The sequence below is a fragment of the Xiphophorus maculatus genome, chromosome 3, assembly GCF_002775205.1.
Source record: "Xiphophorus maculatus strain JP 163 A chromosome 3, X_maculatus-5.0-male, whole genome shotgun sequence".
NCBI lineage: Eukaryota > Metazoa > Chordata > Actinopteri > Cyprinodontiformes > Poeciliidae > Xiphophorus > Xiphophorus maculatus.
This window is the reverse complement of record NC_036445.1, coordinates 658,785-798,624: the sequence shown is the minus strand read 5'-3', so window position 1 is coordinate 798,624 and position 139,840 is coordinate 658,785. Positions and strand designations below refer to the sequence as shown.

At 43.9% G+C, this 139,840-nt stretch overlaps 10 protein-coding genes across 18 annotated transcripts in view; 4 read left to right on the top strand and 6 right to left on the bottom strand.

The window, feature by feature from the left end:
- LOC102219605 (collagen alpha-6(VI) chain-like) overlaps positions 1–35,656 on the bottom strand; it is a 42,739-nt gene extending 7,083 nt beyond the window's left edge. The window contains exons 1-36 of one of the 3 annotated variants that reach the window (XM_023330166.1): positions 35,509–35,647; positions 32,581–32,705; positions 31,709–32,296; positions 30,846–31,397; positions 29,702–30,307; positions 28,586–29,128; positions 27,241–27,798; positions 26,411–26,986; positions 23,910–24,533; positions 22,755–23,378; positions 21,599–22,222; positions 21,176–21,513; positions 20,476–20,554; positions 19,907–20,049; positions 18,329–18,421; positions 16,719–16,772; positions 16,542–16,613; positions 14,060–14,086; positions 13,896–13,940; positions 12,802–12,855; positions 12,615–12,677; positions 10,149–10,214; positions 8,454–8,507; positions 7,413–7,448; positions 7,279–7,341; positions 4,964–5,026; positions 4,746–4,808; positions 4,560–4,622; positions 3,432–3,482; positions 3,324–3,359; positions 3,193–3,255; positions 3,053–3,115; positions 2,939–2,974; positions 2,836–2,872; positions 2,746–2,757; positions 843–1,336 (exon numbers count right to left, since the gene is read on the bottom strand). In XM_023330166.1, the coding sequence (XP_023185934.1) occupies positions 843–1,336; positions 2,746–2,757; positions 2,836–2,872; positions 2,939–2,974; positions 3,053–3,115; positions 3,193–3,255; positions 3,324–3,359; positions 3,432–3,482; positions 4,560–4,622; positions 4,746–4,808; positions 4,964–5,026; positions 7,279–7,341; positions 7,413–7,448; positions 8,454–8,507; positions 10,149–10,214; positions 12,615–12,677; positions 12,802–12,855; positions 13,896–13,940; positions 14,060–14,086; positions 16,542–16,613; positions 16,719–16,772; positions 18,329–18,421; positions 19,907–20,049; positions 20,476–20,554; positions 21,176–21,513; positions 21,599–22,222; positions 22,755–23,378; positions 23,910–24,533; positions 26,411–26,986; positions 27,241–27,798; positions 28,586–29,128; positions 29,702–30,307; positions 30,846–31,397; positions 31,709–32,296; positions 32,581–32,680 (7,563 nt within the window). In that variant the 5' untranslated portion in view covers positions 32,681–32,705; positions 35,509–35,647. Of the gene's footprint in view, positions 1–842; positions 1,337–2,745; positions 2,758–2,835; positions 2,873–2,938; positions 2,975–3,052; positions 3,116–3,192; positions 3,256–3,323; positions 3,360–3,431; positions 3,483–4,559; positions 4,623–4,745; positions 4,809–4,963; positions 5,027–7,278; positions 7,342–7,412; positions 7,449–8,453; positions 8,508–10,148; positions 10,215–12,614; positions 12,678–12,801; positions 12,856–13,895; positions 13,941–14,059; positions 14,087–16,541; positions 16,614–16,718; positions 16,773–18,328; positions 18,422–19,906; positions 20,050–20,475; positions 20,555–21,175; positions 21,514–21,598; positions 22,223–22,754; positions 23,379–23,909; positions 24,534–26,410; positions 26,987–27,240; positions 27,799–28,585; positions 29,129–29,701; positions 30,308–30,845; positions 31,398–31,708; positions 32,297–32,580; positions 32,706–35,508 lie in introns of all 3 variants that reach the window. The other 2 variants (XM_023330165.1, XM_023330167.1) reach the window with 2 other exon arrangements.
- A 4,941-nt stretch (positions 35,657–40,597) lies between these two features.
- On the top strand, positions 40,598–44,740 carry rpp25l (ribonuclease P/MRP subunit p25 like). Its single transcript, XM_023330283.1, has 3 exons — positions 40,598–40,681; positions 42,004–42,119; positions 44,035–44,740. The coding sequence occupies exon 3, from the start codon at positions 44,035–44,037 to the stop codon at positions 44,644–44,646; it is 612 nt and encodes a 203-aa protein (XP_023186051.1). The 5' UTR covers positions 40,598–40,681; positions 42,004–42,119; the 3' UTR covers positions 44,647–44,740.
- A 1,467-nt stretch (positions 44,741–46,207) lies between these two features.
- Positions 46,208–57,658, top strand: LOC102223685 (gamma-aminobutyric acid type B receptor subunit 2-like). The gene is made up of 19 exons (XM_023330580.1): positions 46,208–46,429; positions 47,835–47,972; positions 48,049–48,219; positions 48,544–48,645; positions 48,860–48,925; positions 50,054–50,242; positions 50,320–50,553; positions 51,393–51,453; positions 51,529–51,609; positions 53,253–53,403; positions 53,470–53,602; positions 54,495–54,593; positions 54,653–54,772; positions 55,251–55,361; positions 55,456–55,668; positions 56,184–56,321; positions 56,388–56,448; positions 56,520–56,589; positions 57,404–57,658. The coding sequence occupies exons 1-19, from the start codon at positions 46,208–46,210 to the stop codon at positions 57,549–57,551; spliced, it is 2,508 nt and encodes an 835-aa protein (XP_023186348.1). The 3' UTR covers positions 57,552–57,658.
- Positions 57,659–63,197: 5,539 nt separating this feature from the next.
- On the bottom strand, positions 63,198–75,392 carry tmem116 (transmembrane protein 116). Of its 2 annotated transcripts, none has more exons than XM_023331520.1 (12): positions 75,310–75,392; positions 72,386–72,685; positions 70,693–70,739; positions 69,843–69,903; positions 69,629–69,760; positions 67,507–67,611; positions 65,845–65,894; positions 65,686–65,769; positions 65,479–65,614; positions 64,727–64,871; positions 64,554–64,633; positions 63,198–63,769 (listed from the first exon to the last, which is right to left on the bottom strand). In XM_023331520.1, exons 2-12 carry the CDS (start codon positions 72,458–72,460, stop codon positions 63,614–63,616), a joined length of 1,071 nt encoding a protein of 356 aa, XP_023187288.1. In that variant the 5' UTR covers positions 72,461–72,685; positions 75,310–75,392; the 3' UTR covers positions 63,198–63,613. The 2 variants fall into 2 exon arrangements, with proteins under 2 accessions (XP_023187288.1, XP_023187287.1); XM_023331519.1 differs by lacking the exon at positions 75,310–75,392 and adding an exon at positions 74,884–74,969.
- A 1,530-nt stretch (positions 75,393–76,922) lies between these two features.
- Positions 76,923–83,370, bottom strand: LOC102222918 (zinc finger protein 497-like). Of its 3 annotated transcripts, none has more exons than XM_023329660.1 (9): positions 83,126–83,370; positions 82,641–82,729; positions 81,329–82,002; positions 80,412–80,720; positions 79,728–79,809; positions 79,369–79,625; positions 78,737–78,805; positions 78,479–78,653; positions 76,923–77,726 (listed from the first exon to the last, which is right to left on the bottom strand). In XM_023329660.1, exons 2-9 carry the CDS (start codon positions 82,687–82,689, stop codon positions 77,125–77,127), a joined length of 2,217 nt encoding a protein of 738 aa, XP_023185428.1. In that variant the 5' UTR covers positions 82,690–82,729; positions 83,126–83,370; the 3' UTR covers positions 76,923–77,124. The 3 variants fall into 3 exon arrangements, with proteins under 3 accessions (XP_023185428.1, XP_023185418.1, XP_014330048.1); XM_023329650.1 differs by having other exon boundaries at positions 82,641–82,707; XM_014474562.2 differs by having other exon boundaries at positions 76,923–77,723; positions 82,641–82,707.
- Positions 83,371–84,379: 1,009 nt separating this feature from the next.
- On the bottom strand, positions 84,380–85,687 carry mrps12 (mitochondrial ribosomal protein S12). Of its 2 annotated transcripts, none has more exons than XM_005814109.3 (3): positions 85,467–85,687; positions 84,981–85,034; positions 84,380–84,825 (listed from the first exon to the last, which is right to left on the bottom strand). In XM_005814109.3, exons 2-3 carry the CDS (start codon positions 85,024–85,026, stop codon positions 84,443–84,445), a joined length of 429 nt encoding a protein of 142 aa, XP_005814166.1. In that variant the 5' UTR covers positions 85,027–85,034; positions 85,467–85,687; the 3' UTR covers positions 84,380–84,442. The 2 variants fall into 2 exon arrangements, with proteins under 2 accessions (XP_005814166.1, XP_005814165.1); XM_005814108.3 differs by having other exon boundaries at positions 85,521–85,686.
- Positions 85,688–86,164: 477 nt separating this feature from the next.
- Positions 86,165–91,509, top strand: LOC102221957 (ectonucleotide pyrophosphatase/phosphodiesterase family member 7-like). 2 transcript variants are annotated; one of them, XM_005814107.2, is made up of 5 exons: positions 86,166–86,460; positions 88,261–88,406; positions 88,473–89,096; positions 90,858–91,080; positions 91,152–91,509. In XM_005814107.2, exons 1-5 carry the CDS (start codon positions 86,217–86,219, stop codon positions 91,217–91,219), a joined length of 1,305 nt encoding a protein of 434 aa, XP_005814164.1. In that variant the 5' UTR covers positions 86,166–86,216; the 3' UTR covers positions 91,220–91,509. The 2 variants fall into 2 exon arrangements, with proteins under 2 accessions (XP_023186416.1, XP_005814164.1); XM_023330648.1 differs by having other exon boundaries at positions 86,165–86,460; positions 90,858–91,509.
- A 1,653-nt stretch (positions 91,510–93,162) lies between these two features.
- Positions 93,163–122,117, bottom strand: LOC102221691 (sodium bicarbonate cotransporter 3-like). 2 transcript variants are annotated; one of them, XM_023330647.1, is made up of 25 exons: positions 121,974–122,117; positions 108,845–108,926; positions 107,320–107,460; positions 107,108–107,246; positions 106,258–106,418; positions 105,682–105,870; positions 101,793–101,899; positions 100,161–100,318; positions 99,964–100,051; positions 99,730–99,876; positions 98,834–98,937; positions 98,595–98,769; positions 98,052–98,185; positions 97,517–97,762; positions 97,031–97,136; positions 96,785–96,946; positions 96,591–96,704; positions 95,922–96,083; positions 95,587–95,838; positions 95,402–95,470; positions 94,451–94,624; positions 94,249–94,377; positions 94,070–94,149; positions 93,872–93,979; positions 93,163–93,758 (listed from the first exon to the last, which is right to left on the bottom strand). In XM_023330647.1, exons 1-25 carry the CDS (start codon positions 122,013–122,015, stop codon positions 93,677–93,679), a joined length of 3,351 nt encoding a protein of 1,116 aa, XP_023186415.1. In that variant the 5' UTR covers positions 122,016–122,117; the 3' UTR covers positions 93,163–93,676. The 2 variants fall into 2 exon arrangements, with proteins under 2 accessions (XP_023186415.1, XP_014330049.1); XM_014474563.2 differs by lacking the exon at positions 121,974–122,117 and adding an exon at positions 110,244–110,911.
- An 11,640-nt stretch (positions 122,118–133,757) lies between these two features.
- LOC111608160 lies at positions 133,758–138,840 on the top strand. Its single transcript, XM_023331355.1, has 4 exons — positions 133,758–133,798; positions 134,158–134,213; positions 136,129–137,277; positions 137,519–138,840. Exons 2-4 carry the CDS (start codon positions 134,162–134,164, stop codon positions 137,920–137,922), a joined length of 1,605 nt encoding a protein of 534 aa, XP_023187123.1. The 5' UTR covers positions 133,758–133,798; positions 134,158–134,161; the 3' UTR covers positions 137,923–138,840.
- Positions 138,841–139,565: 725 nt separating this feature from the next.
- siglec15 (sialic acid binding Ig like lectin 15) overlaps positions 139,566–139,840 on the bottom strand; it is a 20,831-nt gene continuing 20,556 nt past the window's right edge. The window contains exon 4 of the mRNA XM_023330823.1: positions 139,566–139,840. This exon is cut by the window's right edge and continues 917 nt beyond it. The gene's annotated coding sequence lies outside the window, so the exon portion shown is untranslated.

Sequence of the window (139,840 nt, the reverse complement as noted above, 5' to 3'; positions counted from 1 at the left end):
TAAAACACAGGAAATATTACGGTCAGCTAAATTGTCGTGGCTACAGAACCGGACCGGACCAGACCGAAGCTGTTCTGGTTGCCTGGAGACGGACCTCAATCATCTCCGGAGGCTGAAATGGTCCAGAACATTTTATTACTGATTCAGTTTGAGCGTTTAGTACAATAATCAGTTTGATCATTTAATGTATAATAATATCAGCCAAAATAATACAAATGCTCATTTAAAGAACAAATCATACAAATAGATTAACACATAAATATTTCCCACTTTAATTCTTTATTTTGAAATGTTGATATATTTTATGAATTCAAATCTCTTATGTTGATACTCAGTGGTGGATTTTAATTTTACTTTAAGAATGAATTAAAAGTTATAGCGCTGTAAGGTTCTGCAACACGGACCTCTGCAAGTGGCTCTTTGGATCACTAATGTCAAATGATGAAATATTGCTGTGTTTTTGTTTCATTGTTTTCTAAGTGTTGCCATGGAAACACACTGACTTCCCTCTAAACCCAACTCCTTATTTCTATAAATATTTTGGTAAAACTCTTTATAACACCAGAATGTTCACATAACTTTCGTACTCTCGGCTGTGTGAGGATACATCCTGAATATTAAATCAGGTGTTGTGATAGTTACTCGGTAGTTTAAAGGTTAATTAAAGGTGTTTAAGGAGTTACTCTGACTAGACTAAAGTTTTGGATTCTCTAACCGACCTCTACGCCTGAACGCTGCTCACTTTTTAAAACCCTGCTGTAGAATAATGTCTCTGACTGCAGCGGACGTTTTGATTTGTTTTGATTTCTGAAAGGTGCCGACCCTACCAGAACCCGACCCACCTCCAGGGCCCGGCTGATCCTGGGCACGTTCCTCAGAGCGATGACGGCGGAAGCGACGTTCTGCGCCCGGAGCTCCATCACGGCGGTCAGAACATCGTCGGGGTCCTGCGTCTGGCCGCCGGTGAAGAACACGGCCACCTTCCGGGTCATCTTCCCGGGCCGGACCCGCTTGAAGACGTTCCGGCCCACGAACCGCATGGCGGCGCCGAGGTGGCGGCGCTCGGTGGTGCGCTCCCGGGCCAGGTTCTGCACCGCCTCCAGCAGCCGCGTCCTGCTGCGGCGCTCCTGCAGGCGGATCAGGTAGCGGCTGTGCCGGCTGAACGCCACCACCGACACCCGCGCGCCGGCCGGACAGTTGTTCTCCGCCATGTTGACGTCCTGCAGCAGGGAGAGGACGGCCCGCCGCTGGTCCTCGAAGTCCGCCGCCGTCACGTCCTCAGACATGTCCAGGGCGAAGACCAGCTCAGTGGGGACGGCGGGGCAGCGGGGCGGATCTGAGGGAGGGAGACGAACCTTAGACCCAACAGAACCACACTGGAGGAACCGTCTGGAGGACCAGAACCACAGCAGAACATCCTGCGGAAGACGAACAAACGATGAGGAGAAAGACGGACCAGACGGGGTTCTGCCCCAGAAACCCAGAGAACTGACCAGTTCATTCACACCAGCCCTGTTCAGTCCGCTTTACCCTAACTCCAGTCCGTCTGTCTAGTCAAAGTCCGGTTCGGTTGATGAGGTGTGAACACTAACTGACCTCTGACCTCTGGTCCTCCAAACCTCGGTCTGGGTTCGGTTTGAATGTGAACGCCAAGCGGACTGGAGACCGCTCCAAAAGCAGGAAGTGGACTACAGCACAGGGCATTCTGGGTAAATCCAACCAAAGCTAACCTGCTAGCCTAGCGCTAGCAGCAGAAATGGCTCCTGGTCTTTAGCCAAAGACTAAAGAGAAAATCTGACGCCTCCATCTTGTTTCCATCTGGTGAAACAGGAAGTTGCTCTCAGTGTCTTCAGAGGTTTTTGTGTCGTTTCCTTCAGTGGTTCTTGGTGCAGCGCCCCCACAGGCCAGGAGGGGAAAAGGTTGGTTTGGGTCAGAACCACAACAGCTGGAGGTGGAGCAGATGTTGGAGTTCTGGTTCTAACAGAACTGGGTCTACAGAGCCGTTCACCCAGACTCACTGCACATTATTCAGTGAGGATGTTGGAATGTTGGAATGTGTGTGTGGCTCGGTGTGTGTGGCGTCCACTTAGCTGGCTAGCATTGTCCGGGCAGCTGTTGTTTAGCCATGTTTCGGTGAAAAACATGACATTTGAGTCCATAATTCGTCTGTCACTCCTGATGGATAGTCGTAACTCGTCCATTTTATTAGCCAGAGAACGGAGATTGGTGAGGAAAATGCTGGGTAAAGGGAGCCGGTGTGGTGTTAGCTTACGATTATATACGAATATACCTAAAAATATTATAATATGCTTACTAACAAATACAAACCCTGGAAGGAGTGAAGGGATCAAAAAGGAATGAATGAATGAATGAATGAATGAATGAATGAATGAATGAATGAATGAATGAAGGACATGGAGGAGGAATTGGGGAAAGATATAAATCAAAGCAGTAAGGACAGAAGGAAATGAGAAGTAAAAAGGAAGGAGGGAAAATGAAAATAATGAAGTGAAGAAGAGAGAGAAGCGAAATCGTAGAGGAAAATAGGAAGGAGAGGAAGGAGTTCTGGTTCTGGTTCACATGCAGCGACTTGCTGTTTCCTTCAATAGAAAAGACGGATTATTGTAGTTTTTCTGTTTTTGCCTTTAGATGAAAATAATGAAACCGAGAAGCTGAATTTCCTCAGAGGAGAAACGTTTTTACTCACCGCTGCTGTTCTGGCTGACAACCGGCAGAGATACGTACCGTGGCAACAAGCTGTGGAGGAAGAGGAGGAGGTGAGAGAGGAAGGTTTTACAGGTTATCCTGGTTTTAGGTCCGTTCTGGTCCACCTACCACACTGGTCCCTGATGTAGGTGATCAACTCGCACTCCTGAAACGACACCAAGACGTTTAGATATCAGCCTGACAGCAGCTGCAGGATTTCAGGTGGATTTACAGTTTGTTCTGCGTTTCCAGGAACACCTGGCCGTCCCTGCAAACAGGAAGGTGAAAGGTAAGAGTTTGGTTTCCCACGGTAATGTCCAGACTGGCGAGGGAAGTTCGGACTCACTCTGCGTCCGGGGAATCCGGGCTCTCCGGGCTCGCCGAGCTCTCCGGTTCTGCCCGAGTTTCCCTGTGAAGCCAAACGGGTCGGCAGTTTTTAAAGCCAAATCTCAGGTTTCCTCTGAGAACGGTGGAGAACTCACTGACCTCACGACCTCGGCTCCCTCTCCCACCCGGAAATCCTTTGGTTCCTTTCTCTCCCTTCGGACCCTGAACACACAGAACACTGTGACCCGCCGGGCCTCCTGAACGGTACACCTGGTCGGGACCAGACTCACCGATGGACCGGGGTAACCAGGGAAACCATCAGACCCCTGAGGATTATAAAAGGTGAAATCAGCTGATCTGGTAGAAAACTTGAGGGTGACCTCTGAACTGGAGCTTACCTTTGCCCCTGTGGCTCCTGGGGGTCCTGCGCCGTCTCGCCCTTCCTCACCCTGAAAACACAGACAGGTGGAGCAGGAAACCCGCCCACTGCCACACCTGAACGCAGCAGAAACCCGGCAGGTTCTGCAGACCATCCCAGAGCACTTTAACTTCTCCTACATTTATTTCACTAACAGAAACCAGAAAAAGCTGCAGGTTTGAACTCTGCAGACTTCCCTCCTCGGGCGTCCGGTTCCGACCCAACCAGAACCCAGACAACCCGACGTCGATGTGAAAGATTACAAATAAGATTCCTGAAGAAAATGAGGCCAGAAATCATCGGGGTTCTGGTTGAACCGGACCCGGACTGTAGGCTGTTTGTGGAACTACAAAATAACAACAATCAGAGAAAAACAGGATCCAGTTTTCAGTCAATTAATTCAGTTGAACCACAGGAGTCAGTTTGTCACAGTTTCAAACTAAATGTTTAGTTAGCTAAGCCTTTAGCCTCTAGCTAAATATTCAGCTAGCAAGCTAAATAACTCATTAGCAAAATAAATATTTAGTTAGCTAGCTATCTATTTGACCCCAAAATAAATATTTAGCTCTTAACTAAAGATTTAGTCAGCAGGCTAACTATTTAGCCATAAACTAAATATTTAGCTGGAAAGCTAAGTAATTAGCAAGGTAAATATTTTTGCTTCAAACTAAAAATTTAGCTGAAAGGTTAAATATTTCTTTAGCAAACTAAATATTGAGTAAGAAAGCTAATTATTTAGCCTCAAAAACCTAAAAAGCTAAACATTTAGTTTGAAAAGCTGGTTCTTCTGCATCAGGGAGTCAAACTCCAGTCGCTGTCCTGCAGGTTTTAGATGAGCCTCAGGTACAAAACCCTGGAATGAAACGGCTTCATGACCTCCTGGTGTGGTCCGGTTCTCCAGAACCTTAATGACCTGATCATTCTGTCCAGCTGCAGCAGCAGAGGCTCATCTAAAGGTTTCAGGGCTCCGGGCCTCCAGGACTGGAGTTGGACTGTTCTACATGGACTAAGTACTCAAACTAAATAATTTGGTTGCCAGCTAAATATGCAGCTTGGAGCTGAATGCTGCAGCTGCCTGAGTGACGCAGCTGCAGGCCTGGCTGCTTACCGGCGGCCCCAGGGGCCCCCGCGGCCCCGCTGCCCCCTGGGGGCCCGGCTCTCCCGGCTGGCCCTGAAACAGATCAGATCAGGAATTTATCCTCCTGTTGCCATGGGAACCGCAGCTAAAGCTCAGCTCAGGTCAAGACAGAACCAGAACCATCTGATGTTCTGACCCGGTCATGATGCTGCCTACCTTCTGTCCGTTGGCACCAAGTCGTCCGCCGTCTCCCGGTCCTCCAGCGCGTCCCGGGTCACCCTGTAGGGAATCACCAGAACCAGAACCTTAAATCTGACCCTGACAACCCAGGGTCAGAGGTCAGAGCCTGAAGCTCGGCCTCAGTTAGAAGGTTGAAGGTTAAAGGACAGGAAACTGAACCAATGTGCGAACTATGAATATGAACTGATTCTTACCTGCCGTCCAGGAAACCCCGGCGTCCCTTTGGGTCCCTGCGGGCCTCTGTCCCCTCTGGGTCCCTGCAGAACCAGAACCAGAACCAGAATCAAAACCAGAACCAGAACCAGAACCAGAACCAGAACCCTCCGTTTCTCTGCTCTGAGCCGTTCTACACGCTGCTGTTCTCCTGCTGGATTCAAACTGAACCTGAAACTCCAGAGTCGGCTGATTGTTCAATAACAAATGAAAACATTTGGGTTTTTTATTTTAGTCTTTTGCTGAGTTTTCGTTCTGACTACTGGTGAACCGATTGCAGTTTTCTGGCCGATCGCTGATTACCGATGATTTAAAAAGCTTACCGATTCTGATTTCGGGCAAAACCATTTTTTTGCTGAATTTGCAACAACGGGGCGACTATTAATAATGTTTATTTCTTCTTCCTGTTTCAGCCTAAAAACTCCACTTACGTTTTAAACCAGTCACAAGAATTAAGTTATTTCCAAATGATTCAGCTTTTTGATTTCTCAGTTTTTATCATTTCATGATTTGAGTTTTGTTCATTTTCTGTCTGTTTCAGAGTGAACTCCAGAAACTGATGCTTTCTCAAACTTCAGGGATTTTTGCTAACAAAATGTTGCTGGTTGAACAGATTTCCCTGTCCAGGAATCATTTCTGCGTCAGACCGAAGCCACAGCTGAGACGTAAGCGTCGCTGCAGCAGGTTGGTGCTTTTCTTTAAACCCTCAGAGCTCAGGAATGTCCCCCTCCTCCGTTGGGATCCAGGTCAGATATTTCCACTGGTTCTGGAATCGCGCCTCCTGAACGGCAGCATGTGGAAACGTTTTAGTTTGAAGGGTCCCGAATGACCTGGATTCAGGCTACTGGTTTTAACTGGCTGCTTATCCAATGGGATTCTCTTGTTTGTACAGTTTACTGGTTATGATGCTAATTAGTTGCACCAGGAAAGAAACTTTATTGATGTGGATTTTACTGAAACTAGACTTTGAATTTGAGTCTGAACAGATGTTTCTGATCAGTCGCTGTGAAACTGAAAAGGTTTTGGCTGCAGTGGCTTCAGGATTAGGGTCCTAGTTTCTGAAGATACAACATGAAACATGAAATCTGTTATGAATCAAAAGTTTTTCAACATCAGTTTTTATCCTGCAGGGTTTAAAAAGCAGCAAAGTATTGAAACGTTCCTTTATTAAGCTGTGCTAGAATCTTTTAGCCTTGGATTAATTATAAATAATATGAAACTTATGAAAATAAATATTTATTCATCATTAGTTACTTTTTATTTCTTTTACTCTAAGAATATACGATTATACCTAAAAATATATAAAAATAAATAAACGTTCAGACATGATCTGGTCTGTCAGTCACGCCTCTCTCCCAGGAGAAAAGAAAATCTCAGTGGTTGATTTTCAGACCTTTGCTGATGTTGATAACGTTGGTGGATAAGATCGGCTTCACATGTAAAATCGGCCGATCACCAATCAAAATGAAGGAAATCGGCACCAATAATCATGGCCCAATCGATGTAAACACAATCACTTTTTGAATTCTGCACCTAAAAATAAACCAAAAATGACTAACAAGAACCAAACGAGAACTGAATGATATCTAGCTAATGATAACTAATAATAACAAGCAAACACACTGTAAAAACTAAATAAAGCTAACTGAATTAGGCCAACAGAAAGTCTCCAAACAGCTGCTGGGAGCTGAGCGTTAGCAGTTAGCACTGGCAGTTAGCAGGAAGTGTTAACAATTAGCAGGAAGCATTAGCAGTTAGCAGGAAGTGTTAGCAGTTAGCAGGAAGTGTTAGGAGTTAGCAGGAAGTGTTAGCAGGAAGTGTTAACAATTAGCAGGAAGCATTAGCAGTTAGCAGGAAGCATTAGCAGGAAGTGTTAGGAGTTAGCAGGAAGCGTTAGCAATTAGCAGGAAGTGTTAGCAGTTAGCAGGAAGTGTTAACAATTAGCAGGAAGCATTAGCAATTAGCAGGAAGTGTTAGGAGTTAGCTGGAAGTGTTAGCAATTAGCAGGAAGCATTAGCAGTTAGCAGGAAGTGTTAGCAGTTAGCAGGAAGCGTTAGGAGTTAGCAGGAAGCGTTAGGAGTTAGCAAGAAGCATTAGCAGTTAGCAGGAAGTGTTAACAGTTAGCAGGAAGTGTTAGCAGTTAGCAGGAAGCGTTAGGAGTTAGCAGGAAGCATTAGCAATTAGCAGGAAGTGTTAGGAGTTGGCAGGAAGTTTTAGCAGTTAGCAGGAAGTGTTAGCAGGAAGCGTTAGCAATTAGCAGTCTGGCAGGTAAAGATGAGATGGGGGCCGTTCCTACCTTTGGACCTGAAGCTCCAGGCACACCTGATGATCCTCGTCTCCCTTTGTCTCCAGGTGCGCCCTGCAGAGAGCAGGTCACACGCTGAGCGCAGCTCAACAGTTGACATGGCGGCGGTTTGTTTGTTGTCCTACCGTGGAGCCGCTGGCGCCTCGCCTCCCGTCCCGACCCTGCGGCGCAGAGAGCAACTCGTCATCTACTGACGTAGCAACCTGAGACTTTACGGTTTCTGTTCGAACCGCTAGTCCCTCTGGTGCTGTGGTAACCATGGCAACAAGGTGTCGTTTTTACACTTGGGTGCGGCTAGCTTTAACATCTTTGAAAGCTCAAATAGCACCTGACCTCTGTCCCCAAATCCAGAGCAGTTGGGAAGGAGGTTTCATGGATGCAGAGAGAAGAGGAGGAAGGTGAACCTTCATCTCCCCTTTAGGGATTTAAAGAGGAGCAGCAAAAACAAAGGAGGTGGATTAGCAGAGACATGCTAACTGTTAGCATGTCATGATGGCTAATGAGAATGTTATGCAGCAACAGTCTTCAGTCAGAAGCTGCTTCAGATTCACTGAAACACTGACTGCTACTGGACATCCTTCCTGCTCACAGCATCGACTGATAAATTACTCTTTTAAGATACTAGCACTCAGAGGTTAGCACTGCCAAACAGTTAGCTCTGCTAATGCTAAAGCACTACACCAACATGGAATTTAATGGAAGCTAATGCTAGCATGCTAAATTTAGCGTAAGACGATAAGTTGACTTCCTTTTGTTCCAAAATAAACACAACTTAATAAATACATCAATAAATGATTAAACAATTGTCATTAAATTAAATAATTTAAAACGGGAAACTAAATACTAAACAATAATTTGACACTTTTCTCTGTGTTGTGATGATTATCTGCAGTCAGACATGATTCCTCATGTGCAGTGGGCGGAGCTAACACTGCTCTGGTTGTTATGATTGGACTGAACCAGACTTGCTGTGCTGTCTAACCAATCAGAAGCTGAGAGGAAGTATTGAAGTGCTACAGTGATTGGTTAATGGATATCTGGCTGCACTGAAGAACATAATAATTAAATCAATATTTAATTAATAATGTAACTTTAACAGACACTCAGCCTAAGCGGGTCAGCGTTGGGTTCGGTTCCCGCCGTGTTCTGTGGCGTTAGAGACTCACTGGGTTCCCGTCCTCTCCGTCCGTCCCGGGACGTCCCTGCCGTCCAGGCGTTCCCTGGGGATGGAAACGTAGCCGGATGAGAACAACGACCAGATGTGTAAAACCTCTGGATCCGGACCAGAGGCCCAGCTGCTGGAAACCAGAACCCGGTAACGATGACCTGGTTCTGGTTCCTAATGTCCCTCCAGGAAACAGCGGAGACAGAAGCTCAGAGACGTTTCTGGAGTAAAGAGGACGACGTTCGCCTGAGAACGACTCGCCTTCAGATCCACTTCAGGCCTCAGATTAGATCATGATGTTAATCCAGGGAAACTCAATCCCTTCCAGCTGACCGGGGCAAACACATCTGCTCTGCTGAGAACGGTTAAAGATGGCCGACTTCATTATTAATAAGCAGGAAGTGTGTGTTTTAATAAAGAAGTCGTATCAACTCATGTTCTGCCAGTGAAACATAAAAGAGTTTGTTCAGTCCAAGCAGCTGAGGGACAGATTACAAACAGGATGTTAAATAATCTCTCCTCACGGAGGATCCTGATCGGCCAATAGGGATCCGTTACCGGGCAGGATGGGAAAATAAAACCAGATCGCTGCTCTCTGTCACACAGAAACAGCTTTCTTTATGTTTTCACTGCGGTGCCAACAGGCGCCACCAATCACAGGCTGATAGCGCTACGGTAAACGTTGCCACGGCAACAGGCGCCACCAATCACAGGCTGATAGCGCTACGGTAAACGTTGCCACGGCAACAGGCGCCACCAATCACAGGCTGATAGCGCTACGATAAACGTTGCCACGGCAACAGGCGCCACCAATCACAGGCTAATAGCGCTACGGTAAACGTTGCCACGGCAGCAGGCGCCACCAATCACAGGCTGATAGCGCTACGATAAACGTTGCCACGGCAACAGGCGCCACCAATCACAGGCTAATAGCGCTACGGTAAACGTTGCCACGGCAGCAGGCGCCACCAATCACAGGCTGATAGCGCTACGATAAACGTTGCCACGGCAACAGGCGCCACCAATCACAGGCTAATAGCGCTACGGTAAACGTTGCCACGGCAGCAGGCGCCACCAATCACAGGCTGTTTCTAGATTTGATTCATTTTTATTCAGGTTTCAGCAAAACAATGAAAAACATGAAATTAGTCGATATTTGATGAACCGCTGCTGAACAGGCCGTCCGTGCGATTGGAGCCATTGTCCCAGATTTGGATCAGCTGATGTTTATCAGATCTTTATTTGTTTCTGTTTTGTTCCTGTGATTTTATGGGAGACTCTGTTGTGTTTAACTGGGATCCATAAATAACCAGAATAAACTGTCCAGTGCCACTGAGGCCTGTGTGAGTCCAGTTTGCTTCCCGTTATGTCTGTAATGAGTTCCCTGAACCAGACAGTCCTCATTTCTCCAGTTTCACAGCAGCAGAACGTTTTCAGCCTGAGTCAGAATAATTGGCTGGGAAATTTACAGCTTCTCCAGGTTTCTGCAGGAAGTTTCCAGAAGATCGAGAGCCAAGCCCGACTGAAAACATGGCAACCCTTACAACACGCATTCAGACCAAATAGGATCTACCTGAAGGTTTCACAGATTCCTCTCCCCACAGAGCATCTCTGGCTTTCAGGAGAAGCTTTCAGAGGTTATCCTTCCACTGAACCTTTGACCTGAATGTTGGGCTGATAATGAGACGTTTCTTACCGGGTCCCCCTGGTTGCCACGTTCTCCTTTGGGTCCTGATGCCCTGTTGTTGCGCCCCGGCTCGCCCTGTTAAATAAAGCAAACGCTGCAGATGTTCAGTGACTCTGGATTCAGGAAGCGTCCGCTCTGAAACATCTGGCAGCCCTACATCTGAGATTCAGGTTTTGTTGATGTAAAGAATCAGTTTTCAGACTAATTCAGGCTTAAATCTCCTTTAGAGTCCAAACATTTACATTTGTCCAGAGAGGATTTACACATCTGAGCTCCTGAGTCGCTTCAGTCAGGATGAAATATGAATCTGTCAGGCAGTAAGAAGGAAAGCGTCCCGCCTGCGTTAGCCTCCTCAGCTGTGTTTATAAACCGTACTGCGGCGTTTTAATGAATGTTCCGCAACTATTTACTGTCTTGTCATATAAAGGCAGATAATATATATATTTTTAGCAGGAAGCAACAAGGAAAGTTTATTTTTGTGTGTTTTATAGATTTTCAGAGGGAATTTGACCTTGTGTAACGGGTTCCCGGGTTCTGGACGGGTTCCCGGGTTCTGGACCGTCAGCAGCAGATAAAGATGAAGAGCAGCATGGAGATGAGCAGTCTGCGTTACTCCAGCTTCTCTCTGCTTATTTATTAACAAACCAGCTCATCTAACTGTTAATACGACCCAATTTATAGTTCAGTAATATTATAGTTTGGGAAATGTTGCATTTACAGTTAAAAGCAGGAATTAATGAGAAACTTTAAACTCTGTTAAAGCTCTTTATTAAAATCCAGAATCTTGTGTTCACCATGTGGTGCCAGCTGATGTCTTTGTGTTGTGAATAAACGACCTGGTAGCTTCAGGTGAGGAAGGAACGACTGTATGCAGGTCACATCGAGAATCAACCTGATCTTCAGAAAATGGTAAATATGGCTCATTTCTGGTCGAACAAAATGAGGTTAAAGATAAATTGTGATAAAACTGAACTTATTCATTTACATTTTGCTTTGGGGCTTTTATTTGTCTATTACTAGAAAATAGAAATATTTGGGATTTATGGTGGATGAACATCTCACATTTGAAGAATGAATAAAAACACAATCAGCATTATAAACACATATAAACACATTTTGTCGTGTCAGCTTATAGATGAACAAAAAACATTTTCTGTTGGGAATTATCCAACAAATATACTTGGACTAGACACTTTGAGAGGTTATAAGAGGAAGCTGATTTTCAGTACGTTTATAGAGACAAGTTGAGATGTAATATTGAACAAATTAAATGATTTTATTTTGAAGCTTATAAGTATAAACGGGTTAGTGGTATTTCAGGTAAACCAAAATTATATTTTTTGATTTTAACAAAAGGTGTTTATGGTACTGAGGTTTATGTGACAAGAAGTTTAACTGAAAACTTTGACTGTAGCTTTGGAAGCTGGCACAAAAGAAACAAACTAAATAAAACTGTCATTTAACTGTCACTGCATTAGCTCTGAAGAGGCTAGCAGCTAGCATGCCAATAATGGTCACCCATTGGATGGCCTACTTCCTCTGCTGTCCTTTAGCACAGATAGAGGAAGGCTAGTATTGAACAGGTTAGCATTAGCACTGGATAAGTTAGCAATAGCATTGGATAGTTTAGCATTAGCATACTTAGGCTGGTCACCCAGTGGATAGTTTCCTTCTACTGTTAATTAGCATGGAAAGGCTAATGTTAGCATTGGATAGACTGGCGCTAGGCTCGTATAAGCTAACAGCTAGCATGCCTACACTGGTTATCCACTTTATCAGACTGACTCTTTTTCTTTAAATTAAACTTTATTAAGGAAAATGGTTGTCATACAATATCTGTGAATACATTAAATGCACTGACTTTACTGTAATAAAACATGACACCAAACATAAACATGCTGTACTACACGTGGCTGAATTGGCTTTTAAAAGCTAGATTTTGATTGTGACACTTTGATTTGATTTGTGAAAGTCAAAAAGTCCTTTAAGTTCACAGCTCAAGTAAATAAATCACAACCTACGTTTCAAAAATTCTGATTTTAGTGTAGAATAATCTAGTCCAAGTTTGTAGAGCCTAAGTATTTAAATTTTTTAAATTAGAGCAAATTCATGTGAAAAATGAGATGGAATCGTCCTTTAGGGGGTGACCAGCCATGCTAGATGTTAGCCTAGCCAATACTAACACTAGCCTGCCTGTGCTAATGGACAGCAGAGGAAGAAGGCCAAGTGAAACACCTTTTCACTGATTTTGTTGGTGCAGTGAAGATCATGATGTTTAGTTTTAGTTTCAGGCCAAACATTTTCTGATTGCACTGCTGGACTCTGAGCTGGTTGTTGTGGCGCCGGATCAACTCCCACCGACAGAGTAAATGTCTGGGCTGCTGCTGACCCGGGTTGATAACAGCAACACGCTGGAAGCAGAGTGGGAATGTGGCTTCATATTTAACACCTTAAAGAAACCAGCAGGAAACTTACCGGATCTCCTCTCAGGCCTCGGTCTCCTTTCAGTCCTTCCTCGCCTCTGATCCCTGGGATTCCCTGAGGATGACAGGTTAGTCTGTAGAGCCCATAATCAACAAAAGGCTTCTCAGAATCTGAAGCCTGAAATGTCAGACTGTGGTTGGAGAATAAAAGCATTTAGATGGACATCATGGGTTTTTACCTGGCTTCCAGGATCTCCTTTCTGTCCTTTCATCCCATCCCCTCCCTCCTTTCCCTGAGAAGAAGAAGAAGAAGAAGAAAAAGACAGCTCAGTTTACGGAAGTAAGATCTCCATCTTGCTGCTGCAGCTTCACATCAACAGTTTCTGGCTCTGCAGCAGCAGGAGTTCAGGACTGAGATAATATCTGAAATCATCTCCCTTTCAGGTCACACACAGCGCCACCTTCAGTTCACTGTGGTTTCAAAACAGAACAGCTAAAGAGTCATGCTAGTCTCTATCGTGACACTCATTGTTTTAGGACAGGTTAACTTCGTGAGAGGATTGGGTTCTGTGGTGGTGCAGGGGCAAAGCATGACCCACGGATTGAGGCCTCAGTCCTTGTGGCGGTGTTCACAGGCTCGATTCCCGGCCTGGTGACATTTGCCGCATGTCGTCCCCCCCTCTCATTACCCTGTTTCCTGTCAAACTACTTTCAAACAAAGGCCACTAGAGCCAACAAAAACTTCATGAGAGGATTAGAAGTTTTAATCCAGGAAGCAGACGCTGCGTCTACTTTTAAGACGAAGTGGAAAACTTTCCTCTGTGATAAAGCTGACAGTTAGCTGATAGGTTATCCTGATCACTCTCTGAAGTGAAGCTGCTATCGACACGTTGCAGCGTGACGACACACACCAAGATCCCGCCCCCAGCTTCCTGCTGGAGGCCAAAACTACTAGAGACAGTGCGTTACTGCTACTAAAAGGTGGAATAAATAACATTTGCCGATTGCCTTTTTCCCAGAGAAAAGTTTTTCTTCCACTAAACCTTCCATTATTATCCTTGGCACACTGTGAACAGCCAACGACTGAACCTTGTCCTCTGAGTGGAAGGTGTCAGTGGCACAAAGGTCTCATTTAGTCATTGGTCTGATGTCATATCCTGAATGCATAAGAAACTAAATTATGGATTTAAGTGAGATATAATCACCAAATTAACATAAATAAAAGCATGAAATATATCCCTGTGTGTTACACGACTTTAATTAGTAAAATAAGTTAATTTATGAATGAATAAACAAATAAAGTGTGAATTGATGGAGAAACATCAGTTCCTACCTGTTCTCCATCCACTCCATTCAGTCCATCTTCTCCATCTTCACCCTGCAGCAGAGAAACAGTCAGCCATCCTCAAATCCTACACTTTACATGCATTCTATGAATTGTTATCATAAACGCTAAATTCATCATTTCACTCATTCCAGCAGAGTTCAGTGACTCGCCCTGTCTCCAGAGAAGCCGTGAGATCCCTGCCAAAGGAAACAAGACATCCATAAGAACCACACTCGCTCAAAGTGCAATGAATAAACAGGAAACTGGGAGCAGCTGCACAAAGCTAAATGTTTAGCTCACATCTCCACATACCAGAAAATAGTTTAAATTAATACATTCCTGTCAGTAGGTTAACTCTGAAATACAGATGCAGCGCCGTTTGAACTGAATATGATAAATCTGTTACAGCAGATGAAATGAAAATGTGTTTTTGCAATTTAAAATGTAATACACATTTCATACAAAACCTAGTTTTAAGCAGACTAAAACAGACCGTTTACATTTTTACGACGGGCCTTGAACGCTGCCTAAATCTGTTTAGAGTGTAAATAAAATGGCGCACATCGCAGCAGAAGTGGGACAATAAGAGAGTAAATCTGTGTAATAAAGCGGTTAATGCTGAGTTATTAACCAGTAACAGACCTTAAGAAGCATATAAAAGGTAAATCCCTTTGTATTTATGTTTTGAGCTGCTTCAGAACGATGCTAACTGCTGCTAGCGTAATAGCATGCTAGCGCGATGTAGCTAGCAGCCGCGCTAGCATTGATGCTGCTAAGGGATTGTTTTGATTAATTAATTGTTAAACTATTGAGTCAGTCATCAAATAATTTGTTAGCAACAATACAGAAACGTGACAAAACAGATCCAAAAACTAAATATTAGGATATGTAGGAAAGTATAAGTGGATAGTAAATTGCATCTAAATCCTTATAAATAAATACATTTATAGACTTAATGTCATTTCCTCATCAATTTCTTTTCAATTTCCACTTAGTTGATTTAACATCTAATAATAATCTGTTGATGTCAAGCCAAGTTTTCCCATTGTCTAATTTAATGTCAATATGAGGAAATGGCTAATTTATCAATATAATCTGTAAAAATAATAGATTTTAATAAGTTAGTGCTATTGTCGCCCCCATATAATCTATGAAATGGGGTTATGGGTTTGAAGGGTTTGTGGGAAAATCTTTAAGCGATGGTTTTAGTTTAGCTGTTGGCTCAGTGAGCGAACAAGCTGCTTGTTTTTGGCTCCGTTACGTTTTTCTTTCATTCAGCATTTTGTTGGCAGCCCAAGGAAAGGAGCTGGAGTCAGTTTTAGATTTCACAAACCACAGCCGAATCTATTCCACATTTAAACTTGTACAGTGCTGGCTCCTTCCTGCAGTGTCAACACCGCAGAGAGAGAAAAGTAATCAAAGTTCTCAGTATCTCAGCCTCAGGAAGGCTGTTAATATGAACACAGTTCACGTTTTGAAAAGCCTACAGTCTTATTTAGTCAACAATTAGCTGTTGTTTTATGTCTGAAAGTTTTCAATTTTACGTCTGAAACTCCATAAAACTTCCAACTGAGGCTGAAACTTTAACACATTCATTTTGATTGGTTAATTCCACAGATTTTGACCCATTAATTCACGTTTTTTATTTGTTTTTTGCATGCAAAACTCCTGAGCCCTCATTGTTTCTGGAACACCTGTAAATCTGACGCACAGCGACGCCTGCTGCTGTGGACGACAAAGACGTAAATTTCTGTTTAAAAAAAACAACGATCTGATTGGACGCTGGGAAAATCTGTTCTTATGTTCAAGTTGTGCTAAAAACAGTTAGCCTATCAGCGAAGCTATTCGAGCCTAAAATGGGGTTAGGGTTAGGGTTAGGGTCTCAATGCTAAACCTGTAGCAGCAGCACAGAATAGTATTTTTCTTTTAACTCATTTTTCCAACTAAAATCTACGTTCAGTGTTTGGTTTATACATTATTTTAAAGTTTTATTGTTTCAGTTATTATAAGTTATTGGGACACAGTCAGTGGCTTTTGTCACTACGGAGAAAAAGTTAGATGTGTTCATCTGCTTTATGTGTGATGAGATCTGGATTCACAGTTCAGCTCTGTGAATATCAACTAAACCGAAAAATGCAGCTAAATAGTCTAATGTTAATATGATTATAAATTGACAGGTTAAAATAGTACCTGTCAAATTATAACAGGAATTAGTATACCCATTATAATAGTATAGACAGCATTTTTTTAATGCTGTCCCTCAAATGACAGAACAAAAAAGTGCAGCGTGGTGTTATATATATATATATATATATATATATATATATATATATATATGTATATCTCAAATGCTGTACATCGTTTTAACATAAATAATAATTTTTTAAAAACTCGATCACAACATAGAGCATAGAACTAGACTGAATAGATCTGCCCTTATGAATCAGACTCATTGATACCCGATCTAGATTTTTTTTCAATATAAGAACCAACTGAGAGATTAATATCAGATCTCTAATTTAGTGTCAGTCCGTCACATAAAGTCCTGGAAGTCAACCTTGTAACGTGAGAAAGGGTGTGAATACTTTAGTAACTAAACCCTAAATCAGCAGAGAGAGTTTCCCAGGTTGCTGCAGCTTTTTCCCGCCGTACCTTCGGTCCTCTGGTTCCCGGACATCCCTGGGTGCCCTGAGTCCCCGTCAGACCCGGAGGCCCTCGCCCGCCCTGCAGCAGCCGAACCAGGTGAGCCGTCAAACTGAACAGTTCATTTAATCCAAAAGAACAGCAGTATTTGAAAGCAGCATAGTGTCAGAGCAGATCCGTACTTACATGATAGCCTTCATCTCCAGGATAGCCGCCGTGGCCCTTCAGACCAGGCGAGCCCTGTTGAGAAACACAGAGAAGCTCAGAGGCAGAAACTGCAGCGTTTTGATGTTGGGAACCCCTGAAGTAGTGAAACTCAGCTGCAGGTTCCTCGCAGTGGCAGTGGGCGGAGTCAGACAGGCGTAACGTTCACCGTTCGGTCACAGACGGTGGGGTCAGTGTACTTCCTGTGTCTGGACTCCCGGTTCCCCAAACGCTGCTAAGATGCTGTAACGTGTTTTCCCGAGCCATCTTTAAACGCACTGTGAGCGCACGCGCGTGCTAATGGCGGTTTATACCTGTGGGTCAGCGACCAGCAACCAGCCAGCAAAAGGTAAAAAACATTTTCACACTTTCTTCCAATTAAATAAGTCAAGTAATATTGGTGGATCTAGATAATAACTAAGTTATGACTGGTTTATAATATGTCACATTAGGCTTGTTAAAAAGGTTACTAAAGTTGTTTTCTGTGTTCAGAGGTGAGTTGTAACTAGATCCAGTTACATTTGTGTAGTTTTCCTGCTCTGTGCTTTGAGTAATATTATTATAAACTATTCCTACTCTTACTTGAGTACAATTTCTGAATATTCTATCCAATAAAGTAACTTTAATGAAGAAAGAACAAACACATTTTAAATGTATTAGATTTGTTGTAGTGTCATTTTCTGTCCGTTGAGCCTTTTGTGTCGTTTGCAGATCAATGAGACAGAAAACATGACATGTTGTAATTACATTACCCTGTTCTGTCAGGTACACATGACCAAAGTATTATTTTATGGAAAGTTTGATATTGAAAACTTGTTTCTTCTGCCTAATAATCGTAGTATTTTTAGACTATTATATCTTATTTTTGTATTTTTATTTTAGTCTTTAGTTTTTATTTTAGGAGCCGAGTGGAAATATTTTCTGCAACCTGGAATAAAACCCTAAAAAACGAAAGGTAGGACTCTCTTTATGCTTTGGGCTTCACGAAATGAGCTTCGTCTTTCCTCTTTGCCAGCTGCTGGTTCAGCGAGTTTTGCATACAGACACTGATATTGTTGGAAAGAGCAAAGTTTGAGCTTTACATTCGAACGGTAGCTTCTTAAGAAGATGGAGCTTAGGTCTCTTGACTCTCATTGCTTTGTGTTTCTTTGGTTATCTGTGTTTAGCAAGCATGTATGTTTTTTCATCTAGCTGCTGAAATTGGGTGTTGTGATAGAAAATATTTCTTCTGTCATTTATATGAGCCTTTCCCCGTTACGTGGATATGAAATATCCAAACCCTGGTTTATGTATATCATGTGTTTGGATTGATTTTGCTGGTGAAGGTGCTGCTGTTGGGGCTGACCCAGTGTTTCACTGTTTAACCCTGCCTCTCTCCTAGACACAGCTATCGTCTGAACTACCACAAAGGTTTGCATCAGCTTTTCCCTACTTACCTAAAGTTACCGGACAAAGTTACTGCGGAGACCATTGTCCAAAACACAGGTAAGATGAGGAATGAGGTCGACTCAGTGAGCCTGTTGGACCTGACAGTGAACATGCAATCGAAACATTGCTGTAGTTCTGGAAACAGAGAAAAGTTTTCCTCTCACCTTTGTTCCAGGTTGCCCAGGAGGACCACGAGGGCCCGGAGGTCCCGAACATTTACACGAAACGTTGCAGCAAACCCGATCCGCTACAGAGCTCTGCAACAGGTCATACAGAAGATACAAACATCTAAATTCAACAATAGCAATCCAACAAAGCTTTTATCTCAATCCTGTCCTGTGCAAAACAGTTTCCTGGTTTAATGGTGTAAAGACATGTTAGCTTTTATGGTAGCAACGCCAGCTAACAGCATCTTTAGTTATTAATAAGACATAATGACCCTTTGCACGTGACGTCAGGCTCTTCAGAACGCCGCCCACTCCGCCATGATGGACGCCAAAACAACCCATGTGATCATGTGAAGCTTGTGAAAACCACACAGCTGGTCACCTGACGTCGCTTTTATTTAGTTCATTTTACTAAAATGCTCAGCTGGTGAGGGGGCTGCTCAAACAGGTAGGGGTGAAAACCAAACTTGTTATTTTATTTCTTTTAATGAGGGAAGATGCAGCGGTGATGGATAGCAGCCGTCAATCATAACGACTGTCAGCCTTTACAAGGTAAGAAGACTAACGTTCATATACTTTATAAGTGAGTATGATTAGAAAGATGCAATCAAATCTTGTATTATGGAGAAGGTACCGAGGTAGTAACCATGGAGACAATGCCTCACCGTCATGTAGCCTAGCATGTATGGAAAAAACATTCGTCCGTTTTTGAATCTGCTCCAGTGTAAGGGAAAACGCCTCATGTGGTGGGAATTTAGGCCAAATCGGCAATTTGATCAACACTTCAGGAGGAAGGAGGGATGGGTCGGTTTCTAAGCTAGCTTTTTCCAACTTTTGTAAATACTGCTGTCTCTCAGCTCCAACCAGGTGTGTTACAATCACAGACACATTAGCTTGACTTGAACAAGAAGCCAGGAATAAGCTGGCAAAAACCATTAGGTAAAACAATCTCAGTCTCCGTTCCCAGAATCATGTTTTCCTCAAACAACACACAGACTCACCCGGCCATCCAAATGAAAGCAAGGAAAATATGATTATTAGTTAGCGGCAGGGACGTGGACAGGTTCGCAACCCCTTGAGGTGAAAAAGAGGTCGTGTATTCACAAACCTTTCTATCACAACCAGGATGTACATCAGCAGTTTGAGCTGCAGTCGTTTATGAGCTGGACTGGACCATCCTTCACTCCTCAGCTCCATGACTCTGCCGTTACAGATACTGACCAATGCTAACTAGCGTAGCTGCAGACATGGAGATGGTCCGACGCAGTCATGTAGTCCATCTTTATGTTTTTTAAACCATCATCTTTGGTGAGAAAATGACCAGCTGCTGCCGTACATATTCCACCTGCCGAACCGATCCACAACAGGGTAATGCTTCCCTGGTGCCGTCATTAAACTGCCAACCTTAATAAGTTGGATCGTTGGGGACCGGTCTGTTGGAGCTAACTATTCCTTTGTCCAGTTTAGCAGAAGATTGGGAGGTAGACCTGTGACATCTCCCGTGACTAGACGTCTGGGTGCTTTCTCATTCACAAAACCTTTAAAATGGTTTAAAGAAGCTTTTTCTAAACTCACCATCTGTTGCAGGATGGTGCTACTGATGCTCAGGTCTCTGATTCTCAGAGGAGCCTGGTAGTAGTATCCCCGTCCGAACTCGACCATCTGGAGCTGTGCGGCAGCCGCATCCTTCAAGGCCACGGCGAACAGGGCGCTGACTCCTGCAGAAGACGAACAGCTAAGGCTTCAGTACTGATACTTTAAATCACGATTGTTCCTCACTTTGAAGTGTCAGTGAGTCAATCATTAGATGGAGCTCCACCTTCTGTTAAATAAGGTGATGATGTAACAATCTAAGGTCGTTTTTTAACTGCTGATGATGTCCTGAAAAGAAAAACATCAGTAGAAAAACCCAGACTACTGTTATCGGTGGAAAATGCTGCAGATCATAAGCAGCTCAATGGCTCTTCTTTATCTACAATTGATTAAATTACATGTCTTTCAATTCTTCATCATTTTCATATCAATATGATTGAATATATGATATTACCTATTATAACCATCACCCAAAGTTAAGAAGATGGAGAAAAGCGGCAGAAATCTGCAGCTGAAGTTCAAATGAAACTGGAAATATGTGGTGGTGTTACCAGAGGCTCTTAGCTGCTCAGATTCCTGCTTCAGTATCGCCACGTCTTCATCAAGTCCATCAGAGAAAATTAGCAGCACCTGATGGAAAATGTCCATCACATTAGAATAGTTAAGGTGTTAAGAGCTCTGAAACCTGGATAAACAATACAGATCACTCCAAGTAAATGAAATGTCATTGGAACTGATTTTTATTTCAATAATTCAATTCAAACGATAGATATGGATCCATCCCACAGAGTGAAATATTTCACTAGTTATTTCTGTTTGGTTTGATGATTCTGGCTTTCAGCTTAGTAAAAATCCAACAGTTTCTAAAAAAATAAAATATGAAATTAGAGCAATTAGAGCAATATTTCTGGATTTTAATCCAGAAATATGGACCAACTTCACAGTGTGTCCAGGTGTCAGCCCAGCTTTTGCTATGCTTCCTGTGGAGGAGTCAGTGACTGTCTGCTGAACATCTGTCTAGTCAGTCCAGTCTTCTTCATGGTTGTCGGACATCTTATTACATAATTGCAAATTTGAAAAAAAAAATGCAATTATTTTCTAAGATGGAACTGTGTACCTTTGAAACAGATCACATCCTATATTTTCATTGCTAACAGTCATAGCTGCAACAGTGTCCTCAAGATATGATGCAGCTGATTGAACTCAATCTCAGATTTAGGAAGAACCGACCACATGAAGACATAACCTCACCTTGACCTTGGCTCTGGACTTGGACTGAAACTTGGCCCTGAAATATTTGAGCATGGCACGGTTGAGTGAAGTGGCCCGGGACCATGGAAAGTCCATGACGTTCCTCAGAACATCCTCCTTGAAAGCCTCAAAGTTTGTGTCGAACAAGGAGCGGCCATCGACACCTACGATGCTGAAGGAGATCCGGGTCGGGACAGAAGCCGAGCAACACAGGTCGTTCACCGTGGCAACGCGATGGACGATTTCCTGGAGGGGCGTAACCAGTCTGAAAAGGGGCACATTGCTGGAACCTGCAGAAATATCAAACCCTACGGCGATGTCGATGGTGCACTTTTCAGCTAAAGGAAGAAAAGGAGGCAGCTTGAGTTCCATCAAGTAAACACAGATTGATCTGATGGACAGAAACACATTTTATCAACTTACCAGGGGGAGGAAAAGGAGAAACAGTAGAAATAACAGGAAGAGGAGAGGGAACAATAGTGGGAACAAGCTTCTCCTCCTTGCAGATGGCATCAACCACCTTGGTCTTGAAGTTTGGCAGGTTGTTTATGTCACCAACAGTGATAATTTTTCGTGGATCACCAGTGATCTGAAGGAGCTGCGTTCGAAAAACATCTCCAATTGCTACAGCAAATATATCAATGCCAAGTGCTCTGAGCTCATTGGCTGGATTTTCCACATTGTCGTAAGAATTACCATCCGAAAGCACCACCAGAGTCTGGGGCACTTTTCTCTGGATGCGGCTGCCTCGCAACGGGCTGAAATAATCCTTGATAGAAGTCAGGGCTCTGCCGAGGTAGGTTTCTCCACCTGAATATGTTATCCTGTTTATGTGATCAACTATGCCCTTTTTAGTGTAGTAATTATTAAGGTAAAACTCATGTAGGAAATTTGCACTGAACTGCCCGAGTCCAACGTGTGTACGTTTATCACTGATTTCCCACTTGGTCACTAGTTCTGCTGTGAAGGTTTTCACAATATTGTGATTTGTGGAGGTGATGCTGCCAGAGTGATCAATCAGGAAGACCAGGTCCATCAGTTCACAAGCTGCCAAAGAAAAAACATCACATCCACAGTGAGAACAGCTGAGCAGAAGATTATCACAACACATTGCTTTGACATTCACATACAAATATACATACTCTGGCCAGAAAAACCTAGAGATATTTGGCTTTCAGGTGAAATTTCAGAATGAACCAAGAATCCAATTGAACCTTTTAGGGTGAACTTAATGTGACCTTTCTTCTCTAAACGTCTGAATGCACACGTCTTACTGTTTACATCCTGACATCACGAGACCAAAGGTGCATCCACACCAGCCCCGTATCATCTGACTTCATCAAACTTGAGTTTGATGAAGTCAGTTTATCAAACTGGAGCTTCCAATGTGACATTGTCCCCAAACACACATCCCTGGTGTGTTTGGGAGGTGTGAATGTGGACCGAAAAATTGAACTCTGGTCCACCAATAAACCTTGGTCTTGTATTGGTAGAAGTGAACTCTGGCACGGTTTGAATACATTCCCATCTGTCCAATCAGATTGATCTGATGGACAGAAACACATTTTTATCAACTTACCAGGGGGAGGAAAAGGAGAAACAGTAGAAATAACAGGAGGAGGAGAGGGAACAATAGTGGGAACAAGCTTCTCCTCCTTGCAGATGGCATCAACCACCTTGGTCTTGAAGTTTGGCAGGTTGTTTATGTCACCAACAGTGATAATTTTTCGTGGATCACCAGTGATCTGAAGGAGCTGCGTTCGAAAAACATCTCCAATTGCTACAGCAAATATATCAATGCCAAGTGCTCTGAGCTCATTGGCTGGATTTTCCACATTGTCGTAAGATTTACCATCCGAAAGCACCACCAGAGTCTGGGGCACTTTTCTCTGGATGCGGCTGCCTCGCAACGGGCTGAAATAATCCTTGATAGAAGTCAGGGCTCTGCCGAGGTAGGTTTCTCCACCTGAATATGTTATCCTGTTTATGTGATCAACTATGCCCTTTTTAGTGTAGTAATTATTAAGGTAAAACTCATGTAGGAAATTTGCACTGAACTGCCCGAGTCCAACGTGTGTACGTTTATCACTGATTTCCCACTTGGTCACTAGTTCTGCTGTGAAGGTTTTCACAATATTGTGATTTGTGGAGGTGATGCTGCCAGAGTGATCAATCAGGAAGACCAGGTCCATCAGTTCACAAGCTGCCAAAGAAAAAACATCACATCCACAGTGAGAACAGCTGAGCAGAAGATTATCACAACACATTGCTTTGACATTCACATACAAATATACATACTCTGGCCAGAAAAACCTAGAGATATTTGGCTTTCAGGTGAAATTTCAGAATGAACCAAGAATCCAATTGAACCTTTTAGGGTGAACTTAATGTGACCTTTCTTCTCTAAACGTCTGAATGCACACGTCTTACTGTTTACATCCTGACATCACGAGACCAAAGGTGCATCCACACCAGCCCCGTATCATCTGACTTCATCAAACTTGAGTTTGATGAAGTCAGTTTATCAAACTGGAGCTTCCAATGTGACATTGTCCCCAAACACACATCCCTGGTGTGTTTGGGAGGTGTGAATGTGGACCGAAAAATTGAACTCTGGTCCACCAATAAACCTTGGTCTTGTATTGGTAGAAGTGAACTCTGGCACGGTTTGAATACATTCCCATCTGTCCAATCAGATTGATCTGATGGACAGAAACACATTTTATCAACTTACCAGGGGGAGGAAAAGGAGAAACAGTAGAAATAACAGGAGGAGGAGAGGGAACAATAGTGGGAACAAGCTTCTCCTCCTTGCAGATGGCATCAACCACCTTGGTCTTGAAGTTTGGCAGGTTGTTTATGTCACCAACAGCGACAATTTTTCGTGGATCACCAGTGATCTGAAGGAGCTGCGTTCGAAAAACATCTCCAATTGCTACAGCAAATATATCAATGCCAAGTGCTCTGAGCTCATTGGCTGGATTTTCCACATTGTCGTAAGAATTACCATCCGAAAGCACCACCAGAGTCTGGGGCACTTTTCTCTGGATGCGGCTGCCTCGCAACGGGCTGAAATAATCCTTGATAGAAGTCAGGGCTCTGCCGAGGTAGGTTTCTCCACCTGAATATGTTATCCTGTTTATGTGATCAACTATGCCCTTTTTAGTGTAGTAATTATTAAGGTAAAACTCATGTAGGAAATTTGCACTGAACTGCCCGAGTCCAACGTGTGTATGTTCATCACTGATTTCCAACCTGGTCACTAGTTCTGCTGTGAAGTTTTTCACAATATTGTGATTTGTGGAGGTGATGCTGCCAGAGCGATCAATCAGGAAGACCAGGTCCATCAGTTCACAAGCTGCCAAAGAAAAAACATCACATCCACAGTGAGAACAGCTGAGCAGAAGATTATCACAACACATTGCTTTGACATTCACATACAAATATACATACTCTGGCCAGAAAAACCTAGAGATATTTGGCTTTCAGGTGAAATTTCAGAATGAACCAAGAATCCAATTTAACCAGCCCCATATCAGCAGACTGGTGTTTCCAATGTGACATTGTCCCCAAACACACATCCCTGGTGTGTTTGGGAGGTGTGAATGTGGACCGAAAAAGTGAACTCTGGCACGGTTTGAATACATTTGTGAACACCAAGTGGACCGGAGACCGCTCCAAAAGCAGGAAGTGGACTTGAGAGGCTCAGACCATTCAGGACCATTTCCATTAGCGTGGTCTTCAGGCCAGGTGACCTGCTGGGGGAAGTGGACCACACCACCAGGACCAAGGAGCATTTACACTGGACCTGAGACCAATGGGCTTCAGTCGCTATATGCTAATAAAAGTTGATTGATGTTGAGCAGAAATGATGGCCACCACTGATGGGTGGAGATGGTGTCACCAGACCAGCCCTTAGTGGTGGTGTTACAGGGAAGACAGTTATGTCTTGTCAATCCGCCCTACATTTTGTGACATGCTACCTGAAAAACCTAATTTATCCGTCATTGAGCCCTTGTATGAAGAACACAGGCCTGATTTCATGTTCATGGACCACAGCTCTCCATCATGTTTCTTTTTGGGGGAGTTTTTCTGCCATAATTTGAGAGCACACATTTTTATTTTGAAAGCAGGACTTCATGTCTTTCTTCTCAAAACTTGTAATGCTTGTACTCAAAACTTCTGCTCTCTGTCAAATATTCTCTGTGCTTTCTCAAACCTTTCTCCTCACACTCAAAACTTGTCTCTGCTCAGATCAAATCTCTGCTTGCAAACCTCTCTACTGGCTTGCAAAACATTTTCTGCTCCTGCTTGGAACAGAAATGTACAGTTGCCTGGCAACCTCTCAGCCAATAGAATGAAAGTGTTGTACTTGGTAAGCTTGTTTTCTTCTAGTGGTTGTGCCTGTGTGACTGCTATCGATTGCAGCAACCTGCGCCACCCCAGATGGATAGATTAGCTAAAATAGGTTAAATTAGACAGACAGACAAATATCATGTTGTGACTATGTTGTAACACGGTTGATCAGAAGGCTGTTAGCAATCAGTAGCACACTGCTTTCAGATATTTATTGTAATTCGGAGCAGAAAGCTGAGGCCGTTGTTTCTCTCTCGATAGTAGCTACACAGGCTACCATCGAGAGAAGAAAGACATGAAGTCCTGCTTTCAAAATGAAAATGTGTGCTCTCGAATTATGGCTGAAAAACTCCCCATATCTCTTGGCTTCAGTACACCTAACTCAAATATTAGCTCATTAGCAAAGCTCCGTAGAACCTGACTGCATGCTAGTGAGATAGTTTCACCACTTATTTCAAGTGCAGGGACACATGTAAAAGTTGCAGGACTCTGCCCCTTGAGGAATGAAGTTTGAGGCCACTACTGTAGAGGCTTGTAACACTGGACCCCAAAACCTTAATGACCCAAGGTCTGTCTTTCAACAAGAGAGGGACGCCACGCCTCAGCAGACAATAAGACGAGTTGTGGACAGCAGGAGACGTCATTGTCAAACTGGAGTTGATGCTCAATGTCACATTAGACATTGACATGACCACCACTGCTGTAGGTTGCAGTGTTTGAGATAAAGGAACCACCACTATGTCAATATAGAGTGAACTTTTAATATTTTTCATCAATTTCACCTGAAAGTGGAATATCCAAAACCTTTTCTTAGTATGTATACATGTAGACAGCGTACGTTGTGTATCTGAACACCACACATTCATTCTCCATACTTACGATGTTTGGTGATACTGCAGACGACTCCAGATATCTGTCTGTACAGAGTCTCCAGCTGGTCAAATTTATCCACATAGAAGACATTGGATTGATTATTTCCCGCCATGATCAGCAGCTCATCCTTGTTTGCGTTCTCTACACCTATACTGAAGACAGTAACGTTATTGGCTCGCAGTGCATCCGAATTTTTTCCTAGGTTAGCAGGGTTTGTTGCTGCCCCATCTGTGATCACCATGAGAATCTGAGGAACGCGGAAACGTCTCCTGCCACCGTGTTCCTCGTTAAAGAACTGCAATGAATAGTCCAAAGCTTCACTGGTGTATGTGTTATCTTTTGGCGGCACCAGAGCTCTTATAGCATTACGAATTTCTCCTTTGGAGTTGTAGGTTTCCAGAGTAAACTTGATTTTAGGTTCGTTGGAGAAAAGAATGGCTCCAAAACGGGTAGAGTCCCTACTGACTATGCTCCGGCTCACTACAGACTCCATAAACACTTGCATGCTTCCGAAGCGGTTTTCTATGCTTCCTGAGCCGTCCACCAGGAATATTATATCAGCCTTTTCAATCTTCTTACAATCTGTGAGTAGAAAAAGTGAAGACAACATCAACTTGTATGACTGCTGTGAAACCCAAGCTTTCAACCTGATGGGGCTGATGATAGCAAGTCGTTCCTGGAAACATTTCATGACAGCTAGGTCAAACAACAATGATTCAAACAGTGTGGTTGAAGAAGGATCCTCACCATCTTTTATTCTTTATCTAAGATAGAAAAAATTTATAAACAATAGAAAAAATAAAATACTTAAGCAGATAGTCATTGTTCAATCTCACCTCTGTGTGGATCGCAGAACTTCAAGGCCAACATGCCGTCCAGTTCACTTATTAGATCAACATTTGCTTCATTGATGACTTTGTCTGAAGAGCTACTGATTTCGTACAGCTGGCTGTAGTTACTGTTCACCACTCCGATTGAAAAGATTAACACTCCTTTTTGCCTCAGAGCCTCTGCTGGACCTTTGAATTCATCGGTTGCTTTGTTGAAGGTGATCAGCACCAGGTTCTGCCTCAGTGTAGGACGTCCTCCTTCAGTCTCATTGAACAACTGTGAAACTTCGGTGAGGGCCTTTCCTGTTTCAACCCCGCCATTTTGCTGCTCCATGTTATCGATGGCTCCCAGTATTTCATCTTTCCTGAAGTACCGGTTCAGACGAAACTCTAGTTTTGTCTTAGTACTGAATTGCATGACGCCCACACGCATGTCATTCATGCCCACAATAGACTTGGTAACGACAGATTTCATAAATTCTTTCATTTTCCTAAAGTTTCCTGCAGAGATTCTCTCTGAGCTCTCGGTTAAGAAGATGACGTCGCTAGGAGCGTCCTCACAAACTGGAGACAGAACACAAGAACATCAGTTAGTACGATCCGGTCCAAATGTAACTGCAGAGTCCAGCTAAACAGTTCTCTGCTTCTCGCAACAGAAAACTCAATCAAGTTATCACATTCTCTGAAAGATTAGCTAGAAGTGCTCTTATGCATATACTCCCACACAAGATATCATTATATTTTTCCTCTTATGGTAAAAATTAACAAAGACAAAGATTTTAAAGTCTAATTAATTAAATGTAACAAGGGGGCGTGTAATCTAGAACTGGAACTCATCCTATAAAGTGCTGCTGGAATAAGTTTTAGTTTTGTTCAGTTTCACATGTTGCACTTAGATAACAAAATCTGACTTTACAGAGGAAACTGACCTACAGAGTCATGGCAGTTATTGTTCTCCTGAGTCATTAGACATTTTCTGTTTAAAGGAAAATATGAACACAAATCAGATTCTCTTATTTTTTATGGCAAAGAAAGCAATTTCTATAAAGTATGGAAGCCTGTACATTAAGACATATTAATCACGATAACAGAAATCTGCGTTGATTAGCATTGGTATTTACTCATCTTTGTCCAATATTAAAATTTTTTAGGATTTGAAACATTTAAATATGACAGAAAAGCAAAAGGTAAATCAAAATGTTTGTTTAAGTCCTTTTTGAGACTTTATATTCCATAACAACTTGTACTGGAGATAAGCCACTAAAGTTATGTAATCTAACATGTTGATAAAAACAATGTGCCATATGTAGTGCATTTACTTTTAGAGAAATGTCTTTGCTAGTTTCCTCACCTGCTGGTCCACAGATTGGTCTTAGAATATCGTTTTTGATCCACTGAAGGAAATAGTAATCTCTGACTTTAAAGGTCCTGTCTGGATCACCAGAGATCTCCTGCAGTTGAGCTTTGTTTGACCTCTTTACTCCAACAGCAAAGACCATGACGCCTTGCGCCCTTATTTTCTCTGCTGGACGTGTGACGCTGTCTTCGGACTCTCCTGCAGTGATGACGATCAGATACGTCGAACCCTGACTGTAGGGTACCTTCTTGAAATAGCTTTCCATGAATGTGAGCGCTCTCCCTGTGTTGGTCCGACCCCCCTCATGATTAACGTCATTCAGAGCTTTGCTCACGTCTGAGAGTGCCATCCGGTCAAACTTCAACTGAGCTAAGTTGGAGTATTTCACAAGCCCGATGCGAATATGATCAAGTCTGTCACGAAATTCTCCAAGAAAGTTAGTGATGAACTTCTTTGTGTCAGAGAGGTCAGAGGAATCGATGTTGTCTGAGTCGTCAATGAGGAAGATGATGTCTGCTTCATCCTTCTGGTAGCATGCTGGAAACAGAAATGCTACAGGTTAGTGTTTGTGGTAAGCAGTGATGTTTGTCTGTCCTTCAGTCAGTGGACTGAGTTGTGTGACGCCACTAGATCGACCCTAACTCTACCTACAACTGACAGAACCTGACCAGAGGTATTTCTTTGGAGAAACTTAGCGCCCCATTTACTAGAGAGATGTACAAATCTACAAAACATCTTCAACTGAAGAAAATTTACAATTTGGATGGGGGGACGCCTGATCTGATATAAGTCATAAAACTGTGGAGACAACTGCAGAGCGCGATGCCAAGGCTTGTCCGCTCAAACGGACTTGGAGAACCTCTGCAAGTCAGAGTGTGAAAATATTTACCAAAGAAAACTAAGTGATGAAATTAAATAAAAAGGTGCTTCAACAAAGTATTAATTTAAAGGACGTGAACACAATTCAGTGAGGCTTTAGTAAGATACCATTAAAGGTAGAAAATATCATAAATTATTTATCATGGTCTAACTTTTTACTTCACAGACATTTCAACAGGAATCTACAGACTTTCCTGTAAGCTTGACCTTAAATATTGTGAAAGTTCCCACCTTCCTTGGTGTCGGCGCTGTTTTTAAAGGAGTTGACGGAGCCCTGAATGATGGCACTGCAAATACTCTTCTGCATGATTTTCCTCAAGGGTTTTAGTTGCATGAAATTGTCCACAGCAAAAACATGGCTGTTGATGGGATAAGACGCCATGTCGTACAGGTCTGGTGTCTTCTCATTTACTCCTATCGCAAAAACTCTGACTGGAAACCGATGTAGCTCTGCCACCGCTTCCTTCACGCTATCCTGGGATTTACTGTCTGTGACCACAATAGCTACCTTCTGCACATCCTTCCTTTTGCCCCTCCCTTTGAAGACTGACTCCAGAGTGAACCTCAGAGCAGCTCCAGTGTTGGAGCCACCGCCGCGGTAAGGGAGCAACTTGATGAACTGCTGAGCTTCTGTTCGGTCCTGGAAGCTGTTGAGATAAGCGTGGACTTTGGGAGCCTCATTATAGGTGACGATTCCCACTCTGACTCCCGTCTGATTGACGTTCAGGCTGCCGATAAGTGACTGCACAAAGCTCCGGATGAGCTGGAAGTTGTTCCCGATGCCTCCTGACTCATCGATGATGAAGACGACGTCTGCAGTGTTGACTCTCTGACAGTCTGTGGAAACGATGCAGGAAGTTTATTAGATTGTCTTCTTAAGATTCACAAAGTTTTAATCAACAGCTTGTTAAATTACCACAAACAGATCAACTAACATCAAATGGACATTGATTCATTGTAAATCCTGTAATTTACTCACATTACACCACAGAGATGTACATGTCAGTGAGACAAGCAGCGGATAGTCCAAAGGTAATTTTATCTATATGATGCTTGTGTGTCATTAGTGGAGGTGTTACAGAATGTGTAATTATACTCAAAATCATCAGTAAATCCTGCTTTGGTTCCACTCGTGTAGAGAATAAGTATATTGTTTTAAAGTCGTATACATGTGGCCAACTGATGTTAGCTAGCAAGATTAGCTTGCTTGTTTCTACAATTATAATGTAGAGACAAGTCAATGAACCATGACTTAAAAACTGAGTTTGCTTACAGCCCTAGTTATCAGTCTCTATTGTTGGAAGAGTTGGTGATCTGATTCAGTTCACTATTTCTGTTCAGCTGAGATACTTTGTTACAGGCCGATGGCTCCTACCTTCAATGGCTGTTTCCACTTCCTGGGTGGTGAAGAAATCCTTCAGCTGAGTGATCCTCAGAGTGTTAAAGGCACTGTCCGCAAAGCTTAGCATGTCACCCACCAGCACAGCCGAACTCATGCCTACAACAGATACCCCTTGGGATCTGACATCTTGACCGGCCAAATATAAGAGTTCCTTAGGCTTTTCTCCAAGAACAACAACCAAAAACTGTTGAGCTCCTTGGTTTGCACGGCCGCCATTTTCAGGCAGGAAAAAGTTTTGACCTGCGTACTTGAGAGCAGCTCCCAGGTTCGGTGCTTGGCCAGTTTGTGGCAGCTGTTGGATGCTTTTCAATGCTTTTGTGTACTGTTGTTTAGTTTTATGAGCGTTTAGATAGAACTCAGTCTGTACATCCTGGCGATACTGAGCCAAACCGACACGGTAGCTTGACTGTCCAGCGTCTATCTGGTCGATAAATCTGATCAACTCATTCCTGAAAAAGATGAACTGTCGCGGCCCTAAGGCGCTGTCCATCAGGAGAAAGATGTCTGCAAATGTATTGGCCAAAGCTGGAAGAAGACAGAAAGAAAATCAGCTGAAAACCAAATCCAGAAAATTCAGTTCAAATTCCAAAATATTTCATTAATCCAAAAGGGAAATTAAATGGTTGTATATTCAGAAAAGTTCACTGCAAAAAATCATGTTGGTACAACCACAGTTCTATTAGGGTCCCAGCAACTGGGCTCAGAGGATGACCGGTCCGTTTTCATTAGGACAACTGATAGATTTCAAAGATGTGATGCTTTTCTTGTTCCAGTGTAGATATGGTGGAGGGAGAGGAGCTGAAATGAACCGAACCCTCAGATGGACGACACCTTACCTATTTTCTGGATCTCCAGGGAGGAGCACACGGTTTTCAGCAGAGTGTTTCTTAAACTCTGCAGAGTCTGGAAGCTGTCGGTGGTCAGGATGTAGTCTTCTGGTGGGTGGTTAGCAATGATCTTCAGCTGATCATAATTGTACTGAGACACTCCGATGACAAACATAAAGACATTGAGGTCCCGGAGATGCTTGGCAGGTAAAGACACATCGTCGTTGGAGTTTCCATCAGTCAAGAGCACAGCGATCTGAGGAACATGCTTCCTGGCTCTGCTCCCGGCTTCAGGTGTGAAGTATTCCTCCCGGATGAAGTCCATGGCCTTGCCCGTTTTTGTGCCACCGCGAAGGAAAGCAATTTGCTCCACTGCGTCCAACACGGCCGTCTTGTCCATGTGGTCTTTCAGCAGGAACTCCTTCTGGGGACGGTCTCCGTACAGCGCCAAGCCGACCCGTACTTTATCAGGGCCAATGTCGAGGTTCTGGATGACATTTCTGAGAAAGGTGCGGACTATCCTAAAGTTTTCCTCGCCGATGCTAGTGGAGCTGTCGACTAGGAAGACGATGTCCCCCAATGTGGCGTTTTCACACTCTAGAAAGAAAGATCAATGTGATGAAAAATGGTTGATTTAAAGAAACAAAGCTCAACTCTAGGTTTATGTCTGTAATCAGCTTGGATTTCCGCTTTAGGAGCTGGAATATCGCGTACAACATCACCACGACCGGGAGGAGAATCTCCTCAGACATTTTTAAAATAGCAGCAGCTTCACAGAAAACTGACGGCGAGGAAAACCTCCGCCAGCCGGCACCGCTCCAGCAGGCCTTTCAGAGCAGCGCTGGAGGACAGTCGATCAGGTCAAAGGTCATCTTCCTCACCAGAAAGTTCTTTTTTAATTTCAAGTGTCGGCTGAGCAGAGACAGCCCAGAACCCGGCGGTGGCGGTGATGATGATGATGAGGACCACGGCCCCCTTCATGTTGGATGCTTGGTGGTTTCACTTCCTGCAGAAAACAGAGTTAGTGAGGATCTGGACTGAAGAACGGATCAACAGTTTCTATCAAAAACCAGAAAATAACTTCTGGTCAGATCTGAGATCTTCTGCTCATCGACCTTTAGACGACCCGGCTTTCAGTTTCCATTGTCTTCAATCCTCATTTCTTTGTTTGTAACCATCTATATAAATCATGGCGGTTGTGGTATTTTAATTCTGTTTCTAGTCGTAGCATTTCCCGCTTCGCCTCAGCAGGATGTTTCTGTCCTGCAGGGAGCCTCAGTGTTTCTGTTCAGGAGATTTCAGTGGGTGGTTTCTGGACACTGGTTCTGACGGGTCGGACAGCCAGCAGGTTGGTTTGACTCAGAGCAGAGAGAAAGAGAACCACAGCAGCTGAAGGTGGAGCAGATGTTCTGGTTCTAATAGAACCGGGTCGACCGGACCATCAGGAGGGAAACACCAGGTCACCTGGCCCAGGTGTTTGGTGTCTCCTGAACTGAGGTGTCCGCATCGTGTTGTTAATCATCTCTAATTTAGATCTTAAAGTTTCTATGAACTTGTTACCAAGTCAATAATGTTTATCAAACAGACAGGAAGCAAAGTTCAGTGAAAACATAAAATCTTTTCAAAATAAGAGCGATGAAGCAAACCACATCCATCATCAGGAAGAGAACTTCCTGAATCTCCGTTTAATCCTGGTGAAATTAAAATCAGCACTAAGAGGAACGTTTACGCTAAATGTCTGCATCTGCCTCTCCATGCTGGGCTGCTCCACGTCTCCTGCAGCCAGAGCCTGGGAGGCAGGGCCGGCCCAAGGGATAAGCAAACCAAGCGGCCACTTAGGGCTCAGGGTCACTGGGGGGAACTGATTCTTATTTTTTTAGTAATGATTTCTTTCTGACTATATTAACAAAAACACACGACTTCATTATAAAGTTTTGATTTTCTTACAATATATATTTGATAATGAAATCATTCTGTATATGGACAAAAATAAATTGTTCTTGGGTTCCCCCTGGTGGCCGTGGTAGGTCAGGCTTCCCTGTTCACATGAGCTGCATCCAAACCTCCAAAGCTCCGGTGGAAGAAAAGTTAGCAAAACGATGTCACACAAAGAACTTATTCTTCAGAGAGAGAGAAAGGGAGGAGTAAGACTTTAAAAGTCAAGATAAAGGTTTGTTTTCTCTTGCTAATGTTCATCAGAAAGATTATCGTGGAGCTGCTAACAGAAACTTAGCTTGGCAGCGACATGACCGGTCCGGTTCTTTGTGTTGATTCTCCCGGTCGGCCCGAAATGTTTCTGAGATTTTTTGGCTTCATGACGTTTGATAATAATTAAAACTTCTCAATGTTTGACATTGTAAGATGTTTTCCATCAGGCTGCATTAACACATCATGAGTGGCTCTAAGCTGCAGATAATTTGTGTCTAAAACAAACATTATTTTTACATCAACATCTAAGTTATGTGAAACTTCTTTTAAAATTATCTGAAGGCTCAGAATCAGCCCGGTACCGGTACCGGTCCACATTCTCAGGTGAGAAAGACTCACCTGGTATAAATACAATTTTTAGCTCTTGTAATTACACCTGAGAGAAATGAATTTAATAGAATGTCATGAATATGTGTGCATGTTTTCCCTCTGCAGTATGGCTGCACCGATCGCAGTTTTCTGGCCGATCTGTGAAAAGCCTGACCTGCCGATTCTGATTGGCAGATTTTTTAAATGTAGCAAGAAAGTTGCTGAGTTGGTAACAGAATAATGGGAATAATGTTACCTGAAAACTTTCAGACCTGACCCGGTGGGTCGGTCCAACCTCTTAGGACAGCAGCTGACCTTTAACCCTTTGCAGAGGAAGATGAGATCAGTGGATGAGATCGGCTTCACATGGAAGCATCGACCGATCTCCGATCCCCCAAAGATCAGGAAATCAGCGCCAATAAATGTGTCCGATACGATGCAGGCATTCAGGATATGATGTAAGCAACGCTGCCAGAGATGCAATAAGTTCATAGCAGGTGAGTGAAGGACCCGATCATCGGACTTCTGATTGCAGTCAGTCCACATTAGCAGAAATAAAACGCCCCAAAACCAAATACAGGAAACCTTTCACTGTGACCAGCAGAGAGGAAGAACGACACGAAACGCTGATCTGACTGGTCATCAAATGAAACCTGCAAACCAATCAGTATCTGTCAGATGGAAGCAACTTTCTCCCTCAACAACAAACTCATCCTGCAGGTCAAAGGTCAGACTGTCATGAATTGCGGCGTGAGGTGGTGAGGACAATGCGATGAACCCAGGTTGTAGAGTGAAAATTATGATTTAATAAACCAAAAAAAAACACAATAATCCAGGCAGCAGAGAGGAGCGGGAGGCAAATGCTCACACTGGTAGCAACAGGTAACATCAAAGCAACACGAACAGAACTGACAGAACGGTACGACAAGAACCCGGCAGAGACACAGAGACACAGGTGGCATTAGATCAGGGTTTCTCAATTCCGGTCCTCAGGCCTCCCTGCCCTGCATGTTTTAGGTGTTTCCCTGCTGCCACACACCTGGTTTGAATCTTTGGGTGATTCACAGGCTTCTGCAGAACTTGGCGGCTGCAGAAGACGTCATGCAATAATTTGAATCAGCTGTTCTGGTATAGAGGCACATCTAAAACATGCAGAGCAGGGAGGCCTGAGGACTGGAAATGAGAAGCACTGGAAACATGGAGACTCAAGACACAGAATCCCAAAAATAAACACACAGAAAACTCAAATCGACAGAAAAAACCCAATCCTGACACAGACAGAAGTTACTCACAGTCGTGATGCTGCATCAGGACCAGCTGCTTTCCTCCTGCGCAGAGCTGCAGCACTGAGACTGGGTCACAGGAGGAGGAGGATGAAGGAGGCGCAGGGCCCAGGCTTCTGGGCGGGTCCAGGCTTCTGGGCGGGTCCAGGCTCCTGGGTCCAGGCTTCTGGGCCTAGGCTCCTTTCTGAACCCCCAGGGATCCTGCAGCGGTCAGCTGGGCCGCCTGTGGTTAATGAGGCTGGACAGAAACGGCTCCAAACGTCCTGATTGGACGGCTCCGTAGCGAGGCGTCATGGCGGCTTCACTTCCTCTGATCGGTCGGTTCTGTCTGCAGGAGGTTTTGGATGTAAATCCCAGAGACGTTGATCAGGTTTCCTCCTGCACCCAGATGATTCTGCTTTCACTTTGTTGTAGTTGGAAACATCACAAGCAGTTTCTGGGCAGAGAGGCTGGATGCTGGCAGCCGCAGCACATCTGTGGTTTCTGGATAAAAGAAGTGAAAAGTGTGTTTGCTCACATGATGATGAGCAGAACCTCAGAGGAATGCTTCCCTGGAAATTCTCTAGAAAACTGAGTTGCATGATTCCAGATGAGCGCTGCCAGGATTTAACTGTTCCATCTTAATTCGCCATCGTGACAAACCGGAGGCCGAGTTCACCTGCAGGGTGGAACCACAGGGCTGGACGCAGCTGTCAGGACGACCAGCAGGGGGCAGAAGACTGAAGCCTTCATCTTACATCACCGCCTGAGAAAGTAATCAGATCTTTTAGCGAAGCAGAGGAGGGAGCAGACGGCGTCCATGTTTCAGTCTGAAGGGTTCACTGAGTCCGTCTGATTTCTCCTGCTTGGGGTCTGATATTTTTGTTTGTCTGAAATAAAATCTGAGGAGGGAAAAAGGCCCCAGTCATTAAGTCTGAGAATATTCTGGGGGTCAAAAGTCAGAACGCCTGCATGTGAATAGAGATTTTTTATAGCTAAATTTTTGGTTCATTTTCTCAACATACTCAGTCGTACTTCCATGTTCACGCAAGGATCCATTTTTCCGACCGCGTCCTCGGTGTGGCACAGTAAACGTTCCCCTGGAAACAGTTTTCACATCGAACTGGTTTCATGTGACGCCGGGATGATAAGGGTTATACGAGTTCATGTTGCTCTAAAGTTGACATCAACATGATAAAAGTTGACAAAGTTTAGAAATGTAAGCAAAAATGTTTAACAGCAACAGGCTTTATGTCTTCAGGGGCGTCAAACTCCAGACCTCCAGTTTCTGTCCTGCAGTTTTTAGATGAGCCACAGGTACAAAACGCTGGAATGAAACGGCTTCATCACCTCCTCCTGGTGTGGATCGGTTCTCCAGAACCTTAATCACCTAATTATTCTGTTCAGGTGCTGCAGCAGGTGGTGACATCCTGCTTCACACTAATATTGACACTGTGTCTAATGCAGAATTACAAGAACAAAAAACAGAACATCATCGCAGACAGCAGAGAGGAACTGATGAACTGATGAGCTCATTCTGGATTGCTGCACAAATTATCACACCGACTACAATTATGCTTTTGCAACATAATAAACTAAACTTATTGAATGGATCCCTGAATACAGCTGAAGCCAGAGCTGCTGCTGCTGGACCTGCTGCTGCAGCTGCTGCTGGACCTGCTGCTGCAGCTGCTGCTGGACCTGCTGCTGCAGCTGCTGCTGGACCTGCTGCTGCAGCTGCTGCTGGACCTGCTGCTGCAGCTGCTGCTGGACCTGCTGCTGCAGCTGCTGCTGGACCTGCTGCTGCAGCTGCTGCTGGACCTGCTGCTGCAGCTGCTGCTGGACCTGCTGCTGGTCTCTGACTGCAGGATGAACCGACATGATGCCGTTCTCTGTCCTGCACTGATGGAGAAACAGAGCTGGACGCCCACATAGTTGATCAAACTGCTAGTTCTCATTGGTCTGAAATAAAGGAATTTGTCAAAACAGAAGTTTAGGTAATCAGTCGAGTATGTGAGTTTTAATCTCTTATTTATCCATTTTTATCATTTCCAACTGCTTGTTTTGTTTTTGCTCTTTGAGATCTAAAGATATGAAGGGAAATATTAATAAAATCTATTATTAATATTAGAATGATGTCATATCTGCAGGTTGTTTGGGGAGGAGCTTAAAGAAGTCAGTGAAGAGTGTGAAAGCAAAGTGGGCGGAGCCAATAGACAGCGAGGGGCGTGGTCAGGACGAGGAAACGCCCTGCTGCCAACTTAGTGACGTTTCCATTGGAAACGGAGAATCGTGGCTCGTTCTGCAGAACCGGCCCGTTAAACTCTGAGTCCACCTTCCTCATGAATCCCACATGATTACAGCTGAGTGAGGCTATCAATCAATGCTAACCACGCTAACTGTTCCTCCTCCGGACCCACCACCAGGGGGCGTGTCTGATTTAAACAGGGACAATATGAAACAAACATAAAGATCATTTGATGCTCTGATTATAGCACAAGCTAATTCCCATCTGCAGTCCTTTGACAAGTTAGAAAAAAGACAGAAAATACAACATCAGTTTTTCTAATCACAACACACACACACACACACACACACACACACACACACACACACACACACACACACACAGTTAACGTTTACACAACTGGGCAGGTTTTAACTTTATTTTCAAGTGAGATTTGATCAATTGTGTCGTTGATGTAAGTTCATTTGTTCTCTTCACATATTTCTTCAAATAAAATTAATCTGCTGATGATTTTTTCCCTCCATGAGTTTCAGGTTCAGTCAGTGAAGGAAACATGTTGCCGTTCGGCACCGAGACCAAGGTTCTGGAACCGTTTTACAGATGGACTCGTTTTAAAAACTGCAGCCAGAAACATCAGTGTGTGGTCTAACGAGGGTTGAGACAAAGCGGTTCTGCTCCTGCTGGGACACAAACGCAGCACAAAATTCACTGGAAATTCAGAGGAAAAGTCAGCTCTCCCTCTGGTTAGTCATCACTGAACAATGACAGCTGTGTTTGAGCCAAACAGCGTTTTCAGGCCGGGACTGCTGCCTCAGGCTGAAATCATCCAAAAACCTTCAGAGGGGAAAACCAGAGCGATCAAAGCCCAAAACATCAATAATCACCACTGAGATCCATTAAGTTTATGAGCTTTTATCAGCAGATCCGTCTGAAACCCAACAGAACCACTTCAACGACCCGAAACGCCTCGTCAGATGCTTTCCTCACATCTGGCTTTCTGACTATTCGTGTCAGTAAAACATCGACGATCAGAACCGCATTAAATTTAAAACAGCTGGAAACGGATCCGGGTTTTTATACGAAAACAGAAAAACAAAAACTGAAGCAGAGAAAACACTTACACTAACTGAAGGAAATAAAACCTGCAACTAATGGGAAAAACTGGAACTGCATTGTGTTTGCAAAAACAAAAGACTATTCAATCAATCAATCAATCAATCAATCAATCAAATTTTATTTGTATAGCACATTTCAGCAGCAAGACATTTCAAAGTGCTTTACATCATAACAAACACAGAAACACAAAGCAATATAGAATCAACAATCAAAACACAGCATTAAGTCAGGTTCCATCAATAAATTTGTAATTGATTACGTTTCAAATACAATCCTAACCAGGTGGGTTTTTAGTTGAGATTTAAAGGAAGTCAGTGTTTCAGCTGTTTTACAGTTTTCTGGAAGTTTGTTCCAAATTTGTGGTGCATAGATGCTGAAAGCTGCTTCTCCTCGTTTGGTTATAACTATTATAACCCTAATATTAATCTCATTATGTTTATGTATTTTAATGCTGAGAAATATTCAATGTTAATATTGCAGGAGTTTTTTTGTAACTTTTTATCCGTCTACTGGTCCAAACGGACATCAGAACCACCATTAATGAAAACAATGAGCAAAGGAAACAAATCTAGGGATGAAAAAAGTGAGATTTATACTTTCTGATGATTTTACTCCTATGATGCTCCGTAAACGTCCACGAGTACGAAACAGGAAACGGCTCCAAGAGAGGTGGATTAATTCAAACCTAAAGGAGATAAAGACAGATAATACTGAAGCATCATAAAAGATTTTAAAACATCCAATCAATAAAACACAAAGTATTTAGATCAAGTGTCTTGATCACCTCAGATGTTACATTTCTTCTGTTTCATCGTCTGTATTTGTGTCTATTTACCTTTACTAGTGAATTTCATCACTGAGGGACAATAAATGACATTTCTATCATTTCTATCTCTATAGTTTTCCAGTCACCAGCCAAACATTTGGACCAGGATGGAAAACCTGTTGTAAAACATTAAATTGCGCCCTCAAGCGGCGGCAAAGAGTCACTAGATCAGGAGAAGAAACCTTCAGTTTATAACCAGACTATTATTATTATGATTAGTAGTGGCAGTATTTTAATATTATTATTTACTTGTCTCTGTTCTTTCCTTCATCACAATAAGAAACATAAATAAAACTGAATGTTTAGGAGCCTTTTTTATTGTACTTTGTATTATTTTATTGTATTTGTTTTCTTTTTTATGAGGGCTGCACAGTGGCGCAGTTGGTTCGATTCCCGGTACGGAGTCTTTCTGCATGTTCTCCCTGTGCATGGTGGGTTCTCTCTGGTTCTCCGGGTTCCTCCCACAGTCCAGAAACATGACCGTCAGGTTAACTGGACTCTCTAAATTCTCCCTAGGTGTGTGTGTGTGTGTGTGTGTGTGTGTGTGTGTGTGTGTGTGTGTGTGTGTGTGTGTGTGTGTGTGTGTGTGTGTGTGTGTGTGTGTGTGTTTGTCCTGTCTGTCACTGTGTTGCCCTGCGACAGACTGGTGACCTGTCCAGGTGACCTGTCCAGGTGACCCCGCCTTCCGCCCGGAACGTTAGATGGAGATAAACACCACCAGCCCTCCGTTTAGCTGCATTTCTGGCTCAAAACTACAAAAGCTAACGACAGTTTACGACAGCTACTGTCACCTTACGGCAGCGCCAACTGTCGCAACCGAAGTAAACATGTGGAGAGTCCAGTGAAACGTCACAGGTAAAAATATTAAGTTTTCTCACATTTCTTTGAGTAACTGACCGGAAGTCTGATGTTTTTTTTATGGCTCGTAGGAGAGAAGCAGGTTGATAACCCCGAACCGAACCGAACCCAGCTGCCGGTACCAGAACCAGGAGCTCAGGGAAACCGAGCCGCCGGTTGGTTTGAGGTCTTTTCAGCTGAATTTCTCCTGCAGGTTTCAGAAGGCGCCATGTCTTCCTGGAAAGCCTGTCGGTTCCGACTCGGTTCGGTCCGGTCCGAAGTTCAGAGAAAAATGAGTAGAATTTAAGGAAATCCCTGTAGAGTTCGGTGAGCAGACAGAACCGGCTGGTTCCGGGTCAGTCCAGAGACAAAGAGGTTCGGGGCAGGTTTAGGTTCCCAAAGTACGGAGCGGGAACCACTGGGGGTCTCGAGACAAGTTTAAATGATAAGTACGGTGGCCGACAGGTGCAAATGCGCAGCAAAAGAGAAAACATGCAAACAAAAAAGAAGACACCCCCGAATGAAATGCAGCAAACAAAAAGTGTTGAAAACGGAAGTGCTCCAGACCACTAGGGGGAGTCAAAGAAAATAGTATTCATTTCTATGGGACCAGATGCAAGATTCTTCTTCTTCTTGGTATTTATTGGCGGTTGGCAACAAACTTACAGTAGCATTACCGCCACTTACCAGTATGGAGTGTGGTTCGAGATGGTCTATAAACTTTCACTTTCTACCTTTTCCCTCCATTAACTCCTGATTAAACATACCCCCACACATACACACCTGCTTATATTATCCAACTTGCTTATAGCTTTATATACCCCTCTTTGATATTCTTTACACATTCACACCCAACTTGCTCTACTCATATCCTATGAAATAGCTTTGTTTTTTTAAGATACCGAATAATTATTTGAATATGTCTACTCCCGAAATCTCTCTTCAAAAATTCTATTAAATTAAACCTTTCTTTAATACCTACACACTCTCTCAGCATGCATCTTCTCTCTTCTTCATACTTACAACACTCTAAAATAACATGCTCTATTGTTTCAGACTTCTCACAATAATCACACTTTCCAGATGCAAGATTCAGAAAGATACCTTTACTTTCTTTCAAATTTCTTTCTCTGAATCTTGCATCTGGTCCCATAGAAATGAATACTATTTTCTTTGACTCCCCCTAGTGGTCTGGAGCACTTCCGTTTTCAACACTTTTTGTTTGCTGCATTTCATTCGGGGGTGTTTGCGTCTCTCTTTTTGTTTGCTGCATTTTAAAAATTAATTACATAAATGTAGCATTAAAAAATGAGCATTAAAATTCATTTTCATCAAAGAAATTCATTTTAAAACTTGTATTATTTGACTTTGTATATTTAGTTTTACGTAAACAGAGGGAAATAATTATACAAGGTATCTGGCACCTTCATTTATTTCAGTCAGATCTGGACTTTGACTAGGCCTCTTCGTCACCTTGGTTCTAATGTTTCTGCTGTAGATCAGCTGCTGTTTGGATCCCGGTTCTGTTGACGACCCAGATGGAACCAGAACCACTCAGACTGGAAGTTGATCACGTTTGGACCTGAAGCGGATCATTTTGTTATTTTGTTTGAGGTGAGTACCGGGTCAGAACCGGGTCGGTCTGTAACTGGGCCAGGGTCCAATATGCCAACACCAGATGATTCATCATCATTAAGCTCCTCTGTGTGTCACATAGATGCTAGCATTAGCATAATTTGTGGTTAGCTTACATCCTAACAGCCATAGTTGTTTTTAACCATGGAGAAACAAACCAAACAAAATCAGAGCCGAATTTAGGTCGTATTATTTTAACTCGTTTAAAGTCACATCACCTGATAAATAGTTTGATATCTTATATTTCTCAGCAGAGACATGTAGCCTCTGTGTGGCTACATGTAGTGACAGTTCCAGTCAGCAGAACCTTGTTGCTCACTATGTCGGTTCTCCATGAATCATCAACATGGATTCAGGTGGAGGAACTCTTCCTGTTCTCCAGGTGGTGAGGGTTGGGGTTAGGTGAGCGACAGCTGGCGGTCAGAGCAGCTCGTTTCCTCTATGTCTCGTACGGTCGATCCCCACGGCAGCCATTTTGTTCCTGTATCTTTTTCTGCATTTCCTACCAAGATGGCGTGTTTCATGTTATTTTAGGTGTATATACACTGCCTGGCCAAAAAAACGTCGCCACCTGGATTTAACTAAGCAAATAAGTACAAGCCTCATTTTGGATAAGTACTGCATAGGCGATTATCTTTCAGCTGGCAACAAGTTATTTAACCCCAGCTGATGCAATGAGTAACTCCTCATTTCTTAAACAACCATGGCAAAAGACACATCCTGTGGTCGTGGAAAAGACGTTAGTCTGTTTAAGAAGGGTCAAATCATTGGCATGCATGAAGCAGAGAAAACATCTAAGGAGATTGCAGAAACTACTAGAATTGGGTTAAGAACTGTCCAACGCATCATTAAAAACTGGAAGGATGGTGGGGAACCATCGTCTTCCAGGAAGAAATGTGGTCGGAAAAAAATCCTGAATGATGGTGATCGGCGATTACTTAAACGTTTGGTCAAATCAAATCGAAGAAAAACAACAGCAGAACTCAGGAGTGTTTAATTGTGAACGCTAAAGCATTTCCACACGCACAATGCGAAGGGAACTCAAGGGGTTGGGATTGAACAGCTGTGTAGCCGTAAGAAAACCTCTAATCAGTAAGGCTAACCAGAAAACAAGGCTTCAGTTTGCTAGGGAGCATAAAGATTGGACTCTGGAGGAATGGAAGAGGGTCATGTGGTCTGATGAGTCCAGATTTACCCTGTTCCAGAGTGATGGGCACATCAGGGTAAGAAGAGAGGCAGGTGAAGTGATGCACCCATCATGCCTAGTGCCTACTGTACAAGCCTGTGGGGGCAGTGCTATGATGGTTGCTGCAGTTGGTCAGGTCAAGGTTCAGCAACATTGTGGCCCAAAGAATGAGGTCAGCTGACTACCTGAATATACTGAATGACCAGGTTATTCCATCAATGGATTTTGTCTTCCCAAATGGAACGGGCATATTCCAAGATGACAATGCCAGGATTCATGGGGCTCACATTGTGAAAGAGTGGTTCAGGGAGCATGAGACATCTTTTCACACATGGATTGGCCACCACAGAGTCCAGACCTTAACCCCATTGAGAATCTTTGGGATGTGCTGGAGAAGGCTTTGGCAGTGGTCAGACTCTCCCATCATCAATACAAGATCTTGGTGAAAGATTAATGCAACACTGGATGGAAATAAATCTTGTGACACTGCAGAAGCTTATTGAAACAATGCCACAGCGAATGCGGGCTGTAATCAAAGCTAAAGGCGGTCCAACAAAATATTAGAGAGTCTGACCATTTTTTGGTGCTGACTTTTATTTTGGCCAGGCAGTGTATTTGTCCTCATGCCAGCTTGGTGCTCTGGGGGGCCCCCTGGTGGTGCGAGCTTGACTTTACTCTGAATGGACCTTGGTTTGGTTCTGGTTCCAGATGGAGAACTACAGCCGGGCCCGGGTCGTGGAGCAGCCGTGCGTCTCTCCGTTCGCCGATCTTCCCGACACGCCGGAGGTCCGGGTCAGAGGCGGCAGCAAGATCCGGAACCTGCTGCGCTTTGCTCTGAGCCAGCTGGAGGCTGGGCCGGGCTGGGCCCAGAAGGAAGGGGAAGAGGCCGGTTCTGGTCCTGGTCCCAGCCCCGCTCCGCCCTGCGGTCGGCTGCTGTTCAGCGCCAGCGGCCGGGCCGTTTCCAAGGCGATCACCTGCGCGGAGGTGGTGAAGCGGCGCCTGACGGGGCTTCACCAGCTGACCCGGCTGGCCCAGTCCACGGTTCTGGAGGTGTGGGAGCCACTGGAGGCCGGCTCCGGCCTGGACAGCCTGACCGTCAGCAGGAAGCTGCCGGCCGTCTGGATCCTGCTCTCCCGGGAGCCGCTGGACCCGGAGCAGCCCGGCTACCAGGCGCCGGGGCGCTACGACGCCCTGTGGGCCCCGGAGGGCGCCGGCGGGGCGGGCGCCGGGCTCCGCAGGAGGAGAGGAGGAGGAGGAGGAAGAGGGAAGGGTTCCGGCCGACACACCGGCCGCTCCAGAGAGCCTGGCAAAGGACAGTAGAGGTTTCCATAGCAACTGGACAGGAAGTGACTCCATGTTTGCGTTGACGTCCAGTTTGATGTTTTGACTTAATAAAGTTTAGCAGGAGAAAGTATTCACACCCCGCTAACTTCAAACCAGCCTGATTTTTACTGGGAAACTTTGTGACAAACTGGAGCTACAAATCTGAAAAGTGTGGCCTGCTTCTCCATTTTTTTTATTTATTTCAAGTCCAGTTCCATGTTTTCTGTTCCATCATGATTTAATAAAGATTTACTGAAATCTATGAGAAAGTATTCACAGCAGTTGAACGACTCATCATCGCGGTGACATCATAGTGACATCACTATGACGTCACTATGACGCAAAACGCTTCACAACATCTTAGAGGCTTTACCAGCAATATTCACAGCAAACATTGACCCCCCTTCACTAAGTCTATTATGCAGAATTAAAAGAGCAATAAATCGATCATTCTTGGTGAGCAGCAGAGAAAAGTCTTTTTTTTTTTTTCCCAATCACCAGCTGATGCTGATGATCTCTGGAGAGCTGCAGTATCACACAGTCAAATTATCACACTGACCACCATGGTGCCTTTGGAGCATCACAGACCAAACTTATTATGACCGGATCCCGTTTGGTTACAGCTCCGCCCGACGCGCAGCAGGACGCCCCGCTGATCAGCAGCGGCTCTCTGAACCGACATGCAGGCGGCGGCAGAAATCGCCTGCATCAGATCCTCAGGATGAAGCTTTAACTTCGTTTCCAGATGTTGTCAAATAATATTTTTATGAGCGTAAAGCTGCCAGGTTAGAAGCTTCAATACGCAGAGTGACGCTGATCAGTTGGATGGATAAAAAGCCCGACATCATGACGCCTTGTCCCACATTACTCCGGAAATCTCTTTTTTTAAAGGATTTTTTCGGCACTAATTTATTATTTATTTGACAGCAATTTGACTGTAAGGGGGAGAGAGAGAGAGAGAGCGGGGGGGGGGGGGTGAGGCCCGGCCCAGCGACCCGAAGACGGGAGTTGGACTCCAGATACCTGGTCTACAGTCTCTATATGCTCTATACTCGCTAACCACTGAGCTACGCTACAAAACTATTGGTAGCCTCTGCTGAAATTTTCAGTTTCTCTTTGATGACCTTTGACCTAAACATCAGTTAACAGACTCCAGGTGTTCTGAACAAATAAATCTGAAATTCATGATGTTTGGTCCATAAAATCAGAATCTGAAAGGTTAAAGTCAGATTGGGTCAGTCAGATTTCATCCACCAGAACCTGAGGCAGAAACGGGTCAGGAGGTCAGGAGGTCAGGAGGAGAAAAGGAGGTTTGGTTTATGAGGAGCCCAAGATTAGATATTTATTTGCTAACTAATTATTTAGGTTTCTAGCTTCATATTTAGCTAATATGAAAATTAGCTTGCTGATGAGCAGAAGTGGAAGTTCTGCTTCAGTTCTGTTGGGTTCTGCTTCAGTTCTGTTGGGTTCTGCCGGGCCATCTGGACCTGCAGCTGATCCGTTTATCTCCCAGCGTCTCAGAGGATTACTCTCAGGAGGATCAGTGCTCTGCGGCAGCATGGCTCGGTTCGGACCGCTGCTGCTCCTGGTCGGCCCAGCGCTGGTTCTGGCCGGGGTCCGGCAGCCGCTGCCCGTCCTGTTCATGGTGCCGGTCGGGTCCGGTGGGGAGAACCTGACAGCCGGCCTGCTTCCAGCCGTCAGTCTGGCTCTGCAGGACCTGGAGAGACAAACGGAGCCGCTGGGGAAGTACCGGGTCCAACTGCAGCTGCTGGACTCACAGGTCGGTTCTGGACCGGTCAGTTCTGGGCTCACAGGTCGGTTCTGACTGGGTTCAGCTGAGCAGCTCTCTGTGATTATCTTTATCTGCTTTTGTTCCTGGTAGGTGAACGATATATCGGCATCAACATCGGAATTGGTCCGATAAAATCAACCGGGCCGAACTCGGCTGATGTTTGTCTCCATCTCGGTTCTGTTCCAGTTATTTGGACTTTATTGATGAAGAACTATGGCTGCTGAACTGAAGCAGAGGAGAAACACCAGCTGTGTGCTGAAATGTAGCCAACAGCTATAGTATTAGCAGTGGTTAGCTCAGTTCAGCTAATTAGCGGTTTAGCTAACTTTGAAAATGTTTAGCATATTTCCTCCAAGTTCAATTTATGGATGAATTCTAAAGGAATCATTTTTGTGTTATGTTGGTAGAGCACTTAGCACTAGCCTCCACTAATTGCTTTGTTCACATAGAGCTTTAGCATTACTGGAACTGATGGTTTAGTTAGCGCATAGCATTACTGGAACTAATGGTTTAGTTAGCGCTTTAGCATTATTGGAACTAATGGTTTAGTTAGCGCTTTAGCATTAGTTAAACTAATGGTTTATGTAGCTCCAAAGTGACAACTCTGGCACGGCTTTCTTAAGACGGGCTCTTTATTTTTTGCCGTGAAAACTACAGAAATAAAAGACAAAGCTTTAGACATGGATACATTTACAGACAGACAGGTGACGCGTGCTTTGACAAAAAAAGTTACCTCGTGGCCGCCTGCCACTTCGGAGGTCTTTAACAGAATGATTCGTCGTTGTTCACTCTAAACCAAAATATTAAGTAATTAAAACACCATAACCAATAAATTCACAAAACATTACAAACATAACTACAAAATACCTTGACAACGACAGGACACGAGGCTGCTACACATAGCTCTGGCACCAGCTTCTGCTTCTTCTATGGTTACTTAAGTCTCGCAGCCTCACACATGTACACAAATCTCGCGATAACTTTCGACAAAAAATAATTTGACACGAAATAAAATATAATCATTTAACACAAATCTTAAAACATGAACCAAACAACTTAAAATACATTATTTTATCTTTTAGAAATAAACATACATTTTTTCAAGAAATAAACTATTTTATTGACACTTACAGTTTAGTTAGCGCTTTAGCATTAGTTAAACTAATGGTTTAGTTAGCGCTTTAGCATTAGTTCAGTGAAGTTTTCAGCCAGCTTTGCTCCCCACTGAATATTGATTATCAGCCATATCATATTGGATTAGTTATAAATGGTCAAAATTCTCAGTATTTTTGTTCCATTTTCAGACCGTTTTCATCCAGAAAAGCCTCAGCAGCTTTTCGGTGTCATTTTGTTCCAACTCTTCATCCTCCGGTGTGTTTACCCTGTTTTCCAGTGTGACCCAGCCAAAGACCTGAAAGTGCTGTTTGATGCCTTGTGGGCGGGGCCTATGTACCTGCTGATGCTGGGGGGGGCGTGTCCATCTGTGACATCACTCATCGCTCGCGCTCTGCCGGCGCTCGGCCTCCTGCAGGTGCGCCGCGCCTCCTCATCGTCATCCTGTCGTGTTTCTGTATCGTCACCTGGTTTCCTGCTGCTCTGGGTCTCAGGTGTCCTTCGAGGCTCCGCCCCCCAGCCTGTCCAACAGGAAGTGGTACCGGCACCTGGTCAGCACGGTGCCGCCGGTCCGCGCCGTGAACCTGGCCACGGTGAAGCTGCTGCAGCGCTACAGGTGGAGGAGGGTCGGGCTGCTGACCCAGGACCGGCCGGGACTCGCTGAGGTGATCATGTGACTGATGACATGACCTGCTGACAAATTTACACTTCCTGTCAAAACAGTCTGTGGTTTTTCATTACAGTTCAGTTTTATTTTGATGTGAATTTCTGTCAAATTCAATTAGTTTTATTTAGTTTTATGGTGTTTTGCTAGTTTTTATTTGTTATCACTAGAAATGAATCCATTTAAAAACAAAAACCTGAACATTTAAAAAACTGATGGATTGTAATGAAAACTGAAGGAGTTGCTGCGAACGTCCCTGTAGGAAACAGAACTAACCTGAGACCCAGCAGAACCTGACCCAGAGTCCGACCCGTTCTGTCTGCAGATGACCAGAGATCTGATCCGGCAGCTTCTGAGGGCCGACGTCCAGCTGGCCGCCGCCGAGCGCTTCTCTGGAGACGCCTGCAGCGGCCTAAGGAGGCTGCAGGTAGAACCGGGCCGGTCCAGGACGGAACCGGGCTGGGTCCGGGACAGTTCTGGGTCCAGGACGGAACCGGGCCGGGTCCAGGACAGTTCTGGGTCCAGGACGGAACCGGGCCGGGTCCAGGGCCACAGAACCAGGATGGCTCCAGGTCCAGGACGGTTCTGGTCCCGGTCCGGGTTCTGCGGCTCTTCACTTCCTTTCTGCTCCCGCTTCACAGGATGAAGATGTCCGCATCATCGTCGGACATTTTGAAGATGGTTCTGTGACGGACGTGTTCTGCTGTGTGAGTGAACTCCGAGTCCAGGTTCTGGTTCTGAATGTTTCACATGCTAACAGGGCCCGGCTATAAAAGACTGAAAGATTCAAGATGGCGGCCATTTATCAATGCACCAGAACTGCCAATATTTACCAAAGATGGAAACTTCTGGTGTCAGATCATTCACATTTGGACCATAGAAAACATATTTACTGATAATCTGATTATTTTTCAAGATGGCCGCCACGGTTGTGATGGATATTATTTTTTTGCGGTAAAATCTCCAATCAGATGAATGTGCTGGTGTCAAATCGCAGCATACATATTTTGAACCATAGAAATCAGACATTTCTAATTGGTCTTGCATTTCCTTTTTCTGTTAGACAAGTTTCAAAATGGCCGCCGTGGTTGTAATGGAGAATATATGTTTGCACTAAAATCCACAGTAGTTATTGCCAGTGGAGGACACAGCTAACCAAAAAGATAAATTCACTCTTTCATTAAACAAACGTCTTAGCTCATGTGTTTAGCTAAACTGCTAAATGCAAAAGAATTAGCTCTGCTAATGCTAAACACATGCAATTAGTGTAAGCTATTGCTAAATCGCTAATCACGTTTAAAATATTTGTGTAAGCTAATGATAAACCGCAAAAGGCAAAAAATGTGAGGATGCTAAACCTCAACTGCTAAACGCATAAAAATGTTAGTGCAAGCTAATGCTAAATGGCTAAATAGAAATTTTTTTTTTTCAGAAATAGCTAAAGCTAACCGTTAAGATGACTGTCCTTCCAGATGACGGCTGGCGAGACTCGCTAACAGCAAAGTTCCCAGTTTCTGATTATTTTAAAGTTGTATTAACAGGAAGAGCAAAGTTGAAACATAAGATGAGACAAAGTTCATACAAAGTTTATCCAAGCTATAAAATGGGGAACCTTTTAAAATGGGGAACCTTTTAAAAGAGGGAACCTTTTAAAATGGGGAACCTTTTAAAAGAGGGAACCTTTTAAAATGGGGAAGTAATTGGTAAAAAAGCTCAAAGACGGCGTCCATCTTGAAATTCAGCAGGCTAAAATGTCTGAGGCTAATTCTTATCTAACCTCAAAGCAACATGCTGCCTGTAACCAGAACATCTGGACCCTGGTGACCTCTGTTCAGGCGTTCAGACTGGGCCTGTTCGGACCTCGGTACCAGTGGATTCTGGCCGCTGGACGATCTTCTGGGTGGAGGCTGGGATGGCAGCCCTCCAGCTGCTCTGCTAGCAGCCTGCTAACGGCGGCGGACGGATCCTTCAGGCTGCAGGTCAGACAGCTCAGCAGCACCGACACGCCTGGAGTCTCCGGACGGGTCAGAACCTTTCTGCACTGTGCTACCTGGCCCGGCTGGGATGCTGGCTAAAGGTTAAAGGTTTATCCCGTCCACAGACTCCTCAGGAGTACCTGGAGTTGTACCTGAAGCAGCTGAACCAGGAAGGGTCAGAGGTCAACCCCCTCCATGCCTTCGCCTACGATGCGGTTTGGGTCGCTGCCCGGGTTCTGGTTCAGGTGAAGGAGACGGCGAGAAAGTTCGGCTCTCTGAGGAACGTCTCTGTTGGCGAGGAAGAAGAGGGGAAGATGCTGCTGGAGGCCGTGAAGAGCACACATTTTGAAGGAGTAACAGTAAGGACACACACCTGAAACACACACCTACGACAGTGACAGGCTCCCATCTGCTTCCTTCATCGTCCACCTGTACCAGTTCTGCAGTGGTGGGCACCGCTAACTAAACAGCTAGCTTTGCTACCCCAAAATAATTAGTGGAAACTAATGCTAAACTGCTATCCGCACATAGCAGTTAACGAAAGCTAATGCTAAAGCACTAACCCCACGTCGCAATTAGAACTTTACCCACATACTCATTAAAAAAGCAAAAGTTAAGCAAAAGCTACCTACGTAGTAATTAGCATAAGCTAAAGTGTTTAGCATAGGATAACAGTAGAGCACCACAGGTTGATTTTATACAGCGTTGTTCTTTACAAAAATAGCTCGACAGAAGGCACTGCTAAATGTTACATCACAGTAATTAGCAGAAATGCTAAAGAGCAACACCAACAACAAAGTAATTAGCAGGAGCTAACACCAACACAGTAATTAGCGGAAGCTAACACCAACACAGTAATTAGCGGAAGCTAACACCAACACAGTAATTAGCAGAAGCTAACACCAACACAGTAATTAGCGGAAGCTAACACCAACACAGTAATTAGCAGAAGCTAACACCAACACAGTAATTAGCGGAAGCTAACACCAACAAGATAAATGTTGGTGTTGGTGTTACTCAATTGAAAGTTTACCAAATACCAATTAAATTAACGTTTAGAATTTATCTGGAAAATAATTTTGCTAAACATTTTCAAAGTTAGCAGAACGGCTAAATATCTAAATGTTTTTACCTTAAAGAACATGATGATCTGACCAGAACCGGTCCAACGGGGCTTCTCCTGTCTGTCTCTGCCCAGGGTCCGGTTTCCTTCCGGAACGGCGAGAGAATGACGGTGATCGAGCTGATCCAGTTTCAGGGTGAGGAGAGCCGACCCGGTGCCGGTTCTGGTTCTGGCGCCGCACCGATGCTCAGCTCTGCCTGTTTGTCCTCAGGGGACAGCGGAGTTCTGGTGGGCGAGTTCAACACAAGTCACCAGCAGGTCCGAGTCCTGAACCAGCTGCTCAGGTTCAAAGGTCAGGACGGCTCCTCTCTGCCTCCATAGCTCAGCTTCTGATCTATGGAGAGAAAATAGTCCCAAAATTATTACAGGCGAAGAACGCCTTTCAAAAATGTATGAACTTCTGGATCTAAAAATACTTTTTGCAGTAGCTGAACTCACAGTTCGCTTTATTTTCTCCAGATTTTATTTTTTCAGAATTTAACACGTTGCATTTGTTAAACACCGGCCAGCAGAAATGCTGCTGCTAACATCCGTTCATAGTGTCTGTGCAGCACCCATATAATTATTTTCAAAAAATGATTTGATTTTTTTTTTCAAAATTATTTGGAAATAAAATAGTTTCAAGAAGAATTTTAAAAGGAACATCTATGTTTGCATACATGTTTGTGATAATTATGCAAACCTCATAAATGTTACTTCAACTTCTGTATAAACTTATTTTTTGATTGAAAAGTTTTTCAAAGTTTCACTTATGAAATGCATTTCTTACAAATTTAAATTTTGAAACATTTTCTTTGCTTGTCATAAAGTTTATTTTGTAAATCTGTCAGGTCTAAATACTTATTAAACAAACACAGGAAGACAAGAGAGTTAGATTCTTTGTTTCTCGCGAGGAGAGCAGACAGAGATGTGTTTACAGTTACAATCTCCAACCTGCTCTGAAACACATCTGTCTGTTCCTCTCTTTTTATTGCTTTCAGTGTCCCTTTCACAGAGAGCACTGCAACTTTAAGGGGTGGGGTCAACAATTCATCACATGGTTGCAGCGCTAATAACATTCACTATCTAGACACATGTTATCTATACTCTAGATCCTTTTGCTCCAGGCACGGCGTCGAATAGGACACGTTGTATAGCTTCAAAGCAACGGCTTTGTAGCATAAAGAAGCACAGAGCAGAGTTTATTGTAGGACTGATAAACTCTGCTGGGAGCAATTAACACCTCCGTCTCTCAGGGAGTCCTTAGGAAGGAATCAAAATTATTTAACACACATAAACATTATCTAAATGTAACTACAAGGCTACATGATACAATGAATATTTGATAATACTAATAATACAATTTACCCAACAAAATCCTTCCTGCCTCTCGGCCTGGAAAAGACGAGTTTCATCTGTTTCTCCTGGTTAAATAAATTTATTAGAATTGGTTTATTTCCACTGACTCAGTTCATCATAAGACAGGAGACACAACCAACATATTGTTATTATGATTATCATTATTATTATTACTATTATTATCATTATTATTATTATTATTATTATTATCATTATTATTATTACTTATCATTATTATTATCATTATTATTATTACTATTATTATCATTATTATTATTATTATTATCATTATTATTATTACTTATCATTATTATTATCATTATTATTATTACTATTATTATCATTATCATTATTATTATTACTTAGTATGATTACTATTATTATTATTATCATTGTTATTATTACTATTATTATTATTATTATCATTGTTATTATTACTATTATTATTATTATTACAGGTAAAATAAAACAAAAATAGATGAATTCTGCTCTACATTCAGATGAATGTTTCCGGGTCGTTCCTGGTTCCCCGTCCCGTTGATGGATGAGCAGGTCCAGAGGTCACTGTGTCCAAACTGACCCGGTTCTGTTCTGCAGGTCCAGGTCCGGCCAGAGACCAGACTCTGGTCCGGCAGCAGCCCCTCCGGGTCGGCCTCCTCCTCTACTGCGTCCTATCGGCAGCCGCTGTTGGAACCATCTTCATCACCCTGACGGTCCTCTGCATCATCATCATCGGCCGCTGGCGCTGGTGGGTCCAGGTCCGGTTCTGGGTCCAGCAGAACCTCCCAGAACTCAGCTGTCTGTCTGGTTCCAGGCCCCAGCGGCCCGGAGCTTCTCCCCAGGATGAGCTGCTCCTGCTGGGCCTCCTGCTGTCCTCCGCCTCGGTCCTGTTCTCCGGACTGGACCGGACCTCGCTGCCGGACCCGACGCTGGAGATATTCTGCTCTGTGAGTCCAGAACCAGAACCAGGTTGTTCAAGTTATTATTAGTTATTCAACTAAAACAGATTGATAAAACATTTTAAGTGAAATACAGGAACCAAATAGTTTCTAAAGCGAAACCAAAACTGATTCTAGATAATTAACCTTCATTTGAGTTCATCAATCTTTCAATCAATCTTTTTATCGATCTTTCAATCAATCTTTCAATCAATCTTTTTATCGATCTTTCAATCAATCTTTCAATCAATCTTTTTATCGATCTTTCAATCAATCTTTCAATCAATCTTTTTATCGATCTTTCAATCAATCTTTTTATCGATCTTTTTATCGATCTTTTAATCAGCCTTTCAAACTAACATCAAATAGTTTCTTTTTCACACAAACCGTTCACGGCAGCTGTCGGCTAATTACAGCTTATGCTAATTGCTAATGACATTATGGCATAATTATTGGTTGTCCAGCAATAATTGAATCTATTTTGTGAAAATGTTTCATCTGCTGAATATTCATTAATAATTAATCACAATATTTTGACCTTTCTGAATTCTGCAGGTAAAAATTAACCAGAACATAAAAAACTACTAAAGCTAATCAATATAATACTGATCAGTAATAATAAAATAAAAACATTTTAATGACTTTTTATTTTTTACATTATCTGTTTTGTAGTTTCCTTGTTTTGTATTTATTGTTTAATTTGTTTGTTTAACTTTATTTTTATCCAGACAGATGAAAAAAAGCATTTGAGCAAAATGTGACACATTTATAGAAATATTAAATAATATTGAAAAACAAAGTAAATGAAACAAGAAGTTCAATTAAACCAGAAACTACAATGTAAAACCCAGACTGTTACAGTCCAGAACCAGAACCAGAACTCCTGGTTGCTGTGCTGCAGGTCCGTCTGTGGACTCTGTCGCTGGGTCACACTGTGGGCTTGGCGGCGCTGCTCACCAGAACCTGGAGGGTCTACTTCGTCTGCAGCGTCCGGCTGAAGGTAGGACCAGTCCGGGTCCAGCGGATCCAGAGGGAATGCTGACGTCTCTGTGTTTCCAGAACCAGCTGCAGGAAACGGGCCGCGTTCAGCTCTGGATCCTCCTTTTGGACCTGCTGGTTCTGACCTCCTGGCAGATCCTGGATCCGCTCAGATGGGAGGTTCTGCAGCACCGGCTGGAGGTGAGGAGCCTCCGGACCGGGCCAGAACCGGACCAGAGGCTCCAGAACGTCTGGACGTCTTCAGACGTTTAAAACGTTTTAACCTGAAAATAGAGAAACAGGAAAGTTTAGTTTTCAAAGTTGATTCATTCATTTAGAAATGTTAGTTTAAATATTTCATTAGAAAACTAAATATTTAGTTTGAAGATAAATATTGAGTTAATTGTCTACCTCAATATTTATATTTAGGATACTAAATATTTAGTTTGGAAGCTAAATATTTCAGATTAAATATTCAGTTTCAGTCTAAAAATCTAGATTCTAAACTAAATATTGAACTAAATATGTACTGTAGCTTACTGAGTAAATATTTAGTTTGAATACTGAGTTAGTAAGCTGCTCAGTATGCTGTAAGCAAACTAAATATTCATCTAAACAGTAGTGATATTTAGTTAGTAAACTAAATTCTCTGACATCCTGACTGTGAGTTTTTCCTCAGGACTCGGCGGCTGATCAGGACGTCGTCATTCAGTCGTTCTCTGAACGCTGCAGCAGCGCCAACATGGAGCTGTGGCTCACCGCCGTCTGCGGATTCAAAGCTCCTCTGCTGGTCAGAACCTCATGAAACCATGACAGCAGACAGGAAGGAGGCCCACGCCGTTTCCATGGCAACAGATCAAACTAACCCGCTGGTTCCTCCTCAGGGTCTGGGCTGCTTCCTGGCCTGGAACATCCGGGCCGCGGCGGTCAGCGGTCGGCTCCTGGCCGTCAGCATGTTCTCCCTCACCGGGTTCAGCGCCTCCGCAGCGGCGGGGTCGCTGCTGACCTCCAGTGACCCCGCCGCCCAGTTCTGTCTGTGCAGCATGCTCATCCTCAGCTGCAACCTCTTCATCCTCATGGGCCTGTTCGCTCCTCAGGTGACTACAGCTAGCTGGGTTAGCCCAACGCGCTAATCATGGACAGCTAACGCTACTGCTAAACCGCTACACCAACGCGGTATTTAGCTGAAGCTAATGCTAAATGCTAACCATACATAATAGTTCCACTAATGCTAAACCACTACTGAAAGCTAATGCTAAACCAGTACTGAAAGCTAATGCTAAACCAGTACTGAAAGCTAATGCTAAACCAGTACTGAAAGCTAATGCTAAACCACTACTGAAAGCTAATGCTAAACCAGTACTGAAAGCTAATGCTAAACCACTACTGAAAGCTAATGCTAAACCAGTACTGAAAGCTAATGCTAAACCAGTACTGAAAGCTAATGCTAAACCACTACTGAAAGCTAATGCTAAACCAGTACTGAAAGCTAATGCTAAACCAGTACTGAAAGCTAATGCTAAACCACTACTGAAAGCTAATGCTAAACGCTCCTGGTTGTTGAGCTTTGGCTTCATCCTGCTGCCACATTTTCTGAACCTTTTGTTTCCAGGTTTTCTGGTTGCTGAGCAGCAGCTGCAGCAGCAGCGGGGAGCTGCAGCAGGTGGAGCTGCAGGCTGACGCTGCAGAAGAAGCGGGTGTTGAGGGTCTGAGGAGGAGAAACCAGGAGCTGCGGAGTCAAAGCGGCCAGGTGAGGGCGCTGCAGGTGACCAGCTGAAGGCTCCAGGTGTAACTTTGTCTCCTCTGGTTTCCGCAGCTGGACGTCCAGATTGAAACCATCGCCATGGAGCTTTCTGCCACGCTGCAGCAGGAAACGGGTACCAGCTTCGCACTCGCCCACAGGAAGCTGCGTTTCTGCTGCTAACCCGAGTTCCTTCCGTTTCTTCAGGATGTGGAGCGGCGCCTCAGCTCTGCACGGCGAGACCTCCAGCTGAGGAGAACATCAACTCCCCAGAGCGGTGAGTGGAGCATCATCATCGTCATGACAACGCTCACTCTTTTATCACAGAGCCGCCATTTTGTTCCAGTTGCTTGGAGCCGGTGTTCCTCAGGGTGGCGCACTCGGACCACTTCTGTTCCCAGAAATACATTTCTTCAAAACGTTTCTCAGCTCCTGATAACTGTTTCCTGTTTCCTGTTTCTGAAAATACAAACGATGTTTCAACCTTCAGCTCTCCTAAAATAAATCTTTTCCATACGACTAAAACTGACTGAATTTGACCAACAGCTTAAAACAGATCAAATAAACCAAAAATGTTTTCACTTTCAATGAAACAAACACAAATTTTATCCCAAAACCAAATTAAAATTGTGACCAATCAGTGAACGATGTTTCAGAAGAGCAGCAAATCAGACAGACTGTGCAGCAAGCACAGGGCGACAGTGGAGAACAGGTTCTGATTGGTTCCATTTGACCCGGTTTGGTTCTGATTGGTTCCATTTGACCCGGTTTGGTTCTGATTGGTTCCATTTGACCCGGTTTGGTTCTGTTTGGTTCCATTTGACCCGGTTTGGTTCTGATTGGTTCCATTTGACCCGGTTTGGTTCTGATTGGTTCCATTTGACCCGGTTTGGTTCTGTTTGGTTCCATTTGACCCGGTTTGGTTCTGATTGGTTCCATTTGACCCGGTTTGGTTCTGATTGTTTCCATTTGACCCGGTTTGGTTCTGTTTGGTTCCATTTGACCCGGTTTGGTTCTGATTGGTTCCATTTGACCCGGTTTGGTTCTGATTGGTTCCATTTGACCCGGTTTGGTTCTGTTTGGTTCTGCAGCGTCCGGCGCCGGCTCTCCATGCAGCTGCCCATCCTCCATCACTCCTACCTCCCCGTCGTCGGCGGCGTCCGCTCCAGCAGCTCCAGCCTCTTCGGCGAACAGGAAGTTGTCGCTCCCCGCCATCAGGATCACTTCCTGTATAGCTGAGGACAGGAAGCTGAGCAACCAGGAACTTCCTGTGGGAAAATATCAGGATGAATATGAACTGTTGTTGAAATATTTAGACAGAATAAATTATTTTCCTTTGATTGTCATTATTTTGTAGAAATCAGTTTTCACTTCATCATGAAAGGTTTTGCCAAAAGAAACAAATTTAGTTAATGAAGGATTAATAAAAGCAACAAAAGGTCAAACCTGGATGTTTCTTTCATAAACTTGTTAACTTGAGAAAATAAAGTCTGGAAACGACCTTTGATGTTAAAGACGAGAGTAAATGTTGTTCCAGGCTGAAGGTCTCAGTTCTGATCGTTTCGTCTCTTTGCTTTGGCAGCAAATCAGGAACTTCTGGACTTATAACATCCAACCAAAGTTTAACTCTGAAAACTGCTCAGAACAGGAACCAGAGCAGAACCGGACCAAAACCCTCTAGCGGACAGGAGTGGAACTGCAACCCAAACCTACAGCAGATTTATGCTAAACTAGTTTAAAATGAAATAATCTGGATTATTCAGCCTGACATGACAGAAAAACAGATTAATTTAGCAAAGTTGTGTTATTCATTCATTTATAAATATGAATTTAAAACCAAATAAGTGTTTCATATACAAATCAAATATTTAGTTAAGCTAAATATTTAACTCCATACTAAATGTTTAGTTTCCTAACTAAATAGTTAGCTAGTAAGAGGCTAAATATTTAGCCAAACGTTAAAGTTAAGAAGCTAGATCTTTTAACTAAATATTTAGTTTGTAAATAAAATGTAGTTAAAACGCTACATATTTAGCTTAACTGAATCTTGGTTAGCATGCTAAATATTTATTTTCCAATCAAATATTTAATTCCTAAGTTAAGTATTTACTTCAGAAGCTAAATATTTTAGCTAATAATTTAGCTTCTGATGTAAATATTTAATTTAAAGAGAAAAATTTGGTTTGGAAAATAAAATTGTAGTTAGCATGCTAAATTAGGGTGACCATATGTTACTTTGGGAAAACCCGGACAACCTGCAGCCGGCTGGACAGAAAGTCTAAAAGCGGGAAAACTACATACATTTGCGCTTTCGCATGTTGTTGGCGTACTGACAGCCATCTTCTGATTAAGAACATGGCTGCCCGCACTGACGCGGCTCAGGGATTACGTCACACGCAGCGCCGTGCGCAGCGCCCTACAATGCACTGTAAGCTATGTAATGTGTTTTGAGGCAGTTGACCAAAATCCCGGACGATTTTTAAATTCCCCCCGGACATCTTTTTAGGTCTGAAAAGTAGGACATGTCCGGGAAAAAGAGGACGTCTGGTCACCATAGCTAAATATTTAGCTCGTAGCTAAAACAGTTTCAGTCACAAACTAGTTTTCAAACTAAAAAATTTGTTTGAACATGACATTAATAAATGAGTGAAGAACCATTTTTCCTCTCATGGCTGAACGATCCAACAGGCTGCAGTTCGTTCCATAGAGGTGGTTCTGGTTCTGGAGAACCGGGTCGTGTTTTTCTGCCTGTTGGACTTTCAGCCTCTGCTGCTGTGATGAAATCTGCAGTGGAAAAGCCCAGCATGTGAGTGGGAGGAGGTTCTGGACTCCTTATAAGCTGGGCCGGACCTCCGGCCACAGACCCGTCCACCATGAAGTTCTGTAAAGTTCTGCTGTGTTCAGCCGCTCTGGTTCTGCTGGCCGGTTCTGTGGAGTCGTCGTCTGGAGGTGAGGCGCCTTCAGAGCCGCTCCGCCGTTTGCAGCCTGACTGACTGACTGTTTTCCCCCGACAGGATCCACCGGTCCCTTGAGCTACGACCTGTCCGGTTCCGACCTGACCAAACTCTACAACAAGCGGGTCCACCTGGCGGAGGCGATGCGGCGGCCGCTGGAAAACTTTCCTTTCAGACTTGGATACATCAGCCACTGTGGAGTTCGGTGAGAGAAACTGAAATCTGCTGATAAATGGAAACATTAGCAGAGAGGCTGGAGAACCGTCTGAACCGGGCCGAAACTCCAGAACTTATCAAAGTACCGCCAAAAGCATCAACATGTTCTCAACGTTCCACTGGTTATGGTTCTGCAGCAGTTCCAACCGGCCGCTTTTAGCTTTAAAGGAACTCAGTGTTTCGGCTGTTTTGCAGTTTTCTGGAAATTTGTTCCAGATCTGTGGAGCATAGAAGCTGAACGCTGCTTTGGTTCTGGTTCTAGATGCACAGCAGAACCAGAACCAGCAGCAGCAGATCTTTAATCCTGGAAAAGTTCTTCAGCTGATAGAACGTCTTTATGTGGCTCTGAAGGTCAGAGGTCATCCTGATTTCTAGTTTCCAGCTGGAAGAACTGAAGCTGACTCCAGATCTATAACTCCAGATCAATAACTCTAGATCTATAAATCTAGAATCTATAACTATAGATCCACAGCTTTAGATCTATATCTCTAGATCTATAACTTTAGAGCTATAAATGTAGAATCTATAAATCTAGAACCTACAACTACATCCATAACTCTAGATCCATAACTCTAGATCTATAACTCTAGATCCATACATCTAGAACCTATAACTCTATATATACAACTCTAGATCTATAAATCTAGAACCTGTAACTCTAGATATAAAACTCTAGATCTATAAATCTAGAACCTATAACTCTAGATATAAAACTCTAGATCTATAAATCTAGAACCTGTAACTATAGATATAAAACTCTAGATCTATAACTCTAGATCGTTCCTCTTACCTTCAGTTTTGGTTCTGTTCAGGACGTTGTGACCCATCCACACATGTATCTGTCCTAACGTGGGTTCAAAGGTCAGCTGGTGACATTGTAATGTAGGGATGAGCATCATCTGTGTCGTCATGGTAACTGATCCTGAGAGCTCCTGGTCTGTTTCTCAGATCTGTCATTTAAACCCGGTTTGAGTCGTTGGATCCGGTTCTGATTTGTTCGGGTCAGAACTGATCCAAACAGCTGATCCGTTTTCTCTCTGGTGTCGTTTCAATGTTTCAGGAGTTAAAGGGCCGGTATCGAGTAAGTACCGCCATCTTGTGGTGAAGTTAGTCATAGCAATCAGAGGTAAATTAAACATTAAAGAGAATTTAGGCATTTTTACCATAAACGCAAACTCATGGTTCTGTTTGATCGCCAGTGTACTTCTCTGAAAAGGTCCTAGCGGATAGCTAGCAAACAAAATGGCGGCTGTGTAACCTCGAGAGGTGCTGTGGTTCCTCTGCAGAGTGACTCTGGCTGACGGATCTCGGTGGTTGATCCATAAAGGAGGCGGATACGGGATTTCCTCCCAGACGGTGGCGACCGACGCTGGACACATGAGCTCCAACTGGGAGGTGAGCAGCAAACGCACCAAACATCTGAGGTACAACAGCGCCACCAAGTGTTCGGTGGTGGCTAAAGACCACACACCGTCAACAAGCAGCAGGACTGGTAAACGCTGTTTAGACTGGTTGGGTTTCTGGGATCCAACTGTTAACTGACGTTGAGGTCGGAGCTTCTGGAAGAACGTTCTAGAAGCCTGACTTTCCCCAGTCCAGAACCAGTTTGGACTGGTTTTTGAGACCAGTGACTGTGGACAAGCTGCATGTTTCTGCATGAGCGCTGCTCACCGTGGCAGGACAGGAGATCCAATCGAGTCACAGATTTTTCTCAAGTGATAGTTAACTGGAAAAATTAACTGTAAACCATTAATGAATCAATGTTTAACCAACACCGAGGCGATTTCCGAGCCGAGCGGGAACTTGGTAACGTAGGCCCAGATAAGTTAGTGTTAGCTAGAAAGAGAAAAGCTTTCTTTGAACCAACGCTGCCTTCTTTCCGCTCACTTTGAGTCCTCTGCCTTCAACCATCGTTTAAGTTTGTCCTCACTGAGCTTCTGTATCGGAGAATCTTGAAACGAAGCTCCAGAGACGTCCTCATGGCGCCATGCTGTTGGTGCTTCGTTTGTCCGAACATCCGGGTAACCATGACGTCATTAATTGATGGACCCACTTCCTGTCTGCAGGTCATCAAGTCCAAGAACTTCAGGGGAACCAAAACGGTGTCGGACCTGGTTGGAGCCGGAGGCCCGAACTACCGGCTGTTCGGGGATAACTGCCACAATGCCTGTACCAACATCATGAATCAGTGAATTTTCATCATTTCTCATAATAAAACTGAAGCCTGAACGTGTTGTGTCATTTTTATTCCACTAGAGGGCGCAAAGCAGCAGAAATTGATTGGTTCAGAACCAAAGCATGTTCCGGTTCTAAACACCTTATGTTCTGGAAAATACTTAGTACCTGGTCCAAGAGGGGCCAACTGGGGCCCACTGGGGCTAACTGGGGTCCACTGGGGCCAACTGGGGTCCACTGGGGCCAACTGGGGCTAACTGGGGTCCACTGGGGCCAACTGAGGTCCACTTGGGCTAACTGGGGTCCACTGGGGCCAACTGGGGCTAACTGGGGTCCACTGGGGCCAACTGAGGTCCACTTGGGCTAACTGGGGTCCACTGGGGCCAACTGGGGCTAACTGGGGTCCACTGGGGCCAACTGGGGTCCACTGGGGCTAACTGGGGCCTGTGACTCCAGCTACAGTCATGTTTCCATCCTCTGACTCAACTTTCAACTAAAATTCACTTTAAAAACAAACATTTTGTTTTTGTTGAATTTTCTCTGATCCACACAAACCTGAGCTCAGAAGTATTCATACCCCTGTAAGATTTAGATTTAAATTATTTTCAATCAACCGAGAATTTTCTCAAAATAAAACAGTTAGAAAATAAATATCAGACCAACAAACCGCATCTTGAAAAGAATTTCCAGCAGAATGTGACACGCAGAGTGTCCAGCAGGGGGCGCCGCAGAGCTCTGCTGGTCCGCAGCCAGACCCGAGAGGGCCAGGTGTGTCTCACCTGTCCGGCAGGTAGAGGGAAGGAACTCTGGTTCCGGTCGGCCCGGTCCAGACGGACAGAACCAACAGAGATGGTTGAGAAGCTGCAGGCTGCGGGTCTCTGAGGTTCGTTTCATGATTTAGGTCAAAATGTCTGAATTTTGCTTCAGGATGGTGAGCAGAGGAAGTGAAGAGCCGCTGCTCTCTGATGGAAACAGGCTGGGGAGGGGCAGCCGGCTCTGAGCATGAACACGTTTTCAGTTTAATTTACGATATCTATAAAGTTTCAGTTTTCAGATATTATCTGTCTTCGACTGTTTATGCAACAATAAGCATCTGAACTGCATCTGATTTTTTCATCTTTAACCAACGACCGACCAGTTTGACGTTTTACAGTTCATTTGATTTTTTTAATCTGTTTCCATCAATAATTTTTATTAGTTCTGAAACATAAAAATGACAAGATGTAAAGAAAAGGTGAAAAATAAATGCAACAATTAACAAGCCCAAACTTTTCTTCAAATTACAAAAATAAAGTGATAATTTCATAATGAGAGAATAAAGATAAATAAAATAAAATAATACAAGAAAGCCGGAACAGTAAAATAAAATAAGTCATAAAAACACAAGAATGAAATTGTAATACAAGTTGAAAGAGTGAAAATAAAATCAGAATAAATTTTATATTTAGTAGATTGTTGGGATTTTTACATTTTCAAATAGTTTGATTTTTTTCCAGTTCACATTTTTTTCTTGTGTTGCATCAATAATTTATTTAAAACTTAATAATTGTCATTTTTATTTATTCTGCCAACTTCCAGAAAGAAAATCTGCAAAATAAATGAAACAATTAAAAATGTAAATTTAAAGCAGTTTGTAAAAACCTTTCAGGTGATTTCTGGTCACTGAAGCAACTTTATTAGCTTAAAAACTACAAAATAAAAGCATTTCAGCCCAAACTGATGATTTCACTTCCTGAGGTCAGAGGTCGCTGACAGAGCTCGACTGAGCAACCATTCTCAACCCCCTTCGCTCTTCCTCTTCCTCTTTCCTCGCCTCGGTGGTTCAGGACCAGAGGTGGAAGATGCAGCCGCGGAGTTTTTCCTCCGGTGGAAAGCGAAAGTTAACGCCTCGAGCCTCTGTGGCAGAAAGCAGCAGAAAAGCCCCCACCCCCACCCGCTGCTGAGCCGCTCGCCCCCTCAGGTGAGATAGTTCCTGGTCTGCTGGGAGCGCAGCAGCGGCGTCTGCGTGTCCACGTCTCTGCAGAAGAAGGACAGGCCGGCGCGGCGGAGGTGCAGGCGCGTCCAGCCGTACACCAGACAGTTGAGGAAACCCTGAGAGGCCGAAGTGAAGGCCTGGAAAATACACACCGCCACTTTAAGAACAGAAACGGGAACAAAAATAACACAAAGTGACCTTAAAGAGGCAGCATCAGGTGTTTTCACTTTCTGACTATGTCACCTTCAGCTGCTATAAAAATTACTTCTTGAAATTGGATCTCTGTCCCTTTAAGAAGCTCCGGCTGAAAACGTTCAGTTTTCTGTTCCAATCATTATTTACAGTGCAGATGAGCAACATTTCTTTGTTTTTTGAACTTTTCTTCCTGAACCAAACATCTGGATTTTACCAACAATTCATTTAAACTTTGCAGTTTTATGTTTTTCAAGCAACTGCTACCTTCAGTTGTCATAGAAATGTTATTAAATATGACTTAAAGGAAAACTGACTTCCTGATTTAGCGCCTTGAATTTGGGCCTCTGTCCCTTTAAGAAGCTCCGCCTCCAGGAAGTCATCCAACATGGCTCCTCTATTAACCCTTTAATGTTTTTACCAGTGTTGCTCCTATAAGGAGCTCAGCAGCTGTTTGCTAATTGCTGCTGGCTAGTCTGAAGGAGCTGAGTGGGGGAGGAGCTGCGCCTCAGAGGCGGGGTTAGGCCCACCCAGCTGAATGGTTGCCATGGAGATCAGAGGACTAACTGTACGTTTCTGATGAGCAATAAATATAACATGATGGAAAATCTGACACTGGCCCTTTAAAAATCACAAAAGATCCCTGGATTAAAAAGTGAAGCCTGATCAGTCGGAGCTCCAGGTATCGGCCCGGAGCGACCCAATCGGCGCAGAGCGCGGCGCACTGACCTCAGATATGTAGAGGCAGACGCCCGCCACACCGTGACCCGTCGACGGCTTCGCCACCCGCAGGACCGCCAGCGCCACGGCTGAAACAGAACGCACAGAGTGAATGAGGCGCCGTCGCCCCTAGCAACCGCCACGCTGAGCGGCGAGTGTCACGGGTCAGAACCGGAACACACCTGGACCCCAGCAGAACACGAACACCAGTGGGTACAGCAGCATCCGCAGGTCCATCACCCGGAACAAGGCCCGCTGCTCGTTGCCTAGGTAACCGCTGGAAGTCACCGCCCGCCGGTAGATGCACCGCGCCTTGACCACCAGAACCTGGAACCGGAGCCAGAACCGGCCTTTATCGTCATCGTACAGAAGCACAATGAAACTCGTTTCAGTACAGCCAATCCAAAACAAACATCATAAGACCTGAGTGGACGGGTCAGGAACCGGGTCAGAGGTCAGTTCCTTTCATTAATGAAGCCTTGAAACCCAATCCTGTCCCTGGAGACAGGATTTTACCCCTCTACACCCAGGATTTTACCCCTCTACACCCAGGATTTTACCCCTCTACACTCAGGATTTACCCCTCTACACCCAGGATTTACCCCTCTACACTCAGGATTTTACCCCTCTACACTCAGGATTTTACCCCTCTACACCCAGGATTTACCCCTCTACACCCAGGATTTTACCCCTCTACACCCAGGATTTACCCCTCTACACCCAGGATTTTACCCCTCTACACCCAGGATTTACCCCTCTACACTCAGGATTTACCCCTGTACACCCAGGATTTACCCCTCTACACTCAGGATTTACCCCTCTACACTCAGGATTTACCCCTTTACACCCAGGATTTACCCCTGTACACCCAGGAATTTACCCCTCTACACTCAGGATTTACCCCTCTACACCCAGGATTTACCCCTCAGCTCACCGTGATGCCCAGCAGGGTGAGGAGGAAGCTGCTGAGGAAGACTCCGATCTGGTAGGTGTGCAGGAAGCTGCAGCTGCGGCTGAGCTGCTGCCGACCCGGCAGCAGGAACAGCGCTCCGGTGTGCATCAGCAGGCACCTGCTCCACAAGCACAACGTCAGTCCAAACAGCGGCGTCGCCGTGCTAACCTGTCTCAGGTGAGGCCTCACCTGTACGGCTCACTGAAGTTGACCTGGCAGTGGCCGAGGTTCCCTTGAACGAAGACCGGGACCATGAGCAGCGCCGGAACCAGACTGAAACGGGAGAAACGGGTCAGCGGGCTGAGAACGGTCCCGGTTCACCTGCTGCTGCTCTAAGCCTGCACTCACCTTGACAACACTGCAATCATTTTAGCTTTCAGCGACACCGTGTTGGAAAACTGAGGAAAGAAAAGACGCCAAGAATCAGAACCTGATCCAGGAACCAACAGATGTTTAACGGTCGGCTGGTTTTACAGCAAAATATGAAACATTTACAACCTTTTCTTTTAATATTATTTAAGGAACAGAAAGACAACTTAACATAAAGCTACTCTATGTCAATATGAATGAGTTGAACAGAGCAAAGCCAACATAATGTTTAGATAAAACGTGTTAAATTAAACTGTTATGATATTTCCAGCATCTCACAGTTACAACTTCAAATTATGACGTCCTGTTGGACTCTCATTTTTTCTTTCATGGCAGAAATGGCCTTCCATAGAAAGCAGATAGTAATGATGTCACTTCAAACAGAAGAAGATGGAAAACAGTTTAAGATTTACAGAAACAATAAAATAAAAGTTTTGTTGAATCTGATTAAAGCTTCTGGGTTCAGCTGCTTAATGGATGTTTAATGATGGTTCTGTGGAGCTACCGTTCAACATGGCTACCGTTCAACATGGCTACCGTTCAACATGGCTACCGCTCCACATGGCTACCGCTCCACATGGCTACCGTTCAACATGGCTACCGTTCAACATGGCTACCGCTCCACATGGCTACCGCTCCACATGGCTACCGCTCCACATGGCTACCGCTCAACATGGCTACCGCTCAACATGGCTACCGTTCAACATGGCTACCGTTCCACATTGCTACCGCTCAACATGGCTACCGTTCAACATGGCTACCGTTCAACATGGCTACCGCTCCACATGGCTACCGCTCCACATGGCTACCGTTCAACATGGCTACCGTTCAACATGGCTACCGCTCCACATGGCTACCGCTCCACATGGCTACCGCTCCACATGGCTACCGCTCAACATGGCTACCGCTCAACATGGCTACCGTTCAACATGGCTACCGTTCCACATTGCTACCGCTCAACATGGCTACCGTTCAACATGGCTACCGTTCAACATGGCTACCGCTCCACATGGCTACCGCTCCACATGGCTACCGCTCCACATGGCTACCGCTCAACATGGCTACCGCTCAACATGCCTACCGTTCAACATGGCTACCGTTCCACATTGCTACCGCTCAACATGGCTACCGTTCAACATGGCTACCGTTCAACATGGCTACCGCTCCACATTGCTACCGCTCAACATGGCTACCGTTCAACATGGCTACCGTTCCACATTGCTACCGCTCAACATGGCTACCGTTCAACATGGCTACCGCTCCACATGGCTACCGCTCAACATGGCTACCGTTCAACATGGCTACCGTTCCACATTGCTACCGCTCAACATGGCTACCGTTCAACATGGCTACCGCTCCACATGGCTACCGCTCAACATGGCTACCGTTCAACATGGCTACCGTTCCACATTGCTACCGCTCAACATGGCTACCGTTCAACATGGCTACCGTTCCACATTGCTACCGCTCCACATGGCTACCGTTCAACATGGCTACCGTTCAACATGGCTACCGCTCCACATGGCTACCGCTCAACTTGTCTACAGTTCAACATGCCTACAGTTCAACATGGCTACCGTTCAACATGGCTACCGTTCAACATGGCTACCGCTCAACATGGCTACCGCTCAACATGGCTACCTGTACGGAGTAGCCGCTCAAGCAGCTGTTGAACTTCTCTCTGGTCAGCGTGTAAAGGTTCCACACGTAGTTCAGCGTGAAGAAGAAGGACGCCATGTACAGAATCTGAAACAGAACAAAACGGTCAGTCTGGTTCTGACAATATTGGGTTAAACCAGCAGCTCAAACAGACAATAGATGTAGGTCAGGCGTGTTTTTGTGTCCTGGTTCTGCTGCTCCATTTCCTCCTCAGTGACCCAGTTCAGGATGAGTTCTGGTTGTTTGAGCCAAACGGGCCGGATCAGATCAGAACTTTCCCACCTGCTTCCTGTCCTAAAGGTCCAGTTCAGGTTCTGTTGTCCTGCTTGCTTTCTAACTTGGAAATGCATCACGTGATGTGAAAATGACGTCATGGTTTTGAAAGAGCTCTGGGTTTCACATCAGCATCCAGACCCAAACCGCGAAATACCGGAGCGGAAAGAGGAACCGCCGGTCCCAGACTCAGATCAAACCCGGTTTTACCAACAAGCAACAAATCAGGACAAAATGGAGGAAGAAGCCAACAAATAAAGGCCAAATGGACTCAGCATGAGAGCTTCTTATAACAGGACCGAGTCGAAACGACCTACATACTACACGCAAAACATAACTGTATTTATATATTTAAAGTGATAAGCTTTTGTCTTCTTACTTGGTCCGTCTCCCGTACTTATTTTTATTCCCTTTTTAAGTTTAAGAGAAAAACCGAGGGTTAGAAATGGGAGAAAACTCCTTATCTAGCTAGCTTTGCTGCGCTTAGCGCCGTTGTTCACGCATGCGCAGTGATCTGTTAGACTTCTTCTTTGTTATAATGACGGTTGGCAAACAAGTAAAGGGAACGTTACCGCCACCAACTGGTAAGGCCAACCAGTACATCATCAAGTGACGGATACTTTATTTTTAAATGACGGACTGACTGTTTTTCATGTCATGAGATTTACCCACGCTGCCTTTGTGACTGACTATTGACCTCACAGGATTTAACTGCTGGGTTTGAGCCACATGTAAAACTCAAACCTGCTGCTGCTGGGGTGGGAAAACCCCCAGACAGCAGCTTCCAGTTCAGCTCCTGGTGTCAAAAATAAAACCTGAAAACAGAAGACACTAAACTTTACTTTCAGAGGAACTTTTTAAAGCTAAAAGCAGCTAAACCAGCCTGAATCTGAATCCTGAATCCAGCCTGAACAAACTGAATCTGAATCAATTTTATTCACTTTAAACTTTATTTTTACACCTGGTTGAACTGATCTTTTCTCATCCTGCTACTTTCTCCTACTACTCTCCTATTTGCATTATTTGCTGACATTTCAACTTAGGGATGAGAATCTGTCGTACCATTTATAATTTATTTTGTTATAAATGATCAATTTTGATCTACTGTTAGGATAAATTTCAGTTACTGATGATAAATAATAAATAAATGTTATTTTTACAGTTTTTTCACTGTTTGTTCCATGAGGGCATCAATACATTTCATCTTAGTTTTAGTTTTATGTAAGTGGAGTCTTGAAGGATCCTGTTTCATATGGAAATGTTTTTCCAAGAACAATATTTGTGTTTTTGGTTCACTTACCTAAAAAATAAGTCATATAGTTTTGTTTTTTTTATCTTAATCTTTATCATTATCACAATAATACCAAAAAATAATAGCCTTAATTTAACGTCACGATTTCTCAGTTTGTTTTCTCTCCATGTTGTGAATAATAAAATGAATAAAGAAATAAACTGAATTCAATTGGTTTTAAAATTGTCTGGTTCCTTTGCACGTTTCCATGTTTTATTCACAGATGAAGTTTTCTCCTCGTCTTCCATTGGAACCTAACAGAATTGAATCGGCTGAAAGTTTCCGTGTCGGTGTTTGTGTCCCAGGATGAGCCCCGCCGGGTGTTTCTGCAGAAACACCCGGCGGGGCTCATCCTGTGCTTCTGATGCTGTTCGTGTCCAGGCTGCGGTTTCTCTCCGCCGTTTGAGGAAGCTGAGATTTTCTAACAGTGAAGGCTTTGAGGAGGAAAAAGGAGCCACTTCCTGATAAAACTCATAGAAATCCCTCAAACTTCCCCAGAAATCCCATCAGAGTCCCACAGAGCGGCGGCACGGCCGTTACCTGCTCCACGGTGTGCAGGTTGTAGCAGAGCGCGCTCAGGTGGTCGCAGCGCTGAGAGTAGAGGACGGCGCCGATCAGCCAGCAGGTGGCGAGCAGCAGGTCGGCCACGCTCAGCTGGAACAGAGGCTGCAGCTGCAAACAGGACAGCAGAGGTCAGACACATGACCTCTGACCCCTGAGGCACAGCCGGACGCGCCTGTACGAAGGGACTGACCTCGGGCGTCTGACCGAGTCTGGGAATAATCAGGGAGATGATGGAGCCGGAACCAACAATGCTGCAAATATTCAGAGAAAACGTTTAAAAGTGACTGAATTATTATCAGAGCATTAAAATATATTTTAATATTTCTCAACCAGGCTGGAACACAGGGTTAGGGTTTAGTATTGGACCCTAACCCTAATGGTACAGGCGCTCCTGAATCATTTTGGCCAAATTACCTAATAAATAGCTAATAAAGTTGTAAAATGGAAATGTCATTTAAAAGGCCAGTTGTAGGTTTTAATGTTTTCATGCATAAAATGTACAAAAACTGAAATAAATGTCTAAGAAATTAGCAAAGACTTTAAGATTCTTTTCAAATATTTTCTAAGGTAAAAACAAGCAAAGTTCAGATAAACGGAGATAAATTAAATGAAACTAAGATAAACTAAACTAACGTAGCTTTCTGCATGGAGGAACTTTGTCTTTTTTGTCAGTAGGTTACACATTTTGTGCTTTTTTAAGTTAATTTACTATAAACTTTCAATCTTTAAATAAAATATACAAAATATAAAAACAAAAATAAAGTTTTATTTAAAAATATTTTAAAGACCTTTGCTTCTCATCTACCTCTGCACCAAGGCGGCATTTCATCTAAACTGTGTTCATCGCCATGGAAACGTCACCTTGGCCCAAAACCAGAACCAGAACCGGATCAAAAAGTCCAGAACTAAAATTAGCTGGGATTTTTATAACAATATTTTCCTCAGTTTTAGCCTAAAGTTTCTTCCTTCCTGAAATGTTTTCAATGCAGAAACAAATAAAAGTCATTTTAAACTGAACAGAGAACGAAGCCGAAACCAACCTGAACGAGGCCATGACGAGCTGGACCCACCGGACGGCTTCGTACACCTGCAGGGGAAAACAACACGATCAACCCGACCAGAACCGAGCAGAACCGAGCAGAACCGAGGCTGACACGAAGCTTCTCTTCACCTCCCAAACCGTTCATCTCACACGAATATTAACATAAACTAAATATAACGCTGGCAAAGTAAATAAATTTAATGATCAAAATATTTAAATAGAGCTAAATAAATAAATATTACGTGAGATAAACTTTTAGTTACATATTTAATTCGATAATTAAACTACAGCTAGCTTGCTAACTAAATATTTAGCTAGCTCACAAACTAGTTTCATCACTAGCTTTATATTTAAGATGCTAAACCAGGGGTCCCCAAACTTTCTCCTGTGAGGGCCACATAACTTGTCCCTTCTCTGATGGGGGCCGGGGTCAGTTTGTAACAGAAAAAGTGTGACGATTGTAAGAGTGTTAAACATAAAAATGTATTGTTTTTCAGAAAGCACAATCAAATAACCTTTTCTGGATTCTTCAGAGAACAAAAGTCAGGAAATAACACTATTTATGAAATAAATAATAACCAAATAACACTGGGTTCTTTCTCCACATAAAAAAAAGGGTTAGGGTCAATTATATGCATGTATAAAATAGTTACTAACTAGTAGTTAATAATAACTAAAGTTCATTACTAAGGAACATTTATTTTATTGCAAAAGTCCAACTTATCAAATAAAAATGCACATATATGAAAATACTCTGGTATTGTTCAGGGGGCCGGACCAAATGTGGAGGCGGGCCGCATCTGGCCCGCGGGCCGTAGTTTGGGGACCACTGTGCTAAATATTTAGTTAGCTTATCAATAATTTGATCACTATCTAAATATTCAGTTTGCCAACTAAAGTTAAATATTTACTTAGCTAGCTGTATGTTTACTTTCACACTAAATATGCAGGTAGCAAATTAAATATATAAATTTGCTATTAAATTTAGCTCCTTTGCTAATTTTAGGATTTTGTTTTTGAGCAAAAATATTTAGTAACATTTCTAAATGAAGGAATAACAGTGAAAATATGACTGAAGAATGAACTATAATTTTTTCCTGTGACAAGTTTAATCATCCAAATGACTGCTGTTCATTTCTGACTATAACTTTACAAACAGCAGCACATACAGCTTCATTCTGTATCAGAGATTCAAGTTACTAAATCCAGTTTCTGGATCCACCAGGAAACTGAACTTTCTGAGGAAAATCTGCTGGCGGTGCAGTGGTTCAGCGGTCCCGGTTCGATTCCCTGGGACTCCTGATAACTTGATCAGGATTCAGAGCCTGTCAGTCTGCGCGGAGGGAATAATGACCCACACGCCCCACAGCGTTAAAACTATTAAAATAAACGAAAAGAAATAAAGAACCAGGAACATTTCATTACATGTTTATTGGGTTTCGATACAAATGATAGAAAGATATGAAAAAAATCCACAATTTAAGAAAATAAAATGACTGAATTTTCAAGTTAAACTTTTATGTTCCAATAATCAAATGGAAAAACTTCCTTTTTCCAGATGCAACTAAAATAATGAGCGTTTTTGCTCCTTTTTCAGATTATTTCGCAGCTTTTAGAGCAGAAGTGATTGAATGAGGGAGTGAAAACGGACCGATAAGATGAAATCTCCTGATTAAATCAGCCGAACTCACCTGGGTCCAGTCCACGGCCGCCGTGGTGTTGGCCTCCGGGCTGCGGGGCAGGTTCAGCGTCAGCTGGGGGAACATGCTGGCAGGATGGGGTCTCTGGAGGAGCAGAACCAGGAACTGGAGCGAGGGGTTCAGCCGCAGGTTTTATCCTGCGGGGGGCGGGGCTTAGCCGCATTAACCCCGCCCACCTGGCGGAGCTGCAGGTTGGTCTCCGGTGTCAGGAGGTAGAGACTGGTTTTCTTATCAGCTCTCTGATTGGATCAGAGCCGTGCTTCAGCTCCCATCAGGAGGTTCTGACCTCTTCTGGAAACAAACCCGAACCACAGAGTTACTGTGAAAACGGATCATTTAATGAACCGAAACATCTCTGCTGGCGCCCCCTGCTGGAGGAAATCCCGACCAACTTCTGCCCTCATCAGTTCCTGTTTCCATCTCTTCTCAGTGAGTCTGAATTCAGCCTGGTGATGGCTTCCACTGCAGTCCTTCCATATTGTTGTTGTTTTTCTAATATTCATCACATTGGGGTTTAAAAATGAGTTTCTAGTCAAAGAACAGAAACTAGTGAAGCTTGGTGAGAAACTAAACGTTTCAGAGACTTTAGCTGCTTTTCTGCCTGGAGGTTAACTATGGATAGTTATGGAAGATCCAAACGTTACCAGATCTGAAATCAGCCGCCATCTGACGTCATTTACATTAATAATGATTTAGGATGTCTTTCCCTCTTGATTTTTTTTCTTTCGAAAAATTTTTATTGTTACTGTAAACATTTAAAAACATTACATTGTTGCAATTATTCAGAAATTTCTAAAAACTTTCAAATTCATCAATTTAGGCTAAAAGAAGCTAAGAACAAGAATATAAAATACAAAATCTCTGTGTGTTAAAAGTTGAGCAGGACCGGGGTGACTCCCTCCCAAGTCCGGAGCCGTCCCGTCCTTCCAGACAGCGCTTGGTGCTCAGAGGGGATCCCGCCCTGAAGCTCCTTCCCTCCTGCCTCACCCGGAGAGCCAGGCCGCCGCTGCTTGGACCTCTGTTCGTGGAGCACCGGCTCCTTCGTCCACGGAGGCGCAGGCGATTCTTCTTGGTGGCTGTGTCCTTGGCGCGCCACCTGCAGCCCTTGATGTTCCTCTTTTGCTGCTGCCATCCGGATCACAGCCACGGGGGGCATCTGCCTGCGCCTGCTCACCAGCAAGTTTCTGGAGGTCCAAGTGGCGTCTTTGATGGTGGCTCGGGTGAGCCACATCTCAGCGAAGTCTTTTTTAGTCATTTTCTGCTGGCTCACCCCGTACAGCACTAACTGTGCATGGAGGACCTCCCTTGCTGGCAAGTATGGGAATTGCAAGGAGCCGGCCTTCGCCCACAGGTCCACAGCAGCGCTGCACTCCCACAGCAGGTGCCTCACCGACTCCGGCGCGCCACAACCGGGTCGGGGGCAGATGGACGTTGCAGACATGCCGCGGGAGCATAACGGCTCTGACCGGCAGGATCCCATGAGCCACCATCCATGACAGGTCCTGGAGTCTGTTTGGAAGGACGGGATGGCTCACGTTGCGCCAAACGGTGGAGGCGTCTCCATACAGGAGGCCGCGCACTGGAGTCACTGGTTCCCGGTCCTGCACAACAGGGACAATAAAACGATTAGTTAAAATCTTGTTCTCCTCTCCTTCCAGTCCAAAATGTTCTAAAAATTTCCGAATAAAAGCATATATAAGAGAAAGGTTAAAACCTACTGGGGTTCTAAAATCTCTTATTTTTAATTTTCTGTTTCTTTTTCTGTCTAAAAAGTCATACCTGTCGTGTTTGTCATTAAAGCCATAAATATTTAAGAGGTTAAAATCCTGTCCGTTAAAAGTCAGATTTGCTAAAAGTGCTCGTCCCTCTCTCACCACGGTGCTCCCCTCCACCAAGATGTGCGGGTTGTTTATTAAAATGGCCACGCCGTCATTTTTATTTTCATTGGAGCCGCTCCATATAGACGGCCGTGGCCACAAGTCCTGCCACCGGGTGTAAGTCTTTAAAAACGGGAGTGAACATTCTGGTAGTAAAAACACATCTGACTGTACGGAGCTTAAAAAGGATAAAACACTCTGGGCTCTAACTCGCGACTTCACACTTCTAACATTGATGGTTGAGAAGGTGAGAGTCATGAGTATGATGGCTAAAATCAACTACGACATTTTAAAGGATTAAAACAAGATAAGACTAATTTAAACCCATGTTAAAAAACGGGCGGTCATTAAAACAAGGCGGGTTCAGAGACTGTCCTGTGAACAGAGCTCTTCCTTCCCACATGGTGGTGCAGGTCGGGTTGGAGCTCCATTCCCCCTTCGGACTCTCGGTGTCGGCCGTCTTTCTAAAGCCGGTACCTTGTTTGGGTCCTCCGGGGTTGATTGGTGAGCAAAGTGTAGGAACGAGACCTGATTGGATGAGCCAGCGAGGAAGGCTCTGGATTCCTCTCCGAAAGAACCGAAGAGTTCCTCCAGCCTTCCTCTCTTCCCTACCTTGGGGGTAAGGTCGGGAGGTGACTCAGATGCCGGCCTCTTAGCCAGCTGGGCGTCGGGGAGGGGGGCATCATCGCTGCTGTCCGTCTGTTCTTCCTCAGAGTCCGAGCTAGCTCCGCCTTCGGTTAGCATCTCCCCCCCCTCACTGGATGTTTCGGTCTGGGGGGGGGGCTTCCTTCCCCTCCCCGCTTCCCGCCCTCTCCTCCTCTCCTCCAATCAGAGGACCTGGCGGGAGATTTGAATTTTCCGACCCAGCTGCGTCCACTTGCTCATTAGCCGTTTCCGTTAGCGTCTCTTTTCCTTTTTTCAGTTTATTTGCAAACGACTTTGGACAGTCTCTGAACAAATGATCCTGTCCACCACACAAATTACATTTCCGCCCGTTCGTACATTCATCAAAAGTGTGTCCCACTTCTCGACATTTACCACAGAAAACTTTTTCACAAGTTTCGGCCAGATGACCATGCTCGCCGCACTTCCGACACAGTTTGGGTTGGCCTTGATAGTGAATGTAGCCTCTGTTCTCCCCCAGGACTATCATTGAGGGGAGATGCTTCAGGCCCTGGAAGCCTTGGGGGTCTTCCCATTGTTTAATGGGGACCCGCCAAGCACAGTTCCAGATGCCGTCCACATCCCGCACCTTCATAGCCTGGCCTCTCACAGTGCAGTATCTACCCAGCCACATACAGATGTCTTCAGCACTGACAGTCTCATTGAACATCCTGACAATCACCGTTTTCAGGGAGTTGTCAGTCAGTTTCTCGACGTCAAATGCTGAAAACTGGGTCTTAGCATTTTCAAACCGTGTCCAAAAATCCTTAAGAAGTGCGGCAGAGCAAAAACTTACGTCATATCCTTTGTTGAAAGGCAGGGTAAGGATACAATTCAGGTCATCTGGCCGAAACTTCAGCACCTGTTGGATTAGTTTTCTGGAAAAGTCCAATCTTGTTACTCTATTTTCTTCTTCTCTTTCCTTAAATAAAAATCGAACACTGTGGTGCCTCCGCATGCCACCATGGCTAGCCGCCATGGTGGAGGCACCACCAGTTAAAGGTTTAAAACCTTTACTAAAACCAATAAATAGTTAAAAAACACCAATAAATACAAATAAAAGGTAAAAGATATTTTCCACTACTTAGTGGTCAATATCTCACCCAGGGACTAAATTTACTGAACCTCAAAATCAGTGGCAACAGCCAAGTCACAAAGACTACCGCTATCACCACCCAAAGGAGGGGACCGCTGTCTTAGCCAAAAGGCCGAGAAGCGATCTTTCCCTCTTGATGGTCCGGTCGACCCGGTCCTACTGGAACATCTGCTCCACCTCCAGCTGCTGTGGTTCTGAGTCAAACCAACCTGTTCCCCTCCTGGCCTGTGGGGGCGCTGCACCAAGAACCACTGAAGGAAATGACACAAAAACCTGTGAAGACACTGAGAGCAACTTCCTTCCTCACCAGATGGAAACAAGATGGAGGCATCAGATTTTAGAGCTGGAGGATTTCTCTTTAGTCTTTGGCTAAAGACCAGGAGCCATTTCTGCTGCTAGCGCTAAGCTAGCATGTTAGCTTTGGCTGTATTTACCCAGAATTCCCTGCGCTGTAGTCCACTTCCTGCTTTTGGAGCGGTCTGCGGCCCGCTTGGCGTTCAGATATGAAACTGAATCAGAGTTCACTTCAACCAAACCCAGACAGAGGTTTGGAGGACCAGAGGTCAGAGGTCAGAGAGCGTTCACACCTCACCAACCCAACCGGACTTTGAGTAGACAAACGGACTGGAGTTGGATCAAAGCGAATGATGCAGCCTTAGGGAACCAGATTTGGGTCCAACTGGGAGAAAAGTTTCCACCTTCAGGAACCTGGAAATAGAGAATGTAGCACTGCGCCACCTGGTGGACGCCTCAGCACAACAGAACCAGCCTGGACCGTATTGGATTTGGTAGAACCAGCAAGGAAGAGCTTTTACGCCCTGATCTGGGAGTTGTAGGTAATTAAACGACCTCTGACCTCTGTGGATAAATGAGATTCAAACTCTTCATCAGAAACTTTCATTTGGATCAAATTTTTATTGTGGAGAATCTGATTATTTCGTGTTGAACGTCTTGGTCCGGCTCTCGCCATGCCCTTGAGCAAGGCATCGATGAATCGGGTTGCTAGCTGGAGTCTCTGCTTTGTTTGGCCCTTCTGAGCTCCTGTAGGAAGTTTAGCAGCGAATCTCCCGGGTCACGTGATTCTGAGGTGACCTTCATTGGTTTTTCATCGGCTCCGCCGCCGCCAGGTCGAGCTTCGGCTCGTCGGACTTGTGCTTCCTCATGTGCTTCCTGAAGATGCGGGCGCCGCTCAGGTTCTTGTTGCAGACGCTGCAGTAGTAGGGTTGCGCGTCTGAGTGCACGTCGATGTGGTAGGTGAGCTCCAGCGCGCGGCTGAAGCTCTTGCTGCACAGCGGGCATTGGTAGCGGACGCCCGAGTGCGTCAGCTGGTGGTTCTTCAGGACGCACAGCTGCTTGAAGGTCTTGGGGCAGACGGCGCAGCGGAAGGGCCTGGCGTCGGTGTGGACGCGCTGGTGGCGGCGCAGGGCGCTGGAGAAGGTGAAGCTCTTGCTGCAGACGCCGCAGGTGAAGGGCTTCTCACCGGTGTGGATGCGCTGATGCTCCGTCATGTGGACGTGCTGCACAAAGCTCTTCCTGCAGGTGGGGCACTGGAAGGGCCGCTCGCCGGAGTGGATGCGCAGGTGCTTCTGCAGCGCCGAGGCCTTGAAGCAGTCGCGGCCGCACACCGGGCAGCAGCTCTTGGATTTTCCCGTGGAGCGGCCGTCTGCCGGCGGGTCGGAGCGGATCTTTGGACCTGCTGGAAACACGAAGGGTCGGTCAGGAGCTGCCGGAGTTCGACACGCCGCCATCAGGAAGCTCTGCTGACGCATTTCGGAAAGATTTCAGTGACCTCTGACCTCTGGTAATGTTCTGATCCGGTCCCGATTCAATTCATTCCTAAACAAAAGCCTCTCAGTACTAAAATGATCCTACAGAAGGCTATCGGCAGCTTACACAAAGCTAATGCTAGAAAATGTAATGCTAACAGCAACCTATACTATCCTAAAGTTAGCCTATCCAAGGCTAACGGCAGCTTACACAAAGCTAATGCTAGAAAATGTAATGCTAACAGTAACCTATACTATCCTAAAGTTAGCCTATCCAAGGCTAACGGCAGCTTACACAAAGCTAATGCTAGCCTATCATGGCTAATAGCTGCAGATGAAGTAGCCAATCCAGTGGGTGACCAGGGTAGCCATGCTAGTCACTAGCTCCTCCAAAGCTAACGCTAACTGACTTTCTGCTCAGTTAGCAGTGCTGCTCCATTAGATCGGCAGCTTCAGAGTGGAGGTAGCCTCCTGCTACCAGGAAGTAGCCACAGCTGGGAGGAGAATCGTCTTAATTTTGGCCCTGATCTTGTGCCGTACGTATTTATCTGATGCAACTGGAACCTCAGAACTAATGAACAAACGGACCGGATCAGAACCGACCCAGCCCGCTTTACCAGTCTACTGGGAAATCTGGACCTCAGGCAGAACCATGTGAACCGGGTCGGAACAGTGGTCGTACCGCGGCGCTCCGGCTCCCAGCGCTCTTCCTCTCCATCAGAGTTGATCAAACCGCTGACATCCTCTTCCTCCTGCTGTTCGCTTTGGTTCCCACCCTGGTCGCCATGGTTACCGGCAGGCAGCCCGGCATCAGGGACGAGGGCGGGGTCAGAGGTGGAGGGGTCACCAGGTCGGCGCTGGAGGGAAACAGGAGGAGGAGTTTCAGGCTCAACCAGAACCTTAAACCAGTTGGAGACTGGTGAGTAAACTGGTTCCTCACCTCTTCCTCCTTCATCATCATCACGGTTTTCTTCTTCTGGCCGCCGGTCCGCATGTGGAGCCAGAACACCTGGAACAGAACCCAGGTCAGTCCAGAACCCGGGTTGGTGTGGGACCCGGGTAGGTCCAGATCAGTACGGAGAGAAATCTGGTCCAATACTAAAACTTATAACCCACATTGATGAAGTTTGTTTTCTGTCAGATTTTTTTTAGACACGGATTTGCTCCACACTGACCAATAGAAACGCAGCTGCTAACGTCGACAAATAGGAATGCACCTTCCTGCCACGCATCAGAGGAAGTCCCGCCCCCTAACAAAATATGCCAAATGTGATTTGAAAACAATACAATTTGTAAATCTGAAAAATTAAGGTTAAACTATTGCAAACATGTCATAAATTGCTCTCAAAATGTATTTTTGATAGAAATGCATTTTTTCAAATTGTAATTTTTGAAACATTTTCTTCTCTTTCAATAATTTTGAAACCAATTTCTCTCCGTAGATCAACAGAGAACTGTTGATGTTTTGGCTCATTGTTCTTCCGTCAAACCATCTGGAGGTCAAAGGTGAACAACTGAAAGGTGGATCAGATAGAAACTGTAAACCTGGACAGTTCTGATGGTTCTGGTCACCTTGTCGGCCGGGTCCGGCAGCCGGCCCTCCCTGATATGGACCCTCATGTGTTCCCGTAGCAGGCAGGGCTTCAGGAAGCTCTTGGAGCAGATGCTGCAGCTGTGGTTCCTCTTCTTCCTCGCCGCCGGACTCTTGCAGGTCGTCTGGGTCTCTGGACCCGGTGGTTCCGGTGGACCCGGCGGTTCCAGTTGCAGGTTTTCTGAGACCTCCTGGGCCTCCAGGTTCTTCTCTGGCTCTGTCCTGGCAGGGATCGGGTCTGCAGAACCAAAAACACAAAGCGGAAGAGTCATAAACCCAACAGAACCAGCAGACTTCTGGACCCAGACGCTCCCTGAAGCCAAAGTTCTGATTTTCTCACCAGTCAGTGAAGGCACCGACTCGTCGCTGCGGGTCTCCACCTGCAGGGCGGCGCTGGTTCCGTCCAGAAGCTCGTCTGGGTTCTGGAACCAACAGAAGGTAAAATGTTTCAACCAGATCCAGCAGTTCAGATCCAAACTCATAGGAACTGTTCTGGTCCATGTTTGTGACTTTTAAAGGGCCGGTATCATATAAAATTTAATTATTATTCCCTGCAGTGTTGCTTTGATTCTTCCATGTTTCAGAAATACTTTAATCTCCATGGCAACCATTCAGCTGTGAAAAATGCCTGGGTGGACCTAGCCCCGCCTCCTACGCGCAGCTCCTCCCCCACTCAGCTCCTTCAGACTAGCCAGGAGCAATTAGCAAACAGCAGCTGAGCTCGTTACAGGAGCCGTTGCTCAGGGCGATGCTGGTAAAAACATTAAAGGGTTAATAGGGAAGCCATGTTGGGACGACTTCCTGGAGGCGGAGCTTCAGGAAGAGAAGGAGCTTCTTAAAGAGACAGAGGCGCAGTTTCAAAGCGGTAAATCAGGAATAACTTTTTTTTTGTCATATTTAATACATTCAGCATTTTCATAACTACTGAAGGTAACAGAGTCCTGATTGTGCTATAAAATAGAAAACACATAACATTGCCCCTTTAAAGTTTAACGCTCAAACACTCCAGTTTCTCTCTCCTCACCAGTTCTGGCAGATCCGGACCTCCAGGCGGCGCTGTATGGGCCCGGCGGTCCGGCCGGCTGTGGATCTCCTGGTGCTTCCTCAGCGCTCTCAGCACGGTGAAGCGCGTCTTGCAGATGTCGCACTGGAACGGCCGCTCCCCCGTGTGGGAGCGCAGGTGGTCCTTCAGCCGGGACGAGCGAGTGAACGAGCGGCTGCAGATGTCGCAGGAGAACCGGGTCGCGGCGTGGTGCTGCCGCTCGTGATCCTTGGCCTCTTTGACGGAGGAGAAATGCTCCTGACACAGGAAGCAGCAGAGAGCAGCTTCTTCCTGCAGGATCAGAGAAGTTTTAGCTTAGCGCTTCAGCACGTTTGCTAACTTTAGCACACTTAGCTTCTACTCCATTTTTCTAGACACATTTGAAGGAGCTAATTTCCTTGGCTATAAGGGAAACTTTAACTTCAATCAAGTTTGACGTCTGTATTCAGGTTTTGGTTATTAGTGGTTAGGATTTCAGAGCAGTAGTTTATATTCATGCATGCTCTTATTTTGAAGTATGGTTACATATCAACTCTAGTTCCTCTTCCCACATTCCCACTGATGCAGCAAATGATGTCATTCTCTACCCAGAATGCATCGCAGTACGTTCACAGTAAACGGTCTAAAATCTCCCGATGCTTTCTGACTGAACGCTGCTGCGGCTAGTTAGCAACAGAGTTAACAAAACTCAACAGGTCGGCGCGCAATGACAGATTTGATACACCTGCAGTCACACTAAGCACCATGTTGATATAACGCATTAGCAAAATTAATATTTATGTTAGCCGTACAGCATTGATTTTCAATAGTTATATATCGGCATGGTGCATTAGCAGAATGGTTCACACTTTACCGTTAGCTTCCACTGATTCATTTAATTGACCTAATTGACCTCTGACCTTCTCCAGGGTTCCATCCGCGTGTTTCTGCAGGTGTTTCTTCAGGAGACTCGGCCGGTTGAAGCTCCTCCCACACAGTGAGCAGGGGTGGAGTTTGCGTCCCGTGTGGTTCCTCACATGATCCCGGAACGACGACGCGGAGGAGAAGGTTTTCCCACAGAGCGAGCAGGAATGCTGCTTCTGCTCCTGGTGGGTCTTCAGGTGGTCGGACAGGCCGCTGCGGGAGGCGAAGCGTTTGGGGCAGAGCGAGCAGGAGAACGGTTTCTCCCCGGTGTGGGTGCGCTCGTGCTGGACCAGGTAGCGGCGCTGGACGAAGCCACGCCCACACAGGGAGCAGCTGAAGGGTTTCTCTGGGGAGTGGATGAGGAGGTGGCGGCGCAGGCAGCCGCGCTGAGCGTAGCTGACGCCGCAGTCGGGGCAGGAGTACGGCTTCTCCCCGGTGTGGACCCGCTGGTGCACCAACACGTTCACCTTCTTGGTGAAGCGCTTCCCGCAGACGGAGCAGCTGTGCGGCTTGTAGCCGTAGTGCGTGGCAACGTGGTCGGCCAAACGGGCCGGGCCGGCGAACTCCCGGCCGCACAACGAGCAGCGGTGGCGCCGTTTGGGTTTGTGTTGGTCCGAGGCCGGTTCTGGAGTAGAGCAGAAACTCTGGGGGTCAGGAGGCATCAGCAGGCCTGAAAGAACCAGAACCCGATCAGAACTTTCACGCTCCAGATAAGAAATTCTGATCATGTCTAAACAGAACTGGACCAGGTTCTGATCCAGTTCTGATCAACACTGAAGGTTCTTGTGGACTTTCACATTTCTAGCATTCATCTTTTTAAAATGTTCTGATTGAACAAACTGAGAGCCGATTGTAAAACTAACATCTTAACTCCATTTTTTTGAAGAAAATTGTCGTTTTCAGTAATAATCTGCTTCACTGATGCTTTTTATTTTCAGTTGCTGCGTTTTACTTTAATGTTTAAAATGTCTTCCAGTTTAATGTTTCAGTTTAATTAAAGTTCATTTGTCTTGCACTTTCACTTTATGCCGTTATCAATATATTAGCTGGAAATGGCCGCCTTCTTCTCCTGCAGCTCTACTCTTCCTCTCCGCCTGGAACCTGAGCAGCTCCACCAATCAGGAGCCGCGTCAGAGCAGATCCCACCTGTTTCTCCTACCTCTCATCCACCTGCGGTTATTCCAGTTAAGCTCATTTCTCCTGACTTAGTGTCTACAAAACATAATAATAGTAGAAACTACTAAGAGTGTCACAGATGTGCTGCTGTTAGTGATTTTCCTGCATGTTTGGGCTGAATGCAGCTCTGACCTTCGTCTCCTCCTTCCTCCTCCTCTTCCACCTTCATTTCATTCATCATCTTCTCTCATCTAGGCCTCTGGAAAAACACACACATGTCTCTGAAGGGTAAAGAAACAAAAATCCACAGCTTGATCTCAAACATGTGATTTTAAATAACTCAAATGAAAAGGTGCTTTACAGCGATAACATCTAATAAAGAAACAATACTAACTGAGGTTTTTAATCAGATTAACGCGTATACATCTTTATTGAACCACATTAACCATTATTTAAATATCTGCCAACAAATAGAGCTTCAGCCAATCAGAGAACACAATAGAGATCATTTCAGCCAATCAGAGAGCATTAACAGCTATCACTATTACACCGCCAGCTAATTAGCGAATAAAAGCTGATTTATCTTAATTAAACCTCAGCGCAAAATCAGAAGCAAACCACAGCAGTAGAATGCAAAGTAATTATAGCCGAAAAATATCCACAACTGCCTCTTTTACCGTCAGAAATCCGGTCCACACCGGCCCGAGCAGCTAGCGTGGAGCTAATAGGAACAGTTCGGATGGCTCCGACCGTTAAAGGTCCAGTTTGTTCCGTTTAAAGACGTAAACCGTCAGTTAAAGAGTTTCAGAGATCGGTGGCTTCATGTTGGAGGTTTTCTATAAACGACAGCAGAGAAGAAAGAAACCAGAACCGAAACAACTGCAAGTAAAAAAGTAGATGTTGGAGCTCATGGGCTCAGTGCTGCCACCACTGGCAGGAGGGCGGTACTACAACAACAAAAGTAGCGGTATAATCAGTAAAACTAAGTTCCTTTTACCAGTGAATGGAAATTTCATTTTTTATTACGAATAACGAAATAAGAACAATTATTTACAAATATTTTGGACGGTATAGTTACATAGTTTACATTCAGGTATAGTTTGATGATTTACCTAAGAGAAGATATATGGCGAGGTTTTTGAGACAAATATTTAAATGAACTAAACACTTTAGTGACACATTTAGTCTGGCGTTGCCTACAGACTCTGGAACTGTTTCATACTGAAGAAAGTTAAAAGAAGTTAAAAAGCAGAAGTGGTTGTGTGTTTGTTGTTCTCTTCGTGTCAGATCTGCTCAGAATATGGATCAGTTTAAGAAATTCTTCACTAGCTTTTGATTGAGTTGTTTTATGCTACAACTTCAATATTATTCTTATTTTGTTTGCATTTTGCACTTTGGAGCAGATCTGTTGTTATAAAGTTCAGAATGAATAAAAGTGACATTGACTATTGTTGCTGTGGTATTTCTGGAACACAAGTCAGTTCTCACCTCAGTCTAGTCAAAGTAAATCCTATTTGACTTTGATGCTGTTCATATTTATACTGTTTTCAGCCGGTTGGAGGGTCTGGCTGCTCTTCATGTTCACATAAATAATGATTTCAATAATTATGAACCAATTATTAAAATAATTGTCAGCTAGTTTAGTAATCAATTAATTAACTGGAGCGTAAAGTCTCAAACATCATTTTCTGAAAGAACACCCAGAACATTAAATCAAAACAGTAGAAATAAATGTAAATTTTACATGTATCACAATATGTTTCATTGTGATACATGAAACATATTTACATTTCATATAAATGTGTTTGTGTGTTTCTGTGTAGTCAAATGCATAAAGGTGAGAGCAAATTAAGTCTGAATCCTTCCAGCCGACTCACGTCTTTCATTATTAATAGCAGATTAATTCTTGTTCAGTTTCAGGCAAAATCAACTCAAGTTTGGAACCAAACAGTTTTTATTGATCATCTATAATCAAACAGCAGTGTGAGCCTCAGCTACTGCTTCTTCTTCACCACATGAGCGCAGTCATATTTTCCTCGAACCACAGTGAGTTTGACTCCGGGCAGGTCCTGGGTCCTGCCCCCCTGCACCAGAACCACGTTGTGCTCCTGCAGGTTGTGTCCCTCCCCGGGGATGAACACCACCGCCTCCTTCCCGTTGGACAGCCGCACGCGGGCGCACTTCCTGTTGGCCGAGTTGGGCTTCTTGGGCTTCCGGATCATCGTCTTCAGGACGACGGCTTTGAGCTGCGGCCGGCCGAACGTGGCGCCCAGAGTTTTAGGGGGAACCTTGGGCTTCCCCTGGCGGTGCATCTGGTTGAGAGTGGCCATGGTTCTGGAGAGGAGCGGCCCGGTCCAGGAGGAGGAGAGCCGGGTCGCTGCAGATACACAGAGCAGAACGAGAGCTGTTCATGTTTAACCCAGAAGAATTCTTCATCACAAACACCTCAGGGAAAATTGTTTCAGTTTCCTGGGATGTTTCTGTCCAGAGCAGAAAAACTTTTTCACCTTCAGCCTGCAGGAGGAAACTCACCGTGGATCAGCAGCTCCAGCGCCGGTCTGAGGCTCCAGAGGGACATTCCTGAAACTAAAACCATCATAAACTCAGAACCGGGATCAAATCAAAGACAAATCCAAACAACACAGGATTAAATCATCTGCGCGTATCCTAGTTATCCTTCATTCCTAATATCCTGACATTCCTCATCTCAAATTCTCGCTCCAGAAATATTTATCCAGAATAGAGTAAATCTGACGGATATAATTATTTCAGATTTGACCAAAGCTCATTTCAATTCCGGTACAGAACCAGAACCATAAGCGGTGGAGTCAGATTATTCCTGCTTGGACTCATTGGCTCATGTCATGTCTATATATCTCAAAATTAATTTCAGTTCACACATGCCGAATTATGAAGAAACACCGACAGAATTTAAATCAAGTTATTTTCTACAGTTGCCTCTGGAGCATTTTATCAGGTAAAGACGCATTTCTCTTCCTGGAGTCTGGTTAAGCTAACCTGTTAGCTTTCCGGTGCGGAACTCCGATGTTTTCTTCGTCTAAAGCTACAAACCTGCTCAGATGATCCGGAACAACCCGTCCGAACCGAACACTACTTAGAATCCAGAACCTGATAAAAACATTTCATTTAACACTTAAATGACGGACATCACGCTGCAGCGCGAATGACAGGATGTCCTTCATAGGGTAAAGAAGCGCTTCCGGTGCGTTTAACGACAAAATAAAAGACGCAATTTCAAAATAAAGGGCTAATTTTCTTAAAAGGCTCGTGAGATCAATTCAAGTTAATATCAAAGCTGTTAATGCTGATGAAAATCTGTTTTGAGTACAAATAGAGCAAATTAAGAGTTACTGGGGTGATATTTGAGATTAAATGGATGAAATATTGTTTTATAAAAACTTGAAGTGGAAAATTTACTGCAAGAAATTTGAATTCTCTCTGTTTTTCCTCATCTGACTGGAGACAGGTCAGTACATCACAGGACAGAACTTCAGGTTATCTGGTCTTATTATTGATCAGATTATCAGCTTTAAGAATCTGATTGGTCCAGACTTATAAACACCAAGGACCAACTTTCAAAGTCCATCTAATCATTAAAGTCTGTCCCGATAAGACCTATTAGTTCACAGTCAAAGGTCTGCCCCTCCATCAGCAGATCTGTATCAGGAACTGATGCTACTCATTAACCAGGGTCTCCTGCACAGGTGAGCACCAGCCAGACGGCAGGCAGTCGCAGTGAGGCTGAAGATGAGGCTGGAGATTTTCCTCGTGCTGATGGCGGCAAGCGGCGTCGACGGGAAGCCGGTGAGCAGCAGGGAGGAGAAGAAGACCAAGCTGCTGCTGGTGTCGTTCGACGGGTTCAGGTGGGACTACGACCAGGACGTGGACACGCCGCACCTGGACCGCATGGCCTGGGACGGGGTCAAGGCCAAATACGTCACCCCCCCCATGATGACCATGACTTCGCCGTCACACTTCACCACCATCACAGGTCTGGAGCGCCGCTGGACGGCCTTAAACCAAACAGTCCTGCAGGTTAATTAGATTACTAGCAGCTCTGCAGTAGAGTCAGGAACAATTAGTTATGAAGAAGAAGAAGAGCTTCGTCAGTCCTTCAGGGGGGAAACCGACATTTCAGCTCAGAGCTACAGACACCAAACATCTTAAGTTCTGGGTAGACGAGCAGCGAGGCTGCAGCACGCAGAACGCTTCGGAGAAAATCCCGTTAAGGAACCACATGTTGGTTCAAGTCATTTCTTCTGCCAGTCAAACTTTTTATTTGGGATGTTTTTAATTAAAATCAATAAATAAATTGCGCTTTTGTCATCGAGTCTTGAACCCAGAAATCCTCCTGAGGGCAGCTGGCGCTTCACCTTCTACTAATCTACAAAAATTGGCATCAAGCGTTTTGGTTTGTGCAGCACAAATTTTAAAGATATTAATAAAAACGTTTCCAGAGGTCATGAAAGGTCAACCACCCTCAAACTTCTTCAAATCGGACAAAATTGGTGTCAAACGACTCGACTATGTTTGAGCAGCAAAAGTTTTGTTTGTGCTGCTTTTTATTAGCATCTTTAAAATGCTAATAAAAAATGAACATTTTTGCTGCACAAATGTTTGACACTGAATTTATTAGATTTAGAGAAGGAGACCAGCTGGACTCTGAAAATGTTCCGGTTCTGAAGCTCTGCAGATCAGAACCAGCTTACAGGATAAGAAATATAATCTAATCATGCATTGCTAGATTATTTCTGGATTATTGAGCACTGTCAGCTGGTCTGGGTTGTGTTGATCTTCCTGTCAGTAAGTGGAGGTTTATGGCCGCATTAGATACGATCAGATGTTTGCCAATTCCTGGCTGATCAAACAGGAAGTGAAGGTTTTCTTCTAAATGCGACTCTTTGTTTCCTGCAGGAGACGTGAGAAGCATCTGAGCCTGAATCACTCAGGAAAAACCTGGATTTTCACCTCAGGAGACTCGAAAATGTTTAAATCAAGAAACTTTCTGGCTTTATAAGAGTCATACAATTCCAACTCTTTAAAAAAATTATTTCTGTGCAGAAACATTTGCTGAAGTATCTGTTTTTGTTTAATGTCGCCCCTTATTTTAAAAAAGGCCATAAGCAGCAGATCAACATGAAATCCATCCTTCTGAAAACGGATTTGATATCGTTTAAAATCGTTTTATTCACGCCGTCCAACAGAGAGAATAAGTTTAGCTGTGATGAACTTTGAACTCACTGCTGCAGACACAACATTGTAAACATGAATCAACTGAACTCCAGCAGGGGGCGCCGTTTGCTGGCTAAAACCTCCATCACACCCATTAAAGCAGCCCTGACTCACTGAACTGGTTTGACTGGGACTGAACTGCTGCGTTAACTGGGTTGTGTGTCGTTAAGTTGTACACAAGTCAAATTTTACATGATCACTCTTGAGATAGACAACAATTATCATGATGATTCCTTCAGGGGCAGTGAAAGAAGCATAATGTTTGGTTTCAATCCCGGACGAGCCCCCAGTTAGAGATTATGCTGAGTCACGGTGAAAAATGGAGACTGAACACCGAACAATGATGCAACTAAATATTTAGTAAGCAAAAGAATATTTAAACTAAGTATAAAAAATGTGACACCTGGTAAATCCTTAAATGTCCCAATTTACCTGAATTCGATCTGATCACCACTGCTTCACTGAACAGCCAAATCTAACCACCAGATGGCAGCATAACAGTGGACCATACAGACGTTTCTTTTTCTCCTGAATCACAGAGCTAAATGTCTCCTCTCAGGTAGATGGATAGAAGACCACGAAGTTGTCCACAACTTAATGTTCAATGAAACAACAAACCTGAAAGTTTCCTTCAAAGAGACCCTGAAGAGGTCGGAGTGGTGGGACAACGGAGTGCTGCCGTTATGGATCACGGCTCAGAACCAGGCAAGTCGAGGCGAGCCGGCCTGCAGGAGATCCAAATGTGACGATAAACTGATCTCCTTCTTTCAGGGTCTGAAAACCGCTTCGTTCTTCTTCCCGGGAGGCGCCGCCGCCTACGGGGGTCAAAGGGTCAACAGAGTTCAGCTGGCAGAGCCCGGCCACCCTTACACCAATGAGACAGAATGGCGTGAGAACATAGACACGGTTCTGAGCTGGTTCGCGGAGGAGGACTTCGACCTGGTGACCCTGTACTACGGCGAGCCGGACTTCGTGGGCCACAACAAGGGGCCGGACCACCCGGACAGGAAGACCGTCATCCAGCAGATCGACCGCACCGTCGGTTACCTGCGCGACGCCATCAGCCGGAACGGCCTGGACGACAGCCTGGACGTCATCATCACCTCGGATCACGGCATGACCACCGTCAAGAAGCGGCCGCTGGTGGACGAGATCGTCCTCAACAAGTACCTGAACCTGATGGAGCTCGCCAGCTTTGAGATCCTGGACTACGGCGGCTTTGGCATCGTGACGCCGCGGCCGGGGAAGGACCAGGAGGTTTACGACGCTCTGTCCAACGCTCCCAATCTGACCGTCTACAAGAAACAGGAGATCCCGGAGAGTTTCCATCTGGGGAGAAGCAAGCGGCTGCCTCCCATCGTGGTCGTGGCGGACCTGGGGTTCAACCTGAACTCGGTAAGGCTCGCCTCAGGTTTGGTTCTTCACCAAAGAATCGGTGCTAGGAACGTCCGTGTGGGAACAGTCCTGGCCCCGGTGGTGTTGAAGAATTGTTTTATTATTAATAGAATAGAATAGAATTCAACTTTATTGTCATTGCACTGTCACAAGTACAAGCAACGAGATGTAGTTTGCATCTATCCAGCTGTGCTCTACGAGATATAGATATTTATTTACAGATGTACAAGACTATGTATGTATGGACTATAAGGGGTTATAGCAAAGAGATATAGATATTGTGTATAAATATAAATATGGTAGCTATATGCACAGATTATACTGATTATACAAGAATGTTAGGGAATGGATTATATATGTATATAATATAATATATATATATAATTAATATGTTGCTCCTTGGCTTCAGAAACATTCAGTCATCTCCGTTCCTTGAATGACTTCCGGTTTATTGCGCTAATATCGCTAGTGACGAAGTCATCTACAAGACCATCGAGATGATTCTTTTAGCTAAAGTCCAATACTCATATTGAAGTATTTCATTATCTACTTTCAGCAACCTTTAATTCTGAAGAGGCAGTGGGAAAACTTCTGCTAATCTGCTAAAAGTAGAGCTAATTTCTGGTTATTTTACAACAGATTACAAATCAATAGTGTTCCTAAAGGCTACTTAAGACTATTTACGACCATTATGAAGGAAATTTAAGACAATTACAGTAATGTACAAAAGTGGATTTTTGTATTTAATTACAAATAAAATGTGTAATTTAGCCGTAAGGTCCATAGTGCCAATCCTTTCAGCCCAGAATGAACGCAGCATCAAACGAGCTAGAACAGAAGTGAGCCAATGGGAGAGACGATCTTTCTTCTTCAAACTGGTGATTAGTCTGCACTTAACTCATTAAATATGAAAAAAACAACAAAAGAAACAAAACAAAACGCCAGCTAACTAGCTAGCAAGGGTTTATTAGCAGGTAGTTAGCGGTAGCCTCAACTGCTCCAGGCGCAGAACAAAATGAAACGTCTACAAATGACTAAAATGTTGAAAAATAAGAGTGCTACGACAAAATTTAAGACCGGTGATTAACGTGTTTAATTTACATTTTAAATGAATTCAAGACATTTTAATTTCTTACTTTTACAAAATTAAGACTTAATGTGTGGACACCCTGTCAAAGTAAAATCAGATTTATACAAAATAATGAGAAACAGATTTAACTAGCTAGCTGGTTAAGGGATTATTTTATTCAAAGTAAAATAATTAAAGCTAGAGGGACTTTTAAACGAGTGACTGCATAAATATTCACTCAGTATTTAAAGCGCAGATGGATCTTTGGTTCAGTCATAGCGTCAAACTTCTGCTAAATTTTAGCTTAGCTAAAAACATTTAGCTAACTTTGGAAACGTTTAGCGCAATTAGCTTCCACTAAGATAATTTTTCCAGCTCAACTCTGAAGCACTAATTTACAGTTTTAGAAACTTTCAGTTGAATAAAGTTAAACATCTGTATTTTGGCTTTAAACTATTAAGAATCATTCATGCTCTTATTTTGAAGTCCATTTCCTGACCTCACAGAAACAAAAACAGAAATTCAGTCGTTCAGGTCCAGATCTCATTTTAAGGACTTTCTGTTGCGTTTGACGTTTAATTAAAGATAAAATCAGGAAATCAGTTTTTTTAGGTGTAAAATTGTTCAAATGGAGTTTCTGGTTCCAGAGCAGCAGGTGAGGTCAAAGGTCACCCTGCCTCTCTGTTTCTCAGAGGTTCATCGTCTACGTGAACAAAGGCGACCACGGCTTCCACAACGGGGAGATGGACATGAAGACCATCTTCCGGGCCGTCGGACCGAGCTTCAAGCAGAACTTTGTGTCCGACCCGTTTGACAGCATCCACGTCTACCCGCTGCTCTGCAGGCTGCTGCGCATCCAGCCGGCGCCGCACAACGGGTCGCTGGGGGTCACCGAGGTCATGCTGCGGGCCGCAGGTGAGTCCGCTCCGGCCCACCAGAACCACAACCGGAACCAGAACCACAGATTAACCCGGGTTTGTCTGCAGGAGAATCCCAAAGGTCCGGTCTGTCTGCCGCTCTGCTGCTGACCGTCCTGCTGGCCAGAGTCCTCTGACCGGGCCAGAACCGCTCACCTGCAGAACCACAGAAGACATCAAAACGGACCAGAGGTTCTGGTACCAGAACGCTCCGTCAGGATTCTGCATGAAGCTTCTCCATTTTTCTTTAAAATCTGATGTTTGATTAATCAAAGCATTTGGACCAGAACCGAACCGAACAGAACCAAACTGACCAGAACAGAACAGAACCGACCAGAACCGGCTTGTCAGCTCATCTGGATTCAATAGTTTACAGTTTTTACACTAAAACATGAAACTGATGAATAAATAATAATTTCAAACATTCGTTGTTTATTATTAATTTTGTTTCATTAAAACTTTTGATGCTCTTCTAACAGAGAAAGTTCTGGTTCTGGTTTCTTCCTGTTAAAGCGAAGTGGTTCCTGTCCACCGTCGCCCCCTGCTGGTCCAGAAGTGAACGACTCAAACAGAAATATTTATGATCAACAAGAAATTATTTTTCATGAATTCTGCTTTTAATAACGACCAGCTTTAAAAGTAACTTCAAACTATAATTCTTCATTTTCCATATTTATACAAACGACTGGCTTCATCCTACAAAATCTATTTTCGCTTGTGATTAATTTTATTTTAAAATATGAACATTAAAATAAATTTTTGTGTAAATTGTTAGCTTTCATAATAAAGCATTTTGCGTTCAATTTAGAAGATTGTTTTGTGTTTCTAGGACTTTTATTTTGGAAAACATTGCTGAAATAAACTGAACTTGATGCAGAAATTAGTTTTTAAAGTGCGTCGCAGTTTTAGTTTTAAAGTGCGTACATCTGCAGCCGCTTCACCAGGACGCGACGCAGGCAACCCGCCGCCATCACCAGACTCAACCAGAGCGGCGGCAGGGGCCACGGCGGGTCCGGGTCAGGTAGGGTCGGGTCCGGTCGGGTCGGGTTGGGTCCAGAGCGTTACCTGCTGGCCGTTTCTGAACACAGAAATAAAATGATCTCAATCATCAGAAACAGGAAATAAAATCAGTTTCCTGAGGCAAGTCGGCTCCAGACCTTCAAATCAGACAAAATTGGTGTCAAACGTTTGTGCAGCAAAATGTTTTATATCATTTTAAAGACATAAAAAAATGTTTCTAGAGGTCATCAAAGGTCAACCAGCCCCCCTCCCCCCCCTTCTTCAAATCAGACGAAATCAATTAACTCGACTCCAGTTGTGTAGCTTTCATTTTGAAGATATTAATTACAATGTTTCTAGAGGTCAAAGGTCAGTGAACATCAGTTCATGCCGGATCTGTGAATTTCATTTGAAATTGTTAAGTGCTAACCTACAAACATGAATAATTTAATGTTAACGTGGATGAAATTCGCTTGGTCTCATTTAGAATGAACTGGAAGAAAATAAACCTGTATTTTAGTTTCTGATCACCAGAGGGCGCTGTTGGACCAACTGTACTGTTGAAATATGAACAGTAGGACTAGAGCAAAACATGTCTAATCAGCTGTTTCCAGCTCAATTTCCTGATCAACAGTCATCATCAACACGACTTCAAATCAGTGCACAAGCTAGCAGAAACTGTTTATAAAAGAAGGCGGGCTGGTTGACCTTTTGACCCCTAAACTTTAATTAATACCTTCAAAGCCAAAGCAGCACAAATGAAAAACAATTAAATTAAATCAATAACTTTAAATGTGAGCAGGGCCAGGAGAGTGGTTGACCTCTGATGACCCCTAGAGATAATTTTTCTTAATATCTTTAGAATGATGGCGGCACAAACAAAAATCTTTGCTGCACAAACGGAGCAAAAAAGTTTGACACTAATTTCGTCTGACTTGAAGAAGGAGGGGGCCAACTTCACTCAGGTGTGTCACCTACTGTGTTTACGTCACAAATCTACTTCACCAAGGTAAAAAAAAAACTACTTCCTGTCTTCGTCTTCTTTGTGGTTTCCTCCAGGAGTCACTTCCTGTTGGTCATGTGACTCATGATGTGGAAAATGTTTCCTCCCAACTGATTTATTTAAAAAAATTACAAAGAAACTACAAAACATCTGCTGAGGTTTAACCTACAGGCAACATGGTGACACACACACACACACACACACACACACACACACACACACACACACACACACACACACACACACACACACACACACACACACTCTCTCTGAAGTGAAATCAGCATGATAGATTAAATAAAACGTCCGTTCCGCGTTGGATCATGGAGGAGAAGCAGACACTGAAGGAGAAATAAATATTCGTCCTCTGAGTTCGCTGGCCGTCGGCCAATCAGAACGTAGCGCCAGGCAGCCGGCCAATCAGAGCACAGCGATGGTCTGGCAGTAAAAACAAAGTAACCTGAGGATTGTCCGTGTGAAACGATGAGGAAATAAAAGTCATGTCATCAGAGAAATGCAGCACAGCCAGGTGGAAGCTGATTGGTCCTCCGCCTCGTTCAGGCCCCGCCCACCTCGCCGTCCCGGTGGGGGATCATAACGCCGTCTCAGCGTCCACAAACCTCCGTCCGTCCTCGCTCTCCATGCTGATCTGGATGCTGGGAAGTTTCTCCTGACTGGACAGCAGAACCATTTCAGACCAGTTAGATCTGAGTTTATTGATTATTGATCAGGAATTGATACCAGAACCTGCTGGACCAATAGGGGCGGCCGCAGGCGGTGATGTCACCTCTTGCAGCGTTTCAGAGCCTTTCCTCCCTCAGAGTTCTTGGAAACGGATTTCCAGATTCCACTTTTGGCCATTTCATCAGAGATGTTGACTTCAGACGGGTCAGACCTGCAGGACCAACAGAACCAAAACCAGAACCAGGTCAGCGCCTGCAGCAGAGCGCACTCAGAGGGGGCGGGGCCACCGTGTTCGACTCACCTGTCCTTCAGCGACTTGATAGGGAACTTCAGGATGCTCTGAGGCTCGTCCTCCGCTTCCTCTATCATCCGCTGGGCGTCCTGCAAACAGCCAATCAGAACGCAGAGAAAATCAGAACCAAAGGACCAATCAGAACTACAGGACCAATCAGATCCAAAGGACCAATCAGAGAGCCTCACCTCCTCCTTCTTCTTCTTGTCGTCGTCCTTCTTCTTCTTGCTCTCGGGGATCAGGTCGTCCAGCCAGCTCAGCTCTCTCTTGGTGAAGCAAAAGTCCAGAAGCTTCCGGATGAAGACGAGCGCCAGAACCTGCAGGGAGAGGCGGGACGGCGGTGAGCGGCGCCGTTCAGGCGAGGAGACGGGCGGGGGGACGCGGCCTCACCATCATGGGGAAGATGACGGCGGCTCCCGAAGCCTTGATGGCCCAGAGGATGATGAGGCAGGACAGCTGGACGGCGGTGAAGACGTGGACCTTCCAGAGCGGGACGTAGCGCAGGTAGATGAGGTCCGGCTGGTGCTTGGCCGGCATGCCGAACAGCTTGATCCGGTCAAAGAGCTGCAGGACCAGGAAATGTTCAGAGGAATGCAGGATTCACTCAACTTTACTTTATTAATGTGACACAGCAAAAATGTCTGGCTTCAGTATTATTATTAACATTTCTTTGCACTACTCACCAAGTAACTTCAGAATGAAAATATTTGATTATAAAATATCTTAATTTGCATGTAACTTTATAATATATCGCAGACAATATCATATAAAAATATTAAATCAGTTATTGGTTACCAAGAACTTTAACATTTCCACCAAATCCTGCTTTACTTTGACTGTTACATGCAGTGGTGGCTGCATGTGGGATTCCTCCCAGTTCGGGTTGCTGCTGAGCTCCGGCGGGTTAAGCAGGCCCAGCTGGTTTCACTCTGTCTCTTGATGAGCAGAGTATAAAACTAGCTGGGAAACTGACTTTTGGTGCCTCTTGGCCAATTGGGCAGCATGTGTGCTGCAGCTTGGTGGTGCTGCAAATGAGGATTTTGGTCTACTAGAAACTCTGGTTTTCATTGTTATTCTCCCTTTTCTTTTCTTGTAGGTTTTCATTTTCATCTTTGAGTTTTCTCTGGATCCCCCAGAATAAACCCTTTAATTTTACCCTCCTGGTTTTTGTCTCTTAATTTTTCCTGGCTTATCTATTGTTACAGCCCCCCCCTCCCTCCAAAACCTCTAGACTGCCTTGGGGATGTAACATTGACCAACAGCAAAAATATGTTTTAGAGGTTCGACTCCCAGAGGACAAATCTGGAAATAAATTAAAAAGACAAAAAACAAGAAACAAACCTGGATGCCTTTGAGTGACGACACTCCCATGTAGAGGAAGACTCCATAGAGGACGGGCATCGGGATCAGCTGGGGACCAACAGGACACGTTTGTTACTGAGTCCAGCAGAACATCCAGCTGGACGTTCTGGTGGATGTCCAGCAGAACGTCCAGCAGAACGTCCCATGTCCAACCAGATGTCCACCTTGAGCGCAGACGTCATGAAGACGGAGCAGCCCATCAGGATGAAGATCATGAATCCCGTCACTCGTTGCTCCCGGATGCCCAGGAACTTGGGTTGCTCTCCCGGTGCGGCGCAGCCCGACTCCACCTTCAGGCTGTTGACGTGGGAGATGGAGAGGACGGTGGCTGCCACGAACCAGGGCAGGCCCAGGATGGAGCAGACCCCCAGCATGACTGCCACCACCAGCAGGTCCAGGTGGTACCCACAGCCCTTCTGCAGGGAGGCACACACACCGGGTCAGAGCCACAGAGACCGGTACCGAGACCCGTACCGCGGCCACGAGCCGCCCCACCCACCTTCAGCTTGTTCTCCTTCCTGTTGATAATGATGGCGGTGATCTGCTGGTCCATGAAGATCAGGATGGTGCAGAGCAGAGCGGGGACGGCGGCCGCCAGCAGCGTCCACCAGGGGTTGGCGCCGAGTGGCGAAACCAGCCAGGACCGGTCGCTGGTGGTGGGCTGCAGACAACCCAACAGACGCCATTACAACCCAGTGGACCCTCTTAGAGGAAGGCGGCCGACGCCAACAGAGGGCGACCGACGAAACGAAGAGCCACAGACGCCAGAGGAGGGCGACCAAAGCCAATAGAACCCTATAATGGTACCTAGAACCAGATCCTCATCCAGATTATTGAGGAGGGAAGAAGACGCTAAAATGAACAAATAAAATTCGCAGCTTATTTCTCATCATACTGGAAATGGCTCTTTACAGTCGTAATCCCCTTAGTGGCTAGCGTTTTAGCACAGAGTGCATGTAGCATCGCAACAGAAGTCAGCCAACTGGAGACACATTTGCATTTAACCTATGATAGATGCAAAAGTGCTAAATAGCTAGCTAGCATACAGTAGCCTCAACTGCCACTAAGTAATATATTAAAGGCCAACGTACATTTTTCCAATCAATTTAAAACTTTGTAAAGACTTTAAGGAAGTGCGGACACGCCTCTGAACCTGAAGGTGGATCACCTCGAATCGCTCCGGGACTTCCAGCTTGGGAGAAGGAATTCCCACCAGGTAATCCAGCAGCACCATAACCATGATGGTCAGGAAGACGGCAAAGTCACTGATGGTCGACCGCACCTGTAGACAGAACCAGCGGGTCCGTGAAGCAGAACCAGCAGGTCCGTGAAGCAGAACCAGCAGAACACAGAGGTACTGACCTTGGTGGGGAAGTATCTCTTGGTCTTGAACTTTTTGAGGAACGAGGAGAGGAAGAAAGTGGCGAAGAAGAGGATGACGGACCAGAAGAGGACGTCTGGGACGAAGGGTCCTTTTTCACTGCAAGCCGACCCGATAAACTGTCCCTTCAAGTCCCGACAAGCCTGCAGACACGGACAGGAGGGTTACAGGCCGCAGTCCCTCCGGCCGCCACCGGGGGCCGCTGGTTGTGGACCAGCGAGCCGTACCGTCACGTTCAGCTGCTCCCACTCGATGCTTCCTGCTGTCAGGTTCCTGCTGCTCCAGATCTGCTGGACGTCGGCCGAGGCGTTGGAGGGAGAAGAACACCGACATCTGGAAGAGATGCAGACCGGATCAGAACCACCGGGCCGCTCCAGAACCATCGGACAGAAGGCATAAATCGTTTAAATAAGTACATTTAAAAATATTTATGTAAAGAAAACAGAAAAGAAAAAATTTTAAGAAAAAACTAAAAACGTTTTAAAAATTAAAGAAATATTTTTAGCAATAATTTTTTTATTTTAATTTAAGAAATTAAATAAGAAAAAAGAGAGAAAACGAATAAAGTAAAAACTAAAATCAGTAAAAAAAATTTTTTATAAAAATACAATAAGAAATTAAGGGAAAAAAATTGATTAATTTTATTTATTTAAAAGTAAAAGAAAAAGTTAAAGGAAACAAATGCATTAAAGAGCAAAGGCCCGCCCCCTCACGTGGAGAAGGTGAGGTTGTTGAGCTGGTTGTGCAGGTTGACGGGGAACTTCTTCCCCATGTTGACCAGCTTGGCCAGAGCCTCGTAGATGAAGATGATGCAGATGAGGGCGGCGAAGGCTTCCTCGGTGAAGCGGGTGATGTAGCAGACCAGAGAGCTGGCGTCCGTGGCGACCAGCAGGACGCACAGGAAGGCCGTCCACAGCCCGATGCTCGTCCGCAGGGACAGGTAGGACAGACCGTGATTCCTGGGGACAGACAAAGAGACGTCACACCTCACCAGGACACCATCTTGGTTCTTATGGGTTCAGAACCAGAGCAGCCAACAAACCAGGGGTTTATGTAAGAGTTATGAAACAGATTTAAACCTCAAACAAAAGGATTAAAAGTCTAAAAGCTCCAGAAAATAAACAACAGAAGAATTAAATCCTAAAAGTTCTGATAATCTGTGACCCGTTTGGCTCTGCGGCTCTTATCCAACAGCCTGAAGGCTCAGAAATGAAGCAGCCAGCAGGGGGCACTGCGGTTTGGACTCACTCGCAGAAATGGAAGAGGATCTTCTCAAACACCAGAACCGGGCCGGTGCTGCCCAGGATGGTGAGTGGCTGGCCGGCGAACAGGGAGTAGGCCACGCCCGTCATGGACGCCCCGAACAGAGACTCCATGGTGCCCTGCAGAACCGAGAAGAGATGTTACTGCTGAGCACACCGCGGGAAAAACATCAGCAGGTCCCACAGAGCTCACTAATTCTGTTCAAACATTTTATAACTTATCTTTTTCCACTTTATTATTATTACTACTATTTATTTAATTGATCACTATCTGTTAGCTCAGTGTTTTTCAAAGTGGGCGCCACCGGAGGGCGCTGTGGGAGCCTCAGAAAACCATAATGTTTTATCTAATAATAAACTTTTCTACCACAGAACTCATGGCCATCTAAAGCCAGAAGGTTAGCATTTATGCTAAATGGATGTAAAAATAATGGAGTAGTGAATATAAAACATTCTGACGTTTACATATGTTGTCGCATTGACTGTGGGTTTGCTGTGGGGGTCACAGGTCAGAGTTTGGGAACCTTACTATGCTGCCCTGGGTGGCCTCCCCCAGCAGACCGCCGAAGGTGACGACAGGCGACATGCAGGCGCAGTACAGGAAGAGGACAGATGCCAGACACTGCAGACTCAGCGCGTCTTTGATGTCACTCCAGTAGAACGGCGCTTTCCTCCGAACGTCGTTCACCAGGCCTCCGAAGATCCTGTTGGATTAGATCAGCGTCACCTGAGCATCACACACACACACACACACACACACACACACACCTGCCCGTCCGCTGCAGCTCTGGGCCCGTGTGATGCTCCGTCTCCTTCACAGCCTCTGAGCAGTGGGCGGAGCCATTAGGCTGCGCCGCCATCTTCCTCTTCTCCTGCAGACACAGATGGATGGTTGAAAACACGGATGTTGCTGCTCTTAAACAGAAATATGCTAAATTGGAAGTTATAACCTTTCTAGCTTAGCGCCGTTTTAGCATAAAACAGAATTATGCTACAAAAATGTAATTTCTTCTAAAATGGAAGTTTTGCTACAACAGAAATAATGCTAGCATTCCGCTTTAGCATATTTCAGTTTAATGCTGAAATATAAATTTAGGATGAACTTGCTAGCATAATTTCCGTTTTAGTCCAACTTCCAATGTGTTAAAGCTGCAGTATGTAACTTTAATAAAAATATGATTTTTATGTATTTGTTTAATCTGTCACCATGTCATTAGTTTGTTATGAGTCAGGAATCTGTGAAAAGATCGATCTCCACGTAGACAGACTCAACAGTTTTATTCTACTGAAGCTTTTTTTTTTTTTTTTACCCCTCCAGGGTCTTTTGTGGCTCTAGTGTCCCTTATATGACAGCAGGCTGACAGGAAACGGGGAAGGAGAGGGGGGAAGACATGCGGCAAATGTCGTCGGGTCCGGGAGTCGAACCCGCGACGGCCGCGTCGAGGAGTCAAGGCCTCCAAATACGCGTCGCGCTAACCGCTACGCCACCACGGCACGCCCTTACTAAAGCTTTAAATGGAAGTTATGTTAGCAGGTTTATAGTTTCTTAATTTTGTTGTAGCATAATTTCACATAATGCTAAAACACAACTTCTGCTAATTCATCATAACTTTACAGGGCGAGTTTCTGCCGACCCTCCTGGGCCTCGCTGGGCCGGTTCTCACCTGAGACGGGACGTTTTTCGGAGGTTCGATCCGGATGCTGGGGTCCCACTCGCCTGGCGGCAGAACCGTGACCTGGTCCAGGAATTCGTCGATGCCGGACAGCAGGTCGTTCCGGTCCTTGGCCTTGTACGCCACATCATGGAAGACCTGCGGCAGAACCGGGAGGATAGAGAAGGTTCCTCTGTTTGGGTCGCACCTGAACCAGACCAGAACCTCCTGCGTCGCTCAGCTCACCTCGTCGGTCATCAGCGTGGCGATGGAGCGTCCGATCTCATGGTACTGCAGGCCTTTCCCGAACGGACCGAGCAGCAGGAACAGAAACCTGAAACAGAACCGGAGAGACGCTTCAGAAGCAGCTTCTGGTTTCACTGTGTGGGTTTGAAATGGACCGGAGTTGCCATGGGAACCAAGCCAGCAGGTTCTGAGCTCACCTGGTCGGTACCGGAACCTCAGTGAGGCCCGTCAGCAGCACGGCCGGCGCCAGGCGGACGAAGGCGATGATGGGCCGCTCCAGGAAGTCCACCTCTCCCACCAGGACGTTGGAGGCTTCGGCGCCAGGCGGGATCTTCTTCATAAAGTTCATGTCCACCTGGAACAGAACCAGAACTCAGACTGCTGGACCGGATCCTGGTACTGCTGAATCATTACTCCTGTTCCAGTCAGAACCATGAGCCCCTTCAGAACCGGAGGAACTCAGCTGGACTTTACGTCCGCTGAAATAATTTTGACTAAATAACATCTGAAACAGGAGGAACATGCCAGGGACTACTTTCAGAGGCGGACTGATACGGCTTCAGATGGAGTTCTGTTGGGTCCAATCCGTCCCAACACCTCAGATGTAAAAACACAACGTTTGATTGGTGACATCAAAATCACAGCCGACAACAATCACTGAAACGACAGCGAGCATCGACCAATCACAGAGCACCAACCACGACACAGGCCTCTGATTGGGCGACGGCTGACTTACTGCGGGCTTCCTGTCGGCTGCCGGCAGCAAACACACACAGTTACAGTCCTGCAGAGAGACGAGCCATCACCCTCTGACACACACACATATTCTGATTGGACAGGCCCTGGAAGGTCTCAGGTTCTGATTGGACCTGCAATGGAAGGTCCCGCCCCCCAGAACCACCCTTCAGAGTTTAAATACAGAAAGTTGGACTTTGTCCGACCCAGATATCGTTCTGATTCCATCTGCAGTTTTTCCACTATACCAGTTTAACTGAGGATTTTTTCAGCTGATGGTTCTGACCCGGTGGAATAACCAGAACCTTTTGGATTTAACCAGTCTCTCTGTCCAATCGTAGGTTTTTCTGTCTCCCACAGCTGGAGAACTTCCTGTTTTCTGTCCAATGAGAGCCCAGAGAGCAGAGAGCCACGCCCACTCTCCTTCCCTCCTGTCAGATTTCAGCTCTGGTTGGTTCTGGAGAACCCGGACCTGAAGGCAGTGTTAATCTGTCCCTTTCTGGACCCAGAAGGTTCGGATGATTGAGCTTCAGGATTCGGTTCCATTTGGGTTTCTGGTTCTGATTCCAGAAGAAGCGGGAATTGCCATGGCAAACAGTGACTTAGCAACTTTTTCTTTCTTATTTTAAAATGTTTGCAATGACATCAAGAATCAAGAGTAACCATGGCGACAAATGCAGAACGACTGGTGAAAGTGAGTCTACAAAAAAAACAAAACAAAGCTAACATCGGGTCTGTCCTTAAAAATAAAACTAAATGGAGAACAGAATTATGATTCTACTTCAGAGTTGGTACAAAATGCCCGAAAATGCATTAAAAAAATAAAAACCCAATCCGCCGTCAGTCGGCCTCCATTTTGTAACAGTACGAAACGTTGCCATGGAGACGGGACGAGCACAGAAAGCACTAAAACAGAGGAAGCCACGAAAATGAAGGATTCATTTGGTTTTCACCAACAAAACATGAATAATTATGTTACTAATATAAATATATAAAACAATTTTCAAACTAATTTTCCCCAAAACTCAGAATTGAATCAAAGATTCCCACTAGCTACGGAACCGGGCCGCCAGAACCGGGCCTGTGCTGCTCACCTTGCTGAAGTCCACGGTGCTGTTCTCTCGGCTGCCGGCGCTGATCCGGCTCTCGCTGATCTTGTTGTCCAGGTTTCCTGGAGCCGACTGCGGCGACGCCAGCAGCCCTGCAGAAAACCCACAGTCAATTTCACCGGGCCAGAACCAGAACCTCTTTCAGTCCACTCTGGAGACACTTCAGTATTTATTCATTAAATCTATTCTACATGTGCAGAGGCCTCATGAATAAAACACTGCACAGTTTTCACACTAAAACTTGGCGAAGGGAAAAATGTATTAAAGTTCGGCAAACAAAAAAACTCGGAAGCATAAAGCCGTGGCCGCGCACGTGGCCGCGCACGTTTCCTTTATTAATTTCTTTATTTTGTGTTAGCTTATTGTCTGAGGATAAATGTCATGGTTTAAACACTAAAATATTAAAATCATAAAATCATGGGGTTTGATGCTTCCTGGTCTAAATAACTGAATCAGACTTCAGTGGATTTAGTGAGTTTTGACTCTTTCTAGTTTATTATTGTCCACAGGAAAAGTTCCCTGGCTGCTGCACATTTTCACACCACTGAAAAAGTTTACGTATATTTACTCAAACTTTGATGCAAAGTTAGTTTTTATACATGCCGACTTGTGCATAAGATATGGCTGCACATTATTTGTGCGCAGGCTTTATGCATGAGGCTCCTGATGATTTATCATCATTTCATCTTTTCACCTGAACCAGTTTGAGTTGAACCTCATCTGAAGGTTTGGCTCTCAAAGAATGACCTTTGACCTGATCAGGTCGCATGTTCACTTTACACACTAGTTAAAACTTTTTAACTTTATTCTCTTAACATTAAATTATATTAGAATGATTTCAACTCTACTGCTCTGATACTTCGTCTGATCCGACAGCCGACATCTGAACATGAAGCTCACAGGGCATGCAGTCTCACACACACCCCAACACACACACACACGGCCCAGAGTCCGGTTACAGCTCAGTGGACTCCATGTCAGGGCGCTGGAACGCTCGCTCCACCCGACTCCTGAACTTTAAACCAGAGCAGAGGGACCGGACCGGACCGGACCAACGGGGTTTGGGCTGAGTAAGGGGAACCGGTCCAGGAAGCTGCTGACTCTGCTGGCTGTCACGCTCTGACTACTTCCTGTTCGCTTCAGAGCGACCTCAGAGATGACGAGTCAGCGCTCCGATCGGTTAACAGACCAGTTCTGGTCGATACTGAGCAACTCCAGCGGCTCATTAATGGACCGGTTCTGGTTCGTCTTGTGACAGTTGCAGCTCTGAAGTTTAATTTGGCGGGTCAGGCAGTAGTACTGTCTCTTTAAAAGCTGCAGAGCCCTGCGGTTTGTGAGGGAAACCCCGTCAGCTCCACTGCGGTGTTCCTCAGGGCTCGGTTGTTGGACCCGTTTGTTCCTGCTGGACTCCACCTTCAGAACCGACACTCAGACTTCCTGCTACATTTACACCAGCGTTCACACGCAAACAGAGTTATTAGCCACAAACCCGAGTTCTAGCAGAGGTCAGTGGTCCAGCTGGCAGCTTTCCTTGCTATGAAATTATTTTTGCCTTTTCATAAATTTTCATGCAGAACAGAAGAGTCAGCCTGGTTCTGGTCTTCATCAGTCCCATAGTCGGAACCACAGAACCACCAGAACTGTAGTCCTCTATCCATCCAGTCACTGGACCTGAATCAGAACCGGGTTGGGTTTAGCAGAACCAGGCTGCTTTTCCAGACCAGCTCTTTAAATTTTAATGAGGGCTGAAAAACTGAGTGACAGGTTGTTGCTAGGTAACCAAAGAGAGACAGAGTGAGCTGATGCTACCCAGTTAGCTCGGCTCGATGCGAGAGGTTTAGCGGCTGAAGCCTTTCCTCTGCCTACATCTCCCAGAATGCCATGCGGTTCTGGAGTTCAGTAAATATTCTATAAACATTCTATCAGGTGTATTATCGCTTCATGCTGATCATGTGTCAGTTATTGATTTATTGTCCAGCCCTCAGCTGATCACAATCAGTGAAGGAGGTTCGTTGGTCCCCAGATGACCTCTGACCCCAGGCCTGGTGTTAGTAGCAGCAGCTTCATGCCTCTTATTGCCTGTTTGGCTCTCAGGAGTGCCATCATCCATGTGAAGGTGCTGCTCCTCCTCCGGAGGGAAAACCACCACCTGGATCCCGGCTCCGCCCTCCAGCGTCTCCGGCGCCGAGCGGCGGCGCAGCGCTCCTCCTGAGGGGGCAGGGTCCAGAAGGGGCGGGGCCAGACCGGGTGGGCGGGGCTCCGACAGGTGGCGCTCCTGGCGGTACAGGGTGGGCGTGTTGGGAGGCAAGGAGGCGGGGCCAGAGAGGAGGCGACCAAACAGGAAGGACGCCCGAGGGGAGAGGGGAGGGGTGGCGGCGTCGGAGGAGAACTGAGAGGAGCGGCGGAGGAGGGAGAGGCGAGAGGAGGACACGCCCTCCCCTGGAGAGAGGAGGGACAGGAAGAGATGCTGACATCAACAGAGTCACGCTAACCAGCAGGAGGCTCTGGGTTTCCATGGAAACCACCTCACTTCCCATTACTGGGATAGAAGCAGCGGGTTTGGACGTCAGTCAGAGACGGAAAGCGTTTCTACACATCGGCATAATCAGGAATTATGACTTTATCCCAAAATTATCACTACTTTCTTGCACTTTATGACTATTCTCTTATTACAATTGTTCTCATGAACAACTTTATTCTCGTATTGTAGACGATGTTGCTGTAATATTGATTATTCTCATATTACGACTTCTCACAGAACTTTATTCTTGAGATGAAAGAACGGTTTTTTAGCCTGAACCTTACATGCGCAAAAACGTCTTGCTGGTATTTCTAAAGCAGCGCCACAAAAAAATGATTTCTTTGCAAAACATCCAAAATCAATCGTGATCCCTGGCGGGACGGAGCAGGACGACAGTTTTTGCTTTTAATTATATTTATAAATGACATAAAAACCGTTTAATGCTAAAAATGTTCATATAAACAGGAAAACTAAATTATTTGACTGCTTGCGTGTAAAAATCGAGGTTCTGATTGAGTCCAAACCCATGAAGCTCCAACTCAGCTCCGTCAGCAGCTGATTATTAACCCGTCCAATCAGCACACTGGTTAGTGCCGACCAATCAGAAAGCAGCTTCTGCTGATCATTAAACACTCGGTTAGTGAATTAGAGACCAACACGCGTGTTCATGCAACACGCCACACCAGAGGCCCGACGCCGCGTCATCCCGTTACCTCCACCAATCAGATCGCACGGACTGAACCTAACTCTGCCCGGCGACTCGCAGATCTCAGGGAGAAAACAGAACGTCAGAACCAGGAAACCAAAGGTTTGGGTCAGAACCAGAGGAAACTAAACGGCCTGTCACCATAACAGATGCTGCTGGACGATAAACTGCCCCAGAATTATCGCGATAAACGATAATATTGAGAATGTTCCCAATATTGAGACCATTTTCAAATAATTTAATGGGAATAGCATTATATTGCAAGAACACATTCTAAAACCTTAAATTCAAATAAACATTTAACATTGGAACAGGAAAACCTTTTAAATATAACAACTGATTAAACAATGAACAAATTAAATGGATTACGAAGCCCAAAACTGTCCGTCCAAAAAAGGTCCAGTTGAGGCCAAAACACCAGATTAACAACTTCGATCATCCAGCTAAATCAAGAAAATGTTTTAATTTATAATGCCATTAACTGATTTATTGCGACAGGCCTAATGGATAAATAAAGACGGCGAAGTGTGAAGACTTTTGGGCTTAAATGGGACCAGAACCGGATGGTGGTTCTAAACCCGACTGGTTTCTGTTGGTGGACCTGCGAGGTTTGACGTTCAGGGATGGCAGCAGCGCCGCAGCCTCACCGTTGCGCTCCAGCAGCGTTGAGTCGGAATGCTTCTTGCCTATGTCTGCGAAGGAGCGGACCAGCGGGATGCGGTTGCTCAGCTTCTTCTCGTTCTGATGATGGTGGCGCTTCAGCAGAGCCTCCCTCACCTTGTCCTGCTGCTCCGCCTCCAGCTGGCCGGTCGCCAGCATGCTGTCGATCACCATGTCTGGGAGAGGGGAGCCGCAGGGCGTTAGCATGTCGTTAGCACATCGTCAGAACGTTGCAAACATATTTTTAGCGCGTTGTTAGCATGCTAGGATGTTGTTAGCACATTGTAAACATGCGGTTAGCATGTGATTATGTATTTAGCGGGTGGTTAGCACATTGTTAGCGCCATGTTAGCATGCCATTAGCAGGTCGTCAGGGCGTTGCTAGCCTGTTAGAACATTGTTAGCGCTTGGTTAGCATCTTAGGCTGTCGTTAGCATGTTGTCAGGACATTCTTAGCATGTCAGTAGCATGTCTTCAGCGCATCATTGGCCTGTCGTTATCGTGCCGTTAGCATGTTGTTGGTGTGTCCCCAGCCTGTCGTCAGCGTGTGGTTAGCGTCTAACCTGCGATCTCGTCGATGGCGGCGGCCCTCATGTCCAGCAGCACGGTGCCGTTCATTATGCAGGAGCGAAGCTCAAACAGGCTGTGCAGCGACAGCGTGGCGACGTACGGCTTGCTCCAGCGCTCGCCGCCGTCCTCCACGTCTTCCTCGAACTTCAGCCACCTGGACACAAACATGACATCATCACCAACATCCTGTCTGCTCCTCCTCAACCCAACTGGTAGGGGAACCCGACCCGTTCTGTAGGTTCTGTTTGGGTCCAACGTCTCGTGACCCGGTTACCTGAAGCCAGACTAAAACCAGAACCCAGAAGACTTTAACCGCCACAGCTGGAAAATAAATTCAGGAGCTCGTGATGATGAGAAGCAAAACAAGAAAAGTTTGTCGTTGAAATAAGTTTTCCATCTCGTCTTAAATCTCATTGAACTTAGAGGAACTAATTTGAACACGTTCAGCGTCTGTCTTAACCTGAAACTCTGGTTTCTTTTGCGTCTCATTTTAACAGGTTTAGAATCTGGTTTTAATGACGACAGCATCAAGTTTCTCTTTTTAACAAGCTTTGCATCTTTTTAATATAATCTGGTTTTGCTGCTGATTTTAGAGCTGTGGCAGTTTAACGTTTCCTTAAGTTTGAACCAGAACCCAGCAGGAGCCCCGCCCTCTTTCATTCTTCTTCTTCTCTCCAGAACATCGTCTGACCCGGTCAGCTTCAGGAGTTGATCCCAGATCCCTGCTGCCGCACACCTCACCGCCGACCCCCTGCCCTCCTTCCTGTCCTGCTCATCGTCATCAATCTACAGCAGAATCACCGAGTTCTGTGATCGGACCGATTTACCCGATCAGAACCTCACCTGGCCGTTTCCTTCCACACCTGGACCTCTCCGTCCCTAAAGGCGAGCTCGTCCAGCTCGGTGAACAGGTCGTGGGGGATGTGCTCCTCGTCGTCGTCTTCGGTGCCGAGGAGGAACTGGACCCTCTGGGACGGCGTGTCTGCGGCAGGAAGTCAGACTCTTCATCATCATCATCAGATGTGTCCTGGCGCAAGAATCGGATCGGTACTGACCGTACGCCGGAGACTCATGGCCGTCCTCGCAGTCGTCCCGGTCCCGCCGCCTGCGGTGATGGCGGTGTCCGCGGTGCCGGTGCCGCCTGCGGCTCTGCCGGCCCAGCGGGACGTGAACGCCGACGTACACGGCTCTGTGGCCTGGCAGGAGCACACACACACACACACACACACACACACACACACACACACACACACACACACACACACACACACACACACACACACACACACACACACACAGGAAGTGATTCACACCTTCACAGGAACAACAAATATCCACAAATACTAACAACATGAAACCCATCAGAACCAGAGTTCTGATCGGGTCCAACAGGACCGACGCGTTTCCTCCAAGCCTCTACAACATTTTATTTCTCAATGAAACTGATTGAATATTTGGGTGAATTTTAATTTTTTTATGTAAAATCCCATCTGCTGTTTCTTTATGACTGATGATTAATTCTGTTTGATGCTTTTCGTTTGTAATCGTAATTTTAAATCAGAATAACTTTATTGGCAAAGACTGAGGCGCAAACTTCAGTTTCAATATAAATATTTAAATTTACAGGGAATAAAATATATAGATGCATTTTCAGCCATTTTTTAAACATAATAAATAGTTTTGCATCTTTTTATTAAGATGCTTTTTTTTAGCATCTTCATAAATTTTCCACCTAGTTTGTACAAGTTTTGCATTTTTATTACAGTTAGAAAGAAATAATGGACTGTAAGTCCAACAATTTGTGTAAATGGGAGAAGAAAAAAAGAAATAATGAATTTTGACGCCTCCACCTAAAAACATGGATGGATTTAATGGATGGAAAAACTGCATTTAAATGACAAACTGGCCTTTATTTACACAAATTAAATAATATCATATAGAGCAACATGTACGAGGAGAGATATGCAAATAATATTTATTAGGTTTTACTGATTCATTTCTATGGCAAAACAGGATTTTTAGGTTCCAGTTACCAACCTTTAGAACAGAAAGCTTAAAAAATATAAATGAAAATAGGCCTTCGCAGCGCTTTGCTGCTCGGGCCTAATTAATTTTAATTAAACTCATTGTAGACTCCCAGAATCTAATAATAACTGACAGAATAAAATCCGCCGTAAAATCCAACTGTGATGCTTAAACTCATAAAATCAGCAGATAAGTGTTAATTCAGAAAACTTGGAGAAAACTGATGATTTATGATTGAATAATAAAATAAACCACGAAACTGTGACTTTTAGTGAAAGTGGAGCAGAAAATTAAGCTCCAGGAAACAGTGAGGTCCCTGATTAAAGTAAATTAAATCAAAGTTTCCAGAAGAAAAAGTAAAAGAGTTAAAAGTTTTTCATGGTATTTAATGTAACGACCCAAAAAGAAACGTTTTGTTTAAACCCAAACAGTGGAAATACGGGCGGAACGATTCGCTACTTTCTGTTTTGGCTGCAAATAAAGGCTGCTGGTGTGTGTGTGTGTGTGTGTGTGTGTGTGTGTGTGTGTGTGTGTGTGTGTGTGTGTGTCACTCACTCTCCAGTTCCTCTTTCTCAAAGTTTGTGTGCAGGGAGGTGCTGGTCTTGCCCTGGTCCAGAACGGCCTCCTCATCGTTTCCCTGCAGAGAAACAAAACCTTTGAAACATGGAGGATGAACGACGTCTAATTTCGCCTTCAGCCTCTTCGCTCCAACTCACTGAGACAAACGAAACCAAACGGAGAAAACGGGGCGGAGTTAACGGGAACACATCCCAACATCCATGTGTAAACACGGTGGAGACAGCATCATGCTGTGGGCTTGTCCAGCAGCCTAACGGAGCTGCAGTCTCAGAACCTCCAGTTCTTTAGCTCCGAAAGCTGGACCAATCACAGCCCTCCGTTTGCTGCTGAGCCACAGGAAGATAGGGCAAGGGGCGGGCTCAAGGGGCTCAGCAGCCAATCAAAACGATGTCATTTTTAAATTGACAAATTTAAATTTAAACTGAATAAATGAATAAAAATAAACAAACGATAAAAATAAAGGTAAATAAACCAGCCAGTAAAACCAGTAAAACCAGGGCGCTTTGATGAGAATAAAACATGATCAAATAAAATTAGAAACAACCTGAGAGTGAAAACTAGAACAGCTTCAAAGAGGCTCGATTCCAGTTCTGGATCAGAACCAGAACCTCGTCCAGCAGATTAGCTGCTCCTACATGGTTCTGATCCGAACCAGACAACCAGAACCTGACGGACCTCTGAAGATTCTGGAAAATTTCTCCTCAATAATCACCATAAACCTGAATCTGACTGAAACAAACCCAACAGAACCGAACGGTACCGGGTCAGATCCCTGGTAAGCCAAACAGACCCAGGAGGTTCTGGTTCTGTTTCCATCTCCATGTCTGTTGGACTCCAGCTTCCTGGTTCTGGTTGCATGAACCGGGTTCATTTCATTTTTTATTTTATTCTCCATAATAAAAATGAAAACCAGCAGAAAGAAATTTAAGATCCATTGAAACCAATAAAACATCGGGTCGCTCGGCGCCACGTCGCTTCACTTCAGATTCAGACCTTCGGGTCGTTTCCTTCGTTCTGATCGTTTCTCTTTCACATGTTTTTGTTTTACCGATCTGCTCTGAATATTCAGTTTCTCCCTGGAACCGACAGAAAACCGGATCGGAACCAGAACCGGTTCTGGACCTGATAAGGTCGGTTTGATTTAAGATACGATGCAGCCTGGAGGAACCGTGGTTCTCTGCAGGCCTGACCTCTGACCTCTGCCCCCGCCGTGCAAAACACCTGGATGTTTTTCTGAGCCGGTCCAGCAGCAGCAGCAGCGTTTCTGGCAGATCTAGACGTTCCGTCTCTACGCTCAGCAGGATGTTCGCTCCTCTCTGCTCTCACTTCCTCAAACGCTGCAACATGAAACTGGAGACGCAGCACAGATACGTACCGAGAGTCCTCTGGCCACGCGCTGAGAGGCCGCGTCTGCCCAGAAGTCTCCCATATCGGACCGGAATCAGAACCTCGCAGGACCGGACCCAGAGCAGAACTGTCTGCTGTAGCTGCGGTTCAGATATTTATAGCAGAGAGAGTTTCCTCGTCAGCAGCAGAGCCTGACGCTCTGCAGACAGACAGCAGGGGGCGGGGCTTCAGGGCGCCGCCCTCCTGGACAGGAAGGGGGCAAACAGAGCGGACCAGCTGAACTCCTGACCCGGTCCGGTTCACCTGCTGCAGCTCGACTCACAAACAGTTCACTGGGAAACGAGGCAAAGAATGACACAGGAAGCTGAGAAACCAGGCTGACCTCTGAGGAGCCGACTCAGTTAAACTGACCCTGCTTTAAGATGATCAATCAGAATAACCAGAGGAGACGTCACACTGGGTGGAAGAGGAGCCGTTTATTTAGCCCAAACAGGAACTAAAACCCAAACTGAGCAGCAGGACCAGCTGAGGCAGAACCGTTCGCTCCGAGACTCGGCGTCTGCAGAGTTTGGGAAATGTGTCACATCCTGCGTTAGCCCCTCCCCTCGTCCTAAGCCTTGGCCACGCCCGTCGGTGTACCTTGGCTCCACCTGCTTTTGGGAAATGTTTTGTTCTACATTTATCCGAGGGCGGGGCTTAGCTTTCAGGGGCGGGCTTGGCTTTCAGGGGCGGGGCTTGGTTTTCAGGGGCGGGGCTTAGCTTTCAGGGGCGGGGCTTAGCTTTCAGGGGCGGGCTTGGCTTTCAGGGGCGGGGCTTGGCTTTCAGGGGCGGGGCTTAGCTTTCAGGGGCGGGCTTGGCTTTCAGGGGCGGGCTTGGCTTTCAGGGGCGGGCTTGGCTTTCAGGGGCGGGCTTGGCTTTCAGGGGCGGGCTTGGCTTTCAGGGGCGGGGCTTGGCTTTCAGGGGCGGGCTTGGCTTTCAGGGGCGGGGCTTGGCTTTCAGGGGCGGGCTTGGCTTTCAGGGGCGGGGCTTGGCTTTCAGGGGCGGGCTTGGCTTTCAGGGGCGGGGCTTGGCTTTCAGGGGTTTTAACTCATTCAAACAGAGCTGCTCTTCAGCGTTCACTGATCGCACAGGATTTATCAGCAACCGGTCAGACCAACCGCTGAGCTGCTGAGTCCACAAGAAACACCAAAACCAGAACCAGGACCTCACAGGACCGGACCCAAAACCAGAACCAGAACCAATGAAGAGGGTGAGTCGGGAAGAACCCGGCCTTCCCTCCAGCTGGACCTTCCCCAGTAAATGGTGTCTTTGTTCCTTTAAGCCGGCCCAAATCTCTGCTGTAATTCAATCCAACGGGGCCCATTGTCTCCTGACCTCTGACCCCTGCAGAAGCCTTTTAATCTGTCCCGACTCCCTGTGGGAAAAAACCTCCAAGAAATCCAATTAGTTGAAGTGGAGACGGAACCTCTTGGCTTTCTCTGCATCTTATTGGGTCCTGATTGGCTGCTGCGCCGCCTCCCGGCTCCTGATTGGCTGCTGCGCCGCCTCCTGGCTCCTGATTGGAAGCCTCTCTGTAAACGGCCCCAGTTCTTCGTCTCCCTGGCTGCTGGAGCCTCCTGGCTCCCAGTTTGTCCTCCGCTGGCTCAGGAATTCTGATGAGGAACAACGAGCCCGGACCGGATCGGAACCTCGTGACCCAGAAGGTTCTCCTCACACAGACTCCCTGATGATGAAGCCGACATGGCGTCAGATACCAGTCAGCCCACATCTGAGAAAATTGTTATTTTTATGCTTTGGCTTTTCATTCACACTAAAACTCACTAAAATTATTTTTCTTTAAGTTCAGAACAAACTGGAGATTTGAGAAAGTTTATATTTGTGTTTCAAACATGGAGATTTAGAGTTTCTCGCATTTCAGTCTGCGATGAATAAACCGCCAATAAATTTACAGATTTGTTTTGACATGATTCCCAATAAACATCGTTTTTAATAACTTTATATTCTAATACAGTTTAAAGCAGCTTAACCTATAAATGAACCTCATGGCGCCATGTTTGATTGCTAACAGGAAGTGCTGACTGTTTTGAAGCAATGTGATTGGCTGACAGGTTTAGCTTAGCGCTACACTGCCCCCTGTGGGTCTGGTATGTTGACCAGTGGATCAGACAGACAGGAAGTCAGCTGCTCTTCATTTTCCATCTGATTTCTGTTGTTCACCTTTTCCTGATTATTGTAGGATTTTTCCAGACAGAACTGTCAGCTTACATTTTTTATTTATTGAAAATGTCCAAAAGGGTAAAACATCTATTTAAAAGATATTTCATGTCATCTGGAATATTAACACACTCAGAAAGAAATTAATGTGATAAAAACAAACAAACGACTCGGCTGGATATGAATCACAGCAGCTGGATTCCACAGAGACGCATCTCCAGCCTGATCTGCTGCTTCCATATTAGGAAAACTCGGCGGGAGGATAACGTCTGGCCTGCAGCAGAGTGCAGCAAGCCCAGCAGGAAGTGTGGGAAAGTTCACACCAGGCAGCAGAAAAACTAAAACATGGGGCAGAAAAACTGAAACATGCAGCATCAGGCAGACATGTGCAGATGCACCGCAGAGAGAAAACCAGATCCTTACCCACAAACAGCCGCATGATCGACTGCCAGATACAGGAAATAACCAGAGCTGCACTGACTGCAGTTTTCTGTCCGATCGCAGATTTCCGATTTTTAAAAAGCCCAACCAGCAAATTTAAATTTTGGCCAAAACCAATTTTTTGTCTGATTGTTGCTGAATAAAGCAAGAACGTTGCTGAGTTGCCAACAGTGAGGTGACCATTAACTGCAAACATGCAGACATGACCGCCATCGGACCGGTACCGCTGTGTTAAACGCAGACAGAGGTCGGACCGGTACTGCTGCATCCTGCATCCCAATGTGAACGCATCTGGTTTTTAATAAACTCAAAGCCAATAATATGTTTTCCAGCGTCTGTCTGCAGACGGGCCGTCAAACGGAGCAAAGCTCCGGCAGCTGAAGCTTTCTGGAGTTTCCATGGCCTGGTGATCAGGTTTGGTCCTGGATGTTTGGAGGAATGCTTCAGGTCGTGAAGTTTCTTTCAGGTTTTCTCTGAATGATCCCCAGTATCAGAACATTGAGATTCATGTTGGAACCATTTTCAGGTTCTCAGTAATTCGTTAATTTTGTTTTTAGAAGCAGACGTTTCATCCAACGTGAAGGTTTCTTCTTTCATGCAGCTGATCAGTTCTGACTCAGTGAGGTTTAGAAATCTGTCTGTTTGCTCCAGGAGGGCTTTTATTTTGGCAGGTCAGAAGGGAGACGTTGCAGAGGAGTTACCTCGTTAAAGGGCCCGTTGCCGGGGGAAACGGATTCCTCATCCAGACCCGTTCTCAGAGTCTGACAGAAATCAGCCTGTTTTGGTTATCGTTTCCTCTAAACCTCGTCCAATCAGAGCCCGGCTGGGCTGTGACATCACCATGAGTCATCGGGCCAGTGAACAGTTCAGGCTTTGTTCATGGAGTCAGTCCAACAGTCATGAGGAAGAAGAGCTGATTCTGGTCACATTACGACCAATCAGAGCAGAGCTGGATTTTAAACCTTCTGCTGGTTTCAACCAGTAACTGGAATAAACTGGAAACTAAACTGGTGACTAATGATGCTAAAAGCACCGAAGCTTTTAATTATTTAGAGAGACTTGATTAAAATGTTTCATGAAGTTCATATTAGAGTCAGGATTTAAGCACAATTGATTTAAAATGTGTATTGACAAAAAAGCAACATTTTCAATTCAAATTACTGAATAAATAGACAAATTAAACAAATATATTTTAGTTTTTAATCAGTTCATCAGGTTGGAGTAAAATATTATTTTGGTCATTCAACTTTCCAGAGTTCAGGCAGACCTGATGAGGCCAGTCCGATCAATCAATCAATCAATCAACCGATCAATCAATCAATCAATCAATCAATCAATCAATCAATCAATCAATCAATCAATCAATCCTTTCACATTTCCATTTAGATCTTCAGTCTCAACTAAACTTCTCTTTTGTTGAAGGACAGTTTTGTTTGCAGAATCTTCATAATTCATTTTATTTTTTTGTTTTATTTATTTTGGATGTTTAAAACGGCTTCCAGTTCCACAGTTAAACATTCATTTGAATTTAAAGTTTGAGAATCAAAACAACAATATTATCGTTTATTGCAATAACTTCTGGGACGATTTATCAGATCATTCACTGAGCCTCTTTACAGGTCTGGACTGTGAACGCTGACACTAGAGCTAGATTTTACATGTTAGCACTGCTAGCATAGCTCTGCTGACAGGCTAACTCCTATTAGCACAACAACAGTGTTTTCCAGCGTCCAATCAGATTGCGTAGAAGCAGAAATTAAGCCCTGGTTGGTCGATGGGAGCAGCTGGTTGAGGTTAGCAGAAACACGGTTCCAGACAGATGTTTTGAAAAACTGACTAGTTGTGTTGAAGTTTTAAAATCCATGTAAATAATGAATCAAGATTAAAGTCAAATTACTATTATAATCCTGAGTCCGGATCATCTGCAGCTGTGGAGAAACGGATGGTAGAAAACGAGGCTGAACGTCGCTTCAGGCAAAACATTCAGACTTTCTTCATTTTCTCAGTGGAGAAATTTGTGTGAGTGAAGTCGGCCTGCTGCCGTCTTCACATCTAAGAATGTCAGGCATTTCGGGTGCATTCAGACCGGATAGTCCGGTAGACTCGGTCTGATTGGGGACTAAAATTGCAACATTTGTTACATTTTCAGAACTCTAGTTCTCATTCACACTGCACCGAGTCAAACGACTAAAACTGAAAACCCTGTTCCCCCCGTCGCCTGTGGGGGCGCTGCACCAAGAACTACTGAAGGAATCGACACAAAACCTCTGAAGAAGACCAGCAACTTCCTTCTTCACAAAAGGCAAACAAAAAGGAGCAGTGTCAGATTTTAGCGGTTGTAGGATTTCTTCATTGATCTACATTACTAGTCTGGACATCGCCTGTTAGCCGCTAATGCTAGCGGCCTGTTAGCCCCTAATGCTAGCGACACTCCTGTCCACTAAACCAGGCTGTTCCAACACGGGATGAGCAGGAATCACAAAATGATCTCAGCGCCTTTATTTCTTACCCGATTTCTATAAACATGACTTAAATTAAAGCAGAGAAAATTGCTGATGTTTGTAAGTTTTCTCCCTGGATATAAATCTATAAACAGTTTGGTTTCTGTCAAGATGCAAGAGCAGACTAAGCAAATTCCTCCATCCTATTCGATGATTATGTTTAAACAAACGAGGCAATTAGTTGAGTTTTGGTCATTTATTACAGGTTTAAAAATAACAGCAGCTGCAGAGCGCCACGGCAACGGGACAATAAGCTGATAAAAAGTTGTAAAACAACTTAAACCATTTATATTCTGCTTTTCCTTGTTTAGTGTCGGCATGCAAACCCGTTGATATGACAACTGACAACATCTGCGTTAACCAGCCGCGCAGAGAGCAATAAATGACCAGAATGCCCTGCACTGTAGCCAACTTCCTGCTTTTGAAACGGTTTCTAGCCAGGTTGCATTCAGACAGGTTTTCTACCGTTTTAGAGTCCACTTCAACCGGATCCACACCGAGGTTTATAGGAGGATCAGAGTTCGGTTTTTAAGTCCGTTTTGGAATTCAAATTTGCTTTCAGAACTCCCCAAAAACTCGGACTTTCTAGAAAACGGATTAGTCTGATTCAGGAATCTAATCCTGGTTGGTCTGAATGCACCATTAGTTTGTGCTGCGTTTGTTTTGAAGAAATTAATGAAAGTTTAAAGGTCAAAAGGTCAACCCCACATACCCATATTTAACTACATTGGTGTCAAATATTTGTGCCACGTTAGTGCCGCTATCATTTTAAAGATATTAAAGTTTCCAGAGGTCGGAGGTCAACCCCATCCCTCCCATCACGCTTTCAGAATCAAACTAATTTAATGTCAGTCACCTCGGCTGCGTTTGTGCTGTAAAAACTTTCATTTGTGCTGCTTTTGCTTTGAAGATATTGACGATGAAACCAGAAGTCGGGACGAATATTAAAAACAGAGTGGAATAAAAAGTTAAAAATGCTTTTCACTCTTACAATAAAAAAATCATGAGCTAAACAAATTCAATAAGGTTTGATTATTTTATTTTACAGGTTTGTTTACCGACTCAGCAGAAATTCCACCAATATACAGAAAATAACCTGATTTGTTTTTGATGATGCTTATGAATAACACAGTGACGCCATCATAAGCTAAACTTTTATTCGGTCCACTTTGTGTTTTTGCTTCTGATAGAAATTTAAATATTGTTTATCTGTTTCTGCACTAATTTCATCTTGTTTTTTCCTCAGTCGTTGAAAGTATTTTTTACTTTAATTTTGACTTGTGTATGGAAAAAATGACTGATGTAATTGATGGCGGCTCAAACGTTTGACACCAACTGTGTTTGATTTGCAGGAGGCATCAGCTGGAGAACCAGCATCAGCCAATGGGAGACTGAGTTAGCCGAAGCTACGCATTTCCTGTTTTCCTTCAGCTGTGAAAGAAAGTCAAAAGATTCACTCGATGGAAAAGTGGAAGGAGAGAGCGAGCAGTCGGCCGATAAAACTGACTTATTAAATATGCTGTGATCAGAAGAAAAGCAGGAAGGGAAGAGAGAAAATGTAGAACATAAATATGAAATCAGCAGAAAAGAAGAAACTGTACAGCGTTACATAAAATCCATTTTTATTCAGTTTTCCATCATGTCATTATAATATTCCCTCACCACAAACATACCTGCAGCAGAGCGGGCCAATAATGAATTTTATCACCATAACCTATTGTTAGGATAAAAACCAAACATATGGTTCAGATTGAACCAGAACCAGACGACCCAAACGGACCGGCTGAGGAGTCGGATTGTTTGGCTTCAGGTTAGCATGTTGATGCTTCCTGTCATTCTCCTCGGAGACAAACGGGACGGCCGACCCGACCCGGCGGCAGCGTTCAGGGTGTTGTTGACCTGAGGGGTCGGATCCGACTCATTGCCTCTCAGCATGTTTTACCACTGATGTAATATCATTACAGAGCAACTCAAAGCTGTGCATGAAGGAAAGGGATTCCCACTCTGTCCGTCTGACGCGTCAAACACCAAGAGAAAAACCTCAGAAGACCTCCAGGCCTGCAGGGGGCGCTGGAAGGCCAGAACAAACCGTCTCACGATCACTGATGGACAACATGGTTGAACAATGCATCATGACATAACAGTTTCATATCAGCGATACGTAATTATTGATTGTTTTTTTTTTAATATTTGAAATCCTGTCAAACTGAAAGGAAAACATTTCCTGTTTTATCTTCATGTTTTTCATTTTAAAGCAGTTATAAGGAAAGGCTGGTGGTCAACAGGCTGTTGCTAGGCAACCAAAGGGTGACTGAGTTAGCAGAAGCTACGCAGCTAGCTGGTTGAGCGATTAAAGCGTTTTACTCTGCCTACGTCTCCCAGAATGCTGTGAGGTTCTGGACCAGAGTTCAGTGAAATTATTGAACATTTTATTGAATGTATTTTTTTATTGATCACCTCTTGTGATATACATCATATTTTTATATTATGTTATTATTGCCCTGCTCTACGCGGTGCCCAAAATAAAAATTGTGATTGACATGAATTCTCATTCACTACGATTCAGAATTGATTTAAAACGTCCCAAAATCAATAAAATGTAAAAAGAAATCGGCCACCTGTCGCCATCCATTTTGTAGCTAAGCAGGACGTCCTGACGTCGCCATGGAGACGGTACTGACTGGAGACGTAGTGGAGCGGCACAACACGGAGGAAACCGTAAAGATCAAAGCCAGGTTGAAGCAGCCATCTTGGTTGAAGGAAAACATTTGGACTGTTTTTGGTTTTTACTGAATTCCCGGGAAGAAAACGTGGATCTGAGCCTCACCGTGTTCACGGTTCACCAGGCTGAGAACTTCAGGAGCGCCGCGAATTAAAAGCTTGAGCTCATACTTACACTGCCTTTCCTCCTCTGTCTTTTTATTCTATGGTGTTTGTTGTGTGGTACTTTATCCACTTGGTTTCTGTTTGTGTCCTAAAATGCTTCATCATTTCGTTCAGCAGTACGTCTCTGATGTTGATATTTTTCCATTGTGTGAATCTAAAAGCTGAGACCTGCTTTCACTTTGCTGCTGGTGAACCTGAAACTCCCTCCGAGAAAAAAAACCTTTTTCTTCCTCACATCTGAAACTGGAACTTTTCTGCTGTGATGTCATACTTTAATTTTTCATACTTTATATTTTTCACTTTGGTGCTGTTTCAACCTCTTAAAGAAACAGATACGTTGCAGCGTGACATCAAGCCCTTCAGCTCCCTCTGAAGTCAAAACAGTAGCAGTAGTTTCAGCTATCAGGTTATCAACAAAACACGCTAAATCTTAAATGTACGCCTGATATGAAAGAAAAAGGGATGCAGTGCTTTGCTACACTATGACAAGTAGATAACAAGGACAAGAAAAAGTTTTAATTATGAATAAACTAGCAAGGGAGAGGGCGGTAGTTCAGTTATGCTAGCTTGACTATGACAAACGTAGCATGTAGACGTGCTGTGGGATTCTGTCTGTTACGCTTCAGTTAGAAAACAAAAAAGGCAACCTAATTACCGACTCTGGCAGATCATCAGTCTATATTAGCCAATCAACCGCCGCTGTGTTAGCTTAGCTAATAGCAGCAGTCGCTAATCTACCACAGCGATCACTTACTAGTAATGGAAAAATAGACCTGAAACTGCAACGGACTGAATGTTGTGGTCTCTGTGTGGGAAATGTCTGAGTGTTTTTGGTGTTGAATCCTGAAACATGCCGTGGCGTTGTTGGCATTTACAACGGCGCAAAATGTCAGAATGTAAACAATGACGTGTACAAAAATAAAACTGACTTTCTGTTTTCTGTTACATTATTGACACCCTACAGTTTAGAGATCTTTACCTGCTGCGTCTGCAGCGTAGAACAATCTAATCAATTGATTTTACTAATCAATCAACGATTCAACAATTTATTGGATAAAAGAATTGGAACATTCTGCAGATAAAAGCTTTTTTACACATTATAAATACAGAAAAAGATGCAGATTAATAACTTGATTCATTTTTTAAAATAAGACAACATTTTACTGCCTAAAATGTAACAACTGGATCCGTTTACTAAACGTTTGATTATTGGTAGCAAAGCTGAAGCTGAAAAACTTCTTTTTTTTTTACAGTTTTGGCTTCATAACTGATCTAAGTGTGTTGTTCTTTCAGCTAATGGCATTTTCACAGTCTGAACACTGCAGCTGACAATTAATTTATAAGTTAGTTAACAATTATTTCAATAATCAATTAATCCGATTAATCATTTCAGCTTTTTCCACCGTTTTATCTGAATTGATCCCAGTTTCTTGCTGCTTCAGCATCAGGTTTGCTTCTAAACGTTGTTGTCTGGACAGACAGTCCGACTCTCAGGAAAGCACGGTGGTGGAGGCATGATGGTCCGGGCAGCAGCCATGGGATAGCTGGCTCTGCTAAAGCCTGATCAGAACCTCAGGGTTAACACAGAGTGTGTGTGTGTGTGTGTGTGTGTGGGAGTGTGTGTGTGGCTCCGTTTGGGCCCAATTAAAAAGCCCCAGTAGGATTGTTGTTCCCAGTGGTTCCTGTAACTAAAGCCACAGTCTGAGCTGCTTCATCACTGCAACAATCTCCAACCAGATCAGGAAGCATTTCATCTGTTCAGCTAAAAAATGCTTCAATTTTACAGAAAACTGGGAAAAGTTTCCAAACTCAAAGCTACCTCCAGCAGATATAATCACATATATTCCCAATAATCAATCAGCTGCATGAGTTAATTTACGAAAAACACCAAATTGACTCAACATGTCCGCCTCGGTTCACACCAAAGTCAAACTGTATCAGGCTATCAGAGCAAATTAAACATCCAATCTGACAACGACTAAAATAATTAGAAACATACGAGTTAAAAATACAAATAAAAATTAAATATTGACCAGAGGTCAACAAAAAATTTAGAAATTCACAGAAAATCAAAAACTAAAACAAATACATGAACATTGAACAGCTTCAGTAAAACTGATAAAGTTCAGAAACTGTACATTTTCTGAACTTATGTTCATAAAATTTATATAATCAATTATAAAATACAATATAATTTATTATATTAAAATAATATAATTTATTATAATTATAATGTAATTATATTAGAATTAATAATATTAATTTATAAATATAAACAAAGTAAATTAAAATTACTGTAGTCCTAAAAATTAACCCAAAAAGAAAAGTAATTAATTTTGATAAAACTTAAATAATAAAATTCGAATAATTTAAATTAAATATTAAAATTCTGACAAAACAAAAAACAAGACAATTTCGATATTTAAAAGGCTTCATCTTGGGTTTCCTGTGAAAATATTTCCCCATTTCAGACTGGCGTTCTGAACTGAAAAACCAGTCAGTAACTGAATGCCTGACCAACGTTAACCAGCCAAGAAGAAACCTGTCTAGTCGGGTCGCATCCATGCAGCCTGAGCATCAGACCGGCACCAACAGAACACAAAACTATTTTAATTATTACGACACAAGTTTCTCCTCTGGATTAAACATGGCTGACCTGCTTCATATTCAGATGGCAACCAGAGTCGCTCAGCTGGTCCGACCGCGGAAACGCTTCCCGCACAGACCTCAACAAAACCTTCAAACGTCATCCAATCATCCCACAAAACACGGACAGGTGGAACTCTGAGAGTTATATCACCTGGTCACTATGGCAACAGACCTGCCAGGTCTTTCCCATCACCTCTGCTGAAGTTTCATCCAGCTGACCCCCAGCAGGATGACCTCCAGGCTCCATGTGGATCAGAACCACGAGGTCACAAAACGTTTCCTCCAGAAGAACCACAACAACTCAGAGCCACCAGCAGTGACCTGCAGGTCAAATCAGGCAGAAATCAGGCTGGAAACCAGGTTGAAAATCAGGCTGGAAACAAAGCTGGGAACGAGGTTGGAAACAGGCTGAAAATCAGGCTCGAAATCAGGCTGGTAACAGGTTTAAAACAGGCTGGAAACCAGGCTGGAAACCAGGTTGAAAATCAGGCTAGAAACTAAGCTGGAAACCAGGCTGAAAACCAGCCTGGTTTCCACAGAACCAGACTTGAGGTTCTGTGGAAAATTTCTGCCTCACCTGAAAGAAGAGTTGGTAGTGATCTGGGAATGACAAGCAAGCCGGTAGGAAACAGGAGTTGTTTCAAGACAAACAGCTAATCAAAGTGGAGACATTATATGCCGATTATAAGTTTTGTGTAATGAGAGTCTGACTTGTTTTTGATATCATTTTCTCCCGCTCCCAGAGGAAGCAGAGAGCATTTGAATCTAAAATCGGGCTTTTTTTGACCGGAGTTCGCGGAGCTCTCCACTTCCTGCCATCAACGTGCTCCTTTAAAAACAAAGCGCTCCGCTGGCAGCCTTTGCTTCCCCTCGGTCAGAACATCTCCGTCTTTAACCAACACACACCACCAAGTCCTCTGAACTTTCTGGACTTTCCCGAACTCAAACTCTGTACCGGGTCCGGACCTGCCGGTTCTGTTCGGCTCTCCGGACCCCAGAGGGCTGAGGGGGCGCTAGCCTCCAGCTAACAGGTTCCCCAGAGAGGAGAGAAAGAGGGGGGGACTTACAGATGTGAGGAGCGGTCTCATCTGCTCCATGTTGTCCTCCATCACCAGGAAAACCGGGAAAATCTCTACTCAGCTTCTCCGGGATCCTCCAAGTTCAGCTCCCAGCCCCCGCCGCCTCCTCAGCCGTTTCTCTCCGCCACGATTACGCGGCTGCCCGGAATATATTAACTCTGGTAGTAAGCCCCGCCCTTTCCCGAGCGGCAGCTCACTCAGCCAATGACGTTTCAGACAGTTTTTCAGTTCCACCAATGACGGAGTTGATATGTAAAATGGGCGTGGCTTTACCGGTAACAAAGCACGGGAGCTTCTCATCAGTTGTTCCAGACTGATGGTTCCAGTTGCCGGTTAGACATGAGGTTTTCCAGGCTGCGAAAGACAAACCAATAACTCCTGTTATAAAGTTACTGAAACACATTCACAGAAACATTTTTAATTAATGGCTGTGGTTACTTCTATAAAAAACGTGCGATCTTCATGAAATGTTGGTTAACTTCCTGGATCTACAGACAGACCATATGGATAAAGTCACACAGTCAGAAATGAACAGCAGTAATTTCTGTTATTTAGCCCGTTTTAGTAGAAAAACTGGGAGTTTATTTTTCACCAGGATGTTCATACATTCATAAATGTCCCAGTGCCAAACTAAATATGTAGTTTATAAGCTACATATTTACAAACAAATTTAAAAATATAATAACATTTAGGTTACAAACTAAATATTTAGTTTTCTAATTTAGCTCCAACTTATTTAGTCTGAAACTGACTTTTCTGAAAGAATGAATAACATGGTGAAAATATGACCTAGAAAAATCAACACCCATTTCTGTCAGAGTACACTGAAAAAAAGAGACTGAAGCTCCAACTTAAAAAAACTGAATTCATTTGTTACATAAAGTTTCACAAACTTTATTTCAGTTTGTTTAACTTAAAATAAACTTACTATATTTACTTGGATAAACTTAATTTGATTATTTCTAACAATTTACATTCTAAGTTGGATCACCTATTTTTTTCTTAGCGTAAATAAATCAAAACATTGACTGTCACTTTACAAACGGCCCTTTTAGCACAGACCTGTCTGTTAATAACTTATTACGTTTGCTCCAAACTAAATATTTACTTTACAAATAAAATATTTAGCTCCAAATTAAACTTCATTTGTAATCTGTTTAGTTCAGGATGAAATATTTATATTGCAAACCGAACTGCCATACAAATGTTTCTGAGTTTTCCTGAGATTTCTGAAAATGAAATCTGGAGTCTCTACCAGCTTTGCTGCTCAAACATCTGTGAACATCAGTTTTCTCAAATAGACTCAGGTCTGGACTTTGACTAGGCCACTTTAACACATGGATCCACTCCATGATGCTGGTTGTTCTCTAAAGACCCAGATCAGCTGCTCTTAGCTTGGCTGACACTGGATGTATTTTGGGGTTTCAGAGTAAAAAGGGTTTGAGAAACAAAGGTACGCCACACTTTTCAGATTTTATTTGAAAAGTTTGTGTTGTTCTGTCCAATCAAAGCCAGTAAGACTGAAGGTTAATTCAGAACGAGACAAAATGAGGAAACGGTGGAGGGAGTACAAACTTTTTCAATCCGTCTGGAGAAATGAAGCAAAACCTGAAGCAGAAAGAAGGCAGCTTCTTCATCCAACCATCATCCAACCATCATCCAACCATCATCCAACCATCATCCAACCATCATCCAACCATCATCCAACCAACATCCAACTATCATCCAACCATCATCCAACCATCATCCATCATCCAACTATCATCCACCCATCATCCAACCATCATCCATCCATCATCCATCATCCAACAATCATCCACCCATCATCCAACCATCATCCAACCATCATCCAACCATCATCCAACCATCATCCAACCATCATCCAACCATCATCCATCATCCAACCATCATCCAACTATCATCCAACCATCATCCAACCATCATCCATCATCTGTCCATCATCCAACAATCATCCAACCACCATCCAACCATCATCCATCACCCAACCATCATCCAACCATCATCCATCCATCATCCATCATCCAACCAACCATCATCCATCATCCACCCATCATCCAACATCATCCATCATCCAACCATCATCCATCATCCAACTATCATCCAACCATCATCCATCATCCAACCATCATCCATCATCCAACCATCATCCAACCATCATCCATCATCCAACCATCATCCATCATCCAACTATCATCCAACCATCATCCATCATCCAACCATCATCCATCATCCAACCATCATCCATCATCCAACCATCATCCACCCATCATCCATCATCCAACCATCATCCAACCATCATCCATCATCCGTCCATCATCCAACCATCATCCATCATCTGTCCATCATCCAACAATCATCCAACCACCATCCAACCATCATCCATCACCCAATCATTGTCAGGAGTTGGGTTTTTTTCTTTTTCCGTTCCTATGGCTTGCCATCACCACCAGATGGCACCATGGAGGCTAGGATAGGAGGACTGAAGGGCTGACGTCACCATCACACCGGTTCCCAATCCACTCGTCAGCGGGACTTCAAGAGACGGCGACTGCCAGCATACCAACGCTTGAGTGTTAGCCAGTAATGGTAACCCAGAGCCCTCTCCAGCGATCTAGTCGAGCTTCCAGTTTATTCGTTTCTAACGCCATCTGTTGTTTGGATATTTTTTCAGCCGTTCCCGCAACTTCAGAAGGGGAGTCTGGGGATCCAAGCAGGCAGTCTGCTCGCTCTCCTTGTCGACGTCTGGATCCTTCACCTGTCCGCCCTCCACCTCCAGCATCCACGCACCTGGCATCAACGTTGATTCGTTTTTCTCTCCGAGTAAGCATACACCTTCAGAGCTCTGGAAAATCCCCTCGGTCCCTGAACTCACCTCCCGATCTGTTGTTGTTCCTAGAAGTCCTGGCTTACCTGTCCGTCACTGTCCCTTCGATGTTCGAGAACCTGCCCTGAAAATTATTGTAAATAAGTCACTTTACCTGATTTCTCGCATCCCGAGTTGTGTTCTGCATGTGGGTTCGTAGTGTTAACGCAGATATGACAATCATCACCCAACCATCATCCAACCATCACCCAACCATCATCCAACCATCATCCATCCATCATCTATCCATCATCCATCCACCCTCATCCCTATCGGGTCAGGAGGTTCTGGTGCGAGAGTCGGGGTCTCCAGTCCATCACAGCTGTTTGGTGTCCAGGAGCCATTTTTACTGATTTCACTATGCTGCAGTTACCCAGAGAACAAACTGGACCCAGAAGGCCCGGTTCTGTCTGAGGGAGGCCTCAGCGCTTGGCTTCCAGCCGCTCTAAGCCCTCCGATTATTTCATGATCAAAGTCCTTGTTGTTCCCCTTTGGCCGACCCGCAGCGTTCTCCAGGTTTCCTTTCAGAAAAAACACGAGGAAAATGTTCTGACTCACTTTACTCCATCATCTGAGGAAAAACGACCAGAACCGGGCCGCTCCAGATGAGTCCAGGTGAGTCCAGGTGAGTCCAGTGAGTCTATGTGAGTCCAGGTGTGTCCAGGTGCGACCAGGTGAGCGCAGTGCGTCCAGTGGAGGACCAGGCTTTGACTAGGCCTTTGATTCCTGCTGCGTATCGTTGCTGTGTTTGGGTTGTTGTACTGCTCCATATTTCAGGAAATGGGAAACTTTTTTTTAAAACCATCAAATACAACAAACATGGTATCAGCATCAGATGTAAACAAACCTGAAAAACTTGAAGAAGCCGAACCAGGCTGGTTCCTTACAGACAGGAAGGACGAGAGGAAAGAACCAACCAAAGCAAAACAACAAAACAAACTAACAAAAAAAAAACATCAGGGGTTTTCTATCAGTTTCAAATAGTTTATCATATTTTCCAGATCTGCATCTTGTTCTTTGTCCATGAATTGTAGAGATAAGAAGAGGAGGCAGAGTTCCTTATGAGAAGTTGGGAAAGATGGTTTAGCTTTAAGAAAACCACATTTGTGAATGAAAAACTTGCCCATCATAATTATTACATTTAGTAGCCTTTCAAATTTCTTTTCTTTTCTCAGAGTCCCAAAAATAATGTTTCTTAGAAAATTCAGGTAAGTTTGGAGTTTTAGGGAAAAGCCAGTGATGAGCATCATAACAGAAAACGTTGCTATAAACACATTCATAGAAAAGATGTTCAGTCGACTCGATGTCACCGTCACAAACAGGAAACTCTCGGTTATTTCCTGTCCTCTGATGATGACTCAGCGTTCAGCAACGATGGAACAATAAAGTTTCAACAACTCTTCTCATGATGAGCCAGAGTCACCAAACCCTGGAGAGTTTTCCTCAGAGCAGAAAAAACCAGGTCCGGTTTGGACCGCCATCAGAACCATCACAACCAGTCTAACCGGGTCACAGGAAGCTGGACTTGTCCTGACCCAGTTATCTTTCTGAACTCTTTCCCAGTTTTTCCATAATCCCAGTTTAACTCTGAGGATTTTCCCAGGATTAGCTCGGCGTGGTGATGGTTCTGACCCGGTTAAACCTTCAGAACCTTTTGGTTCCAAACATGTTCTCCATCCAGCAGTTCCTGTCTCCCACTGCTGGATGACTTCCTGTTTTCTGTCCAATCAGAGGCCAGATGCTCCTCAGGTCACATGTGTTTCATATTTCCCATCAGCCACTTAAATTTCAAGATGTTTCCAGATGGCTGCCATTTATTTGAGCCTCTCAAACTAATTCTTGCCATGAAATGTTCCCCATTTTTATGACTCATGAACTTTATGCCACATCATCTGTCCAAACAATACTAAAGTGATCAAATGTAACAGAATCAGAAAAGGAGAATGTTTCTGTTAGCGAGTCTCAGAGCAGGAGAAGAAGAGAGATCAATGTTTTAGCGTTAGCGTTAGCTTCTGCTAAGTATAAAATGTGCATCAGTTTGGCATTAGCATTTGCTATTTTTGAATGTGCTTAGCAGTATAGCATTAGCTTCTGCTAACTAACTGATTCTCTGCAAACATTTATTCTTCATTTGACCTTTGACCTGGTGGGAGCTCCATAACTCCATCTGCTCTACTTTAGGTCATGGCAGCCACCTGCAAATCTGCACAATCCAGAGCAAAAACTGGATTCTTCCAGTTTAGGAGCCAGATCAGGTTTCTGGGTGGAGCTTCAAACGGAAATATTCTCAAAATGTGATTAAAAACATGTTAAAGAATAATTTAAAACCATTTATTTTAATTAAAAACATGTTAAAGAATAATTTAAAACCATTTATTTTAATTAAAAACATGTTAAAAATAATTTAAAAACATTTATTTTAATTAAAAACATGTTAAAAATAATTTAAAACCATTTATTTTAATTAAAAACATGTTAAAGAATAATTTTAAATAATTTAAAACCATTTCCTCATGAAAACGTCGTGATTTCAGCTCCTTTGAATTCTGGATCTGATCACAGAAACAAAATAAAGCAAAATGAAGAGCAGCAGAAATATTTATTCACGTTACATCAAGCAACTACATTTCCCATGATGCAACTGCAGTTTTCTCTAGAACCATAAAAACAGAAACAAATGGACAATATTAATTTCTGATATTTAAGAAATATCTTACATTACACATTTTATTTCCAGTAATTATTTCAAATTTTACTATAAAATATGATAAAAACATCTTTCTAACTTTGCTCTAGTTTTCCAGTCAGACTGAAGTGAGATTATCCTGAATAAATGTTTTATTTTAAACGAACTCATGTAGAATCAGGTAACAAATAAAACGTGAAAAGTGGCAGGAAGAGTAAATCTGCTCCTGTTTATTTTATAAATATCATATTTTTAATCATCCTAAACATTACATTAAACATTTATTATAATATTTGATCTCCGTCTACAAGTTTCCATGTTGACCTTTGACCCTGAAGATCCTCCCTCCTGAGGAGGTTCTGGCTCTCAGGTCCAGATCGGGTCAGAGTTTCCTGGCAGTCTGTGGCGCCCCCTGGTGGCCAGCTCAACACCAGCCGCTGTACGTGGCAGGTCAAAGGTCAACAGGGTGGCTGGAGGCCACTCTCCCCCCGGTGGGCGGGGCCAACCATCAGCAGCCGGCCCAGGTGAGTCAGAACCAGGTGCTTCACGCCGCCAGGTGGCTTCGCCCGGGTTGCAGCGATGCATGCTGGGAGATCCGGCCTGGAGGAAGGAGAAGTCAGACCGGAACCAGGACCAGAACTGGAACCAGAACAGGAACCGGAACCGGAACCTGGTTCTGGTTCTGATGTTGGGAACTGAAAAATAAAATCTGAATCTAAAACGTCGCTCTGAACTTTTTTGCTGTTTTAAATATTTTTAAAATTTCAAATATCTTTTTCTGTTTAATTTTTTATTCCATATTTTTCGGTCAGCTGGTCTCTGGATCCGGGGAGGTTCTGGGATCAGAACCAGAATCCTGAGGAGGTTCTGAGGAGGTCCTCAGAATCCTGAGGAGGATAAAAACCCGGATTTCTTGCTGAGAGGTCATCAGCAGGAGAGCCAATCAGAAGGCATCAGGAAGCAGAGTTGGGGTTACCTGGCCACCCTGTGGAGGTGGGCAGGAATGCGGCGGCCCCCCAGGGCCCCAGGCCCCTCTGGCCCCCCGGGGCCCCGCAGCCTCCTGGACAGCATGGACAGAGAGTCTGTGTAGACGAGGCGACGGCGGCTGGACCTGATGGGACAGAGGGGACAGGTGGCCAGCTGGGGACAGAGACACGAAGAGGAGACGTATCAAACCCAAGCAGGCTAATGATGCTAATGATGCTAATGATGCTAACAGAGCAACAGCAGAAACCTGGTAAACATGCTATTCATTCACAGCTTCCCAGCAGATATTCAGATATCAGAGAAATTTCTGGAAACAGAGAAGCTAATTGAATATTAAGATCAGCTAAATACACAAATATGAAGCTGATCTACAAACATTTAGCATGCTAAATAGACAATTAGCTGAGCTAGAGATTTAGCTTTGAAGCTAAATATTTGGCTAATCAGCTAAATAATGAAATATTTATTTTGAATCGAGTTTCCTTATATTGCTCATGTGAGCTGTGATTGGACCAACCACAGGACATCAAGTCTGGGTTCAGATCCGATCTCCGTTTATTGAACCTGACAATCAGGAGACATTAGCATTAGCACATAGCATGTGCTTCAGCTCTCCAGCCTGTTCTATACAAAATAATAGTGTTAGCATCCATCAAATGTTATAAAGGTGTAATAGCAACTCAAATGAAACTATTCAAACGCCTATCATTAAGGAAAATTTAACATTTGAACAATATAAATGAAGGGATTCCAGTGGATTCTAAAACTTGCTTCTCCGCAATGGAACGAATAACAAAAGGGAAGAGAAAATGAATAACTTGATATTAATGATCCTGGAGGATCCTGAACAAAAGAAGAAGAAAATGAGGCGGAGCTGGAGGACCAAACCCAGAGGAAGAGAAGAACAAATACATTAAAGAAAACGTTTATTAATACAGACCTTCTTATTCCTACATTAATGCTACATTAAAATCATTAATGTAGTCATAGATTTATATTAATAAACTATTTAGCTACAGATTTATAGCTAAATGTTTAGCTAAAACCAAAGCTAAATATTTAGTGTGAATTTAGTTTTCTTTGTTTTCTGCTTACTTTTCATTTGCTGTTTTATTAAAATAACTAAGCTGCTTAAAGTAGTGCTGTATTTATTTCCTGACCTGCTGTAATCATTTTATTATTTTTGTTATCGTTTATCTCCCTCATTAGTTGTGTAAAATACATCAGTGGATAAATACAAATTGCATATTTGGTCATTTAATTTTAATTACATTTATTTATTTTTTATCTCAACCTGAATTTCTTAAACACAGAAAGTTTTGTGTTTGACTTTTGTCACCATTTTTATTTCAAAATGTTTTTACTGGTTTTTGTTAATAAAAAAGCTGGACTGCATTAAAAATGAATGATATATTTTAGCAGATTTTAAACGACGTTCATAGAATCAGAAACTCATCAATGCGCCTCATGTCGCTGCAGCTCCACCGCCCGCCGCTGGGGGGCAGCACCGAGCCGGAGCCTGTTTCCGGTCACAGAGGCTGTAAATCGGGCCGTGTGGCTCCCAGGGGCCCCGCCGCAGCCTCAGACCTACATCTGCTTTAATTGGACCGTTCCTCAGCTCCAGAACTTTCTCTGATCTGTTTTATTTGGCTCTGATTTTATGTTGTTGCTTTTCGCCTGCAGCTTTATTACTGTAGAAACATTTTATATATACTGTATATTTAATGTAACTTTAGTTTTCATTTTAATGCAAAGTAGAGTTTAATTCATAAAATAGATTTTAATTACAAAAGATTGGCAGGGTGGCATAAATAAATCAATTAACTTAGAAAACAGAGTAAAAATCAATCAATCAATAACAAATACATTCAGACCAAAATATTCTCAGGATTGTTATATTTTTATGCAGGAAATTCAAAAAACGCCGAGCCAGTTTATTATAAATAGCATCGGTGACCATAATCTATTCTTTATTAGGATGTTTTTGTGAAATGTGTAAATTATTTTGTGACTTTCAGAAAAAAACATCCTGTTCTCCACAAAACCTAAACTTTCTTTCATAAAATTGTTTTGTTTGTGTTGAAATAAAAACAACATTTCATTGATCATAAAAATTGATTACTCACCAAGACGAAGGTTGCCATGGCGACGCTGCTGCAGCTGCTCTCCTGATGCTGCGGAGGAGAAAAGTGATGAGGAGGACGGACGCAACCCCTGGTTGCTGGTGCTGCGCTGACGTCATCGGGGCGGGGCTAAACACAATGATGTAATCATGTGAAAAACTTCCTCGGATTAAGGATTACAGTCATAATCCCGCATATCTACACTGTAAAACAGACAGAAAGACTTTGCTTTGTCCGTCGGTCCGTCCTGCAGCTCAGTACATTATATCTCCATAAGATTATTTTACCAGTAAATATTGTTGGACATTTGAAGAACTTTGACATTTTATTGCTGAATTTCAAACCTTCCCAAACATGGAGACATATTTTAAAAAATTCTGCAACTTTAATTCTCTTCCCATTTCCATAAATATCCCAACTTTCTTCACAAATACTTTTACAAAGTATTAACAAAATAAACATCCTCATATTATCCCTTTACCTTGTTAGCAACACACCACACTTTTCAGTAAGCAGCCCCACATTCAAAATAATGTTTCTTTTCAGATATTTCTGTACAAAATGTGTAAAACACATTTCTGGAAAATGTAAAAGTTTCAGTGGGAAGAAAAGAAACTTCATTTCTAATAAAACGATGTTTCTGAAACGGCAGTAAAGCTTTGCGGTTTATGAAGCTCCATGTTTCTTCTTCTTCAGGTCCGTTTGTGTTTATATGATCATTTTTACCAGAAATGTTTCTCCATATCATGACGTGTCTGTTTTTGTTCCGCTACAGGAAGCAGAGCAGCAGATTGACAACGGAAAGGAAACCAGAACCGGCCCGCCGGTTATTTTGTTCTGTGGGGTTGAAGTTTCAGGCCAACCGACTCGATCCGTCGTGGCTAAAATAAAAAACTTCACCGTTTCTCTGTAAGGTGAAACGCTGCGTCCGGCTGCCGTCCAATCAGGTCAGAGCGTTGTCACTTCCTCTCCTGCAGCTGGACTTTGGTTCTGTTGATTGGTGGAGCCACTGACAGCTGAACACAGCATGATGCTGCCACTACCATGCCTGACCAGTCCAGCTGCTTGGTGTCTGTTTTATCGCAGCAGCTTCTTCCTTTATCTGGGAATAATAACATTAATAATAATAATAACATTAATAATAATAATAACATTAATAATAACAATAATAACAATAATAATAACGATAATAATAATAATAATAATAATAACGATAATAATAATAATAATAACATAATAATAACGATAATAATAATAATAACAATAATAATAACGATAATAATAATAATAATAACAATAATAACGATAATAATATAATAATAATATAAATATAATACGATAATAATAATAATAATAATAATAATAATAATAATAATAACATTAATAATAATAATAACGATAATAATAATAATAATAACGATAATAATAATAATAATAACAATAATAATAATAATAACATTAATAATAATAATAACATTAATAATAACAATAATAACAATAATAATAACGATAATAATAATAATAATAATAATAATAACGATAATAATAATAATAATAATAATAATAATAATAACGATAATAATAATAATAATAATAATAATAATAACGATAATAATAATAATAATAATAATAATAATAATAATAATAATAATAATAACGATAATAATAACAATAATAATAACGATAATAATAATAATAATAATAATAATAATAATAATATCAATAATAATAATAATAATAATAATAATAATAATAATAATAATAATAATAATAATAATAATCTCTTGACGGATAAAACAGATCCTTAAAGGTCTTAAATGAAGGCAGGTTTGATGTGTTCATGATGAGTTTCCAGCAGATTTAAATTTGTTTTGGTTACATTTGCCCCCCCCACCCCCCCACCCCCGTGTTAGAAAGTGGATGGATGTTAATGTGCTCGTTCTGCCCCCTGCTGGCAGTCTAAGGAACCAGCAGCTGCTGCTTTGACTCTCAAAGCAGCAGCTGCTTTCAGCCGACGCCCCGCTCAGCTTCCTGCTGCTCCTGCTCCACAGAAACCACAGAAGAAGAACTCCAGCAGGGACGAACTCCGCACGCAGAACCAGGAAGCATCAAACCCGATCATAAACCTTCATCAGAGATTATAATCTGGATTAATCATTTCCAAGTTTAATGAGACTGAGAGGAAAAAGTCAAACAGCTTTTGTTCCCTATAACATCTATTCTACCTACATCTAGATCCACAGATTCCTCTCAGCCTGGCCCGGCAGAGGTCAGAGGTCACACGGCTACGGAGAGAAATTTGCTCCAATATTATTTTAATTAAAGAACATGTTTCAGAAATTTAAATAAAAAAAAAGAAATGATTTAAAAAGTTAAACTTTATCAAACCTCTTAATCAAAACATACATTTTTATGCTATAGTTGAACTCATTTATGCAGTTTAGTATTAATTTTTTCAGATTTTATTTGTTCAAAAGTTTTTTGAGACTTTCTCCAAACTGACCGGTAGAAATATGTCACCTAGAGCAGAGGAGCAGAATCTGAAAAGACTGCAGTTCTATCATAAACAATGTTTAAAATTATTACAAAATTAAAATTAATTAAATTCTTAATTAAAAAAAACTTATTTAAAGATAATTAGAAAAAACAAAAATAGAAAAAAATTAAATCTGAAATTTTTAATTTGAATAAATTAAATCAGAATTTTTTTTAAATCAAACTTGATTTTTTTTTTCATTTTGAACATTTTGTTTGCTTTTACAATAATATTGGAACGATTTCTCTGATGCTGCGTTCACTCTGAAAAAAATCCAAAACGCTTCAGGTGGGAGGAGCTTCGAGTCAGACATTTTCCTCCAGACGAATGTTTAACATATTTTAAATATTATTCCAGAGAATCGCAGCAAATTCTACAAAAATGTCGAGTTTTATCCAAAGATTTTAAAAGCTGAAGATGTTCTGCTGGTTCACCAGGAAGGAACGTCTTCAGGCGCCGTCACGTGACCTCTGACCTCAGCTCCTCATGCAAACTTCTTCCAAATCAGCTGCTGACTTTGACTGACAAATGTTTCATTTCCATAAGAGAAGAAGAAGGAAGCGTCTGGAGGACAGACCGCCAGCGGCCACACAGCAGGTCAGAACATTTCCTCCTCAGGAATAATTTTGTTCTTATTCTACGGGATTCATTTTTATCATCTGATTTTCTGAGTTTATTTCACAGGTTGAAGATATTTAAAATTAGATAAATATTCCATCATTATTTGTTTAGATGAGAGTTTATTCAGCTGACGTTTGGTGGAAAATTCAAAAAAGATTTTTACATTTTAATTAAAAAATTACTAATCAAATGAAACACTAATAAAAAAGGTCGATCCAGTCAAACTACGTCAAAACAAACTAAATCCGTCATTGTTTTTATATTAATGAGAAGTTTAACGTTTCCTGAAACTTTAATTGTTGTTAACATTGTTGTTTTTATTTCTGGTTTTCCAGAGCCATGACTCCGGCGCCGCGCCTCGTCGTCCTGCTGCTGGTGGCTCGGATCGCAGGTAAAACATGAAATCTGCTTTTCGGACGGTTTCCCTTCATTCAGCGGTTCGTCCTGGACAATCACTGACTGACCAAACATTTCCTCTGGAAATAATCTCATATTATTATTGATCAGGTATTTCAGCCTGTCGGCTGCAGGGCTGCTTCCATACGGAGGTAAATCGGGGCCAAAAGGTTTGTTCAAAAGAAAAAAAAATCAAACTGAAAAAGAGAATTCCCCAAATTAATTTTCAGATTCAAGTTTTTATTTTTGATTTGCAAAACTTTTTTTTTCAGATAAAAATAGTTTCTCAGTTTTTTTTAAAGGTTTTATTGGCTCCAGTGACCTTTATTTGACAGAATTGACAGGAAAGAGGGTAATGAGAGAAGGGGGAAGACATGCGGCAAAGGTCACAGGCTGGGAATCGAACCTGCGACAGCCGCGTCGAGGACTAAGGCCTCTATATGTAGGTTGTGCTTAACCCCTGCGCCACCACAGCACAGCCAGTTTCTCAGTTTTAAATAGTTTTTCTTTTGAACAAACTTTATGGCCCATATTTAGCTCCATACTTTCAAATGCCCAGAAGCTTTTAAAGCACAGGTGTCCAACTCCAGTCCTGGCAGCCCGCAGCCCTGAAACCTTTAGATGAGCCTCTGCTGCAGCAAGTGAACAGAATAATCAGGTCATTACGGTTCTATATTTTAATATAAAGGTTGAAAACTTAAAGTACGAAGCCGTTATTTCACTGGATATTTCTTCATAGACTGACACATAAAAATGCTAAGGCGCTAATTTATTTGGCTGCTTTGTAAACTTTCAGTTAACCATTGTTTATATCATGCTCTTATTTTGAAATCCGTTTACACAGCAGCTGCGTTTCCTTTCTTTACTGAGCAAATGGAAAATATTTAACAGACGAATGAGGAAAAGAAAAACTCAACACCAAAAAAACAAAAAGGCAGGAAGTTCATTAGACAAACATGGAAAAACTCATCAGGAGTCATAGAGCCTCGAATGTCGCTAAGAGCTTTAGCATTAGCTTCTGCTAAATACCGTTTTTTCATAGCATTTAGCATTAGCTTCTGAAAATACCATTTTTTTTATAGCATTTAGCATTAGCTTCTGCTAAATACTGCTTTGGCATAGCATTTAGCATTAGCGTCTTCTAAACACCATTTTCGCATAGCATTTAGCATTAGCTTCTGCTAAATACCGTTTTGGCATAGCATTTAGCATTAGCTTCTGCTAAATACCGCTTTCTCATAGTGTTTAGCTCTAGCTTCTGTTAAATACAGTTTTTTTCATAGCATTTAGCATTAGCTTCTTCTAAACACCGTTTTGGCATAGCATTTAGCTCTAGCTTCTGCTAAATACCGTTTTGGCATAGCATTTAGCATTAGCTTCTGCTAAATACCACTTTGGCATAGCATAGCATTTAGCATTAGCTTCTGCTAAATGCTGCTTTCTCATAGCATTTTAGCATTAGCAGAACAATTGTCTATGAGTATTGCTATAGAGTTAGCCCAGCTAATGTTCAGCTAGCAGTGCCCACTTGTTGGGAATCGACCTGCGGAGGTTTGAGCACGATTCCTGTGGAACGTTTTAAAAATTCAAACTGTAGTTAGCATTATAAAACAGACGGTTGGTTCTGAACACATTCACCGGTTACAAAGTTTTCATCCTGAAGGTTCAGGGTCGTTTCAGAACCGCTGCCTCGGTTCTAAGAACCTCCTGGAATCCATTTAAACCAGTTACGACCCAGTTACACACAGTCAGGTTCAGTTAACTTCCTCTGATGACGAAGACTGAAGGAAAAGACACCAACCGATCACCAACCAGTCCTGACGGTTCTCTGACTTTCAGAAAACCATAAACTGGATGAACATTTCTGATGCTTTGAGTTTTAACTGCAGCAAATCTTTTCTCCTTTACAGCATCTCAAACTCTCAGCAATGCTGGCCGGGATTTCAGAGTCGTTTTTCCAGAAAACATCGCCTACTACTACCCTTCTGATGCCCAAAACAAGATCTGGGTCACCGCTCTGCATAACGACACATCCGTCATGGTGTCATCAGCCAACAGTCAACTGAACGCTGGTCAAACTAAAAGTTTTACTGTGACCCAAGAACTCGGCAGGCTAACGATTAATGAGACGAACGCTTCTGATCCGTTCAAGGTTTTCAACATCTCTGACAAAACCGTTCATATTACCAGCAACAAGGACATCATCGTCCAAGCCATCAGCAGCAAAGGAAGAAGCACGCAGTCGGTTCTGGTAATACCAACGACCAAACTCAGTAACAAGTACTTCATCCCACCGGTACCTGAGATTGAAGGAACCACTAGTGGAGCGTCTCCTGTGGCAAATGTTACAGAGAGAGCCCCATTCAGACTCATCATCGTCAACCCTAATGAACTCAAAGCATCTGTGACCATTAAAGGCGGCGAGGAAATCTCCATAGACATAGAGTCAGGCAGTGCTGCTCAAATCTGGGTGAAAAATGACAACAAGACTTGGTACGTTGAAGCAAATAAAGGCGTGGCGGTCTTCTTCAGCCACCCCTGTGCCGTTCAGCACCAATGCACCTGCGGCCTACTGCATGCCATGGTGCCTCCGGCCAAGAACAACACCATGAGGTTCCCCATTCCTCCGGTTCTGGACCAGCCAGTGTCCATTCTGCGGTCCGATAAAGAAACCAGAGAACGGATTACTTTCGGTTCTTCCTCGGCGGTCGTTGAATCGGCAGGCACGGCCATCGTCTACTGGCCCGGCCTACTCCTCACACTGGTCCCAGTAGAAGAGTTCGGCAGCTGTTTTGTGGTCCAATTCATCGAGGGCAAGGAAAACGTTCTCATCATCGTGGTCAACAAGAATCACCAGCAGGGAATTCACATCGGGAACGATCCTCTGGAGGGAGCAGAATGGCAGGAGCTGAAGGGAACCGAATACTCCTCAACCAATCGCAGCATTTCATCCACAACTGTGGTCTGGCACGCTGCCGCCAACATGACCGTCTACCAGATCTACAAGCAGAACGACACCTGGTTTGGGAACCCAGCAGCTGTTATCAGTGCAAACCCAGGTGAGGATGAACACCGCGGCCCAGTTCCTCCAATCAGATCAGAATCACCTAGAACTCCCTCCCTCCATCCATCCGTCCATCCATCAGGATGACTCTCCCAGTCTTTCTGGAAGAAGTTCTCCATTTTCCAGTAGTAAAGATGGCCGCCGCGGTGGCCATCTTACGCCCTTGGGATGGATGCTAGTCCTAGTTAAAGCCTGAACAAACACTGGACCTTCTCTAACTTCTGTGTTCATGTCAGATTTCAGGGGCTGCGTTTCGACTCCAGAGGTGACGAAGATCCTCCAAGAAGCAGAGAGCTGGCAGGAATCGATCCGATCCTGTAAGAACCAAACCCTGGATCTCATCAGCCTCCCCAGCGAAGCTCTCCAAAAACAAACCTGCCAAAATCTGCGTGGAAACGACGCCAAGCAAGTGTGGATCGGCACGCGTCGCAGCTCGCTGACCGGAGACTGGTACTGGCTGGACGAAAGCGACTTCAACGACACCAACTGGGCCGGCAGCGAACCCGGGGACGTCAGCGAAGGCCAGTGCGCCGTCATGAGTCTGGAGGGTGACGGCGACTGCGGCTGGAAGGACCGCAACTGCTGCGAGGACGCCCGACCTCTCTGCTACGCCGCTCCACAAATCCTGCAGATAAACTGAATCAGAGGCTTCCTGCTCCCGGTTCTGGTTAGGTCAGAACCGAGCCGCTGATACCATCATTAAAGGCATCAGAAAACTCTGGCATAGATAGTTAAACCGGTTTATTTGGGTCTACAGAGGCAGGCAGAACACAGACGAGCCGTTATTGTATGGAGGGCTGAGCGTGACGTAAAATATAAATATATGAACAGCTATGATACACAATAAACTACATCAAGCAAGCCTTAGCTCACAAGCTACATATGTAGCTAGTAAGCTACATATTTAGCTCCAAACGTAGCATTTTGCAAGCTAAATATTTAGATTGGAAGCTACATAATTAGCCAGCAAGCTAAATAGTTTGCTTCACACTAAATATGTAGGTTCAAGCTACATATGTAACTAGCAAGATTTAGCTTTCAAGTTGCATACTTAGCTTGGAAGCTAAATACTTAGTTTTGCAAAACTATTTAGCTTGGAAGCTGCATAGTTAGCTTTCAAGCTAAATATTTAGCTCCAAGGTAAATAAGTAATATCAGCACATGCTGATAATGAAACATAACGAAAATACAGAGATGGACCAGAACCAGATTTTATTTTTAGAATCATGATGTCAAAACTAACTCAAAGTTCTGAGTTAAATATTTAATTAGCATGCTAAATATTTAGCTTGTTAAATGAATTATTAGCTCCATACTTCGACTGTGCTGTATGTAAATTATGTCGATATTTTCCCATAACGTTTGTCATTCCTATTAAAAGATCTATGGAAGACCAGATTTTAGATTAAATTTAAAGTTCAAATTATTTTAACGGGTGTAAAGGAAGTGACATCAGACACTGATCTGGAAACTGGTCAATTAAAATTAAGATGAAAATCTGATCAACAGTTTTCTGATTTTGTTTCAACTTTTTTCGCTCGAGTCAGATTTAATATTTTATCCCATTTAAATAAGAAATTATAAAGCAATAAATTATATATTCTAGCATAAATGCAGCTTTTAGATTTAAAAATCTCATAAATGGTTTTTCACTGTCAGAACATTAACTTCTGGCTGTTCAGGTTTAATCATTTTATTTATTGATTTTAGGGTTTTATTGACCTTTTATGGTTTAAGATTTAATCTAGCAAACGATTAATGTATTTAGTATGATTTGCTGTGAATGTATCATGTAAACTGTATACATAAAATTATGTATACATTTATGCCAATAAATCTGTTTTCATGTGTGAAACTAAACTTTTTATTTTCTTTCTTTCAACAAAATCTGATAAAAAAAGAAGAAAATAATTAGAATTTTGAACAAGAAACAAGAGATTGTTTTGTTTCTTTATTACACAGGAAGCTGCAGATTTCAGTAGATCAACGCACTGATGCTCAAAGTGTGGGGTGTGGACCCTGGGAGGCCGCCAGGGGGCGCAGTGGCGGCCTCAGAAAATTACAGAGAAGATGAGGAAAAAAAGCAAAACAAAAAAAACAAAACAAATCTTATAAATCATTTAATGTTAAAATTTTCATCCTAATTTTTCTGTTATTCAATCATGTTTATGTGTTTTGAACAAATCTAAGCTCAAATAATTTAAATGTTATTTGCTTTGCTCCTGAAGCTAGCAGCTAGCAAGAAACAGAAAAGCTTCTGACAAAAACAAAAACCAGAAGAACTGTGGGAATAAAATAACATTTAATATTAAATATTACATATTTTCTTATAATCAAAGGAGAGGATTGGAGTGAAATAATGTATCATCTGGTAATAAAGTCATAATAACTCATCTGATATCATTTTCTGAACTCCTGGCTATTTAAAACCAGAAGCTTTGAGATTAGCATTAATGCTAACTGAATGTAATAATGTAAAAATTACTGAATAATACAATAACATTCCAAAAGTTCATGTTTCTTTATATATTTTGTAGCAATGTCTGGGGTTAGCAAAC

Coding starts and splice junctions, on each gene's coding strand:
- LOC102221691 (XM_014474563.2), bottom strand. CDS start 110,297: ATGGGAGACTTCTGGGCAGACGCGGCCTCTCAGCGCGTGGCCAGAGGA. Junction 105,871..106,257: donor CGCCATCGACGAGATCGCAG/GTTAGACGCTAA, acceptor CCCCTCTCCCAG/ACATGGTGATCGACAGCATG. Junction 95,839..95,921: donor GGAAGGAGAACAAGCTGAAG/GTGGGTGGGGCG, acceptor GCCTCCCTGCAG/AAGGGCTGTGGGTACCACCT.
- rpp25l (XM_023330283.1), top strand. CDS start 44,035: ATGGAGAACTACAGCCGGGCCCGGGTCGTGGAGCAGCCGTGCGTCTCT.
- LOC102221957 (XM_023330648.1), top strand. CDS start 86,217: ATGAGGCTGGAGATTTTCCTCGTGCTGATGGCGGCAAGCGGCGTCGAC. Junction 86,461..88,260: donor ACACTTCACCACCATCACAG/GTCTGGAGCGCC, acceptor GTCTCCTCTCAG/GTAGATGGATAGAAGACCAC. Junction 88,407..88,472: donor GGATCACGGCTCAGAACCAG/GCAAGTCGAGGC, acceptor TCCTTCTTTCAG/GGTCTGAAAACCGCTTCGTT.
- LOC102222918 (XM_023329660.1), bottom strand. CDS start 82,689: ATGATGAATGAAATGAAGGTGGAAGAGGAGGAGGAAGGAGGAGACGAA. Junction 80,721..81,328: donor CGGATGGAACCCTGGAGAAG/GTCAGAGGTCAA, acceptor CTGATCCTGCAG/GAAGAAGCTGCTCTCTGCTG. Junction 78,806..79,368: donor TGCCGGACCCGGCCGACAAG/GTGACCAGAACC, acceptor GTTCTGTTCCAG/GTGTTCTGGCTCCACATGCG.
- LOC102223685 (XM_023330580.1), top strand. CDS start 46,208: ATGGCTCGGTTCGGACCGCTGCTGCTCCTGGTCGGCCCAGCGCTGGTT. Junction 48,646..48,859: donor GCGGCCTAAGGAGGCTGCAG/GTAGAACCGGGC, acceptor CCCGCTTCACAG/GATGAAGATGTCCGCATCAT. Junction 51,610..53,252: donor CCAGCTGCTCAGGTTCAAAG/GTCAGGACGGCT, acceptor TCTGTTCTGCAG/GTCCAGGTCCGGCCAGAGAC.
- LOC111608160 (XM_023331355.1), top strand. CDS start 134,162: ATGACTCCGGCGCCGCGCCTCGTCGTCCTGCTGCTGGTGGCTCGGATC. Junction 134,214..136,128: donor GCTGGTGGCTCGGATCGCAG/GTAAAACATGAA, acceptor TCTCCTTTACAG/CATCTCAAACTCTCAGCAAT. Junction 137,278..137,518: donor TGTTATCAGTGCAAACCCAG/GTGAGGATGAAC, acceptor TGTTCATGTCAG/ATTTCAGGGGCTGCGTTTCG.
- tmem116 (XM_023331520.1), bottom strand. CDS start 72,460: ATGTTCCCCCAGCTGACGCTGAACCTGCCCCGCAGCCCGGAGGCCAAC. Junction 65,770..65,844: donor ATGATTGCAGTGTTGTCAAG/GTGAGTGCAGGC, acceptor CTCCCGTTTCAG/TCTGGTTCCGGCGCTGCTCA. Junction 64,634..64,726: donor CGTGTTCTGCTGGGGTCCAG/GTGTGTTCCGGT, acceptor GTTCTGTTTCAG/CCGTGGCGCTGGCGGTCCTG.
- mrps12 (XM_005814109.3), bottom strand. CDS start 85,026: ATGTCCCTCTGGAGCCTCAGACCGGCGCTGGAGCTGCTGATCCACG. Junction 84,826..84,980: donor GCTGGAGCTGCTGATCCACG/GTGAGTTTCCTC, acceptor GTGTATCTGCAG/CGACCCGGCTCTCCTCCTCC.